Raw genomic sequence first — 144,179 nt, 5'->3', positions numbered from 1 at the left:
TTTTTGTATAAGGTGTGTAATAAGGATTTAAGGTCATTCTTCAATATGTGGACATGGAATCAAATTTTCCCATCACCAAAGTGACTATCCTTTCTCCATTGTGTACTCCGTTGAAGTAATTATTTAATTTTGACCATTCTGCTTATGTTAAGTATCATATTTATTGATTTGTATATGTTAAACCATTCTTATATTCCAAAGATCACTTCAACATGCTATTGAATTCAGTTTGCTAGTGTTTTCTGAGGATTTTTACATCTGTGTTCATCATGGATGTTAGCCCATGAACCACCCTATGATTTTTAATTCAGTAGTTTAAATCATAAATGTGATGCATCCTTATTGTAACAATTAAAATAAAATACTATTTCCTTTCTCCATATTTTATTGGTCCATTAAAGTTGTACATAAATGGTGGTATTTGATGTTACATATTCATACACACACACAATATAACAACATAATTTGTCCAATATTAATTATCAGTACTTCCCCCTAAAATGCTATTTTCTTTTTTTATTTTATTTTTATTTTTTTATTAGTTGCTCATGACAATACAATGATCTTGACATGTCATACATTTTAAAATACTATTTTCTAAGAAAAATTATATTTACTCTTTCTCCTCCCCTGAACATTTCAACTGATTGATGAAACCTGTCAAGATGTTGGTGACTATCCTTCATATTTTTCCCTTTATTTTTATTTCCATAAGTAGCAAAGGGTTCAATGATTTTTTTAAATGAAAAAAAGGTGAAAAACAGCATGTTTTGATGTGTTCTCATTTGTGTTTATATATATGTGTGTGTATACACACACACACACACACACACACACACATATGTTTGTATATGCATGGTCAAGAAACTACTATCTCTAGGGCTGGGGCTGTAGCTCAGTGGTAGAGCACCTGCTTCACACGTGAGGCACTGGGTTTGATCCTCAGCACCACATCAAAATAAATAAATAAAGATATTGCATCCATATACAACTAAAAAATATATATTTAACAAGAAAAGAAAGAAACTACTATCTCTAGGTGTGCCTAGATTCCAGTTAAGAGTAACAGAGATCTGGAGTATTAAAAAGATAAAACTACTATTGAATGTATTCTTAATGTTTTACCATGTAAAAATGTTTCTACATTTATTTTTTACTTGTTAACTAAAAGTAAACTAGCTGTTTACTTTTTTAGTTTTTTTAATTAAAAAAGTAATAAGTACATTACACTTCTAATTCTCTCCCCTCCAGCCAATGGACTCTAGACTCTTTTGCATATTTTTCTTTAAACAAAGATAGATAGTGGTAGATAGGTAGGTAAGTAGGTAGGTAGGTAGGTAGGTACAGATAGACATTTTGAATAAAATAGTCCTAAAGTAAACTGAATATTACCTCATTCTTCTTTATAAATATTTCATCAAACTTACTGTCTGATAGTACACACACACACACACACACACACACAGGCATTAGTTCTCTTACCTGATGAATTAGTTGTTAACGTCAGTGTTCACGTTTCTTTTCAACAAAGTAGGTTCACAATATACATGGTATAATAAAGTTTACTTCTTGCGCTAAACAATGTATATACCTCAACACATCATAGGTATCCTTATGGAAAGAGAGAATACTGACATATTCTATATATATTCTGGATATACCCTTTCTGAGAGCAAGTGGCAGAAATCTTCTCCCATTCTGTAGGTTGTTAGACTTGAGTCATGAGTTCAATGTTAGTCAACAATATTTATTAAATAAGATGTCTTTAAGCAGAAAAACAAACATGACTATTTATTAATCAGTTGATGAAAATGTGACCATAGGCCCACAGGAATCTAACCCTGCATTTTCCCTATATCAAGGCAGGATTCGATACTGGCTATGTCCATGTTCAAGGATACTGTATAAAGCATAACTGCAGCAAATAATAAGTTCTATTTTCACTTTAAAGAAAACTCAGGAGAGTAAAGTGAACTGTCCAACCTCACAGAAAAGGTCAGTCATACAGCTAGAATTTGATCTCTGGCCAGGATCACAGCTCTCTGCTTTATCTATAGCTCTCTGCTATATCCTACGATGCAATAAGAAAAAAAAAGAAACACAGAATAGGGGAGAGGAGAAAGAGCATGCATCAGATGAGCTTTTGTGTACTTCCAGTTTCAAAAAGGGTTGGCTTTAAAGCAGCCTTCTAAATAGTACATTAAAAGTATTATCTTAGACATTCCATGCTTATATAATTATGTCAAAATGTATTCTACTCTCATATATAAGAAAAAAGAACCAATTTTTAAAAAAGAAAATCCATTTATTGATATCAAGTAGCATATGTTTCTAAAACATATATATAACTGTTGTGTCAATAGAGGTCAAAATATTAATAACTTTGGGTGGTACAGATTGGAAAAAGTAAATAAGATGTTACCAATCATGGAAATTGAAGTCTATTGCTTTGACATTGAAACTATTGTGATATGCCAGTAATAGTGATTTTAATCAATTAACTTTATAAGGGTTTAGGCAGAAATGAAGTGAATGAGGAATGTATGAAATTAGCTTATGTGTTGCCCTCAATTATAAGCATATGAAAGAATTATCAGATAACTCTCATAGAATTTTGTTAAGACAGGTTATCAAATTTGGACAAAATACTTAGTGGAACAAAGAAATTTAATGAGAAGTAGTAGAGCTCATGAAGACTCAACATTAAAATTTACAACAGAAATATCCCCTCCAATATTATTTTCCAGCTTGGCTTGGTCCTTAACTATTTAAGTTTTTTAAATAAGGAGTCCCTTAAGTTTTTCAATACATGGTACTCACTTCATTGCTTTTTTAAAATATTTTTTTCAGTTGTCAATGGTCCTTTATTTATTTATATGTGGTGCTGAGAATCAAACCATGTGCTTCACACAGGCTAGGCAAGTGCTCTACCACTAAGCTATGACCCCAGCCCTACTTCATTGCTTTTTGAATGTCTGTTTATGTTCTTTTAGGAGATAGTTTTAAGAAATGTAGGCAAAGAGAAGAATTCTATATCATGACTTATAAATATGAAATGCTAACAAACTGGAATCCTGCTGGGCCATTATGGCCCTTTCTTTTATAAAACTTAGAAAAACATGTATCACCATCAAAAAATGGTCACCACTCAAATATCCTGAGGAAATTGATTAAAGTTTAAGTTCCAAAATTGGAAGAAGAAAAAAAGAAGAAGTATTATCTTAGAGTAAATAATATAACATTTACTGTAATGATCCTTCTTCAGACTTGGTGGGAGTGGTCTTCTGTTCCCATCACAGATCTGCAGGAAGGATTTCCTCCTTCAGGGGCTCAGGGAAATGGCTGCTGATTTTTCCATGCCTTCCTGACTGTCTTTATCCCCACAAAGAAATGTTTTGCCTAATGCCTAAGAGAAAATATTTGTTTTCAACACCAAAAGAAGTATCAGATGCACTTCCCATTAATAAAGGTCATTAGTGATTGTAGCAGAAGATCCTGAGACTACAGACCCTGTGTGGGGTGGGCTTGTTCAGTGGATGTGGTTGAAGAACATAACATCTTACAGAATTCAAGAACCTGTAGTCTCAGTGCTGACATTGCATAAAGCAGGAGAGAAGAACTTGGCCCAATCAGCCTGCTCCCCACATGGACAGGTAGAAGTGGTCCCTCTCCAGGGAGCAGCCTGCCCTGACAGGGCTCTTTGCCCCTGAGGAAATTGTTTGTCTGCCAAGTTTCTGACAATCATCTCTGTGTGCCACCTCTGTGTGCCTGGGTCTTGGGAGCAACATTCCCCCGAGAAGAGTCTCACACCAATAACAATCCACACCCAGGACAACCATCCCAGAGCTTGAAGGCTTGATAAATGAAAAATAAACTGGAAGAATTTTCTGAAGATTCACAGCCTCAAGGAGCCCCTAACATCTAGGCTGAATATAGTTCCAAACGAGGGGCACTTGGAACTTCTCTCCAAACTTTCTTCCTCAGTTGATCTTTCTCACTGTTTCTCCTAAGGCAAAAGCTGTGCCCTTTCTTTTTAAACCAGCTGAGCATCATTCCGGGTTCATCCTCATCATTGGTAAGTATTAACCTCTCCATTCCTGACCTCTGCCTAAAGTCTGTCCTTGATCATTCAAAAGAGATTAGAAACATAAAGGTGGAGTGTAATTAATGAAGGTGAGCCAGATAGTCCCTCCAATAGCTCAGAACTATTTTGAGCTATCCCTATTTTAGAAGGGAGGGAGGGAGAGAGAGAGCCAACTGAAGCCCAGAAAAGTCAGCACAGGATGCTTTCAAAGGATATTTGGAGCTTCACTGAACTGAAGAGGAGTTTGGAGTACTTCTTCCCCTATCTAGAAAAAATGTGAAGTGATTAATGAGAAAGAAAAAATCCTCCATCAGTTGCTGAGGTGAGGGAGAGGGCTGAATTATACTCAGAAATTCCTTTTGCCCTACCCTGTCCATTCTCCAACAGGAAGTTGTACTTATCGTCACTTGCACTGTAATATTCATGCCTAGAATCTGAGCTAGTAATTAAGGAATTGCACTTTCAACTCTCTCACGTTAGAGAATTCACTTTTTCTCTCATTCTAGTTTCCCTCTGAAACTTCTTGAGAAGTATCAAAATAGTTTACTTTTTATTTTGTACTTTCATTTACTATTTAATTTTTAAACCAGGTAAATATATAATTTTATTAAAAATGAACTTTAAGATATCCCTGAGAAAACAATTGATTATGTCACTTTTCTTTGCAAAACTGTGAAGAAAGTCAAATTAGAAGAGAAACACATGAAAGAAACCACTGTTGAGCAATATAAGGTAAAGATTAAGCCATAGTTTGGTGGGAGAGAAATGAACAATGTAACTTTTCACATTTTCTTGCCATCCACAGAATTCTCTATGTGAGTTAACTCAATGGTTAGAGGTGAATTTTGGGTTGTTCCCTGTAAAACCACCTGACCTCACCCATTCTATGTCTGTACCAATCACTGGCTAGCAGTATCATTAAAAAGGAGAAAAAATATATGGAAAGGAAAAAATATAAATGGGGAAAAAAGTAAAAGTGTCAGGCACAAATCTCTTCCTCCCATCCTGAGTCTGGCAGCATGCTGAGAACCTGTCCCTGGAAAAAGAAGGGTCTTGTGAGACATGGATGCTGAGAAAATTTCCCAGTCCCATAGGAAAGACAAAATCATTCATGTGAGAATTAATGATTAAAAATACAAGCCAACAGGTGAACCTGGGGACCAGAAGAACAGATGGCTCCAGTTCTCACGTTAGTACACACCACTTGGATGACTCAAAAAGCCACCTCCTTATTTCCTCTCTGGGCTTCAAGCCACTCAATATAGATGAAGTGTTTGGCTTAGAACTTGTAGGTCCAATTGCCACTCTAACAAACTCTATAGCCCTCTGTAAACACCAGAATATAAAGGTCATTGCATGAGGACAGCTGGTTAAGTCTTCTTAAATAAATCAAGAAGGATGGTTGCTATTTTACAAACCAGAGGCACTGAGGCTGGAAGGATCCTTTTGGTTCTATGAAGAACAAGAAAAGCTGCCTTTGACAATTATGTTTGCTGAATGTTAAATGTGCATCAGAATGTGTGTGTGTGTGTGTGTGTGTGTGTGTGTGTATAAATATGTAGGTTTTTTTTTACTAAGGCATCTCAAGGTATGGGTTGTAAATTTGAGACAGTTTTATGTTTGTAATAACTGGCATAAGCTACACTCTGCTTGTTCCCTCTCTATCCATTGGATAGCTGATTTCCTTAATGATCTTCAGTCAGATTTCCTCATTTGTGAGTCATCTTTAGTTTAAAAGTATTAAAACTGTTAATAAAGCTTAAACTGTTAATAAAGCTTTTCCTCTTTTTGTTAAGGTATAATTTTGCACACAAAGACCTGTTTATTTTTAAGTTTCAATCACAATTTTTACTTTAAATTTCCTTTTTTTTTTAATAACACCAGTCAACAGCCAGCACTAGCAGCTGGAGTACATAGGAGAGAATTGACCTCTCATACCAGCTCCGCACACCTACCTGGTGCTGGGAGTGAGGGGGGACAGGAAAAAAGTATTGGTAAAGCTGCATCTCTTCTCTGCTGATGGCAGCTTCTGCTTTAGCTCTTGGAATGATTCACTTAGACAGTGGTAACCAGCTCCCATAGTCTTGGCCACCTACTCATCTTCATCTTCCAGTTAAGTCTCAGCTACAGGCCTTATACCAAATTCCTAATGCTTGTACTCTTTGATCTAAAATCTATCACAGCCATGAACTCTAATACCCTTCCTGACCCTAATTTTGACCTATCCCCCATAGATAGAATTCATCTTCTATAACCTTTCAGACCCTGAAAAAGCAGTAATTCAAGGAAGTAGGGCCTGTCTCTTTCTTCTCTGCCTTAAGGTCCCATGACATCATCTTCCATATGGCTCCTTTCTTGTTAGATGCTGCTGGAAGCAAGCCCAGTGGCTGAATCCAGGTAAGAAACCAGAATCTGGCCTCCTCTCTCCACAGACTCCCCTTTTCTCTGGCTGGAAAGAAAAATTGAAAATTAATTCTCTTACCCCTTTGGAAGGGCAGAAGAAGGGATAGCCTGTCTTCACAAACCTTGCCTTCCTCATAAGCATAACCAACTTCTCTCCTCTCAATTCCCCTCTTAAACACTTGGGGTCTGGAGAAGGTGGAGGCTGGGGTCTGGAGTTTTGTTTCTGCTAACATAACACTTAGCAACCAATGCCAGGAGAGGGCAGATTGCTCAGGAAATGTGAATTTAGAATGAGCTTTGGGAAAAGGAGAAAAAAAATCCCACTAGTAAACCTAAAATTACATTTTTATGGACATACAGGGTGAGACCAGATTTGCAGGGTCTACAAAGGACTACTAAACAAGGGAAACTGGCTGAAACCCTCACCAAATTGGTGAAAGGAGAATTGAAAGAAAATGAGCAATTAAGGTAATGTCTTTTTTATGGCTTCAAGTGTGCATTTCTGTGTGGATATAAGCATGTTTAATGCATGCATGCAAATTAAGTAGCCTGTAAATAAACACTTCAAATATAAACATTGCCAGTCACTGAATATGAAAATTTCAGGTGATACTTGTTTTTTAACACTTGACAATTTCTCTAGTCTTTTCTCCATTAACAACAAATCTCTGACATCAAAATAAATAGTTTAATTAAAATAGTCTCTGATGATATTAAAATGTCTTTATTATAAGATATTTGGATACAGAAACCTACATTTAAAGTGACTGGTAATCTTACAATAATCTGACACTTCAGAATATATATCAGATATTGGGTTTTGCATTGTATCACTTTTTCTCTTTCCATTGTGTCAGAACAATTACCCATGATTTTTGATGTGTAGCATATAAGCCTAACTCCTAATGATGAATACTTTTGATGTTTCCATTTTTAGAAGCACTTCAAAGAAAGAAAATCAAGAATTGAAAATCTGGGTAAAACTCCTACTTTATAGTGTCAACACTATTATCTCCATCCTTCCCAATGTTAATGTTAGCCCAGAAAGCCTGTTTCCTCTGAGTTTGCATTTCTGGTCTCTTTGAGTTTGCTCTCACATCAATAATAGTTGTTTTCCCTTTAAAGACCTTAATCCATCCTCAAATTCCCACCTGAGAATTCCAGCCTGAATTTACCCTCTCCTCTTGAAACATGTTCCTCTTCTTACCTTTAACTAAGCAAGATTCTTCCTATTCTGCCTGAGAGATGGAAATCCAGAAGTCTCTCTGAAAGGCCTCTATTCCATCCATATTGAAATCTGTACAAAGGACAGCACACTCTCCATCTTTACCTCTGGAGATCCAATGGCCATTGACAGAATAGGAGAATAACAGAATTGGAAGATTCCACATCCTCTACAAGCTTGATGGTGAAAGAATCTTAGGGTCAGAGAGGGCACAAGAGTATACAGTAAGCAATATGTAGAGATATCAGGCTAATTCTAAAATTGCTGGGGATTTTATGCTCAGTCTAGAAAGATCCATAGATTCAGAGACTTCTCCTCTAATTCTTGGGAATTATAGGAACTCCTGGGAAATGTGACATATCTATTTTAATTAGGGGAGAAAGATGTCTTTGAATATTCAGTATTCTACTTTTTAAGAAATATAGTACTTGTCACTGTTTAGAAAGTGAGAGGTAGCAAGGAGTAAGCAGAAGGGAATATTGAGAGACTGAGCATCCTTAGTGGTTGGCCAGAGATAACTAGATAACCACATAACCCAGGACATCTAAGATCTTCAAACAACCCCCTCCCCTTTCCTTGTCCAGTTGACTCAACTGGCTGAATGGAGAAAGTCAACCGCACATTGGTGACTGAATTTGTTTTCCTGAGATTTTCCAACTCCCCACATCTCCAGGTGCTCTTCTTCTCCCTCTTCCTCCTGGTCTACCTCTTGTCCTTAGTAGGCAATGCGCTCATTGTGCTCCTTGTGGCCCTGGATGGGCGCCTCCACACTCCCATGTACTTCTTCATCTGCAACCTCTCCTTAGTAGAGCTCTGGTATACCACAGTCACTGTGCCCAAGATGCTGGCCAACTTTCTAAGTGTCCAAGGGGTCATCTCAGTTCCCAGCTGCATCACTCAGTATTACTTCTTCTTCTCCTTGGCTGCCACTGAGCTCTTCATCCTCACCACCATGGCCTTTGACCGCTATGCTGCCATCTGTCGCCCACTCCATTACCCACTGCTGTTCAGTCCCCAAACGTGTGCGACCCTGGCTGGGATCTGCTGGTTTGTGGGATTCCTCTGTCCCATGTTCCCCTCCTTCCTCCTTGCACAAATCTCTTTTTGCACACCAAACCAGATCAACCACTTCTTCTGTGATGCAGATCAGATTTTCCGCCTTTCCTGCACAGACACATATGTCATTCAAGCAGTGGGCTATGCTTTTAGCACTGTCATTGTCCTAGGAGCCCTGGCCTTTACCATGGCTTCCTATGCCCAAATCCTGGCCACAATCCTAGCTATGGCCTCAGCTGCAGCCCGACGCAAAGCCTTCTCTACCTGCACAGCCCACCTCTCCGTAGTAACCATCTACTTTGGTACCCTCATCTTCATGTATGTCCGCCCAGCAGTAAAATATGAGTCAAACATCAACAAGATTGTGGCTATTTTCTACTCAGTCATCACCCCACTTCTCAATCCTCTCATCTATACACTCCGTAACAAGGATGTCAAGGAATCTCTGAAGGTGTTGGTGTCCCAGATCCAAAGAGTCTGCCAGGCAAGCAAGCAGCTCGGTGATGAGGCCACATAAGTAACCAGAAGAAAGCAAAGCTGGACGACTATCCAGAATAAAACCTTCTTTACTCATTTTCTTTGTCATGTAGCCTCTTTAAAAAGTATTAAATTTATTTATTTGCCTTGTATGAGTTATCTGTGGCATATTTTAAATGAAAAAAAAATATCTTCTACAAAGCATACTGTCCATATGCTGCCTGCTCCTTCAATTGGTCAGCTGTTCTTAAGGGGAAAGAAATTGATAATTTCACATTGATATTAGCATAATGAAATGGAAAGGATTTTGTAGTCCTCCCTCAGTTGCTTGCATTAGGGATTCACTAATATGATAAGAGTTCTGGGGAAGTAATAAAAGAACAATTTTTAAAAAGTAACAAAAAACAATAAAAAAGTAACAAAAAACAATAAAAGAATTCCCTCAGAAGGGAATTTGACTTAATAACATGACTTAATAACAGTAAAGCAATGAACAAGTGTTGATTCATTTGATTACATTACTCTCCATCAAGCATAATTACAAAGATAAGCCAAAATACTCATTTTTTAACAAAATGCAGTTCTTTCTGGATATAAAGATAAAAGATGCTCATTATCAATTACTCAAATGATGCACACTGCATGACACAGAAAATAAGAGAACATCTTCTAATTTAATCAAGAAAGATTTTAATTTTTCAGTAGCATCCATAATGGTGACTGCAGAATTTTCAACTACTCACAGTAGCCAAGAGTCAACCAAAGGATCCATCAATAGATAAAGAAAATGTGCTTGGTGTGTATTTATGTGTGTGTGTGTGCACATGTGTGTATATATAAATAGTATATAATATATTTATACATATACAAATATTATTCAGTCCTTTAAAATCAGAAAGTCCTGTCATTTGGGACAACATCAAGGATGAACCTAGATGACATTATGCTAAGTGAAATATACCAGATAAATACTACATGATCTCATTTATATGAACATAAAAAAGTAAAATTCACAAAAGCACATAGTAGAATAGCAGTTGCCAGGGCCTGAGAGTGGATAGGCAGAAATGGGAAGATGTTGGTCCAAAGATACAAAGTTTCAGTTAGGCAAGATAAATAAATTCTGGAGATCTGCTACACAGACATTGACTATAGTTAATAAAAATGTACATATAAGTAAAAGTTACCAAGAGAGTAAATATTAAATAGTATAATCACAAAAAAGTATGTGAAGTGATTAAATGTTAATTAGCTTCATTTAATCATCTCACAAAGTATACATTTATGTCTCAAAATATAATGTTATAATACATAAATACAAACAACTTTTATTTGTCAATTCTACATTTATAAAGCTGAAAAAAAGAAATTTAAGAGACATTAATTTGAAAGTCTTGATCAGGAATTGCTTATAGCCATTTCAGTCAAAAAGAAAATTTAACTTAACAGTTTGAAATTTTTTAAAACTTACAAATAAAAGATTTTGTTTTCCTATGTACAGTTACAAATATCGTCATATGAGCCTGAACTATTGAAAGATCTCTGTTTCAAAGTTTTCCAAACTCTGGAGTATGTTTATTAAAATACTAAACTTTCATTAAAATACTAAACTTCTGAAAGCCAGACTATATCACAGATAGGCACTTGATGTTATATCCTTATTTCTTGACAAAATATTTTTCTTAATTCAGTAATACAGAGCCCTGCTTATGCTAGCCTTTGATTGACTTCCAGTGCTGTAGGAAACATCTGCATTTCCAGAGCAGGCTGTATAAAATGCAGTGAGTGACAAGAATGTGGGAGCTTCCTTCCTCACTAATTAACATCAAATGTCTTGTCAAACATCACGGAACTTCCTCCCAGAAGTGTGAAGCTTTCCTTTTCAACCTTTAGTCAGGAAAAAAAAAACTTACCATTTCCAAAACATCAATAGCCATCATTTTTTTTTAATTATAATTCTCTGATAGCATCAACATGAGCAAGGCAAAAAGAAAAGAGCACATTGAGAGATGGCTACAGTTTCACCGGTTGTACACAGAAAAGAAATGTTAAGGTTGATGTTCCTAAATGATCTATTTCCAAATGTTTAAAGAAAATGGCCTACACCAGGATAAATCTCATCTTTAACAACTGAACAGCTACCAGTTGATATTCAGTTCTGACTGATAATCCATCTTCCCATACCCAGGGTAGGCAGCTTCACTGAAGTACCTCAAAGTCAGGCTTTTTTATTGAGATATCTGGAACAATCTGTGTGTGCTAAGAGAAGGTTACAATGAGAGCTGGATGTGGCTCAGTGGTTGAGCACTGGCCTAGCATGCTTGAAGCCCTGGCTTCCATCTGCAGCACTGTAAAAAGGGAAGTAAATAAATGATTTCAATGAATCAGCAAATCTATGATTTTCAGTGTTCCAGTTTTTCAGTTTGAGTGATCTTCACACACACACACACACCCCAAAAATTTTTTAAAAATTTAAAAAAAAAATTTTATATATATACCATTTTTGTGTGTTTTAAAAATAAACAGATCTGAGGTAATCTTTCAATTTGTCTGGCTTCATGTTTCTATTCAAAAGAATCTTTCCACACTACACTGTGATATTTGTATGTCTTTACCTATTTGTTAATATAAGTGAAATTCTAAAATGCATAATTTTCATCAAACTTTCTTTGACATTTCAACTTAATTAGGTTTATAAAATATAAAATAGAGCTAAAATAAAATATTTATTCAATTCACTTTTGGACTAAATTTTCACATGGTTTCATCTACATTGAATAAGAAATTTCAGTGCCAAATAAAACTGCAGAATATTTTAAGTATCTTCTTAGAATAGTTAAATTTAGACATTATCTTTAAGTAAGATATTTTATTTTATTTTTTTTTTTTTTTTTTTTTTTTTTTTTTTTTTTTTTATTTTTTTTTTTTTTTTTTTTTATTTTTTTTTTTTATTTTATTTTTTTTTATTGGTCGTTCATAACACTACATGGTTCTTAATACATCATATTACACGGTTTGATTCAAGTGGATTATGAACTCCCGCTTTTACCCCATATACAGATTGCTGTATCACACCAGTTTCCCTTCCATTAATTGACATATTGCCTTTCTAGTGTCTGATGTATTCTGCTGTCTGTCCTATTCTCTACTGTCCCCCCTCCCCTCCCCTCCCCTCCCCTCCCCTCCCCTTTTCTCTCTCTACCCCTTCTACTGTACATCCTTTCTTCCATTTGTATTATCTTGTCTTACCCCTCCTTTCCTCTTATATGACATTTTGTATAACCCTGAGGATCGCCTTCCATTTCCATGCAATTTCCCTTCTCACTCCCTTTCCCTCCCACCTCTTATCCCTGTTTAATGTAAATCTTCTTCTCAAGCTCTTCGTCCCTACCCTGTCCTTGTTTACTCCCCTTATATCAAAGGAGTCATTTGGTATTTGTTTTTTAAAGATTGACTAGCTTCACTTAGCATAATCTGCTCTAATGCCATCCATTTCCCTCCAAACTCTATGATTTTGTCATTTTTTAATGCAGAATAATACTCCATAGTATATAAATGCCACATTTTTTTTATCCATTCATCTATTGAAGGGCATCTAGGCTGGTTCCACAGTCTTGCTATCGTGAATTGAGCTGCTATGAACATCGATGTAGCAGTGTCCCTGTAGCATGCTCTTGTTAGGGCTTTAGGGAATAGACCGAGAAGGGGAATAGCTGGGTCGAATGGCGGTTCCATTCCCAGCTTTCCGAGAAATCTCCATACTGCTTTCCAAATTGGCTGCACCAATTTGCAGTCCCACCAGCAATGAACAAGAGTGCCCTTTTCCCCGCATCCTCTCCAGCACTTACTGTTGTTTGACTTCCTAATGGCTGCCAGTCTTACTGGAGTGAGATGGTATCTTAGGGTAGTTTTGATTTGCATTTCTCTGACTGCTAGTGATGGTGAGCATTTTTTCATGTACTTGTTGATTGATTGTATGTCCTCCTCTGAGAAGTGTCTGTTCAGGTCCTTGGCCCATTTATTGATTGGGTTATTTGTTATCTTATTGTCTAATTTTTTGAGTTCTTTGTATATTCTGGTAATTAGGGCTCTATCTGAAGTGTGTGGAGTAAAGATTTGTTCCCAGGATGTAGGCTCCCTGTTTATCTCTCTTATTGTTTCTTTTGCTGAGAAAAAACTTTTTAGTTTGAGTAAGTCCCATTTGTTGATTCTGTTTGTTAACTCTAGCGCTATGGGTGTCCTATTGAGGAATTTGGAGCCCGATCCCACAGCGTGCAGATCATAACCAACTTTTTCTTCTATCAGATGCCATGTCTCTGGTTTAATATCAAGCTCCTTGATCCATTTTGAGTTAACTTTTGTGCATGGCGAGAGATAGGGATTCAGATTCATTTTGGTGCAAATGCATTTCCAGTTTTCCCAGCACCATTTGTTGAAGATGCTATCCTTCCTCCATTGCATGCTTTTAGCCCCTTTATCAAAAATAAGATAGTTGTAGTTTTGTGGATTGGTTACTGTGTCCTCTATTCTGTACCATTGGTCCACCCGCCTGTTTTGGTACCAGTACCATGCTGTTTTAGTTACTATTGCTCTGTAGTATAGTTTGAAGTCTGGTATCGCTATACCGCCTGATTCACACTTCCTGCTTAGTATTGTTTTTGCTATTCTGGGTCTTTTATTATTCCATATGAATTTCCTGATTCTTTTATCGATTTCTACAAGATATGCTGTTGGGATTTTGATTGGCATTGCATTGAACTTATATAGGACTTTTGGTAATATCGCCATTTTGATGATGTTGGTTCTGCCTATCCATGAGCAGGGTATATTTTTCCATCTTCTAAGGTCTTCTTCTATGTCTTTCTTTAGGGTTCTGTAATTTTCATTGTATAAATCTTTTACCTCTTTTGTTAGGCTGATTCCCAAGTATTTTATTTTTTGGGGGGATATTGTGAATGGAGTAGTTGTCCTCATTTCCGTTTCAGAGGATTTGTCGCTGATATACAGGAATGCCTTTGATTTATGCGTGTTGATCTTATATCCTGCCACTTTGCTGAATTCATTTATTAGCTCTAATAGCTTCTTTGTAGACCCTTTTGGGTCTGCTAGGTATAGAATCATATCATCTGCAAATAGTGATAATTTAAGTTCTTCTTTTCCTATTTTTATGCCTTTAATTTCTTTCGTCTGCCTAATTGCTCTGGCCAGTGTCTCGAGGACTATGTTGAACAGAAGTGGTGAGAGAGGGCATCCCTGTCTTGTACCAGATCTTAGAGGGAATGCCTTCAATTTTTCTCCATTCAGAATGATGCTGGCCTGTGGCTTATCATAGATTGCTTTTACAATGTTGAGGTATGATCCAGTTATCCCTAATTTTTCCAGAGTTTTGAACATAAAGGGATGCTGTACTTTGTCGAATGCTTTTTCTGCATCTATCGAGATGATCATATGGTTCTTAATTTTAAGTCTATTGATGTGGTGGATAACATTTATTGATTTCCGTATATTGAACCAACCTTGCATACCAGGGATGAATCCTACTTGATCATGGTGTATAATTTTTTTGATATGTATTTGAATCCGATTCGCCAGAATTTTATTGAGGATTTTTGCATCAAGGTTCATTAGAGATATTGGTCTGTAGTTTTCTTTCTTTGAAGTATCTTTGTCTGGTTTCGGAATCAGGGTGATGTTGGCCTCGTAGAATGAATTTGGAAGTTCTCCCTCTTTTTCTATTTCCTGAAATAGCTTGAAAAGTATTGGTGTTAGTTCCTCTTTAAAGGTTTTGTAAAACTCTGCTGTATACCCATCCGGTCCTGGGCTTTTCTTAGTTGGTAGTCTTTTGATGGTTTCTTCTATTTCCTCTATTGTTATTGGTCTGTTTAGGTTGTCTATATCCTCCTGGCTCAGTCTGGGCAGATCATAAGACTCAAGGAATTTATCTATGCCTTCACTATCTTCTATTTTATTGGAGTATAAGGATTCAAAGTAATTTCTGATTATCTTCTGTATTTCTGAAGTGTCTGTTGTGATATTGCCTTTTTCATCCCGTATGCTAGTAATTTGGGTTCTCTCTCTTCTTCTCTTCGTTAGTATGGCTAAGGGTCTGTCAATTTTATTTATTTTTTCAAAGAACCAGCTTTTAGTTTTGTCAATTTTTTCAATAGTTTCTTTTGTTTCAATTTCATTAATTTCAGCTCTGATTTTAATTATTTCTTGCCTTCTACTTCTTTTGCTGTTGTTTTGCTCTTCTTTTTCTAGGATTTTGAGATGAAGTATGAGATCATTTATTTGTTGGTTTTTTCTTTTTTTGAGGAATGAACTCCAAGCAATGAATTTTCCTCTTAGAACTGCTTTCAATGTGTCCCATAGATTCCGATATGTTGTGTCTGTGTTTTCATTTAACTCTAGGAATTTTTTAATTTCCTCCTTGATGTCTTCTAAAACCCATTGATCACTCAGCAACCTGTTGTTCATTCTCCAGGTGATGCTTGATTTTTCCTTTCTTCTTTTATCATTGATTTTCAGTTTCATTCCATTATGATCAGATAAGATGCATGGTATTATCTCTACCCCTTTGTATTGTCTAAGAGTTGCCCTGTGACATAGTATATGGTCTATTTTTGAGAAGGTTCCATGTGCTGCTGAGAAAAAAGTGTAGCTACTTGAAGTTGGGTGGTATAGTCTATATATGTCAATTAAGTCTAGGTTGTTAATTATGTTATTGAGTTCTATAGTTTCCTTATTTAACTTTTGTTTGGAAGATCTGTCCAGTGGTGAGAGAGGTGTGTTGAAGTCTCCCATGATTATTGTATGGTGGTCTATTAGACTCTTGAACTTGAGAAGAGTTTGCTTGATGAACACGGCTGCACCATTATTTGGGGCATATATATTTATGATTGTTATGTCTTGTTGGTGTATGGTTCCCTTGAGCAGTATGAAGTGTCCTTCTTTATCCCTTTTGATTGTCTTTGGCTTGAAATCTATTTTATTAGATATGAGTATGGACACTCCTGCTTGTTTCCGCGGTCCATATGAGTGATATGCTTTTTCCCAACCTTTCACCTTCAGTCTATGTATATCTTTTCCTATCAAATGCGTCTCCTGTAGACAGCATATTGTTGGGTCTTGTTTTGTGATCCATTCTACTAGCCTGTGTCTCTTAATTGGTGAGTTTAAGCCATTAACATTTAGGGTTATTATTGAGATGTGGTTTGTTCTTCTATCCATAATTGTTTATTGATGTTACTAAACCTGATTTGTTATCCTCTTTGACTACTTTCCCCCCTTTACTGTCCTACCTCCCATTGTTGGTTATCAATGTTAGTTTCCATTTCCTCTTCCTGTAATGTTTTGCCAAGGATTTTTTGAAGAGATGGTTTTCTAGCTGCGAATTCTTTTAACTTTTGTTTATCGTGGAAGGTTTTAATTTCATCTTCTAACCTGAAGCTTAATTTCGCCGGATACATGATTCTTGGTTGGAGCCCATTGTCTTTCAGTGTTTGAAATATGTTATTCCAGGATCTTCTAGCTTTCAGAGTCTGTGTTGAGAGATCAGCTGTTATCCTGATTGGTTTACCCCTAAATGTAATCTGCTTTCTTTCTCTTGCAGCTTTTAAAATTCTCTCCTTATTCTGTATGTTGGACATCTTCATTATAATGTGTCTAGGTGTGGATCTCTTATGATTTTGCACATTCGGCGTCCTGTAGGCTTCTAGGATTTGGGATTCTGTCTCAATCTTCAATTCTGGGAAGTTTTCTCGTATTATTTCACTGAATAGACTGTTTATTCCTTTGGCATGGAGCTCTGTGCCTTCCTGTATCCCAATGACTCTTAAATTTGGTCTTTTGATATTGTCCCATAATTCTTGGATGTTCTGCTCATGGTTTCTTAGCAGACTTGCTGAGCTGTCTATGTTCTTTTCCAGCTGAAATACTTTGTCTTCATTGTCTGATGTTCTCTCTTCTAAGTGATCTACTCTGCTGGTAGTATTCTCAATTGAGTTTTTAAGTTGGTTTATTGTTTCCTGCATTTCTAGAATTTCTATTTGTTTGTTTTTTATTACTTCTATCTCCCTGTGAAATTGATCTTTTACTTCCTGGATTTGTTTGTCAATGTGATCTTTCATTGTCTGATTTTGCTGTCTCATGTCTTCCTTGAGACTCCAGATCATCTGAAGCATATATATCCTGAACTCTTTATCTGATATTCCATCTGTTGCAGCTATTACCTCTTCTAAAGTTGAGTTGACCTGCATTGCTTGTGGTCCTTTCTTTCCTTGTCTTTTCATACTGCTCGCGTTTCTTTCTGCTTGGTGCAACTGTTGTGTTTTTGAAATTTACCCCCTATTTATTTATGTTGCTCTTGTATAGTTGGAAAGTCTCCCTTGCAGGGTGGGTAGTGGCTGTGCTCCTCCTCTAATTATGGTGGTCTATCTATCACGCTGATCGGTCACAGGTCTGCCCCCCCTGCGGGCACAGGAGGCGGCTTTGCTCTGCCCCCACTCCAATTGTGGTAACGTAACTACCACGCCCTGGGGTCGTAGGTCCTGATCTGGATGTGGGTGGCGGCTCTGCTGGGTCCCCACTCCAATTGGTGTGACGAGTCTACCACGCTGGCATACTTCTAGGCCGGTGGGTCACAGTTCTGCACAGCCCCCACTCCCGATGGGAGTACCTGACTACCTCTCCAACGGGTCGCTGGGCCCCCTCCGGACCCGGGCGGCGACCCTGCTCCGCCCCCACTCCAACCAGTGTGACGCAACTGCCTCGGTGTTACGTGTCCACCACTCTGGCAAGCTACCTGGCCTGTCTTGCCAGTGGGCCGCAGGTCTGCCTGCACGCTCTGCACAGCCCCTACTCCAAATGAGGTTACTTGGCTACCGCTTCGCGGGGCCGCTGGTCCTATTCTAGGCGTGGGCGGCTACTCTCTTCAGACCCAGCTGCGTTTGGGGTGTCATGCTACCACGCCGGCGGGTCACTTGGCCTGCTCTGGGTGCAGGTGGAAGCTCCACTCTGCCCCCACAGCACCCAACAGGACCCTGACTGAGAAGCAGACACCGCTGGTTCCCTAGCCTTGGGTCAAAGCAGCTTCGGTAGCCAGAACCCGCCTCTCCTATCTCAATACACTCTCCGCTGGGAGCTGGCTCCAGCGAGCGACCCCCACGGGTTCCCTAGCCCCGGGCCAAAACTGTTCCGGGAGTCAGAACCCAGTCGCCCCTAGCTCAGCGCACGCTCCACTTGGAGCTGGCCTCCACCGGCAGTCTCCGCAGTTTCCTCAGACCTGGGCCAGGTTAGCCCCGGGAACCAGAATCCAGCTGCTCAGTGCCCGGTACACGCCTTGCCAGGCATGAGCCTCTAGGAGTATTCTCCACAAGATCCCCAGTCCCGAGCCTGAGCTAGAAATCTGTCTGCTAGACGCAGGCAACTACCAGCCTGAAATCACCTGTTCCGTCGCTGGATGAGCTGAGATCAATAGAACATGGGGATGATTACATCATCTCTCCGAAATGGCGGCTGCTGTCCTCCTCTGTGGTCCGACCGGTGTCTGGAACCCAACTGGACCGCTTCTCTCCTCTGTCTGAAAGCTGGAACTCAGCACTAAGCGCTGCCAAAGTCCTAGCGCCAAACCGCTAGAGGCAGTTCACAGACTCAGGCCTGCGGAGCCTGGTCTGGCCGCCTCCAAGCCGGCTGGGGGTGGGGTGGGGTGGTAGGAATGTGGATCCTATTGCTGGACCGCCGGAGGCCGTTCACAGACTCAAGCCTGTGGGGCCCAGTCTGGCCGCCGCCCCTGGCCAGCCGGCGGGGTTGTGTCCCTGGTCCGCTTTGCTCCGAACTGGCTGGGGGTGGGGTGGGGTGTTAGGAGTGTGGATCCTAGCACCAAGCCGCTAGAGTCAGTTCACAGACTCAGGCCTGCGGGGCCCAGTAGGTTCCTATGTTCGCTGCAGTTCAGCGGCGGCCGGCGGGATTGTGTCCCTGATCTGCCTTGCACCGAGCCGGCTGGGGGTGGGGTGGTAGGAATGTGGATCCTATCGCTGGACCGCCAGAGGCCGTTCACAGACTCAAGCCTGCGGGGCCCAGTCTGGCCGCCACCCGTGGCCAGCCCGCGGGGTTGTGTCCCTGGTCCGCTTTGCTCCGAACTGGCTGGGGGTGGGGTGGGGTGTTAGGAGTGTGGATCCTAGCACCAAGCCGCTAGAGTCAGTTCACAGATTCAGGCCTGCGGGGCCCAGTAGGTTCCTATGTTCGCTGCAGTTCAGCGGCGGCCGGCGGGATTGTGTCCCTGATCTGCGATGCACCGAGCCGGCTGGGGGTGGGGTGGTAGGAATGTGGATCCTATCGCTGGACCGCCAGAGGCCGTTCACAGACTCAAGCCTGCGGGGCCCAGTCTGGCCGCCGCCCGTGGCCAGCCCTCGGGGTTGTGTCCCTGGTCCGCTTTGCTCCGAACTGGCTGGGGGTGGGGTGGGGTGTTAGGAGTGTGGATCCTAGCACCAAGCCGCTAGAGTCAGTTCACAGATTCAGGCCTGCGGGGCCCAGTAGGTTCCTATATTCGCTGCAGTTCAGCGGCGGCCGGCGGGATTGTGTCCCTGATCTGCCTTGCACCGAGCCGGCTGGGGGTGGGGTGGTAGGAATGTGGATCCTATCGCTGGACCGCCAGAGGCCGTTCACAGACTCAAGCCTTCGGGGCCCAGTCTGGCCGCTGCCCCTGGCCAGCCGGCGGGGTTGTGTCCCTGGTCCGCTTTGCTCCGAACTGGCTGGGGGTGGGGTGGGGTGTTAGGAGTGTGGATCCTAGCACCAAGCCGCTAGAGTCAGTTCACAGACTCAGGCCTGCGGGGCCCAGTAGGTTCCTATGTTCGCTGCAGTTCAGCGGCGGCCGGCGGGATTGTGTCCCTGATCTGAGATGCACCGAGCCGGCTGGGGGTGGGGTGGTAGGAATGTGGATCCTATCGCTGGACCGCCAGAGGCCGTTCACAGACTCAAGCCTGCGGGGCCCAGTCTGGCCGCCGCCCGTGGCCAGCCCGCGGGGTTGTGTCCCTGGTCCGCTTTGCTCCGAACTGGCTGGGGGTGGGGTGGGGTGTTAGGAGTGTGGATCCTAGCACCAAGCCGCTAGAGTCAGTTCACAGATTCAGGCCTGCGGGGCCCAGTAGGTTCCTATGTTCGCTGCAGTTCAGCGGCGGCCGGCGGGATTGTGTCCCTGATCTGCCTTGCACCGAGCCGGCTGGGGGTGGGGTGGTAGGAATGTGGATCCTATCGCTGGACCGCCAGAGGCCGTTCACAGACTCAAGCCTGCGGGGCCCAGTCTGGCCGCCGCCCGTGGCCGGCCGGCGGGGTTGTGTCCCTGGTCCGCTTTGCTCCGAACTGGCTGGGGGTGGGGTGGGGTGTTAGGAGTGTGGATCCTAGCACCAAGCCGCTAGAGTCAGTTCACAGATTCAGGCCTGCGGGGCCCAGTAGGTTCCTATGTTCGCTGCAGTTCAGCGGCGGCCGGCGGGATTGTGTCCCTGATCTGAGATGCACCGAGCCGGCTGGGGGTGGGGTGGTAGGAATGTGGATCCTATCGCTGGACCGCCAGAGGCCGTTCACAGACTCAAGCCTGCGGGGCCCAGTCTGGCCGCCACCCGTGGCCAGCCCGCGGGGTTGTGTCCCTGGTCCGCTTTGCTCCGAACTGGCTGGGGGTGGGGTGGGGTGTTAGGAGTGTGGATCCTAGCACCAAGCCGCTAGAGTCAGTTCACAGACTCAGGCCTGCGGGGCCCAGTAGGTTCCTATGTTCGCTGCAGTTCAGCGGCGGCCGGCGGGATTGTGTCCCTGATCTGCCTTGCACCGAGCCGGCTGGGGGTGGGGTGGTAGGAATGTGGATCCTATCGCTGGACCGCCAGAGGCCGTTCACAGACTCAAGCCTGCGGGGCCCAGTCTGGCCGCCGCCCGTGGCCGGCCGGCGGGGTTGTGTCCCTGGTCCGCTTTGCTCCGAACTGGCTGGGGGTGGGGTGGGGTGTTAGGAGTGTGGATCCTAGCACCAAGCCGCTAGAGTCAGTTCACAGATTCAGGCCTGCGGGGCCCAGTAGGTTCCTATGTTCGCTGCAGTTCAGCGGCGGCCGGCGGGATTGTGTCCCTGATCCGCGTTGCGGAGATTCACTCACCTGGGACCAACTGACCCCTCCCACAGACTTACTAGTTATCGGCAGGTCTCCTTTCAGTGGAAAATTGTTAGAAGTTCCTCAGCATGTCCCATGCAAGTGTATTTATGTGTCTCTCTGATCCCGTTACTGCGGAGGTATAGAAAATGCTGCCTGCTCGCCAGCCGCCATGTTGGATCCCCTAAGTAAGATATTTTAAAAATCAAAATAGGTACACCAAATAAAAGTAGTTTTATAATTTGTTTAAAGTTTAAAATTTTTTTATGGTTTATGTGGGAGTTAAAATTGGGTTATATTATTTACAGTAGTTTAGAAGCAGTGCCCTGAATGAATTTCAGCTACTGCTGCACGTGCTTCTAAGTCTCTCTAAAAATAATGATCTCTATTTCTGGTGGTTCTCCATCTGCTCATGAGTTTATTTTTTAAATACAGGAAATTTTTAAAAGTAATAGTTTAAGAACACAACTTGTACCAGTGGAGTACCAAGGATAAGGCCACGGGAGTAAGTTTGCTCAGGTGTGGGCAATGAGGGAGTGCATTTTAAAACAATAACAAAACCAGCTGTAGTCAGTCTACTATGTCTTATATCCACACAATGACAAAGATGTCAGTAACAAAATACTCTTCCCCACTAGGATGGCCAGCACACATACACGCACGCACATGAGCACACACATTTAATGTTGGACCAACTTGCTAAAAAAATTCTATTGAATTTTTTCATTTATTAAACATTTTTATTAGAGCATATATTTATACATAGTATTTGAGTTCATATATACTAAACATGATTTTTTAAGAATTCATACTGCGTTGTCTCCCCTTTCCCATTCCTCCACTCTGTCTCTCTCTCCTTCTTCTACAGTACTGATATGCCCTTTATCTTTATGATATTCTATCCTGCTATCCCTCTTTCCTTTATTTTACTCTTGTTTCTACACATGAGAGAAAAAATTTGACCTTTGAGTGTCTGAATGTGGCTTATTTCACTTAGCACAATATTCTCCTTTTCCATGCATTTCCGGTAAATGCCATAACTTCATTCTTCTTTATTTCTTAGTACAACTCCATTGTGTGTGTGTTTGTGTTTGTGTGTGTGTGTGTCACAACTTCTTATTCCATTTATTTATTGATGGGCACCTGAGTTTATTTCATAATTTATAGTTATTGTGAATTGTGCTACTATAAACACGGAGGTGGCTATATAGCTATAGTATGCTGATTTTAGATCTTTTGGAAAAATAACAAGGACTGGGATAGATAGGTCATGGGTGGTTCCATCGCTAGTTTTTTGAGGAATCTTCATACTGTTTCCAGAGTAGTTATACTAGTTTGCTGTGGGGACAAGTGTATGGAGTACTGCATACATGGCATATGTTAAGGGCATCTGAGTGGCAGGCCACTCCCTTCGTGCTTGGCACATGAGCATCAGGCTGCTCACCCCATAGGCACAATCTTGGGCATGAGGCCATGTGTTGCAGTCCCTGCACTTGCTCTATAGCCCGCTCCTCAATTGGTCAAGGACAAGGATAGTTAGCAACAAATTGTATTGGTGGCTGCCTATAATCTTTCTAGCTACTGCCTGAGTACATAGTAACTGTGCTATAAAATTAGCCCTGCTTCCTGCTTAGTCTCTGGAGGTCTGGATTAGCAACTCCACAGCCACACTCTCCTCTACCCTGTTCCATGAACCTCCTCGCTGGATGAGAGAGAGCCCACGCAGCCTGCAGTTCAATCAACAGTGGACAAGTGTACATTTCTCCTCACAACCTCACCAGCATTTATTGTTGTTTGTATTCTTCATCCTTGCCATTCTGACTAGAATAAGAAGAAATCTCTAAAGTAGTTTTTGATTTGCATTTTCCTGTTAGAGATGTTGAACATTTTTTTATATATTTTTTGCCCATTTGTGTTTATTTATTTTTTGAGAAGTTTCTATTTAGTTCTTTTGCCCACTTGTTGATTGGGTTATTTGGTTTTTTGAGTTCTTTGTATCTTCTGAATATTAATCCCCTATCAGAGGAGTAAAGGGCCATGATTTTCTCCCATTCTGTATGCTCTTTCTTCACCCTCTTAATCATTTCTTTTCCTGGGCAGAAGCTTTTTAGTGGGATGGTGTCCCACTTATTGATTCTTGGAGTCTTGTTGAGGAAGTAGGTGCAAGCACCAGTATGATGGAATTTTGACCCTATGTTTTTTTATAACAGTTTCAAGGTTCTGGTCTAATTCCTAAGTCTTCGATCCATTTTTATTTGAGTACAGAATGAGAGCTAGGGATCTGTTTTTATTTTTCTACACATAGTTATCCAGTTTTCCCAGCATCATTTGTATAAAAATATTTTTTGGCACTTTTGTTAAGTATCAGATGACTTTAAGTATGTGGATTTGTCTGGGTGTCTTCTATTCTGTTCCGTTGGTCTTCATGACTATATTAATGCTAATATCATGCTGTTTTCCTTACTACAATTTCAGATCAGGTATTATGATAGCTCCTGCTTCACTTTTCTTCCTTAATATTGCTTTGTCTAGGGGCTGGGGCTGTATCTCAGTGGTAAAGTGCTTGCCTCGCATGTGTGAGGCACTGGGTTCAATCCTCAGCACCACATTAAATAAAGATACTGTATGTTCATCTACAACTAAATAAATATTTTTTTAATTGCTTTGGCTACTCTGGTTTTCTTATTCTGCCAAATTCTAAAAATGTTTCTTCTAATTCTGTGAAGAATGATATTGATATTTTGATGGGGATTGCAATGAATCTGAATATTGTTTTTGATAGTATAGCCATTTTGACAATATTAACCCTGTCTATCCAAGAACATGGGATGTCTTTCCATCTTTATAGGTCTTCCTCAATTTCTTTCTTCAGTGTTATATAAATTTTATTGTATGGCTTTTTCCCTCCTTGGTTAGATTAGTTCCCAAGCTTTTTGTTTTGCTTTGTTTCTATTTTGGTTTTGAGTTATTGGGAATGAGGTGGTTTTCCAGATTTCTTCCTCACCTGAATCACTATTGGAGTATAGAAAAGCTATTAATTTATGGGTTTTAATCTTATATCCTGCTACATTTTTTAACTCACTTATAAGCTCTAGAAGTCTTCTGTGGAGTTTTGTGTGTCTTCTAGGAATTGGATAATGTCATAGGTACACAAGGATATCTTGACCTCTTATTTTCCTATTTGCATCCCTTTGATTTCCTTTTCTTGCCTGTCACACTGGCTAGTGTTTCAAAGAATATATTGAGTAGGAGTAATGAGAGTGAACAGCTTGTCTTGTTCCTGAATCTAGAGGAAACAATTTCAGTTTTTCTTTATGCATTATGACATGAACTTTGAGTGTGTTATAAATAGCCTTTACATTATTGAAGTAAGTTCCTTCAATCCCTAAATTCTCCAGCATTTTTAATATGAATAGATGTTAGATTTTATCCAAGGCCTTTTCTGCATCTGTTGAGGTGATCATGTGATTCTTGTTCTTAATGCTGGTAGTCTTTAAAAGTGACGAATTACATTTATTGATTTTCATATGTTGAACCATTCCTTGAATCATTCCTTGGAATGAAACCTACTTGATCGTGGTATATTATCTTTTTGAAGTGTTTTGTAATGCAGTTTGCTAATATTTTGTTAAGAACTTTTGTATCTATATTCATCAGGAATATTGATCTGTAATTTTCTTAAATTGATGCATCTTTGTCTGGTTTAGTATCAGGGTTGAACTGGCTTCGTAGAATGTATTTGGGAGTTCCCTCCCTTTCAATTTCATGGAATAATTTAAGAAATACTGGTGTTAGTTCTTCTGTAAAGGTCTGGTAGACATCAGCTGAGAATCCATCAGGTCCTGGGCTTTGGTTTCAGGAAGGCTTTTAATTGCTGTTTCAATTTCATTACTTGATATTGATCTATTTGGGCTTTTTATATCTTCCTGATTCAATTTGGACAGGTTATATGTCTAGAAATTTGTCAATGTCTTCTAAGTTTTCTAGTTTATTGAAGTATAAATATTCAAAATAGGTTCTGATAATTCTCTGGGTTTACGAAGGGTCTTTCTCATCTCTAATCTTGTTAACTTGAGTCTTCTCTCTCTTTCTTTTAGTGGTTTGGCTAAGGGTTTATCAGTCCTATTTATCTTTTTGAAAAAAAAGCAATTCTTCATTGCATTGTTGTGTATTGTTGTATTATTCTCAATTTAATTAATTGTGGCTCTGTTCTTAATTATTTTCTTTCTGCAACTGGTTTTGGAATTGGTTTGTCCTTTTTCTATGGCCTTGAGGGGGCATATAATCTTATTTATTTGGAATCTCACTGTTTTCAATGCTACTAGTGAGTTTTAATAATATCTGTAAGCTTCAAATTAGTACATTGTTACTATGTAAACATTATATACTACTTGGAAGTTAACTCAAATAATTCCCTGCTAAATAGTAACACTGGACATTTTGAACTCAGCTACCAGGTACTGGCATTAATTTAGAGTAAGTCTGAAATGATTTGGAATCCCTAGTTCATTTCAGAACTGGGTTCATTTCTCTAAACTCCATAGTACCACCTTCTTACTTTGAAAAATTAGATTCTAAATAAACAAATATGGTATAATGACTTAAAGACAAGGGCAAAAACAGAATTTGACTTCAATTTCATTCTCTGCTGTCATTTGGAATTTTTATTTGCAGTTAAAACTTAAATTAGTGAAACAGCATGAAATTTAACGTGTAATTTTTGTGTTTCAAAAGTACAAATTCATATATGAAATAAGTATTTTCATTGAATAACTTTTACTAAATAATATCTTTTAAATTGAAATATATTGTTTTTAATTGTTATTTTTTAATATTTATTAAACTGAGATTTTATTTCTCATTACTATAATAGATAAACATGTATGTACAAGTTTTTCCTTTTTTACCAAAAAAATTAATACACTTTCTATATCATTCCTTACCTTTTCCTTCTTTATTGTTCAACATGAATATATTCAAAGTTCAGTAAAAGCACATTTCTCTACCTGTACTTCCTTTCTGAGCATTATGATGAATTTAATTTCATGATTTTTATTGAAAATTTGATTGTACAAAGGGGAAGTATAACAACAATCCATTCTGATTTATTAATAAACTGGGTACATTATCAATTTTCATAATGTCAACTTTATATTAAAAACAATATCCAAAAAGGAATCTAAAAATAAATAAATAAATAGATAAATCTCTGTTACCTATATAATATCTGTGTTTCATCAATTAACAAAAGTACAATGTCCCTTTCAACAGTTTTCTTCACCATCAAAGTGTTGGAATCGGTCTGGCACACTGTGACCCAGGAATCAATTACACAAGCCTATACCACCTTAACAAAAAGTTAGGAATTCCCACTTAGACTATATCATTGGGCAAACATCTTCTTAAACTATGTGCTGTTTTTTTAACTTTGTATGATTTTTAAGGTAAAATATGTCAACATTAAGTCACCATTTTAAACATTTTAAAGTGTATAATCCAGAAGCATTAATTACATTTACAATATTGTGCCACAGTCATCACTATCTACTTCCAGAATTTTTCATCACCCCAAACAAAAACTCTGTACCCACTAAATCATAGATTTTCATTCCCTCCTCCCTCTTGCCCACAGTAACATGTAATCTACTTTCTGTGTCTATGAATATGCTTATCCTAGATATTTCACATAAACAGAATTATATAATATTTGTTGTTATTGTTGTTTTCTGGCTCACTCATTTTACTTTAGTTGACATCTTGAAGGTTCATTTATTTTGCAGCACGTATCAGAACTTCATTCCTTTTTATGGCTGTCTATTTTGCTATTTTTATATTAGTCCAAAAAACTTTAACAAACAAAAAAGTGTACTTCTGTTCACATATTGATCAATAAATAATACTTGATGCAGAACATTATAAAATAATGTAAATATCTCAGTCACTATCAATGTGGTATCTTATCACTATAAAACCACTAGCAAAGTTGCCTGACAGCTAGCCAGCTTTGTACCTATCAGCAGCAAATCTAATAACTGCTAAAATTTGAATTAATACAGAAGAAATACAATTGATCAAAAAATATATGAAAAGTGTTCAACATCTCTAGCTATTAGAGAAATGCAAATCAAAACTACTCTAAGATTTCACCTCATTCCTATCAGAATGGCAATCATCAAGAATATGGGCAACAGTAAATGTTGGCGAAGATATGGTAAAAAAGGTACATTCATTCATACATTGCTGGTGGGACTACAAATTGGTGCAACCACTATGGAAAGCAGTATGGAGATTTCTCAGAAAACTTGGAATAGAATCACCATTTAACCCAGCTATCCCACTCCTCAGTTTGTACCCAAAGGACTTAAAATCAGCATACTATAGTGACACAGACACATTAATGTTTATAGAAGCTCAATTCACAATAGCCAGAGTATGAAACCAACCTAGGTATCCTTCAACAGATGAATGGGTAAAGAAAATGTGGTATATATACTCAGTGAAATATTACTCAGCTTTAAAGAAGAGTAAAATTATGGCATTTGCTAGTAAATGGATGGAGTTGGAGAATATCATGCTAAGCAAAATAAGTCAATCCCACAAAACCAAAGGCCGAATGTTTTCTCTAATATGCGAATGCTAATTCACAATAAGAGGGGGGGGCACTAGAGAAGAATAGCGTTACCTTAGATTAGGTAGAGGGAAGTGATGGCAGGGAAGGGGAAGGATGTGGGATTAGGAAAGATAGTAGAATGAAACAAACATTATTACTATATGTATATATGTGAATACATGACCAATATGATCCTGCAACATGTACACTCAGAAAAATGAGAAATTATATCCCATCTATTTATGACATATAAAAGTGCATTAATGCATTCTACTGTCATGTGTAACTAATTAAAACAAATTTTAAAATTTAAAAAATAATAACTATAAACAATATTTTGAGATATCTAAGTAAGTCTAATGGGATAAAAAGATTGTACTTTTATACTGATAACAAAGTTACAGGTACTAATACTAATGTGGTTTTTTTGCCAAATTCATAAAGAATCATAAAGTTTAAATAAATTTTAATTAGAAATAAAGATGTAATTTTTCCTGTTCAGGTTCATGAATCCTTACACCCAGTTTAATTGTTGTTGTTTTCACCATGCTAGGGATTGAAACCAGGGCCTCGTTCATTGATCAAGCACTCTACCACTAAACTATATCCTCACAGGGAGAAAGGAAGGAAAAAGGGAAATACTGGGGAGTAATATTGGAAAATTATATTGTTATGTGGAGTAATATTGGTTAATTATATTGTTATATTATGTGCATGTACAAATGTGTAACATTGAAGCCCACCATTATGTGCAACTATAATGCATCAATTAAAAAATGGAAAACAAAACTATACCCCAGGCCTAGAATAACTTTTAAGAGAAACAGAAGCACTTTCTCACTAATGTAGCATGTTCATAGTAATATAACAAGACTAACTTCAAATTTCAAATTTTCCTATTTTATATGTATATATAAAGTTTATGTTTATATATTTTATATATTATATAAAGTTTATAAAACACAGCACATTCCTGGCACACAGAACCACTCCAATACTCACTACAAATATCCCTCTCAGTTTTAAATTAGTGGATGAAATAATGCCGAACAAGCTTCAAAAGAGACCCATGGTAAAATTATTTAATACAAAGACATATCTACAGAAACACAGAAAGCAAAATGCTGGAGGCACCAAACAAAGGTCTGAGAGGGTGCTGCATGGGCTGTGGACTGCTGCTCACCATTCCCATTGTGTGGCAGCACTCACACTGTTACAGCCTCCTGGTGGAACATGCAAGTGTGACCTGTTATTTTTAGCTTGTAGCACCTTTTGCAAGAGGTTTAAAAAAATCATAGTAAAAATAGAACTCAATTTAATTTAGCCTAATAAATGTGCTACAGCTAATGTGAATATAACATCCAACCCTGAAAAGAAAAAAAGAACAGAATCAGAGTTAACTGTGTATACACATGTATGAGTCTTTCAAATATCAGTAAAGATACATGTCTCAGTTTATACCACAGATGGATAATATCATAAAAGAAACACAGGTATTGGTCTAGGATGATTTTTAATTTGTTTGCTCACTGGAGTGCCTCCTGTGGACTCCACATGTGTCTTGGTTCCTCACAGCATAATAGCATCAGAGTAGCTGGACTTCTTACATGGTAGGTAAGGGGGTCCAAATGTAAATATTCCAAGACACAAGGCAGAAGTGGCATCACTTTTATTATCCAGCTTCAGAAATCACATATCATCCTATCCATCTTGCTCTATGGGTTGAAATGATCAAAGCCCAAATGGATTTAAACAAATTAGGGGAAGTAGGGTTCACTTTTTGATGGAGAAGAAGCAAGATGATATTGTAGAACAGTATGCGGGTAAGAAAGACTTCTTACGGGTACCTTTAGAAAGTACAATCTTCCACAATCCCTTTGAAGTTAGGCACAGCTATGTGACATGCTCTGATCAGAAAAATGTAAATAATGTAATTTAATTGATGATGATTTATTCTCCAGCTCCTTCCCTCATAGCAAATACAAAAGCAAGTGTTAGTATGGCGAAGTCAGAAGATCAAAGTTACATGGAGCTTTGCATGGAGCACAGCTATGTTAATGGGTCATCTGAGCCCACAAGAGATTCTGTATGGTTAATAAATAATTGTTTTGTATTAAGCCACTACAATTTTGAGTTGCTTGCTCTTGCAGCAACATGCTACATTATCATATAACTATTGCCTGCTAATATAGTCCACAGCCCAAGTAATAGGAGAAAGAGTGTGAAATCTACACAGCCTCCACATACATGAACAGGATGATTATTTACAAACATCCACTAGAACAGAGTCAAGGATTCATCCATACACATATACATACTTTTTTGGATGAAACACTTAAAACAAGCTTGCAGTAAGCATAACCCTTTGCCCTTAAATATGTTCTTCTCCAACTTTCTAAAGTCAAAAATATTATTACACCCAAGAAATTTAATAGTGGTGCAATAAAATAAAGTCAACATTCAATTTCCTGTTTCAAAAGTTTTTTCTATTTGTTTTGTTTTTTCTTATGATCTGGGATCCAGCCATGGGCCATGACATTTTATTGTCATGTTTTTTTGGCCTTCTTCAGTTAAGAATAATATCATCCCCAACTTTTGTTTTGAAGGTAAAACAAAAGCCATTAATATTTTTGAAGAGTCTGGGTCCATTGTCTGCAGAATGTGCCATTAATTGGGTTTGTCTGATTATTTCCTATAATTATACTCAAGCTATAAACATCTTTGGCAAGAATTCTACATAGTTTATACTAATAGAATTTTTACCTGCCACAAAACATTCCAGATTGTTCTACTATGTTCTCTTCCCTAAAACACGGATGCCCTCATCTTAAGCCATAAGAGGGTCTTACATCAGGAGCAGAAAACTCATAATCTGACAGGAAACAAGATTTCTGATGACCTCTTAGATCAAAGTAGCCATATTGTTTTGAAATGCAGAGCTTCAGATAATAAAGTGAGACAAAAATTTTTATCCTCTTTTTTATTTTTGGTGCAATATAGTACATATAACTATAATATGTAGCGAGGGGTTTTAATAGTGATAGACGTGTTTGTGTGTTTGTATGTGTGTGTCCTGTGTGTATATGTGTGTGTGCTGGACACACACACACACATACACACACATGCTAGGCAAATGCTCTTATCACTGAACTACTTCCCCAGCCCTAATTTTCATCCTCTTTGAGCCACCGGTATTTCCATTACTTTTAGACAAACCTAATAAAACAGATGATGTAAAGAAAACTAAGTGGGAGATCTAATATAAGCAAATCCTAAAGTTATAGGCACAGGAACCTATAAACTAGCTTATTTTTAAACTAGTTTGAGTTTGAGGCTTATTATTGTAACAGTTGTTACATGTCTTAAAAACATCTTTTCTGATGCAGAATTTATCAAATGTAGGAAAGTATGTAAGAACACGAAGAAACAGATCAAAAATTAAATCCAAATATCAATAATGTAAAGACGACACTTGTATAATAAGTGAAAAAAAATCCAAGCAAGAAAAATTCAGGATCAATTTTTAAGAAAATAACAATTATCAATCAGCTCACTAGTCAAAATATGTTTATGTATCGTCTATATTCTTCTATGCAAAATAACTGAAATACATGAGATTCTGTGTATAGCTAAAAATAAATTTATTATTAAACTATATCAAATTCCATAAGATAGGTAATTTATTACTAATAAATAATTAGTGGCATTATTACTTTTTGTAGGTGTAGTAGGACATTGACAGTGACAGAAGAAAATTTTGAGAAAGGAAAAAAAATAAAAAAGATCAACCCAGAGGTATTATGGGAGAGTTAAAAGAAACCAATAGTCCTGGACATTGTCTCTGAAATATTCTTGACAGGTCATCCTATACTTTTGGTGATTTAAGGAACTAACTCTAAAATAACAGATTAATGAGTTATTTCCCATTGGAAAGTCAAATATACTTGGAGACTCAGGTCCTCAGAGACCTTATGGAGACACCAAACCTACGAGTATGTTTCTCATGAGGATCTACTATGTAAAGAGAGGATAAAATAAGCAAGTCATCAAATGCTACCTGCCTTTAGCCTAGTTATTTCTCCAAACAGAGAAACACTATTCCAACAATATCCTGGAAAACACTGAACAACATGGAATAAACCAGAGATTCTCAACTGCAAAAGGATATCAATGTGTGCACTTGTAATTTTAATATGCATTCTTAAATATGGTTATTTTGCACAGAATTTTGATTTTTGTATCTATTTGTCTGTATCTTTCTGTGTTAATATTTTATGTTAAATGAGTTTTGACTTTCATTGTTATCTGTAATGAAGTTCGTATTTGTATACAGTGTGTGTATTTGACTTTAAGTGAATCTAGCATCTGAGGATATTAGGTTGTTCTCCTGTGCTTATATTTAGAAACACAATATGTTAGTGTATGCATATGTAGAGTTTATGTGAGTGGCCTGGGGATTTGTATATGTGGTATGATATAAAGGGATGAAGTTTGAGAGGCTGTTAGATGCAGAAATAAGCAACTGAGAAAGGTCTTGTTATCTCCTTCCAGGACATTTTTTTTAAAACTAGAAAGATCCTCTGGAAAATTGAACTAGTTAACTGCCTTCAGGACCTTAAAAGAAATGATCTATCCAATCCCTTCTCTCCCCACTGAAAATCATGAAGTTCATCTCATATCTCATGGTGAAATGATAGAAAAGGAAGAGGCTGAGGGCATCTGGTAACTGGAATAAATAGCTGGAAAGGGCGCAGGAAATAGAGAGGAAGAGGTAAACATTAGGCCAGAGAAAAGCCAAGTTGAGAGAAAAGAAAAACGTGAAAAAAGGAAAAGAAACAGAAAAGGCGTCAAGAGGGAGAGAAACAAGAAAGGAAATCCTCTTTACTTGGAATGGTTTTTTTCATGTCCTGAACACAGAACAAAGTCTGGCTTTGAGCAGAAAAACATCTGCTGGAGGGAAAATTCCATCCCCAGCCCAGCAGCAAGGCTACGAAACAGAGAAAAGGGGGTTAGAATGATCCAACACTTCACCCAGGAGAAACCAAACCAAAATCAGTGCTTCATCTGAAGGCAGGCACCATCAGGAAGAGATCAAGACAGCTGGGCTCAGAGAGACAAATATTTGCCCAGGGTTCCAAGAGTGGGCCAGGGTGGGGGCAGTTGGGCTGCCTCATTTCAAAGACACTGAAAGCCTAAAAGAAAGGGAGTCCCAGGGCTTTGATCCAATGCAGAGAGAGGTCATTTTTGACCTCGTCACAATTCTATACCGGTGGCGACTCTTCTTTGCCATGTCTTTTTCTTCCCATCAAAAGGGATGTGAGCAGGATGAGCACGAACGCTTCTGTGGTGTTAACTGAATTCGTTCTTGTAGGCTTCTCCCGCCTGGCCCACGTCCAGGGCTTGCTCTTCTCTCTCTTTCTCACGGTCTACCTGCTCACCGTCACAGGCAACCTCCTCATTGTGGCGCTGGTCTCAGCGGACCCTGCACTCCAGTCCCCCATGTACTTCTTCCTCCGAATCCTCTCGGCCCTGGAGATTGGGTACACGTCGGTCACGGTGCCCCTGCTGCTTCACCACCTCCTCACTGGTCAGCGCCACATCCCCCGCTGGGGCTGTGCCCTCCAGATGTTCTTTTTCCTCTTTTTTGGTGCCACTGAGTGTTGCCTCCTGGCGGCCATGGCCTATGACCGCTACGCAGCCATCTGCGAGCCCCTCCGCTACCCGCTGCTGCTGAGCCGCCGGGTGTGTCTGCAGCTCGCAGGCTCAGCTTGGGCCTGCGGAGCCATGGTGGGGCTGGGCCACACCTCCTTCATCTTCTCCTTGCCCTTCTGTGGCCCCAACGCCATCCCTCACTTCTTTTGTGAGATCCAGCCTGTCCTGCAGCTGGTGTGTGGAGACACCTCACTCAATGAATTGCAGATTATCCTGGCTGCTGCCCTCATCATCCTCTGCCCCTTTGGCCTCATCTTGAGCTCCTATGGGCGTATCCTGGCTACTATCTTCAGGATCCCATCTGCAGCTGGACGCCACAAGGCCTTCTCCACTTGTTCCTCCCACCTGATCGTGGTCTCCCTCTTCTACGGCACTGCCATCTTTATCTATATTCGCCCTAAGGCCAGCTATGATCCAGCCACTGACCCTCTGCTGTCTCTCTTCTATGCTGTGATCACCCCTATCCTCAACCCCATCATCTATAGCCTCAGGAACAGTGATGTCAAGGCTGCCCTAAAGAGAACTATCCAGAAAATGGGGCCTGCAGAGGTTTGACAAGGAGAACCACAATGATGACTGCAGCTAGGACCCCTAGTCAATCTCAAAACACCAAGGAGCAAAGGAAGGGGTGGCGCAAAGGAGGCATGGGTCTCACCTAGGGGAGGACCACCCTGTCAAGAAGACAGACTTAGCCTTGAAGAACTTCTTGGAGTCAAGCCCCTGAAGACCCCCTTGATACTCACATAATCTAAACAAACATGAAATTCAAGAGAGAAGATCAACTTTACAAGCAGAACAATCTAACAACTAAGAGAAAAGTTACAACCCCACCAGACTGCCAAGGTAATAAAATTTTCAGCAATGATCCTTAAAGTCATTTAACACTTTTATATTCTAGGGAAGGCATTTGTTTCCTGGGTAGTACTCCTGGCTAATATGGTAGCAATATGTAATTATCCCTAATAAAGTCTATCACCAGGCAAAAAACAAATATCTTAAAAAAATTTTATTGATGCATTATAATTATATATATTAGCAAACTCTCTTGTCACATATTTAGACATGTACACAGTATGATTTGGTCTATTTCATTCGTCAGTACTTTCAAATTGCCTCCTTTCCTCCCTTCCCAAGTCCCCTTCCTCTACTCTTTTGAACTCATCTATCTTCATAAGATTCCACCAACCCCTTTCCTTTTTCTTTTCCTTTTTTCTCTCTAGCTTGCAGATCTGAGAGAAAGCACTGAGACTGGCTTATTTCACTTAACATTACATTCTCAGGTTCCATCCATTTTCTTTGCAGAAGACATAATTTTGTTCCTTATGACTGAGTAGAATTCCATTGTGACTATATACCACATTTTCTTTATCATTCACCCACTGACAAACACCTAGACTGGTTCCATACTTTGGTTATTGTGTACTTTGCTGCTATAAACATAGGTAAGCACGTATCACTATAGCATGCTGATTTTAATTCTTTTAGATAAATACTGTAGAGTGGTGTAGCTGGGTCATAGTCAATGTTTCTAGTCAAAAAACAAATCTCCTAAGATGTGAAGAAGGGCCAGAAAAAATTCAATGAAGGTAAGTTCTTATGAAAATCAGCACAACACAGTGGTTCAGAGAATAGATTCTGATGTCAGATAGATTTGAATTCAATTTCTTCCAACAAGCAAATGATGCAATCTGTTTGAGCCTTAATCTCCTTATGCATAAAATTGAAATAACAATGGAGTCTATTTCTTTGTGGTTTGTGAGAATTTATAGACTTGTAAGCACCAAGCTTAGTATCTGGCACAAACTAGTATCTCAAAAACTGTCTCAACAATGAATCAGACAGATCAGCACAAAGGATAACATCCAGCTCACATTTCATTCCTTTGCTGGGGAAAGAAGGGCATTCTTTGTGTCAGTGGCACTGGGACCAATGAGACCCAAAGGAAGGTACAGAAAGAAGCTCTATACAACAAGACTATAGGAAACTGCCACACAGCACAAAGGTAAGCTAGAAACAACCAGGATAATGAAGAGCAAATATAACAGCAATGAAATGCAGGAGTCAGCGACCCTCAGAACAAATAAATAAGCTGAACTAGTTAATTTTTTAAAATGCCTTCAAACTTGGAATGGAACCACCATTTGACTCAGCTCTCCCACTTCTTGATCTATACCCAAAGAACTTACAATCAGCACACTACAGTGATGCAGATTGCACGAATGGTGTGACTCTACATCATGTACAACCAAAGAAATGAAAAGTTGTGCTCCATTTGTGTAAAAAATAAAATTAAATTAAATTTTAAAAATGTAAAAAGTGAAAAAATACCCTCAAGATGCAAGAATTAATTCATAATTAAAAGTATAACCCACATACTTTTTAGTATTTCCAACACCTTAATTTTGTGCCATTGCTCTGTTTGACACTGTGGTGAATACCAATTAAATACAGGAGGTGATTTTGCCCAGAAAGTCTTTTCTGATTGGAGAGAACACATTTATTCCTGTGAAAACTGTCAAGAGAGCCACAAAAAGTAGAAATACTGTACTCAAAACATTAAAGTGAAGGGACATAAATGGTTACTCCCAGAGAGACAACAGGGCCTTCTCCACACTTATTTTATCAGAGTAAAACCTCAACACTATTGCTCTTCAGTACTTATCAAAACTCTCATAGATAGAAATGGCATTTAGGAAGAGTTGCCTAAAGGATTGCTAAAACAATAAGCTTTTCCTCTAATCACTGAAAATCTATAACCTCCAGGCTGAAGCAGACCATGGGAGAGCTGTATATTTAAAATGCATCGTTTTCACCTCCTAATTATCTCCACGTACCCACCCTTGGTAGAAATGTTCTTGCTCACAGGTGATTTGGCATTCTGCCGCTGATTTCCATTGATTGCCATTAGGGAAGATTACAAGAAGCAACACTATGAAATTCTCAAGAGGAAAAGTTTATCCCACATCTCCATGGTAGAAATACCTGTACTTTTCTGGTCATATAAGCAATAACTTTTTTTCTTACTATTTTATGGAGGCATCATCAATATGTATAAATTGCACATACTTAAATGTAAATTTTGTGTTGACTGTGTGTGCACTATGAAACTATCAAGCTGTGAAAGAACATACCAGCCTCCCCAAAGCTTTTCTCATGGCCTTACTTCCACACTAACCGGCATTCCTCATTCCCAACAACCTTTGATCTGATTTTCATCACAATAGTCTGCCTTTTCTAGAGTTTTTTTATAAAGGAATCTTTCAGTCTATGTGTTCCTGGAGACTGAAATGAGGACCTCACACATGTTAGACAAAGACTCCAATGCTGAACTACATCCTCAGCCCTTTCATTTTTTTTTTTTAAGAAGAAGAAAAAGGTTATTTTGGGCTCATGGTTTCAGAGGTTCAGTTAGCCCTTTCATTTTGAGACAGGGTCTTGCTAAATTGCTGAAGCTGGCCTTAAACTTGCTATCCTCCTGCTGCAGCCTCCCGAGTAGTTGGGATTATAGATGCATTCCACTGCACCCAGCAGTCTGACTTCTTTCACTCAATATAATTTTTTGAGATTTATCCATGATGTGGTGTACAGCAGCTCATTTCTTTTCATTTCTAAGTGATATCTTGTTGGAATATTCCACAATTTGTCCATTCACCTGTTAATAGAAATTTAGATTGTTTCCAGTTTTTTATTCTTACATATAAAGCTTCTATGACATTTGTGTTCAAGTGATGTATGCTTTCATTGCTCAAATGAATATACAGAAGTGGATGGCTGCATGCATCCATCCAGGAGGTATATGCCTAACCTTTAAAAAGAAAATAATCATTTGTTCCTCTTTGTGTGACAGCTAGTAAGTTTATACCAGAATTTGCAACTTGTGTCCCAGAAATGTGCAGAATTCCTCAAACTACACTTTGAACTACTTACCTGGTTTCTGGCTCCACATTATTTTGTCTATTCTTTTTTCTTTCTCTACTCTCCCTCATTCTTTTTTCCACATATTTATGTAAGTCACATTAAAGTCTTTCTGGGACATGGCTTAGATCCAGCAGGCAAAAGAAAAAAATGTAGGGGTTATTGTTGAATGGAGCAAGCCCTGGGTTAAGACTAAAGATCTGGATGCAAGCTCCACTGTTACTAAAATTTTATGTGACCTAGATGTAAATGTCATTCATTGAATTCTGGTTTTCAGCAACATCATAAACAGAAGGGATGAGCTGTGTTGGGTTACAGCTCCACTGTTTTATGTTTACTTCCCCAAGAACCCTCTGCTTTTCATACCTGATTCTCTGAGAACAGAAAAGATTGTGGTGAATGCTCTTCTACTATCCATACCAAGAGGTCTTGAACTAAATTAATCCTAATATGTATATTCACTTGGTGGTTATGGCAAACTGCATTAGCAAGTTTCTAAATTCATAACTCTGACCCCAGCTCTAAAAGTGAAGCAGACAAGTTTCTGTTTCTTTTGTTTACAGAGATTTCAGTAAAGAGCCGATGTGTATATGCTCATCTGTAAGGACAAAGACACAGGGAGGAACCACTTATTAAAGGGATCTTTGGGTGACCAAGGTCCAACTCCCCACCAAAGCTGAGAGGGATCAAATAACATCTGTTCCAAATATCCAGTGTGCTTTTTGCACCATCTCTCTGGTAAATGTTCATCGTATTTATGAGCTACATCGAGCAGCCAGCATCTAATCTAGAAAATGCAGTATCTTGGATAGGGCCATCAGTTCAGGGATTATATAATTTTTTGAGATTGATCCATGCTGTGGTGTATAACAGCTCATTCCTTTTCATTTCTAAGTGATATCTTGTTGGAATATACCACAATTTCTTCATTCACCTATTAATGGAGAATAGGTAAAAGCGGGGAAAGGGCTTATTAGCAGAATAGTGTTAGAATGCAGTCTCCTAAGGATATGGTGGATTTGTAAATCAGGCACATGTACCAGAAACATTAACATAGCAGCCTGACTAGGTTCCTAAATTCCACTCGTAAAAACTCTAAAAGCTCCTGTCTTTGCATCATTTTTTGTTCTATTGCTTGATTTTTACTTTAGGAACTTATGAAATGGTGTGTTAACTTAGCCATTTATCATTTACAGCTCAGTGGGAGAGGTCTAGAGACAAAGCATCACAAGACCTGGACCCCAGACTGGCAGGGAGGAATGGTGAGATGCATGCCAAAGTTAAAAGAGTGAAGGTAGTTAAGTCTGACTCTTCCCTGCCCCTGTAAACAATATAACTCCTTGTGGGTGGGTGGGACCTCATCTCTTCTTATGATTTCCTAAGACTTCTCTGAGTTTTCCCTGGGCAATTTTATAGATTAGACAATTTTATAGATCGTCACCTATGGTTAGGGAGCATGTGAGATACACCACTCTAGCTCTCCAAAACAGTTTGCATATTACAACACTATGATCATCTAGAATGGGGTGGGAGCCATGGTGGTGGAGCTTGGTCTCAAAACTATTAACCTGTCATTATACTCTGCCTGTGGTCATCAAAAGTGATCCCTGACCAGGAGCAACAGCATCACCAGGGACTTAGAGATGCTCCTCGGGTGATACCTCAGACCTGCTGAATCAGAAATTCTGTGGGTAAGATCCACTTAAAAAAAATCTCAAAACTGCCTTACCTCCAGGAAATGTTGCCACAATGCTTGCCAGTACTATACAGCATGCAGTTTTTCAGTTTGGCCACATGGTGGCACCAAAACTACAATAATCCTGACATTTAGCAGTAAGGAGCAGTGTTATTAGTGTGGTAGGGCCTCAGACTAGAAATTGGTTTCTCAAAATTCAGAAATAGAAAGCCAACCTAAAAGTTTAGTAAACAATAGCTTTACACCCACCCCGAACAGCACAGGAAAGTGTGACTACAACTAATGGCCTCCTGCAACAACAAGTTTAATTAATGACTTTAGACCTCCAGGGGCAAAACAGCTCTGGCCCCCGCCCTCCAGGAGGTGGAGCCAGTGAAATATGGGAATACCTTCTCTTCTAGAAAGTCCAATTCTCCAGGTGAGAGACTGAGAGAAAGATGATGTTTTCACCTGCACTTTATCACTCCTGAGAACCTCATGAGAAACATCAAGTACAGAAAGGAAACTGAGGCCATTACAGCCCCCACCACCATCACCCTTTCTTGTTTGACTTCTACCCTGAGCCCCCAAGAAAGACAAGAAGTGCATTTTGCTTTGCTTTATTTTTATTTCTAAACACCCAGACCCCCCCCCCACCATCTCCCAGTAGAAAATCTGAACAAGTAGTTCTTCAGTGAGGGAAGGGCAGAGTGCAAATATAATGAATATTCCATCCCCTAGATGCCTTAAGTTCAGACTGCTCCAACCTTGTAAGTGAAAGTTGGAGGTTAAGGAAGAGAGAAGAGAGAGCAAAGTGATGAACTGATGCAAATGAGAATCCCTGAGCTGCACAGCCCAGAGGTCATTTTGGAGGTGGGAACATAAAGGGCAAAATGGGGACCATGATGTTCAATTTTAACATAACTCATGAAGTAGACCAGAGGCTCCAATAAGCCAATATGGAGTAGGAGAAATAAACTCTAAAGAGGGCAAGATGAATTTCGGGTAATGAGAAAACTATAAAATAGGAGGCTTTTCCCCAGACCCACACTACTTGCTATACTTTTGCTCCATATCTTCAATTCCTTCTTCCCTGGAGAACCAATTCTTCTGGGAGCAAAGGGAGAGACCCTGGAGAGGCAAGAAGAGAAAAGGGCTGAGCGCCAGAAACACCAGTTAGTCAGCTTCCACCCCTGGAAAGGGATTTATAGAAAATCGACTTGAGCTCCCCTACGGCACTCCCATTCTACTGGGATCGCATCTTCTTTTGACCAGTACCGTAGAGGAAAGGTGAAGCCCAAAAGGAGTGGAGTTTGGAGACAGTAGCTCCTATTCAGCCCCAGCTGAGGGCCAGGCCAGCGCTCCGGGTGTCATCCCAGGATGCAGCTTCCGTTGCAAGATGATGCTTTTCTTCTAACTGAAGCTCCGCACACTGCGCAGCCCCTATGGCTTCTCACCAGTATGGAGCTTGTGGTGCCAAAGGACTTTGGAAGCGCTGCTTAAGTCCTCATGGCAGTAACCCTAGCAGTAGAGGCGCTCGCCTGTGTGCTTCCTCTGGTGGACCATGAGGTGCCATTGATGGTTGAAGTTTCCCCTGTGAACCCAGCATTTGTAAGGCCCTTCCCTGGTGTGGATGCCAGTGATTGACCAGAGTGTGTCTGAGAGGAAAAGCACTTGCCGCACTGCACTCGTTACACCGGTAGGGGCCGCTCCCCATGTGTACCCTCAGGTGCGTGAGTACACACAGCGGGTGCAGCGGTACCGCCTGGCCGCCCACGGATGTGGACATGCTGGTGCCTGGACAGGTCAACATTGTGGCTGAAGCTACAGTTACACTGCAGTCCAGGAAGGGTCGCTCACGTGCGTGAGTTGGTGGTGCGTCAGGTCCTTATTCCAACTCTTAAACTGATGGCACTGCGCGCGTTGGAAGGGCTTCCCTGCCCTGTGACATCACCGGTGGCAGTTGATGTTGGGGTGGCAGTTGAAGTTGGAGAGGTAGTTGAAGGTCTTGCCGCTCAGATGGCTCTGGTAAGGTTTGAGCGGGTCTGGGGGGGAAGGGATTGCCTGGGACAGTTGGTGGCCACACAAGGAATCAGCTCCTTACCCTCTGAGGCGTTTTAGCGCGCCTTATCAGGATGCTTCCTGAAGGTCTCAAGCCCCATGGATATGGCTGTAGAAAGGTTCCTAGCCTCCCTTGGCGGGGTTGAGATTACAGTTATGTCACCTGCTGGGGGAAAGCAGACGCCAGGGTTAGAGAAGGGTGAGAAGGGCCTGGAGTGCATATCAGATTTGTGCCCTAATGTCTTGGCTACCATCAACCCATTGGTAAGTTATTCAGTATCTTTAGCCTTTTCCCTTATCTATAAAAGAAAAGAAAAAAGAACATACTAGGTCTGTTAGGATGACTAAGTAGCTGCTTAACAAATATTTGCTGAATGGAATGCCTGAAAAGTAGAAGGATACACACATTCAAGATGTCTACAATTATTTCAAATTCAATGATCTGGCTTCTCACCAGAAACTCATACAATTCAAAAACAAAATAAATTGAGATTATTTCCCCCTTGGATTCAGTAGGTTTAAGTGCCTAAGTCAATCTTTTTCATAATTATTTTCAGGGGTGGGGGTAACAAGGACTCCAGAATGGCTGAGTAAAGCACTTAACAAATACTTCTACCAAAGCTGTAAAGATTTATCAAGAACAACTATGCAAGGACCCTGGAAATTGTCCACAGGCATTCCACAAATTAGGAAGCATTCATTCCAGAACATTTCTAGAACCTCAGCAAGAACAGTTAAATGCTCCAGCATTTTAACCTGAGGTTTCTCCCACTGTCCATCTATCCAACTCTCTATCCCCAAAGTTCTGCCAGGAAAGGACAGGCCATGAAGATCAGCAATAAAAGGGCTGCCTTTAATTGGAACAGAAAGAAAATTCAAGCCCAAGGAATTGTCAAAACAATAGCGTTCCAGTAGTTTGGGAGGCTGAGACAGGAGGATTTCGAGTTCAAAGCCAGCTGCAGCAATTTAGTGAGGCCCTAGTCAACTCAGTGAAACCCTGTCTGTAAATAAAATACAAAATAGGGTTGGGGTATGGTTTAGAGGTCGAGAGCCTCTGAGTTCAATCCCCAGTATCCCCCGCCCAAAAAAAAAAAAAAAAAAAAAAAAACAACTATAGCTATCTCTGTAGTGAATAATCAGGAAAGTCCTGCATGTCCGCTAGTCAGAAACCAACACACTGAAGAGTAACAAACCTTCAATCTAAGCAGATGTAATAGGAGGATGTAGAGAATAAGGTATCCAATATAGGTCTGGATAAGATTCCACATATCCTTCATGATCTAAAAAGCTGTACTCCTGTGAAAGGCTATATACACTACCCAGCTACTCAACTCAGGCTGAACATGAGTTCCGACAAACACAGAAAGAGCCTAGACAAACTTGCAAAATGATTGAACTTTGAATGTATTCTCTATGTCATACCAATCCATCAATAAAGGGTAGAAGACTCACTAGCTCAAGATGTTTAAGCACATCCCCTAACTAATAAACTGTTTTGACCCATGAATAACCTCTAAGAAGGTTAAAAATGAAAACAAGAATTTAAAAATTCTGTGGCCAATACTGAAAGTTAAAGAGACCCCACAAAATTAGTCCAGGCAAGTTTCTGAACAAATAAACAAGCAGCAGCACCAGCCATTGTTGGAGGGAATCAGAATTCAGATTTGCTACTTTATCTAAAATATCTAGTAAATAACAAAAAATTATGAGAAAGGCAAACAAGTAAAAAAGTGTGACCCATATTAAGAAAATAACAATCAATAGAAACTGCTCTGAGGATGCCCAAATGATAGCTATAAAAGTCAAAGACCTCAAAAAATATAAATATATTTTAAAATGTAAAGGTAGAAGAATTAAAATATGATGACAAAGACTTATCAGAAAATATAAACAAGGAAATAAATCACCACAAAAGAAGCAAATGGAAATTCTGGAATTGAAAAGTATAGTGCAATGAAAAATTCACTAGAAGAGCCCTACAGCAAAGATAAAAGAAAGGATAAGCATATCTTAAGACAGATCAATAGAAATTATCCAACTGGCACAGTAAGGAAATGAAAAATGAACAAGACCTCAAAAATAAAGGTGGGACACCATCAAGCATACAACAAACATAACAGGAAGATTAGCAAAAGAGAAAGATAAATATTTGAAGAATAATGACTACAAATGCAAATGTTTGATGAAAAAGAATGAATTTATGCAACCAAGAAGCTCAGTGAACTCCACTAGGATAAGCACAAATGAAACCCAGTGGTATGTACACCAGTAATCCCAGCAACTTGGGAGGCTGAAACAGGAGGACTGCAGTTCCAGATCTGCCTGAGCAATTCAGTGAAACCTTGCCTCAAAATAAAAAATAAAAAGCATTTGGGGATGTAGCTCACTGGTAGAGCACCCTTTGGGTCCAATTTCCAGTACTGAAAACATAAAAAGTGAATTCATCAGGATTAAAAATTATAGACATATAAAACATATACAAACATAACTAGATACTCCCAAAATACATGAAGAAAAACTTGATAAAATAGAGGGAAAAACAATTCAACAACGTTTGGCAAGTAAAAACATCCCCCTATCAATACTGATAAAACAGGGCTGGGGTTGTGGCTCAGGGGTAGAGTGTTTGCATGAGGCACTGGGTTTGATCCTCAGCACCACATAAAATAAAGATATTGTGTCCACCTATAACTTTAAAAAAATTTTTAAATAACTGGATAAAACAATAAGATGAAAAAACAACAAGGATTTATAACAGCATTTGACCTCACTGACAAAAAACACTCCATAAAAGAGCAATATATTTTTTTTTCTCAAGGGCACTTACAGCTATAACTAAAAATCTTTTACTAGAAAACATAAGATGAAAAATTTCAGGACTTAGTTTGGGCAAAGATTTCTCAGATTTGACACTAAAAGCAAGAAATGAAAAAATAAATTGATAAGTTTGATCTTCATTCAATTTAAAACCTTCCCCCAAAGCATTGAAAAATGACAAGGTAAGCTACAGACTGGAGTAAATATCTACAAATTATATGTTGGATAATTTTTATTCAAAATATGAAGAACCTCTTACAACTTACTAACAAATGACCCAATTATAAAATGGGCCAAAGATTTGAATAGACACTTCCTTAAAGAAAATATGCAAATGGCTAAAAAGCACACAGAAAAATGCTCAGCATCATTAGTCACCAGGAAAATGAAAACTAAAACCGCAATGAGAAATTAAAGATTTCTAAATAAAACTAAAGCCATCAAGCCACTTAACACGTGCTGGTAAGGATATAGAGAAACTGGATCCTCATACATTATGGGCAAAAATATAAAATGATGCAGCTACTTTGGAAACAGTTTGGCAGTATCTTAAAAGGTATTACTCTACTTTTTAAGAAGTGCCAAGAAAAGACAAATTCATACAGACAGTAAAATAGTAACTGCCTGAGGCCTTGGGTAAAAAATGAAGAGTAAATGCAAATGATCAAAAGATCTTTTGAGCATGATGAAAACACTCTAATATTAGGTTGTTCTGATGATTTGCAACTCTTTTAAGTTTACTAAAAATCACTGAATTGTTTACTTGAAATGGGTGAGTTTCATGATATATAGGTTACATACTGCAACAAAATTATTTGTTATAGTTTAAATATGAGGTGTCCCCCAAAAGCTCCTGTTAATGCAGGAATATTTGATGGTGAAATGATTCAATTATGAGAGCTCCTAGTTTGAATGAACTGACTGGGTGGTATCTGGAGCCAGGGTGTATATAGCTAGAGGAGGTGGGTCCCTGGAAGAGTGCTCTGGAGGGTAAATCTTCCCTATTGCACCCCCTCCTTGCCACCCTCCCCCCCCACACACACAGCCTGCTTAAGACCACACCATGAGCTGAGCAGCTTTCCTCCTCTGGGCATATGCAGTCTCTCCTTGGGCTCAGAGCAGTGAGCTTCAAATAAACTTTCCTCCTCTAAGTTGTTCTTCTAGGTGTTTCGATCACATTAACAAAAAGCTAACTAAAACACTTTTAAAAAATTATTTCTAAGTTCCATTTTTCTTCTAACATTTCATGACTTCAGGCAGTAAAATGTATTTACACAAGTTGTCTAGTTAGTGTTTTTGGATGGGTGGATTGGCCTGGGATATGGAATGGTAAGGAGATGTCAGCTAATGATTCAGACAACCACATATAATCCAGGAATTAACGGATGCACACATAAACATTAAAAACTGATGCAATTTTTCCAGATCATCACAGTTAAAAGCAGTGATGAAGTATCTAAAGCCAGAACCTGATGCGGATTGTTTGCTCTCATACAAAGTAGGAGATAAATTCAATTCAAACTTGGAAGAAAGATTTTTCATGGCACACTCTTCCCTACAAGATACACCACAGTCAACTGTAGCTCATGTTTAATAAGGGCAGAAGTAATACAACTTCAAAGATGAAAGCTCAATTTCTAGAGTCAGACTCTCAACTCTACCACTAAATAGTTCTGTGATCTCCAGAAAGAATTGTATCTCTTTTACACCTCCTTGTCCTACCTGAAAAATAGGATTAAGATGATACTATCTAACTCATAAACTTACAAAATAGTTCCAAATTTATGAATTAATATGCTTAAGAACAATTCTTCACAGATTGTAAATACTATACAATCTTGGCTGTTACTTTGATTCTAAACCATGTTGAGATATGACATGCTGATAAGATATGCTGAAAAAGGCCTTGGGCCAATTTGATGTTTCCTTTAAAAGCATGATGGGTTTTGAATTCCTCTAAACCTATGAGCTCTGGGAGTCCCAAACAAAAATGAGGCAGAAACATATAACTATACACAGTTATTCATATAACTATAATATAAATAAATAATGACCAAATGAACAGATCTCTTTAGGAGGAAAGCAGGCAATGTCTGTGACTGTGAGTAGCTTTTGACTGTTTCAAAATAAGGTAGCATCTAGTGTATGACCTCCTCTTCCTTAGCATAAGGCACAGACACATTGCATGAAAGGATTCATGCACACACAAGTACCTTATAGGAGGATAATCTACCTATTTGCCATTCATTTATCAGGATCTCAGTTGTGTAGCAAATGAACCTGCCATGCTACTGCCAGTGACCAATGGGAGGCCAGCAAGTGCCAAAAATACCAAGGATACCTATTGCTGTCCAGAAGCCACATCACCACATGACCTGCCAATGACAACACCAGATAATTCTGGTTCCATTGTCTCACAATAGAAGGAACTTTTCCCCAAACTTCTGCCAACTCTTACTAAATGAACTCATGTGGGCTTTAAAACACCAAGGTATCAAAAAAAAAAAAAATACTGAGTTTAAAACACCAAGGTGTCAAAAAAAATAATGATTATATACACTTTTTTAAAAAACTGGTCTTACTAGACACTGGATTTAAAGAGCCTCAGAAGTTGACTGTGATTCCAGTCCTCCTCCTGTCATTCTCAAATTCTCATTTTTGAAGACATTTTTGGCTGCATAAAAAAATGGATACTATCGCTAGACATATATTAATTTTTAAAAGTCTGAGGGCCACAAAATATAAAGACAAGTTATATTTGGTTAAGTGGGATTATGGATGTTTTAATTAAATCCCCCCCTTTTTTTTTCTTTTGCAAGTTTTCTACAATGAACAAGCATCACATTTGTAATCAGAAAAAAAATGTAAGTTGATAGAGCTCAGTGGTTTAGAATCAAAGTAACAGCCAACATTTTATAGTATTTACTATCTGTGAGCTCAGTGGTAGATCCCTTGTCTAGTATGGAGAAGGACCATGTGTTCAGTTTGGTTTTGTTCTTTTGTTCAATGTGAAAAGTCCACTGATCACAGGCTTGCGTGCTGTGGCACGGTCAAGTTGCTCTAAAATTTTTTAAATGCTTTCTATTCCCATCACAAATTGATAACAAACAATTCATAGAGTAGCACTAGCCCACAGACCACACTTTGAGAAGCACTACTCTAGTCAGGAATATGGTGTATGCCTATAATCCCAGAGACTTGGGAGGCTGAAGCAGGAGGATTACAAATTCAAGAACAGTCTGGGCAACTTGATGAGGCCTTGTCTCAAAATAAAAATATAAAAGAGCTGGGGATGTAGTTAAGTGGCAAAAGGTGCCTGGGTTCAATCCCCAGGACCACACACACAAAAAAAAACCTACTAGACTACTCATTTGATATGAAGCATATTCAGCCTTCTATATTTAAAGAATGATTTTCCTATATGGACCCATTTTATCAGTCACAAGGAAACCTCTAGGGAACAGAGGCCTTCTCTTGTTTATCTATGAATGCTCCATCTCAAAGTATGTGTAATGGGCTGACTAGTGATGAACCAATAAAGGATTATGGAGGAAGTTTCAGACTGGAAGTAAAAGAAAATATAATGGAAAACAATGAGATCCCTCTATTATAAACTTGATGTCAATATCAGAAAGATAATCCCAAGCTGGCAAATGAAGGATCGGATTGAAGTTGTTATGAGTCCTAACTGTCTTGATTTTAACCTCAACCTCCTCACAGCATGTGTTCAAAGTCATGCCCTATGGAGAGTAAAATATCTGAAGATTGCCTGACCCAGAACTCTCCATTTCCCCAAGTAGAATCATCCCATGCCTTTTTATTTTACATGACCCATTAGTGTTGCTGGATTTCCTATCATATCCCATGAGACTATTCATAAACAAAAAACATTTGTAATAAAAATACAATGAAAAAGGAGGAGTTGTATGCATCCATGAATAGAGATATTTCATGGCTAAAGTGGTAATGCAAGAAAGAAGAAAGAGTACTGATAAGGAGTAAGAACATAAAAGGGAGAGAGGAAGGTTTGGAAAGAGGAGAGTGAGGCAAAAAGAATGAACAGGATTAGTGCTACAAAAAAAGAGAAATATGAGATAAGACTGCTGTTTTTATAACAGCTGGGGAACAACATGTTTATGCTAATGAATTTGATTTGTAGACTCTGATCTGACAAAGCCTACTAAGTCTCCCACTAAAGGATTCCATTATAATGGTCCTGACATGGCTTTTTGAATATCTAACAAATTCAAGAATATTGCTTCTTCTAAAGAGTATAGGTTTCTAGGGAAAAAAAAGTTATATGAAACTTATTTTTAAGTACCAGTATATCCTCAGTTTCCAGAAAGTTCTTTGAGAGTAATAATGACAAAAATATCATCAGACCACTTCAATATCAATTATCCTTCTTGCTAACCTTGCTTTTGAGGATGAAGAGCCAGTGGAAATACTCTAATTGAGTAGTGCTAAAAATCTACGTACAACTAATGAAGAATTCTAAAATAGAATCTCAATCACAGAAGTCAGATTTCTGCAGTTCTTCCACATGACATCCCTGTAGAGGCTCCTCTGTGCTGAGATCAGACACCCCCACCCTTCCTGGGAAAACCTCACTGCCACCTTCTCAAATGTCAGCAGCCCCTGGAATAGCAGGAAAACCCAAGCGTGAAAACTGAGACTGAAAGACAAAAAAAAAAAAAAAAAAAGGTTTGTAAGATAAAAAGAGAGAGGAGGGTGGCAGGAGGAGCAGGAAAAATGTATAGAGAGGGGCCTAGAGAGAAGAGACCAAATGTGATGAGTAGGAATAAAATGTCTAGCGCTGTTTAATAGAACCAGAGCACCTAAAGTCATTAGGGCCTTTGAGAAGAAAAGTGAGCTCATCTTGTCCAATCCCATTATTTTGGAGATGGGGAAACAAAGGCCTAGAGTGGATAAAGTGTGCTCAGAGTCACATAGCTACCAGGTGGCACATCATGAATTAGAACTCAAGTCTTCTTCGGCCCAACCATTGTGTTCCTGTTGCCTCTACTTGTTGTATGAACAAAGGAATGAACCATACCCACCCAGTTTCATCATGAGACTTTGGTCAAGGCTATAAATTCAGAAAGAAAAGGGGCCAGGCTTCTGAGGTGCAGTACAGAAGAGATGGCTGAGTACAGGTCCACAGAGCAAAAAGGGAAAGCAAAACAAACCCAATTGCCACAGGGATAGGGAAGAGGAAGAGATGAATGAAAAGATACAAGGGAGAAGTCAGGAGGCCACATTCTTACTCAAGCTCCAGATGCAGAGTACATGGATACCAAGATTAGTCTGTGGAGGATGAAGACATAGGAAAGTCAAGCTTGGGGAAGGTTATAAAAGAGACTCTCATCTTGAGGCCCCCATTACCTTCCACCTCACTGAACCTGACACCTAAGAATTATCTTTCTACACACTTCCTGTCCTTGTCTCTCAGCAAACCCTGGCCCTATTCCTGAGCTCCCAGCTGCCCTTTCCCTGACATTTCCTCTTTCCAGCCTTTCTCTCTCCCTGACTGTCCCTTAACTCCCCCAGTGCATGGGACTCACTCTCTAAACTGTCCCAGTCCTAGGTTATACCTGCTCTTAAAAGTATCCTCTTTCCCTTGCTTTGCAGAATTAAAGTAGAAAGTGGCTCAGAGTCAGGGAGGGAGAACTGGAGTTGGACAAAAGGGAAAGGGAGAAGAGGAAGCTAAAGCACAAGGTAGAAAAAGATTTAAAAAAAAAAAAAAAGACTGCAGAGGAAAACTCACTGGCTCACAAGAGAAAGCAACATCTTCAGCCCCCAGGTTAGCCTCTTGTCCTGGCAGGGAGCCGGTTCACTGCCCTTGCCTGGGCTTACTGGTCCCCCAGCCTCACTCCTACTCTCCATGGATTACTAGTCCCCTCTCTTCCCTTCCCCTCCCTTCCTCTGCTCTCCAGGATCTCTAGAATTCATAATTCAATGCTGCAGGGAGGGATTCAGAAGAGCCTGGAGCATAGGGGTCTCACATAGGGTGCAGAAAAAGGATATGGGATGTAGAAATGGACACTGCAGACTCCAGTTCAGTACAGGAAAAGTGAGTGGACACTGTAACTGATTCAGTGATTCTCCTCTTGGTGAGTCTAAGCCAAGGAGCAGTATCAGAAGATAAAAGAATGGAGGAAGATCACCTGCAGCCAGTAGAAAGAGCACTGAAGTTACTTACAAATCCATGCTCTCCCCATGAGAGCAGCATGAGGATTTTATTAACGGAAACTATACAGAGCCACATAACAAATCACAGGTAGGGTGGGCACATTTATGAGCATGCTTAGCTTAAGGTCATGGTTCAGAAAGGAAAGTTGGTAGACACAATCACCCGTGGGCATGCTCACTTCAATATTATAGTGAGCCAGGTTTACGATAGGTCACTTAAAAGAATGAGCTGGAGTGACTGGTCACCTTAGTTGGTCCCTTATAAATTTCTCTAAAAGAGTTTACCTCAGGCAAAAATGAAAGGACGACTTTGAAGGTGCCTTGAGGTAGGAGTTTGCCCACGAAGATGACTTCCTTGCTTAATGGCTGCCTATCCAGTCAGCCTTTCTGCCTCTCTAGGGGGTGTGTTCTCACTAGCCTTAAGTCTTCCCAGTCAGGGTCAACTAGGAAAAGGTGGAAAGCAGAAAAAAATGAGGAAGCAAGGAGAAAACAAGCTTAATAGGGAGGCTGAGAGACAGGGAAGGAGGGGGAAACTGACCTGGCTTGCTGCTCCAAAGATTCATGGATTGGTCCTCTGAGAGCTGAGACTGCTGATTTAAGGTTTTAAAGATGCCATTTATTGACAATAGGCCTGGGTCCAACCCTCCACCAGCAGGCATCCTCTAGAGCCCAGCCTCTGGCACAGGACTGCCCCTTTTGACCAGCAAACTAGAGAGGGAGGTCAAGCCCAGCAGCCCAGATCCATTTACACCAGCCCCTGTGGGATCCAGGCTCACAGTAGGCCTGGGTACACCCCTGCTTCAGCAGGGCAGACACCCCCCATAGCCTTGCCTCTAGCACAGGACTGCCCATTCCAAGCAGACTACCTTGGGAGCTCAGGCCTGGCTCAGATCCATCCACACCAATTTGCACAGGACCCAGATCCAGGGTAGGTCCAAGTTCACCTCCCCCCACCTGGGAGCCTAAGCCTAACCCACTTCCATCTTGGGACACTGCAGTCATCACCATAGCCTTCCCATGCAGTATCCCATAACTTTTTCACAGCAGACAGGGCCTAGAAGCAGCTGCATCTCAGAGCAGGCATCCCAAGGGAGGCCCATCCTTTCAACCCCATTGCTTCCATCTTGGGGCACCTTAACTATTATCTCAAGTTACCTTGGCTATTGCCACCACCTTTAAGTGCAGTAACATACATTGAAGAACACCATCAGGGTCTGGAAACCCAACATCAAGGTGAGATACAGACAATTTTCATGGGTACTATAAAAATATAGAGAAGGGGCTGGGGTTGTGGCTCAGTGGTAGAGTGCTCACCTAGGAAACATGAGGCACTGGGTTCAAACCTCATCACCATATAAATATGAAATAAAGATATTATGTCCACCTACAACTAAAACGTAAATATTTGAAAAAAATATATAGGAAAGAAACTGTAATATCTCAGATCCACACTGCAAAAAAGGAAGACACATAGACAACATGAAAACACAAGGGAGGAAAGTGCACCAAACAAACCAGGACACTATAATAACAGAACCAATGGACAGCAAAGTTCATGAAATGTCAGATAAGGAGTTCAGAAAGTTCATAATTAAAATGACCTGTGAATTAAAGAATGATATAAATGAGCAAATACAGGCAAAAATTGATCACTCCAACAAAGAGAAAAGAGAGCAAATACAGGTAGCAAAAGATTGCTTCAAGAGAGAGAGATAGAGACCCTGAAAAAAAAATCAGAAATCCTTGAAATGCAGGATACAATGAATCAAAAAACAATAGAAAGCATAACCAACAGACTAGATCACTTAGAAGAAAAAATGTCAGATAATGAAGACAAAGTATACAATCTGGAAAATAAAGTTGATCACACAGTGAAGAAAGTTAGAAACCATGAACATAATCCAAGAATTATGGGACAGCATCAAAAGACCAAATCTAAGAGTTATTAAACCAAAGGAATGCACAATCTTTTCAATGAGATAATATCTGAAAATTTCCCAAGCATGAAGAATGATTGGAAAACCAAATACAAGAGGCTCATAGAACACCAAATGTACAAAATTACAACAGATCTACACCAAAGCACATTAAAATGAAAATGCCTAACATACGGAATAAGGATAGAATCTTAAAAGCCGCAAGAGAGAGGAACCAGATCACATATGGGGGAGACCATTTGTATCTCAGATTTTTCAACCCAGACCTTCAAAGCCAGGAGATCGTATATCCAAGCTCTGAAAGAAAATGGATGCCAACCAAAAATCTTATATCCAGTAAAATTAAGCTTTAGATTTGATGATGAATAAAAACCTTCCATGATAAACAAAATAATTTACAACTAGAAAGCCTGCACTACAAAACATCCTCAACAAAATATTCCAAGAAAAGGAAATGAAAAATAATGAAAATCAGCAGAGGAAGGTATTACACTAAAGGAAAATCTATTCAGAGAAGAAACCAAATCACGTTAAATACTAAAAATAAATAAAAAATGTCTGAGAATACAAATCATGTCTCAATAATAACCCTGAATGTTAATGGCGTAAACTCACCAATCAAAAGATATAGACTAGCAGATTGGATTTTAAAAAAAGACTCAATAATATGCTGCCTCCAAGAGACTCATCTCATAGGAAAAGACATCCACAAACTGAAGGTGAAGGGTTGGGAAAAATCATACCACTCACATGAACTGGGGAAGCAAGCAGGGGTTTCCATCTTCATATCAAATAAAGTAGACTTCAAACTAAAATCAATCAAAAAAGATAAAGACACTACATACTGCTCAAGGGAACCATACACCAACAAGACTTAACAATTATAGATATATATGCCCCAAACAATGGAGCGTTTATGTTCATCAAACTCTTCTCAAGATCAAGAATCAAATAGACCACAACACAATAACTTTGGGTGACTTTAACACACTTCTTTCATCACTAGATAGATCTTCCAAACAAAAGCTGAACAAAGAAACTATACAACTCAATAACTTAGAATTAACTGACATATATAGAATATTTCACCCTTCATTGAGAGAATACACTTTCTTCTCAGCAGCACATGGATCCTTCTCTAAAACAGACCATATATTATGCCACAAAACAACTCTTAGCAAATATGAAAAAGTAGAGATACTACACTGTATACTATCATATCATAATGGAATGAAATTAGAAATCAATAAAATAAGAAATAAAATCCACTCCAACACCTGGAAACTAAATAATATGCTTACTGAATTAACAACGGGTTGCAGAAGACATCAAGGAGGAGATTTTAAAAAATTTAGATGTGAATGAGAACACAGATACAACATATTGAAATCTCTGGGACACTATGAAAGAGGAAACTTCATTGCATGGAGTTCATTCCTTGAAAAAAGAAAAAATCAATAAATAAATGACTTAACATTACATCTCAAAACCCTAGAAAAAGAAGAACAAATCAACACCAAAATTAGTAGAAGATAGGAAATAATTAAAATCAAAGCTGAAATCAATGAAGTTGAAATAAAAGAAACAATCGAAAATATTGACAGGACAAAAGTTGGTTCTTTGAAAAAATAAATTGACAAACTCTTATCCATGCTAATGAAGAGGAGAGAGAAAACTCAGTTACTAACATATGTGATGAAAAAGGAAATATCACAACAGACACTACAGAAATACAGAAGATAATTAAGAATCATTCGGAAAACTTGTACTCCAATAAAATAGAAATATTGAAGGCATCAACAAATTTCTAGAGTCATATAATTTGCCCAGATTGAATCAGAATGATATACACAATTTAAACAGATCAATTTCAAGTGATGAAATAGAAAGTGCCATCAAAAATTTACCAACCAAGTAAATCCCAGGACTGGATGGATAACACAGTCGTGTTCTACAAGACCTTTAAAGAAAAACTAATACCAATACTCAATTTATTTCAGGAAGTAGAAAAAAAGGGAAACACTTCCAAACTCATTCTATGAGGCCAATATCACCCTGATTTCAAAACCAGGCAAAGACACATCAAAAAATAAATAAATAAAACTTCAGACCAATATCTCTAAAGAATATAGATGCAAAAATTCTCAATAAAATTCTGGCAAATAGAATACAAAAACATATCAAAAAATCATGCACCATAATCAAAGTGGGATCCATCCCAGGGATGTAAGGTTGGTTCAACATACAGAAATCAATAAATGTAATTCATCACATCAATAAACTTAAGAATCATATTATCTCAATAGATGCAGAAAAAGCATTTGACAAAATACAGCACCCCTTCATGTTCAAAACACTAGAAAAACTAGGGATAATAGGAACATATCTCAACATCATAAAGCCTATCTATGCTAAGCCTCAGGCCAGCATCATTCTAAATGGTGAAAAATTAAAGGTGTTCCCTCTAAAAACTGGAACAAGACAGGGATGCCTTCTTTTACCACTTCTATTTAACATAGTTCTTGAAACACTGGCAAGAGCATATGGCTGATGAAAGAAATTAAAGGGATACACATATAAAAAAAGAACTCAAATTGGCATATTTGCTGATGATATGATTCTATACCTAGAAGACCCTAAAAGACCCAGAAAACTTCTAGAACTAGTAATGTAGCAGGATATAAAATCAACATCCATAAATCAAAGATATTTCTGTATATCAGGGACAAATTCTCAGAGAGGGAAACAAGGAAAACTACCCCATTTATAATAGCCTCAAAAAAATTAAAATACTAGGGAATCAACTTAATGAAAGAGGTGAAAGATCTATATAATGAAAATTACAGAACCCTAAAGAAATAAAAAAATACATGGAAAGATGGAAAGATCTACCTTGCTCTTGTATAGACAGAATTAATATTATTAAAATGACCATACTTACAAGAGCAATAAACAGATTTAATGTAATTCCAATCAAAATCCCAATGATATTCCTCATAGAAATAGAAAAAGCAGTCATGAAATTCATCTCAAAAAATAAGAGACCCAGAATAGATAAAACAATCCTTAGCGGGAAGAGTAAAGCAGTGGCATCACTATATCAGACATTAAACTATGCTACAGATCAAGAATAATAAAAACTGCATGGTATTGGCACCATAACAGACTGGTAGACCATATAATTATATTAGACAAAAGTTCCAAAAACATGCATTGGAGAAAAGACAGCCTTTCAACAAATGGTGCTGGAAAACCTGGAAATCCATATGCAACAAAATAAAATTAAACCCCTATCTCTTATCAAAAATCAACTCAAAATGGATCAAGGACTTGGGAATAAAACCAGAGACCCTGCGTCTAATAGAAGAAAATGTAGGCCCTAATCTCCATCATGTGGGAAATGGGATGGATTCAAACTAAAAAGTTTCTTATCAGCAAAAGAAACAATCTGTGAGGTGAATAGAGAGCCTACTTCTTGGGAGCAAATCATTACCCCTCATACACCAGATAGAGCACTAATCTCCAGGGTATATAAAGAACTCAAAAAAGCAAAGCCCCCCCCAAAAAAAAATAACTAAATAAGTGGGCCAAGGACCTAAACAGACACTTCTCAGAAGAGGATATATAATCAATCAACAAATCTATGGAAAAATGTTCATCATCACTAGCAATAAGAGAAATGCAAATCAAAACCACTCTGATTTCATCTCACTCCAGTCAGAATGGCAGCTATTATGAAGACAACAATAAGTGCTGGCAAGGATATGGAGGAAAAGGCACACTCATACACAGCTAGTGGGACTGCAAAATGGTGCAGCCAATATGGAAAGCAGTATGTATATTCCTTGGAAAACTGGGAATGGAACCACCATTTGACCCAGCTATCAGCTATCCGTCTCCTCAGGCTATACCCAAAGGTATACTACAGGGACACAGCCACATCAAAGTTTATAGCACTGTTACCACCTTTCTTGCTTAAGGGCAATCCCTTCACCATCTTCTCTCACTCCCTAAGTCAATCAAAACCCAGCAACAACTATTCATAATGGCAAGATCTGCAAATAATCCAAATGTTCGCAGTAGGAGGATGGGTTTTACAAATATGGTATGTGATGACTAATTTGGGTGATCAACTTGACTGGTCTGAGTTTGTCTATGAGGTGTTTCCAGAGAAGATTTTATGTGAGTCAGCAAACAGAGTGGGGAAGACCTTCATGGATCATGGGCAATGCCATCCAATAGGCTGGAGATCAGATGGAACAACAGCAGAAGGGGGAAGCAAGAGCATGCCCACTTCAGACTCTTCTTGAGTGGGTATGGGATTTTGTTTGCTGCTAGCATCACATCAGACTTCAGATTCATCTGGTCTTAAATTCAAACTTGTACCACCAGAGGTTTGCCAGACCTTTAGCCTTGAACCAGGGCTGCATCATTGGTCCTTCTTATTTTGAGTTTCCAACTTCTTGGACTGAGAAGCTATTTTTTCTCTAGCTCTCCAGCCTGTCCATGGCCATTGTGGGACCATTCAGTCTTTGATGGTGTAAGTCAATCTAATAAATCTCTTATAATACATCATTTGATGAAGATCACTCAGTAATAAAAAGAAATGAACTACTGATACATGAAACAACCTGGAAGAATCACAGAAGCATACCAAGTAAAGTAGTCACAGAAGAGCACTTAATATATGAGTCCTTTATATGTAGTTCTAGGAAATGCAAACCATAGTGAAAGAAAGCAGATCAGGGATGTAGCTCAGTGGCAGAGCTCTTGTGTAGCCTTTGTACAGTCTTTGGTTCAATCCCCAGCACAAAAAAAAAAAAAAAAGAAAGAAAGAAAGAAAGAAAAAGCAGATCAGTGGTTTCTAGGATTAAAGCCCCTTTCAGAAGTGGAGTAGGAGGGGCTGGGGCTGGGGCTGGGGCTCAGTGTTAGCACACTTGCCTGGCATGTGTGAGGCACTGGGTTCAATTCTCAGCACCGCATATAAATAAAATAAGGTCTACCAACAACTAAAAAATATATTTTTTAAAAGAAGGGGCATAGGAATAAGAACAACATTTGGGGGTGATAAAAATTTATGTACATGTTTTACAGCAGTGTTTTCACAAAATATACATCAAAACTCATTGGATTGTACTTTTAAATAGGTGCATTTACTGGATGTAATTTGTGCTCTAATAAACACCAAAATATATATCAACCATAATAATCTATTTTATATGCTATTTTTAAAATGTTATCTAAAAGAAGAAATATTGGCCATCTTAGTTTACAAGCACTTAAAAATACAGTTATGAGCAAAATAGTCCTTGTACCTGCTCTGCCAGAGTTTATATCCTAGTGGAGGGAAGAATGAAATAAAACAATAATAATGAATGCCTTGAACTAGCAGGATTCCAAAGAGTGAGATTTCCAACAGAAAAAAAAAAATGCATCCTCATGTATGGGCAAACCCACTAGCTGCAATATTGGGCAGATAACTCAGATAATAAAAAGTCCTCTGGTCACTTTTGGTCCCAAAAGTGGTCTTAAGTAAATAAAATTACCAAAATCCTATAGCAATATTTTGGACTTCCATTTCCCAACTAGTGCCCACCTACAGAGGAACTGGGAGAAGAGGTCACTCTATGTTCCTCCCCTACTTATCACAATGCCTTTACCTCTCCCAGACTTGGAAGTGGAAGTCAGGGCAGGGAATACGTTAATGGGCATAAAGGGTCTTACTAACTGTAGTGTCCTATAATTTAATGGGTTTTCTCTCATTATAATAAATATTTATTGCTAATTCCCTTTGGGCTTGGCAATACCCTAAGCTAACACTTTTCCTTAGGAAACATACAAGGGTCCACCTATACCTCCCAATATCCACAAGCATTTCTCACCTGCAGATCCTTCCTGCCATGACTTTTCTGCTTGATTTCTTCTTATCCCCTCCTAAGCCAGGATTGAGCCTCTACTCCTATTTGAGATGTATTCTAAAAAGTCCTTGACAAGTAAAGGGGAAAATTATTCCAGGAAGAAAAACAGATAGTACATGTTTAGTATGAGTTTAGCGTGTTTAAGGAGAGGAGGGGATGCCTAGCGGTTTAATAGTAATCAAGACATAAAACAGCAAGTCTGATCAAATACACAAGAGCTTAAACAGGTATGCTTGGTAAGCCTGGTCCTTTGACCTCAAGTAAGCATAGAATTTTAGATATTCTTGGTGCTGAAAACTATATATACAGTGCAACATTAACAAAAAATAAAATGGAAATAAATTTTTTCTAATCAAATGAGCAAATATTTTATTGGAATGAGAATGTTTAGTGTTTCCTGACTTTGTAAAGTTGTCAGGAAACATTTACACTGTACATGGATGATAGAAGTATACAGAAGTATACAGAAGTATACAGAAGCACAACTCTTGCTGAAGAGTTTTCTCTATGTCCTACTATGTGTCAGGAGTTTTACATACATCATCTCCAATCCTCCCAGCAACTTTGCATTAAGGCAGGCATTATACTCAGATCACAAATGGGGTACTATGGTTTCAGTATGTTCTCCGCAAAAGCATGTATTGTAAACTTAATCCTCAATGCAACCATGTTGGGAAGTGGGGTTTAATAAGAGGTGATGGGTCATGAGGATTGTGACTTTATGAATGGATTAATGTTATTACTGCAGAAGTGAGTGAGAAGAGTGGGTTGTTACAAAATGAAATTGGACCCCTCTTGCTCTCTCATGTTCATCTCTTGCCCTTTTTGCTTTCCATCATGAAATGTCAGAGAATAAAGGCCCTCACCAGATAGCCAGCCTCTGCTTCACCATTGCTGAACCCAAGTAGAAACTATGTTCCAAAAAGGAAAGACCTGCTCTATCACATGGTCCTGATTTTTTCAGGATATGAGATATTAGAACAAAAATCTAACCACTGGGTGTAACAATGCAGAGGTCGTTTGCAACTATTAATAAATGTAGTTTCAGTATGGAAGCCTTACTGGAGACAATGTAAAAGAGAATGAGACCAGAGAAGTACAGTGAAGGGGATGAAAGGTAGGTGAGAGCATCAAGGAGGGGTGGCAGGCAAAAGCTGAAGACATAAGTCACGGCTGCACTCAAAACTGAGAATGATTTCAACAAATCTACATCTCTAGCAGGTCAGCATTGTTCTCCATGGTTTATAGATGATGAGCCTAGAAATCATGAAGATAAGTGGCCAGTTTAAAGTCACTTTGTCAGAGAACGAAAAAAACTAGTTAAAACTTAAAAGGAAGTTATGCTGCCTCTGGCCTCAACACCCTGCCAGAGACACAGTACCCTGAAGGGACTTTCTCTGCAGAATTTCCCTTTCCTGACCCTGGGGGACTTCTCTCTGGACACCTCCATGAAAGCACTAATGATGAAAGTAGGATGCAGATTCCCCAGAGCTCTGGCATCTCTTCTAACTAACAGGTGAAGCTGAGTCCCCTGTTTCCCCCCTAGTGAGAACTCATCAACATCTTCCCCTTGCTCCAACTGCTATATTCCTTAGACTTCTGAAGGATAATTTTGTCACCACCACCACCAGCTAATGCTGATTGGCTGCCACCACAAACCCTTGCCCTGTCTGTACCCCACCACAGGGCTCTGCACTAACAGACATCACCACCTCTGCCCTGGGTCCATGTTTCACAGACTTAGGTGCCTTCTTTCCAGATTTTCTAACCCTTCCTCTGTTCGCAGGCAAGATGACACCCATCTCCTGTCTCCTTCCTGAAGTGCCTAGCTGTCACCTCAGGCCCTCATTTCAAAAATCTACAGAATCATACAAGTGGGTCTTTTGTTAATCTTTCATTTTCATTTCAAACCCAGGCACAAGAGACCAAAGTATAATCTGAAAACTCAAGGTCTAAATATTGGGGCCAGAGTTTAGACATGAAGGTAAGTTGTTATTACATTGCCGTGGGGGAAAAATGGTTTTGCAGCTGAGAGACATATTATAGAAAGCCAAGTGAGCTTTACAGGTAAGTTATACAATGTATTTTACAATTTGCATTCTGAGTACATAAGAGGAATGATGGTGTGTATGTGTAAGCATTTGTGTGTACACGTGTTAGAGCTTTGTATTTGGGAATTTGTGCATACATATAATAAGGATGTTATCTGTGCTATTTTATGAGTGTGTGCCTGTGTTCATTGTGTGAAATATTTGGAGAGGAGCAGTTTAGGACTTACCTAACTGAACTAATGCGTGGCTATGTAATCAAAATTCTAGAGAATTTGACTTTTTGTAACTCAACATTTCTAGCCACCATTGACTCGGAAACCTGAAAAGTAACGTCCTATACTTCACCCATTCCTAGTATGATCCAGTTCTGTAAACTATCTAAAAATAGAGTTCACACCTTGCATAATTTTTAAAAAAGGCAAAGACCTTGGTGTTAGTCAGATCATAGTCAAAATCCTATTATACATTTACAAACAATGTGACCTTGGATAAGTTATTTAATTTTTATTACCTTCCTGTCTTCTATAAAATAAGACTGTGGTCTATTTTTCAAATAAACGAAAAGTAGAGTTAATATATAAAAGGAAAATGGAATTTTAATATCAGTTCTGTAACCATATAATGAGGTAATCCTTTAAAAAGTTGTTTCTTGGTTGGAGGGTGTAATTCAGTATTAAAATGTGTGCTTCACAAGTCTGAGGCCCAAAAACAAAGAAATTTGTTTCCTGATTTGTAAAATAAGAATAATACTTATTAACATTTGATAAATCCTAATATGTGCCAGGCGCTATATTAAGAGTTTTTTTTAATTTAACTTATTTTACCCACTACTTTTTTCAATAAGAAAATGGGGGTGGAGGAGGGCAGGGAGGTACAGAGGTTAAATAACATGTCCAAGGTTATTATTCAGCTAGAAAACAGCAGAATCAAGACTTAAAACCAGGCAATCTAGCTCCTGAGCCCTTGTTTTTACTCACAACATTAATATTTGTTCTGTCTGATGAGCCTAAAATGAGAGGACCATATAAGCAAGATGCTTTGTTGGGGAAAATGAATTCATTTCCTAAAAAATAAAAAATAAGACGATTATGATTTTTAAATTATAAGCAGTGAATGTGATATTTTATTAAGTTATCTAGGGCTGGGGATGTAGCTCAGTGGTGGCATATGTGAAAGCCTGAAGTCAATTCCCAGTAGCACCACCAAAAATTTTTTAAAATTTATTTAAATCATAATATGTGCCAGGAAACAAGCAGTAGAAAGATTTCTTTGGAAATTTCATTAATCATGATCATTTCTGCACCATTAGGATATTTAATTTGATATCATTCTCAAGGATCAAAATGCCCTGAGAGGACATCCCTTTGTTCCCCACATTCCCTTTCCATTACTTTGAGAAATGCTTGATAATAAAGCTTCAGCATAGGACAGAAACCTTAAAGGTCATCTAGTTCAAACTCCTGAATTTACAGGTGATAAAATTGAAGCAGAGGAATATGAAGTGACTTCCCCATATCCAATAATCATCCAGAGGAAGCTATGGTAGGTAGGACTAAGGTTTCCCAATTTCTGGTCTACCAAAAAGTGTTCTTTCCTCCACAGACTGAACCTTGGTTTCAAGGCTAGCATGCAGGTTCTACGGCAAGAGGGGCAGGGACACTGTAAAGCAGACTTTATTAAAAACAGAATAGATATCACTTGTCAGCAGAATCATGGGTTGTGTTAAAAAGTAGACTGATGAACTGGGGACACAGTTCATGCACCAGGCCCTGGGTTCCATCCCCAGCACCACCAGAAATAAAGTAAACTGAGGCACAAGAACATTTTAAAGTTTATTTCAACAAACAGCTATTCATGATTAAGGCAGCTCCAGTCCAGAAGTAGTTCAGTAAAGTCAAAAGAGGCAACCCAAGAGGGAGAGTTTAATAGGGCAAACAGAGAAGTAAATCTGTCCTATTGTAAAGAGCCTAGGTATATATCTGGTTCTAAGTAATTGGATTTGAGTTCTCTTTTTCTTTAGGTAGTTACAAGAAATAGCTTAATGAAGTCTCGCTTGTATTCACAATTCAAACAAAACTTTGAGATCTAACAGCCTTTGTCTGCTGTTAGGAGCTGGCCCCAGCTCCATAAACGTGAAGCACCTAAAACAAGGAAGGTGATAATTCTGATCTATAAATTCTTAGTTCGGGCAAGCATGGGATAGAGACCTAATTTTTAGGGACTACAGACTTACCAGGAAAGAGGGAAAGAGAGGCTGAGAGTGAAATCTGTCTTCACAAATGTGAAGGGCTTTGATGTAGAAGAAAGATCAGATTTCTTCCTTGGTCTTGGGAGTGCAACCAGAACTAGGGAGGCAGCTGAAAATACCATTGAGTTGGAAATCAGACAAGACTGAGTACAAGTCACACAAGGCCACTGACTCAATATAACCCTAGGACAACTTAATGAGCATTTCTGAGCCCACATTTGTGCATTCATAAAATAGACGTTTTAGCTCCCCCCAGAGGATGCTGTAAATATATAAAACAAGGAATGCTGGCACATGGCAACTAAACTAAGGGTTCAGGTCTGTAAATGGGACTACCATCCATAAAGTATTATGTATCGGTACTGTTGTATGCTTTCAGCTCTACCCCAGGCCCACATCCCGGGTTTTCCTTTACTTGTAAAGTAGTGTCACCCTTTATTTCGTCCTTCCAAATATTCTTGGAGTTTTCCTTTTAGGCCAACCACAGCACAGAGGAGCTCTTCCTCCTGCTGGGATTCTCTGACTGGCCCTCCCTGCAGCCAGTCCTGTTCACCCTTGTGCTCCTCTGCTACCTGCTCACTCTAACCGGCAACTGCGCGCTAGTGCTGCTGGTCATGCGCGACCCGCGTCTGCATACGCCCATGTACTACTTCCTTTGCCACCTGGCCCTGGTGGATGCCGGCTTCACCACCAGCGTGGTACCCCCACTGCTGATCAACCTGCGGGGATCGGCGCTCAGGCTGCCCCGCGGCGGCTGCATGGCACAGCTGTGCGCCTCGCTGGCCCTGGGATCTTCTGAGTGCGTCCTGCTGGCGGTGATGGCGCTGGACCGCGCGGCCGCCGTGTGCCGCCCGCTGCGCTACGCAGGGCTAGCCTCTCCTCGCCTCTGCCGCGCGCTGGCCAGCACCTCCTGGCTGGGCGGTCTCAGCAACTCCGCCGCCCAAACCACGCTCTTGGCCGCGCGGCCGCTCTGCCCGCCCCTCCAGCTGGACCACTTCATCTGCGAGCTCCCCGCGCTGCTCAAGCTGGCCTGCAGCGGCGGCAGAGACACCATAGAGCGCCAGATGTTTGCCGCTCGCGTGGTTATACTGCTGGTGCCATCCACCGTCATCCTGGCCTCCTATGGCGCTGTGGGCCACGCCATATGGAGCATGCGGTCCAGCGGAGGCCGGAGGAAAGCTGTGGGCACGTGTGGCTCCCACCTGACAGCCGTCTGTCTGTTCTATGGTTCTGCTATCTATACCTACCTGCAGCCCACGCACAGCTACAACCAGGGGCGGGGCAAATTCGTGTCGCTCTTCTACACTGTGGTTACCCCTGCCCTCAACCCGCTCATCTACACTCTCCGGAATAAGGAAGTGAAGGAGGCAGCCAAGAGGCTCCTGGGGAGTCTGGGGAGAACTCAAGCCAGGCACTAAGTGGCTTTGGAAGGGGAAAAAGGTTTAGCCCAGAGCCTACAGATGGAAATGCCCAGTAGACAGTTGCATTGGTCTTGGGGCATTTCATTTTCTTATGAGAATTTTTAAGATTTGTCCTTAGGGAGACTAAGGCTGGGAGGAGGTTGCGTTGTTTTATCAAATAAGGGTCAAATTCTTCAGAGAAAATGCCTGTATCATATATATTCATATCCAACACACACACACACACAGTGGGAAACCCTCCCCCTACTCAGGCTTTCTCCTACACCAATGAAAAAAGAAACCATAAGGGCGGGCATGGGGCTTCCTTATCCTTAGAAGATAGTCAGAATTTCACATGCAGTTAAGATGATGAGCAACACAGTGTTTTCTGGCAGTCTGATGAAGACTATGGAAGATTCTGTGGGCTTTGCCATCAGGCATCTCTCAACAAGGAAAGCACAGGCCCTATCCATCCAGAAAAAGGAACCATGGTCTCTCTTCTTGGGAAACCAGCTCAACCTAATGCAGATCTAGTCAGGTGGCCAGTACCCACCACAGCAGCTCAGGTGGCCAGTACCCACATGGCTCATAGGCTATGAGGAATAGCCATAAATTGAGGGAATTATGCTGAATGAATTCAGGTTAAACGCATAGAAACTCTCCTACAAGAGATGGTCTTGAACGAGTTTAAAAGAATGAACCAGAACTGATGGAGAAGGAAGATTTGTTTGGGGTTATAAGAAAAACCTACAAGTGACCAGTAAGTGAAACATGAGAGGCAATGAGGGGGCTGGGGTTGTGGCCCATTGAGAGCGCTAGCCTAGCAGTGTGTGAGTCACTGGGCTCCATCCTTGACACCACATAAAAATAAATAAGTAAAATAGAGAGACAATGAAATAGAGGAGTACATTAGAGGTAGGAAGGAACCCAAATTCCCAAGAGAGGAGCAGAAATCCAGTGATGAAGGGAACATTGGAGGAAAGGCAGAAGCCAAGCCCTAGTCTCCTCCATCCAGAGCCATATGCCCAACCTAGACCCTAAGGCTGGCAGAGCCAACACTGGTAACAATCCCCTGACTTTCAGAAACCCCATTCCCTCCAGAAGCACATCTACCCCCAAGAAGTGTCCACTAGAGATGCAAAATCTATATCCCCATGGAAAATATCTTTCCATTTCCAGCCCTAGAAATAAGAATTTTAATTGAGTGTGGGACTGGAGAAGAGGAAGTATGGTGTCAGATTTCGTTTTATACCAAGCAAATTTTATTTGGGGGGGGGTATAATATATTCATACATGCACACAATAAAACTGTATAATTTGATCAATTTTATTCCTCAGTGCCTCTCCTTCTCCTCACCTCCCTCCCCCAGACCCTCTTCTTCAATTCTACTGGTCTCGCTTCTTTTTTTATTTGTTCTAATAGGTCACAGATAACAGTAGAAAGCATTTTGGTACATTGTACACAAACAGCACAACTTTTCATTCCTTTGGCTGTACATGTCATATCAAGCAACTATAAATAAGAAAAGGAGAATTCTAAATTATTATTTGGATTGCAATCATGTTGGAGTAAAAAAGTTATTTCATAATAAATCATTTTAATACCCTCTATAAGTGGAAATTTATTTTGGCTCACCAATATTGAGTGATATTACAGATGACGCACTGAGCTTAATATATAAACACAAAAAAAAACCCAGTAGAACTGAATCACAACCTAAGCTTAATATCTTATCCTGTTGGAAAGGAAATGGCATTTCAAAGGAATAAATGTCAAGTTATCTTTGAATGCTACCTCTAAAATAAAAACATTTTCTATTCTTAGTAACAATCCTGCTATCAATTATGGTAGAATCAAAGAATCAGAATTGAAAAATACTCTTTATCTTCCCCTCCTCCCACCCCCAAATCTTCCTCTATTCTCTCATTCTCATTAATTTTTGGGAAATCATGAAAAACGTAGTTGCTAAGTAAGAGCTAAGACAATAAACTCTTTTCTCCAGGTAACCAGCTCAACTACAGATAATCACTCCCCAATGCAATAGCATGTCAGAAAGAGTAAATTGCCCTCTCTGATGCTATAATCTGCCATGATCTTCCCATCTTCCAGTTTCTTTTCATTGCAAGTCACAATCTGGGTCTCAGGAGTCACACCAGACACAATCTCAATCATCTTTTTCACCTGGGCTACTGAGCTGGACCTTCACACCTGCAGAAGGTGCCTCTGCCCCTCATCTGTTGCCTCCACCACAAACAAAGGCAGCTCCTTGTCACTGGGCTTCACCACCTTCAGGGTGAGGTGAATGGTGATCTCCTTGTCAATACCATAAAATGACAGTGGTTTCTGTGGCTCTAGGGTCTGGGAGCCCAGCAGAAGGATTTGGTCCTGAACAGGAAAAAACAAAAGATAAATGAATTTCAAACAAAAATTCTTGGGAATACAGGGAAGTTAAGAACTCTGGAAATACTTTAAAATCTCAAAATCTTTCCATGTCTGTGGAACATAATCCACCGCCCCCCTCATCTCTCACTCAAACACACAAAACACACACACACACACATATACACACGTCAATTCCTACTGTGGTAGGAGAAAAAGCTGGAATAGGCAGATAAGAAATTTGGAATCCTTCAAGGTCAGGTTTCTGTGAAGCAAGGCTGAGAGACACAGACAGAAGCTAGGCCTCATCAAGGTCAGACTCATTCCCATGTAAGTAGAAAAACTAATAGTGAGACAGCCATTAACTTGTTCAGAGAACCCCTCCAAAAAAGGGCTCAGTTACCAGTTTGTTTGGACCAATGGGCTCATGAAGAGCTCATGGACAGTGAGTTCCTCACTGAAGATTGGGTCAGGGACTAACTTCCTTAATCCTATGGATTTATTTAAGCCCCTAGACAAAAGAAACCTGTTAGCAACCCTCTCTTGGGACCCCATCCCTTTGGGAGCTCTGCTTTCTTTCCATTACTCTAATAAATCCCGTTACTTTGCTCTCACCCTTTTATCCATGGATTTCATTCTTTGAAATCAAGAGACAAAGAACATATATAATAAGAGCTTTAATGAAAGATGATTTATACTAGGCTTTTCAGATATTGGAATGAGCTGTTGAATTTCCTTACTCTATATGGACATTTCTGTGAATCCACGATCTCCAGGATGGACTGTTACACTACCAGTTCTCCCTAAGGGCACCCAGTCCAAGTTCTGATTCGAAAGAGAACTCCAGAGCCAAGTAACTAGGTGGCTTCTCTTCAGAGTACCTTCCTTCCCAGCAGCTATAGCACCTGCAAACTGTCTCATTCTTTAGATTTAGATTGAAACCAAAGGAGCATGCATGAAATATGTAGCTTCAGGAAATTCACTCCATCACTCTCATCCTTCTAACATTTCAAATGTATCACTCTCTTTTCACAAACTCTCAGGACATTGCCATGGAACCAATATTGTTAAAAATTTATTTATTAAAAGTACTTTGATTTTTTTTCAAAGAAGCCTGTAAAAATTCCAATATATCAGCTTTGTTTTTTGTATTTGTAGTGGCTACCTACTGTACCTTCACTAAATGATAGATCTTAAATGATCTCATTTTATTCTGGAGGAAGCAAAGTCCATCCTGTAGAACATAAATTTACAGAGTGTCCATAAGGAAATTCAATAGCTCATTCCAATATCAGAAAAGCCTAGTATAAACCATATCTTTCATTTGAAGCTCTAATTATATTAAATAGTTAATAAAACTGTAAAGAATTATTATTACTTAAGTATATTTTATGTATTTTTTTGAATTTTTTTTTCAGTTCTGAGAATGGAACCCAGGGCCTCATGCACAATAGGCAAGCACCATCGCACTGAGCTACATCCCCACATTTGTACATACTGTTTTAAGCACATAGGATAAGTATGAAGGGAAGAATGCTGATGATATATATCTGAAACCACTGGACCCTGCTGTTTAACTACTAGATCCTCCGATTAAAAATGATGGTGCTAAACTGTGGCTGCCCTGCACCCACTGTCCAATAGGATTTGAGGATTCTTAAATGTCCCCAGTATCCAGGCAAAAAGCTTCAACTCAGGTTAAGCATGAAAGGGAAACAGAAAGTCTTGAAGCAACATAAGGACGGGAGAAGGGTATGGAAGAAAAGAAAGGAAAAGCTACACAAACCCAGACTTGAGTAAACTTCTTTTACTTTTACACCTTCATATCATTGCTGGAAGTCAACAGGAAGAGGGAGAGTAGGTGGTAAAGCTGCTGCAAATCAGATCATTCTCTCCTCGTGCCCTTTCATTCTCTGTGCTTCTTGCCTCAGTTCCTGACAGTATCTTGGTGCCCACAAGTGCAATATGAGAGGCAGCAGGAACACTGGGCAGAGGCAACAGGAGTATGCATTCCAGGGCTCCATTCCTGGGGATGACATTTCCTAAGAATGATATTGATCTCCTACTGCCACCAGATCTATGCCCACGGCTCCAACAGGAGCTGCAGATCTCTACATAGCTGCATCCATTCATGGTTCCTTGAATTCCCTGCACATCTTTGAACACACTAAGCCCTCTGACATTCTCAGCCAGTAAGCATGCCTTCCCCCTAAGTCTGTTTCCATACCATCAAAGTATGTGAACTTACAGTGTATGCAGCATCTCCTTCAGGAAATCTTCTCTACTCCTTTCTAATTTGGGGTTATGTGACCCTCTTCTGTCCTCCCATACTTCCTCCAAAAACCTCTTAGAGCACATTTTCCACACAGCAGGACCATCTGCTTCTCTGTTGCCCCAGTAAGCAGTAGGAATCTGAAGGGTCGTGATTGTGTTTTAGTGAACTTCTACCCTCAGCTCTGTTCTAGTGCTACAGATGGCTGGGGCTACCAGGCTGGGGAAGAGACTAGGCTACAATAATGCCCACTGCTCCAGAAATATTCAGAGTCAAATTGATTGGAAAATAGGTTTCCTTCAGAGACAACTTTAAAGGAAGGTAGAGGAAACTTATTTCAAAAGTTCCATCTTTTAAATCTCGAAAGGAGAGGAAAGCTTTTAAAGAAGCAGCAGCAGGGAAGTGAGACCAAGGGCAGGACATGTACCTGTGCAGATTTAGCCTGTGCTAGACACACCTGGGGAGGGGACAATCTCCATTCTCAGCTTCTTCAGGAGAGACAGACCTTCAGCTTCCATTCTTAGGTCATGGTAAAGAAGTTGCTCTTAATTTCAGAGGAGCCCCAAATTCAGTCTGTTTTAGTGCTGTCTGGCACAGGAAATAATATTTATTGAATTCATGATGAATTAATAAATGAATAAATAAGTGAACAACAAAAAGGTAATGTTCAGTGAGTACTTATGTTCCAGGAACTTAAGATTCTTTTTTTTTTTTTTTATTGTTGGTCGTTCAAAACATTACATAGTTCCTCATACATCATATTTCACAGTTTGATTCAAATGAGTTATGAACTCCCAATTTTATCCCGTATACAGATTGCTGCATCACATCAGTTACCCTTCCATTGATTGACATATTGCCTTTCTAGTGTCTGATGTATTCTGCTGTCTATATTATTCTCTACTATCCCCCCTCCCCTCCCCTCCCCTCCCCTTTTCTCTCTCTACCCCTTCTACTGTAAATCACTTCTTCCATTTGAATTATCTTGTCTTACCCCTCCTTTCCTCTTATATGTCATTTTGTATAACCCTGAGGATCGCCTTCCATTTCCATGCGATTCCCCTTCTCGTTTCCTTTCCCTCCCACCTCTCAACCCTGTTAATGAAAATCTTCGTCTCAAGCTCTTCGTCCCTACCCTGTCCTTGTTTCCTCCCCTTATATCAGAGGAGTCATTTGGTATTTGTTTTTTAAAGATTGACTAGCTTCACTTAGCATAATCTGCTCTAATGCCATCCATTTCCCTCCAAATTCTATGATTTTGTCATTTTTAAATGCAGAGTAATACTCCATTGTGTATAAATGCCACATTTTTTTAATCCATTCATCTATTGAAGGGCATCTAGGCTGATTCCACAATCTTGCTATCGTGAATTGTGCTGCTATGAACATCGATGTAGCAGTGTCCCTGTAGCATGCTCTTATTAGGTCTTTAGGGAATAGACCGAGAAGGGGAATAGCTGGGTCAAATGGTGGTTCCATTCCCAGCTTTCCAAGAAATCTCCATACTGCTTTCCAAATTGGCTGCACCAATTTGCAGTCCCACCAGCAATGAACAAGAGTGCCCTTTTCCCCACATCCTCTCCAGCACTTATTGTTGTTTGACTTCCTAATGGCTGCCAATCTTACTGGAGTGAGATGGTATCTTAGGGTAGTTTTGATTTGCATTTCTCTGACTGCTAGCGATGGTGAGCATTTTTTCATGTACTTATTGATTGATTGTATGTCCTCTTCTGAGAAGTGTCTGTTCAGGTCCTTTGCCCATTTATTGATTGGGTTACTTGTTGTCTTATTGTCTAATTTTTTGAGTTCTTTATATATTCTGGTTATTAGGGCTCTATCTGAAGTGTGTGGAGTAAAGATTTGTTCCCAGGATGTAGGCTCCCTGTTTATCTCTCTTATTGTTTCTTTTGCTGAGAAAAAACTTTTTAGTTTGAGTAAGTCCCATTTGTTGATTCTAGTTGTTAACTCTTGCGCTATGGGTGTCCTATTGAGGAATTTGGAGCCTGCTCCCACAGTATGTAGATCATAACCAACTTTTTCTTCTATCAGATGCCGTGTCTCTGATTTAATATCAAGCTCCTTGATCCATTTTGAGTTAACTTTTGTGCACGGCGAGAGATAGGGATTCAGATTCATTTTGATGCAAATGGATTTCCAGTTTTCCCAGCACCATTTGTTGAAGATGCTATCCTTCCTCCATTGCATGCTTTTAGCCCCTTTATCAAATATAAGATAGTTGTAGTTTTGTGGATTGGTTACTGTGTCCTCTATTCTATACCATTGGTCCACCCGCCTGTTTTGGTACCAGTACCATGCTGTTTTCGTTACTATTGCTCTGTAGTATAGTTTGAAGTCTGGTATCGCTATACCGCCTGATTCACACTTCCTGCTTAGTATTGTTTTTGCTATTCTGGGTCTTTTATTATTCCATATGAATTTCATGATTCTTTTATCTATTTCTACAAGAAATGCAGCTGGGATTTAAGATTCTTAAATGTCATTTCCTTTATGGTTCCAGCATGCTCATGAAGCATCAGTATCCTTGTTGATACGAAAGTCACCAACTCACCCACAGTCATATCAGTAGCAGCTGGTCAGCAAGAGTTCAAATGCATATCTTTATTTTATAGTCCTGCTCTTTTTACATGTTTTGTTGTTTCCTGGAAGGAAAAGGGCAGAGAATAATCTCCACTGGAGTTGGGGATTTCCCACAGCAACATGAGAGGTTACTATGAGGACAAACTTGGGGTACCCCCAGCAAAAACAAATTAAGGGGATTCCCTTCCCTAAGAGGACCTGGATTAAAAGAAATAGTGCCCTTTCATGGAATAGAAACAACACATCTGTACTCTGATCCCTCTCTCTTCTCCTTCCTTCCTATGTGGAGTCCTCACCCTGCTCAAGGACAGGGGAAAGATTGAGCCACACACCCTGGCATCTTTTTGCTGACCATAAGCAGGATTTCCTCTTGGGACCTCCTCCTAGGTTCTTATCTCAAGATCAGTCTCATGTGTTTTTTCTCTGTCACAATCAATCCTTTCTGAAGAAAAATCTCTCTTTTTCATTTGCCTCTAATCTGAAAAACTAGTCAAGGTGAAAGATCATGCTGCAAAGACTTTGCCAGATTGCAGCAAAGCAGATGCCCTATAAAATTAAAAGCTCTTTTGAAATTAGGGGCAACTTCCTCATATTCAGAGTACTGGCTGAAGAATCTTTCCTCCCCAACCCCAGAGACACACCAAAGAAGCTGAGAATAGAAATTTCTCCTCCTGACACCATTGACGTGTTCCCTGTCCAGCATAGTCTAACTAAACCTGCACACGTTTATTTCCTGTCCTTCGCCCCACTTTGTCACCTCTCATAAAAGCTTTTCTAGATCTTCAGGTTTGCAAAGATGCAAATTTTTAACATAAAAGTTCCTTCAATCTTTCTTTAAAACTAGCTTTGGATAAAACCTATTTTTCTTGCCAATTTGTGGAGTGCAATGAGCAGTAGAACCTAACCCATCCTCCACCACAGTAATGACAGTAAAATGTCTCAGATACTTACAAAGCTCCCCAGTTGGCCCTCCTGATGAACCAGTCACCTCTCCCATTGGGGCCTCCTTAGAGCACAATTGGTTTTAATTTTTTTAATATTTATATTTTAGTTTTAGGTGGACACAGTATCTTTATTTTATTTCTATGTGGTGCTGAGGATTGAACCCAGTGCCTCATGCACGCTAGGTGAGCATTCTATTACTGAGCTACAACCCCAGCCTACCACAGTTTTTTTTTTTTTTTTTTTTGTTCCAGGGACTGAACTGAGGATTGCTTAACCACTAAGCTGCATCCCCAGCCATTTTTATTTTCTTTTTTTTTTCTCCAATTTTGAGACAGGGTCTTGCTAAATTGCTGAGGCTGGCCTCAAACTTTCGATTCTCCTGCCTCAGCCTGAGCCACTGGGATAATAGGTATGGGCACCTGATAGCAGAAGTTTCTTTCTAGTCTCTTTTTAATGCTGATTAAAGAGTTTCTAAGACTGCTTTGAAATCTAAAGTATTGTTTCAGAAATGCCAACCACACTCAGTGTAAAAAGTTACTGAGCCAGGCATGGTGGCAAACACCTGTAATCCTGCAACTCTGTAATCCCAGAGATTTAGGAGGCTGAGGCAGAAGGATTGCAAATTCAAGAACAGTCTCAGCAATTTAAAAAATAAAAAATAAAAATGTCTGGGTATGTAACTCAGTGGTACAGCAGTCCTGGTGTAACACAGAATTAGACAATTGTGTTCTTTGTCTTATGAATTTGAGGAATGAAATTCACAGACACAAGGGTGAGAATAAAGTAATTGGATTTATTAGAGTAATAGAAAGGAGACTTCCCAAAAACGAGGGGCCCCAACAGAGGGATGCCAAAAGATTTCTTTTTAAGAAACTGTAGGAGTTTTTTAAGGCAGACCTGACAGCTCAGCACAGGTATTGGTGGGGTGAGGGATGCCAGAATGAACCAATCAAGCTCTTCAAACTCTGAACTTAATAAAACTATCAGAAGTGCTTAATTTCAATCCCTTAATTACATAATTAAGAGGACAGTTGGTGTGACACGTCTATAGGGAAGACAAAGCATTTCCGGTAGGGGTCTGCTTTGTGGTTGGCCATTGCTAGGGGTAGGGGTAAGAGTAACTAAGAAAGGGCTGCTATGGTTGAAGCTGTGAGGAACAGAAACAGGTATTCTAACTCAAAAGAAGTTGTAGTGGCTAAAGCTGACAAAGAGTAGCAAGTCACAATGTCCTGCAGACTTGATGTCTCCTTTCAGGTTGACATGTTGTCTCCCTCCCCTCATTTCCTTTCCCAATACCCTTATCCTGGCTACCTATGAGAGACCTATCTTCCTGCCTCACTGGGCTCAACACTCGGGAAAAAAAAAAAACACAACTTATGTCCTGTCTTTGGAAAAAACATAGTCCACCTTCAAAGGAATTGTCTAAGCCAACAAAATAACTGAAATGGCTAATGTAATTAATTATGGGTGCAGAATGGTGTGGGATGTCTAACTGAATTGGTCTAGGAGGAGAGCAGAACAATGAGAAAGTTTGTGAGAAATAAAAAGTCCTGTGGTCTATTTTCAGAATAGAGTAGTTAGCTTTAAATATAGAACGATTGTGTTATGGGTTTGTAGTCTCTGTTCAGCAAAGAATTGAAGAACAGGACACAGAGATAGCAAGCAAGCAGCAGGTTTCTTGGAAAACATCAGAGATATAGAGATGGACTTTTCCAAAGGTGCCTCAGAGCTGGAAATCTGGTGGGGAAGTTTTAGGTCTAGTTTTTTGTTGTTGTTGTTTTGTTTTTGCTTTTTTGTGTTTTTTTGTTTGTTTGGGTTTTTTTTGTTGGTGGGGGGGGGAGTTGTTGGGTTTTTTGTGTTTTTTTTTAATGGTCTCTGGAATTTCCTCCTTTCCTTATTTCCTTCCCTGTTCATGCCCTCCTCTCTGTTATTGATTGGTACCCCCTCTGTCTGCAGATCTATCTGACCATGAGTGCTTTTGTCAAGCAGGAAGTTGACCTCATCAGAAGACCCTCTCTATGCTCCATTGTTCTCACCTACCCCCAGCCTCCTCACTGGCCATCTTGTCTGACTGCCTAGTCCCTTCTGTATCTCCCTCAAGTTGGATGTAAGAAAGACAGCTGGCAGAATGAAGAGCAGAATGAAAAGTTACAAGCAGTAACACTGCAGGGTAAAGATTCATGGCCCCTTGACAAATGAGGTGAGAAAAAAGGAGACCCCACACATACCTGAACTGATGAAGCCAGCCTAATTCCATTTTAAGATTGAGAGCCATTTCATCACAAAGTCATGAAAAGTTAATTTCTGTTTTACTATAAATTACTGCAATTTCTAAACTTGTTTGGAATTCCTGCCAGTGCCTTGAACTCACCCATGCCTGGCTTTCCCTGCCAGATAACAACCCTCTCTAAAACCTTAGTGGTGCCTCGTAATCCTGGCTCCCCCTGACCAAATAACAACCTTCTCTGAAACCTCAATAGTGCCTTAAAAGTTCTGATGTTGGGATCTGAATTTACTCCCTACCTTGATATATCATGCCATGTAGATCATTAACCTATCTGCCTTTGTATTATGCTTGTCAAAATCCTGTTAGCTGTAAATTCTCAAGACACCCCCCCCAACCTTTGCAACTTTTTGTCCTATAAAACCTTGTTCCTGGAGAGCTAGGGTGCTGATTTCTAGCCCCGGGGTTTTCAGGAGAGACAGTTCTGGCCAGCCCCAGTGTACATTTGATTTGATTTAAAATTGGAGTTAGTGGTCTTTTCTTTTGTCAGAGTTCAACAGAGCCTGACCTGATCAACAGATTTCAACAGACACTCCACAAAAGAAGATAAGTATGCCTAATGAAGAGATGCTCAACACTTGAATCATCAGGGAATTATAAATTAAAACTATAGTAAGAATAGTGAGTCTAAAGATTTAACATGCAGTATGAGAATTATAGTTGGTAATATTGTATTATATACAAGAAGTTGCTGAGAATAAATGTTAGCAATCCTATTATATGCAAAAAAGTAACAATATGAGTTGATGTTTTGAATGTAATCATATATATCATAATCATATACATATTTGAATATAATCATACATATGATCGTACATATCATATATATGATTACATATATATTATCTATGGGTAATATAAATAATATGTATAATCATATATATGCATATACATATATACATAACAGGGTATACAACTCAAATTCACACAACAAAATTTAACATATTACTATCAGACCAGGCTCAGGGATTATCCCAGAATTAGCTTTTTATGGGGCAGGTGGATTAGGTTTGGCCTCTGATTTTAGCTCATTTTAGACTCATTTGCATTCATAGAAAATGATGGGATAGATTATTCATCTTCCCAAGTTTTTTGATATGAAAAATATAGTGAAATGTACTTATTTGGAAGTAGGAGAGGCACAGAAACAAAATAGTTAGCCCTCTATAGCCACCAATTTTTCATGGCCATTGGCCTGACAACTGGTGGTGAGCACTGAAGCTAGTTGTAATTGGTGCATCTGTAGCCAGCTCTGCCCTGGGCCAACCAATGTAGAAAAGTATTTTAATTAAAAAATTCTTAAATAATGAGATATCATTTCACACTCACTAGAATGGCTAACACATGATGCAAATGTTCCCTTTTTACCAAAATGAAATAAAATGTTCACAATGACTTCTACATGATAATTCACAGCAGATTAATTTATAACAGCAAAACTTGGAAAACATCTAAGCATATATTTCTGCATACCAAATTCCCTCCAAAATTTAATGCCTTCAGATAACACATTTTTTTTGTCTCACAATGTTATTGGGTTTCTGGGGAGATGATCTCAAGTATCAGTGCAAGTCACAATGGTACTTATGACTTAGTCTTGGATGTCACACACCATCATTTCTGTTCATTAAAGCAAATCACCAGGTACAACTCATACTCAAAGGGAAGGGAAATGGGCTCTACCTTGTTCATGCAGGAATGCCAGAAAAATGGGGATATATTTTTAAACCACAGACTCGAATATCCATTAACAGGAGAACAAAGAAACAAACTGTAATTTTAATTAACCAACAGAGTACCTCTCAAGAAAAGAAAGGAAGAAAGAAACTAACTAACTAACTAACTAATGATTCAGAAAGCAACTTGGATGAATGTTGACAATGTTGTGCAGGGTGTAAGAAACCAAACACAGAGAAGAATGTATGTATTAAATGGATCTTTCTGTGAAGTTCTAGGAGGAGAAAAACAACCTAAAGTGACACAGATTGTAGTGGCACCCTCTTTTCCACAAAAAGTCTTAACTGGGCTTCTCCAGAAATCTTCACCATGGCTAATTTTAGGATTGTTAGCAAGAGTCTCTACAAAAGATTTCTACATAGATAAACTTTCTATTTTCCTTTTGCTCTATTTACTTGGCCACTGGCCAGGAAGAAATCAGCACTGCAAGGGCTGGAAGTTCCCTTACTAGTTTTTCACAAACATTTATCCAGTACAATAGTTTGTAGAAATGTGTAAACAAGACCTTTGGCCTTGAGCTGGAGCTTCACAGAGAAGTCTACATTTCTAAGATAAGAGAAGTTACCAATTGGGCTCCAAGGTAACAACTGGCAGGGGGAGGAAAGAAAGGGGAGAAAAAGCTCTCTCCCTTCTCAGATGTTGTCCTTAAGGGTTAACTTGCCCAAAACAGTAAAAGAAAAAATTGCTTTTATGTGAACTTCCACAGACTGTGAACTTCTGAGCCCATCCTCTTACATGCTGGGTATAAAATTCTGAAATTACCTGAACTCAGGGTTCAAGGAAATGATGATTACAGCAAAAGCTGTGACCTCTGAACTTGGCTGCAGCCAAATAAAACTTTCTGCTATCTTCGGTGCCTTTCCTTGTTTGTTCCTACAACAAAATCAAATCTGTGATTGCCTAGAGAACAGATGGACAGAATTGTTGTAAATTGGCATGAAGAGTTTTCCAGAGTAATGCAAAGGTTCTACATTTTCACTAGGATGGTCTTTGCCTGGATATACATATTTATCAAATCTCAGTAAACTGGACATTAAAATGTACACATTTTATTATGTAAACTATATCTGTATTATGTAAGAAGAGAAAGGAAATAAACCAACTCAGGAGGTATTGAATGTACATTAGAGGCATGAGAGAAAAAACTGGAAACACAGGAGGGACCCTCAGAAGGTGGATAAGGAGACAATGGTGCCCTTGTACTCCCCACTGGCAGAACAATAGAGGGAGTGGCCTTTTAATAACCCACAGGGAGCATCTCACTGGCACATTTCCTCTGAGTCTTCTTCTCCCTTCTCAGTCATCATTAGTGCCAGGGACTATTAATTGGCTGTGGGCAGTAGGACCCCTCCTCTTGGCAGAATTTCTGAGCTGTTGTCCCTAGGGCATGGGAGTCCTGGGATCCCTCCCTTCACAAACTCAAAATGCCTCCCTTTCCACCTCCAGTCCCAGTAGAAGGGAAGTTAGCTACTGAGATTGAGGGAAGGGGCTTGTCACCAAAGAGCTCCATAGTAAAGAGCTGCCTCTGGCTGGCACTTGGGCTAAGGGGCGGGGCACATGGTTAATGAGCAGCCTCTTCAGCCTCAGAGGGGCTCAACTCAGCTCTGGTGCTGCCTAGACTACACTTTCCAAAAGCTATTTCTCCTGTGTGTGCCTTCACTCCTTTATCTGAAATGGAAGATAATAACAATACCCATCTCTTGTATTTGTTATGAGGGACAGTGAACATAAAGTTCCCAGGGAAATAAACACTGGGAATCATTACTCTTCCCCAATATCTAAGCTCAAATCAATTTCAGAGTGTGATAATACTTTTATTTCTCATTGTGAGAATCACATGGAGACTTCAGCCAGTCCAGAAACTACCTCCTTGTCACCACGAATTTCTGGCAACAAGATGATGATGAGATTCTGACCTCAATCACAAGTAAGTTATAAGTTTCTTCTTCTTCTTCAGCCCTTCAATTTCTACAAGTACTCAATGTAAGGGTCCGGCGAAACGTCGGAGTAAGAGACCACAAGAGACTGTCTTATGCAAAAGCAGAAGGGTGGGTTTATTTGGAGACCAGCATGCTAGGGCTCTCTCTATAGCAAAGAGAGATAGAGCCCTGAGAACAGCTTGAGCAGAGCTTATATACTTTCCCTGGAGAGAGCAGCGAGAGAAGTTACATTTTGTAGTTTGGCAGTTGGGGACAGCTCATTCTGGGAACAAGATTAGCAGACAGTCCACAGTTAGGGACAGCACATTTCTGAGAACAAGATTAGCAAACAGTTCTTAAGATTTCAACAGTGTTTTGTTAAGCATATAGAGAAATGGAGTGACAAGTACCTATTTTATTAACCTTTCATTTTTCACTTCTTCTTCTGGCTACTTTTAATCATAAAAGTGATCATTGGGGGGTGTCACATTCCGTGTCTACTAGTGGGGTATATAGTTGTCTGATTACCATAAATTTGATTTGTCCAATTTGGGCCTGGAGAAAGGAAACTACACGGTTGAGCAAACAGGGTCCTAATGTTAGCAACAATATAAGAATTATTAGAGGACCGGCCAAGGCTGATAAAAGCATAGTTAACCAGGGGGACTGTGTGAACCAAGACTCATACCACCTTTTTTGGGTCTCTCTCTCTCTTTGACGCTCTTCAAGGCGTCTTCTTAGTTTACTCATTGATTCTTTTACAACTCCAGTATGGTCGGCATAAAAACAACATTCTTCCCTTAATGCAGCACAAAGGCCCTCTTCTCTCAAGAAGAAGAGGTCCAACCCTTGCCTGTTCTGTAAAACAACTTCAGAGAGAGAGAGGTTAAAGATTCTTGTAAAGCTGTGATGGAGGTTTCTAATATCTTTAAGTTTTGGTCCATTGCTGTTTCTAATTGGGTCATTTGTTGTGTCCCACGGACCAGGGCAGTAGTCCTTGTGCCCACCCCTGCAGCAATTCCCATTCCTAATAAGATGGCTAAAGTGAGGGATACAGGTTCTCTGCGAAACCGGGTTGTATGTTCCTCTATTTGATCTTCAAATGAATCTGCGTCATGATAGAGCACTCTGGGAAACATCTGCACCATTACACAATAATTTACAGAGTTGTTAAATATCTGGGCTGAAATGCAAGGAGTCAACCCTGTGTCACATGCCCACAAAGTTCCATTATCAGGAGTAAGGAAACCCTGTGTGATGCCAATATGTTTTGTCTGGATACATAAGTGTTGTTTACTTTTAGGTGGAGACCCTATACATAAGCCTGTCCCGGTTACTTCTGGGAGGGTTAACTTAGGATTTTCACCCCAGTTACAGGAGGAACTCTGCGCTTTTACTGCATAAGTCCCATCAATTGCTATCCCTTCATAATAAGGAGGAGCAGAGGAGAGACAGAGCCAACAAGACTGAGTGAGATCTGGTTGTGCGAAATTCAGCACAGCAAAGGCTCTTTCAGTTAGCCTCCAGGGGAAGGGGTTGACTTCACTCTGAATTGGGGAAGAAAATGAAGGTGAAACTTGAGGAGTATGGGAAAGTGAAAGGTCCCTAGTAGGTTTAGGTTCAGGTGGTCTATGAGGCCCAATTTCTGGCTTGATGGGATTGGGTCCTATGGCCAAGGGAATTTCTTTTCTCTCCAACCTGATGGTGAACCAAAGGCCAAAATCATATCCTGTGGTGTAAAATCTCATTCCATAGGTTTTTCCTGAAAGCCATGCCCAGACATTCTGGTTTCTTCCTTTGGAGGTAAAGGTTATATTTAGGGGGTTGCATAGGCTATTTGTGTTACATGGAGTAGGGTCAACTAGTCCAGAAGTTTCCACTTGGGGGCTCCATTTAAATGGGAGACATTGTTTGGGATTTAATTTAGTATTATTCCTTCCTACCCGAATCAGACTGTCAGGGGAGTCTGGGTTCCACCAGATAGCCCCTGTATGCTCACATCCCCATGACTTACAGAAGAAGTCGGTTTTTCCCCCACACAGCCGTGACTGTTTGCGGCTTCGATAGTCCGCCGGGCAAACATAATAATCCAGGCTAGCCAACCTACATCTAGCTTGTATGTCCCTACATCCATAATGTTTGTTTCCATTATCTATGATACGGAGGGGATTTAATGGAATTTTAGTGGGATCTTTTTCATCAGGGATATCCCAATAGGAAAGACCTATAGCCAGCTGACAAATATCCGGGTGGAGAGATGGCCACCAGGTCCCTAAGGGGGCTGTGTGCAAGACAGACCATACTTCCTGTCCAGTAGGATTTATGATCAGCCATCGCTGCTGAACAGGCTGATGAGGATTAGGACTACTGATGGTCAAGGGGAGGATCCTTAGCCCTATCCACACGGCGAATACGCAATTTGAGAGGGTTATCAGTCTTTTCCAATTTCCAGCCAGAGTCTGGACAGGGAGCAGGCTTGAGATGAGAGGCATGGATCCAGGAAGTGATTCCTTCTACCTTTACTGCTGTAGGTGTTACAAGTAGCACCTAGTATGGTCCTTTCCAGCGAGGTTCTAGGGATGACACCTGATGTCATCTTACGTAGACGAAGTCTCCTACTTGATATCGGTATGGAGTCCCTTCGTCCCCAGGTTGGTAGGCAGTGGCCAGCTGTTTCCACAGGTATTGCTGGGTTCTTTCAAGAGCTTTTAGTCTGTCAAGCAAGGGGGTGTGAAAGGAATTGGTAGGTCTTAGAGTTGGGGTCAGGTCCCTTACTGGAGGAGGGGCACCATAGAGAATTTCATAGGGGGTAAGGTTACACAAAGAAACAGAGGGAGTATTTCTTGCACAAAACAATGCATAAGGCAGGAGCATAGTCCAATCTTTTATGCCGGTCTCTAAGCTTAATTTCGTCAAGGTCTCTTTAATGGTTCTATTCATTCTTTCTATTTGTCCTGAGCTCTGGGGTCTATAAGCGCAATGTAACTTCCAATTAATCCCCAGGGTCCTGGCTAACCCCTGACTTACCTGGGCCATGAACGCCGGTCCATTATCAGACCCTATTACCTTAGGCAGGCCGTATCTTGGAAAAATATCTTCCAGGATCTTCTTGACCACCATTTGCGCGGTTTCTTTTTTTGCGGGGAAGGCTTCAATCCATCCTGAAAATGTATCTACAAAGATAGGAGATATTTAAGTCCATACCTTGCTGGCTTAATTTCAGTAAAGTCCACTTCCCAGAATTGTCCTGGTCTGGTTCCTCGAAGGCACCTTCCTATAGGAAGCTTGGAGGGGTAAGCATTAACCAATTGACAGACCCGACAGGCTTTTGTTATTCGTTCAGCTAATTTTTTTCGCTGTGAGCCAGTTAGTGGAAAACTCTGTTCTTGATCTTTTAGGAATGCCTGCAGTTTCTTTGAGCCAAGGTAAGTGAGTTGATGTACATTATTAACGTAGTGTAGGGCTTTCTGAAATTGCAAGTTGGGTTCAGTGTTGTCAAGGAGTTCAGTGTCAGTGTCCTCAGATGTTAAGTTGTCGGGGTGCTCCGATGTAGTTAAACCTCCTGACTCATATTTCCCCCGTATGGAAAGTGTTAACATGGTTACTCTGTTTAGAGCTGCCAATTTAGCCTCTTTATTTGCCCTCCTGTTTCCAACCGCTACGGGATCATTTCCTTTCTGGTGTCCTGGACAGTGCACTATAGCTAGTTCTTTAGGGCTTTGTATTGCTGAGAGGAGGCAGAGGATCTCATCTTTGTTCTTTATTTCTTTTCCTGCTGAGGTTAATAGTCCCCTTTGCTGGTAGATAGCCCCATGTATATGAGCGGTAGCGAAGGCATAGAGGCTATCTGTGTATATGGTGGCCTTTTTGCCTGCTGCCAGCTCTAATGCCTTTGTGAGGGCGATCAGCTCTGCCTTTTGAGCCGATGTTCCCTCTGGGAGGTTAGAGGACCAGATGACTTTAGTTCTGCTAACAATTGCTGCCCCAGCCCACCGCTTACCGTCCTGGAGAAAGCTGCTGCCATCAGTAAACCATATGATCTCAGAGTGGGGCAGTGGCTGGTCCTTTAAATCCCATCGTATACTGGTTTCTTCTGCCAGTATATGTTGACAGTCATGAGTGACGGGTTCTGATGATTGTTCAGGTAGTAGTGTAGCCGGGTTAAGCGGGGCGGGGGGTCCCAATATTATTCTGTCCTTGTCAAGCAACAGGCTCTGATAGTGTGTTATTCTAGAGTTTGATAGCCATCTGTCTGGTGGCTGGCGGATGATGCTCTCTAGGGCATGGGGGGCTATAATGGTTAGCTTCTGCCCCAGCGTTAACTTATCAGCATCTTTGATTAGTAGGGCCGCCGCTGCTAAAGCTTTTAGGCAATGAGGCCATCCACTAGCCACTGGGTCCAGCTTTTTAGATAAGTAGGCTATAGGCCTTTTCCAAGGTCCTAAAGTTTGAGTAAGCACTCCTCATGCTATTCCTTTCTTTTCCTCAATGTAGACAGTAAAGGGTTTTTCTACATCTGAGAGTGCTAAGGCCGGAGCAGATAGCAGCGCCCTTTTGATGTTATCAAAAGCTTGTTGGTGTTCAGGGTTCCATTGGAATTGGGCATTTCCCTTTAACAACAGGTATAAAGGAGCAGCTAAGGTTGCAAACCCAGGTATCCATAACCTGCAAAAGCCAGCAGTCCCAAGAAACTCTCTGAGTTGCCTCTTATTAGATGGGGGTGGTATCTGCACAACAGTTTGTTTTCTGGGCTCAGTGAGCCATCGTTTACCGCCCCTAAGGGAATAGCCCAGGAAGATTACTTCTTGCTGGCAAATTTGGGCCTTTTTGACAGAAGCTCTATACCCGAGTTGAGCAAGCTCAGATAGTAGTGCTTGAGTCCCAGACTCACAGTTTTCCTTGGTGTCCGCTGCCAGTAGCAGGTCATCCACATATTGGAGTAGGGTGACTTCAGGGTGCATGGTTCTGAAGTTATTGAGATCTCTGTGGAGGGCTTCATCAAAAAGAGTGGGGGAGTTCTTGAACCCCTGTGGAAGTCTGGTCCAAGTTAGTTGACCAGATGTTCCGGTTTCTGGGTCTACCCACTCGAAAGCAAACAGCAATTGACTATCTTTATGCAGAGGTAAGCAAAAGAAAGCATCTTTTAAGTCCAGGACAGTATACCATTTTCGCTCGGGGTTAAGGGTACTAAGCAGATTGTACGGATTAGGTACTGTGGGGTGAATGTCCTGCACTCTGTTGTTGATCTCTCTTAAGTCTTGAACAGGGTGATAGTCCCCGGTTCCTGGTTTTTTTACTGGTAGCAGGGGAGTGTTCCAGGCCGATTGACAGGACCTTAGGACCCCTAAGGCCAGATATTTCTGAATATGGGGCCTTATCCCATCTTTAGCTTCTTTGCTCAGAGGATATTGTTTAATATTAATTGGGGAGGCTGAGGTTTTTAACTCCACCATTATTGGAGGTTGTTTTACGGCGAGGCCTAACCCAGCAGTTTCTGCCCAGGCATCTGGGTAATCTGTTATCCATTTCTGGGGTAGCTTGCCTGTTTGATCAGTCTTGGGGGTGTGAAGAGTTGATGTTCATCTTCTACTGACATAGTTAAAGCCATGACTATAGGAGTTTTTACTGAAGGATTTAGAAATTCCATTTGGGGGCCTTCAGGGTTAAAAGTTATTGTGGCCCGGAGTTTGGTGAGCAGATCTCTGCCCATCAATGGGGCTGGGCATTCTGGGATCACTAGGAAGGAGTGATGGACTTTTCCTTTTCCCAGGTCCATGGTCCTCTTAGTTGTCCAAGCCCGATATTTACTGCCATTAGCCCCTTGAACTAGAGACCTTTTAGTTGATAGAGGGCCCAATGGGGCCTTAAGGGCTGAGTATACTGCCCCTGTATCCACTTCAAAGTTTACTGGGGTCCCCTCCACTTCAAAAGTTACCCTGAGCTCGGGGAAGGGATCCGAGCCCCGACTTTCCTAGTCATCCTCCAGAGTTAGAACGGCTGGTTGGTGTGGCTGTTTCTTTCTAGGGCACTCTTTGACCCAGTGTCCTTTTTCTCTACAGTAGGCACATTGATCTGAGGCCAGATGTGGCTTCTGGCGTGGGCCCAGGTATCCCTTTTTGTCTCCCTGTCTCCTAACTTCTGGCCTATTTGTTGTTGTGATCAGGACCTTAGTCAATGCCTCAGTCTGTCTTTTGCTTCTTTCATCCTCCCTTTGCTCCCTTTCTTTCTCCCTTTGCTCCCTTTCTTTCTCCCTCCTTTGTTCCTTTTCTTCCTCAGTTTCTCTCTTATAATATACCTTCTCAGCTTCTCTGACTAAATCTCTCAAAGTCATATCTTGTAATCCATCTAAGCGTTGTAACTTTTTTCTAATATCTAGGGCAGCTAGCCCAATAAAGGCCATCGTGACAGATGCCTTTTGATCCTCTGCCTGAGGATCAAAAGGAGTATATCTCCTATATGCCTCCATAATTCTCTCCAGAAACATAGAGGGTGATTCATTAGGGCCCTGAATAATCTCTCTTACCTTGGTCAAATTAGTTGGCCGTCTAGCGGCTGCTCGGAGACCCGCTATTAGAGCCCGGCAGTAAGTGGACAGATGCTCCCTACCTTCAAAGGTGTTGGGGTCCCAGTTAGGTCGGTTCAAGGGGAAGTCAGCTTCGATTATGTTGGGAAGTTGTGTCGGTCGCCCATCTGGTCCGAGAATATTTTTTCTTGCTTCCAGGAGGATTCTCTCTCATTCCTCTGTCGTGAAGAGAGTGCCTAAGAGTTGTTGGCAGTCATCCAAAGTAGGCTGGTGTGAAAACATCAATGATTCTATCAGACCTGTGAGCCGGGTGGGGTCCTCGGAAAAAGGGGGATTGTTATTTTTCTAGTTATATAGATCTGAAGAGGAGAAAGGCCAATACTGGTAGATTTTCATTTCTCCACCATGGCCATCTTCTATCATTGGCCCATGAGGACGGAGGGGAAGTATCACGGGGGCTTCAGGGTTTTTAATCATTCACTGCCGGCGAGTTCCTTTAGCCGGGCCAGCTTCCTCCAGGGGAGGAGGGGCTATGTGTGCCTCGGGGAAGTCATCTGAAGGATGCTGGGCTTGCTTAACCTCCTTCAATGGTGGAGAAGCTGAGCCAGCAGCAGGGGAATCACTTAGAGGGTGTTGGGGGTTGGGGAACGGAGGCAGGGGATAAGGAAAGGGAGGAGGGTCCAGCAGAGTCAAATCTTGAGACTCAGGGAGAACAAAGGGTGGAGGAGGAGGTTTGAGAGATAGAATCGTAGGGGGAGGGGTAGGAGCAGGAACAGGGACAAGAAAAGCCTTCACCCAAGGAGGAGGAGATTCATAAAGGTCCTGCCAAGTTAAGATATATGGCTGTTGATCTGGATGGCTATGTGGCCCCAGCTGAAAAACAGTATCTCTGACTTTTTGAATCAATGGGGAGTAGAAAGATCCTTCTGGAGGCCATCCAACTCCAAAGGCGGGCCATTCTGTGGCACAGAGAGTCTGCCAGGTCCAGCGTTTTACTGAAAAAGAAAGATTCTGAGCCCTTATGCGGACTTCAGCCCAGTGATCAAGGATCAGGGACAGAGGCGTGGAATGACTCTGTCCCATAATGAAAGTTACTTGAACAAAGACAGGGACAATATAAATGTGACACAAACATGGACACACAGTAAACAGTAAACGTGTAACACAAGTTCAGAGGTAAAGATTAAAAACAGATAGTGAATTCAACCTGAGAGAAAGAATAGATGCCGGCAAGACCAGACGGGTTGGCAGCAGAATACAGATGAGGGCACCTTGTCCCTCCCAGATGGGGGCACCTCCGTCCCCCCCAGAGTCTCCCAAAGCGTCCTTTGAGGAGACGTGGTCTGTGGCTTCAGGGACACGTCTATCCACCACCGCCAGGGGGAACTTACGCTCTCCGCTGACAACCACACTCTGCCAACCCAAAACCAGAAAACCAGAAAAACCAGAAGGCTCTGAGAGCTTACGCTCTCCAGCCCAAAACCAGAAGGCCCTGAGAGCTTACGCTCTCCAGCCCAAAACCAGAAGGCCCTGAGAGCTTACGCTCTCCAGCCCAAAACCAGACTCTGAGCGATCGCAAAGGAAAAACAAGAAGGAGAAGAAGGAGGAGGAGAAGAAGAAGGTAAGGCGCCTTACTTACCCCCCTAAAGGAGTCTTGTTGAGGTCTCCCTGTCCGGCGATGCGCAGTTCCCGGCCAATGCACCAAATGTAAGGGTCCGGCGAAACGTCGGAGTAAGAGACCGCAAGAGACTGTCTTATGCAAAAGCAGAAGGGTGAGTTTATTTGGAGACCAGCATGCTAGGGCTCTCTCTATAGCAAAGAGAGATAGAGCCCTGAGAACAGCTTGAGCAGAGCTTATATACTTTCCCTGGAGAGAGCAGCGAGAGAAGTTACATTTTGTAGTTTGGCAGTTGGGGACAGCTCATTCTGGGAACAAGATTAGCAGACAGTCCACAGTTAGGGACAGCACATTTCTGAGAACAAGATTAGCAAACAGTTCTTAAGATTTCAACAGTGTTTTGTTAAGCATATAGAGAAATGGAGTGACAAGTACCTATTTTATTAACCTTTCACTCAATAGTGTTGGAAATCCTGCCTGATGAGGAGTTACTGGGGGTTGAACCCACATGTGCTTTACCACTGAGATACATTCCCAGGTCTTTTTATTTTGAGACAGGTTCTCACTAAATTGCTGAGGCTGGACTTAAACTGGAAATCTTCCTGCCTCAGTCTCCCAAATCACTAGGATCATGGGCAGGTGTCACCACACCCAGCTTTCTTGAACTGGGGCTTAAGTGCCAGAGACTGGGTAGCTTTCTGCAAGTTAATCAACACTTATGAGACTTTCTTTTTCTATAAAGAAGGGCTAGTATTAGTTAAATTGCAAATTTCAGAGATTCCAGGAAATCACCAAACACAGTGTCTGGAATATAAGGAAAAACTGCTAAAATAATAGGAGGTTATCATTGGAATGTAGATCAGCATTTATAACTCATTATCTTGCAGCAACTAGTAAAGGGATGGCTCTCTGGTAATCAATAAGGGAATAAATGAATGTGTGTGTGTGTGTGTGTGTGTGTGTGTGTGTGTGTGTGTGTAAATAACAAGGAGGAGGAAAAGTAGTGCTTGCTTTATATTAGGCCTAGAGAGAAGGACCATGTAGAAATAAGAGGGAACCAGAGTCAAAGGAAAATTTAAAGTGAAGATATTTTTTAAAAAGTATAAAGTGAGACAAGTTGTCAAGAGAGCAAGAATATGAGAAATGCTGCAGTTCAAGGATCAGTGAAATGGGTAGGCAGTTACGGAGATAGAAAAGATAAGGCACTATGGAGTTTAAAAAGATGAGGACTTCAACTAATGAGAGGAGTGCTTCCATCTCCAGAGAGAAAGAAAGAGATGTTTTCAGGGAGGGGTGCCCAGAAGACTCCTGAGGTGTTGTGTTCTTAAATGGGGGTGGAGAGTACTGGGACACCATGTGTTTATTCTATTATTCCATATAATCCATAAGTAAGGTTTAGTTGCACTTTTATTTGGATAATTACTTTTTAAAAGGGAACAAATCTTATCTTCAAGGGGAAGAACAATGATGAAGGAAGGAAAATAGAAGACCAAAAAGAAGAAATCTGCACAAAAAGGGAAATGAAAGGTGTCTTTTAACACATATGGATACCCCAGGATGGGGAGATGAGCATGCCATGCCACAAACTCCCAGGGCACTTTCTGCCCACCAGACCACCAGCTTGCCACCTCTCACCTCATTGGTCTTCCTAAAATCGTCTGTGCTCAGAGACTCTCGGTTCCTGCCTCATAATTGCCAGGGAGGCTGCCATCCCATCCCTAATCTGTGAGCTCGCCATCTGTGTCCCCCACTGTTTGCACAGCAAAAATTCATGTCCCTTCCTCTAAAAAGCTTTCCTTGACCCATCCATCCAGATACCTCCTTTACTGTGAAGACTTCTTTCTTCTATACATTATCTTTATTTGCCTTCAATTCTGGGAGTCTCGATGGTTTTCTTGATCCCTCCGTGTTTATTGAGTGTAAGAAGACACACCCCTGCAAACCCTCAGCTTCTCATGTAGAACCTGAACCCATCAGCCTGCACTTTAAGGCTCAAGATCTCTGTGACAAGGGAAAGGAGAAGCCAAGGATAGGCATACAGTATATTTCTTAAAGAAAAAAAAATGTGAAGGACATTATTGACACAATTATGAGTATAGTCTACTGAGTAATTATTTTATCAATATTCTGCTGTTCTTAAATAAAAGAACTTCTGTTTTCCTAGAAACATGAAGCAATGAAGAGGCTTTATATATGCTACCCACTCTTCAATGGCATAGAATAAATATAATTGAAAATGCAAAGGCAAAAATGGAATGATTAAAAAGTGGCACATACTAATAACATTGAAATAAAGGGTATGTTCAAGTTCTCTCTTTACACTACTCTTAAAATTCTTCTGGGGGATGGGGTTGTGGCTCAGAGATAGAGCTCTTGCCTAGCATATTGGAGGCACTGGGTTCAAACCACATATAAAAATAAAATAAAGCTATTGTGTCCATCTATAACTAAAAAATATTTTTTAAATTTCTGAAGGTTTGAATTTTAATATAAAAAGTCTGAAGTCTCAAATAGTTAATAAAGACAGTATGAAAAAAAATCAAATTTCTGCTTAAAATGTTCACTATCAACCCAGTGGTGTTTTTTGTTTGTTTGTTTTTGTATCAGGAGTTGAACCAAGGGTCCTTAACCACTGAGCCATACCCCCAGCCCTTTATTTATTTTTTAGTTTGAGACAGGGTCTTGCTAAGTTGTTTGGGGTCCCGCCTGGTTGCTGAGAATGGCTGGCTTTGAACTAGTGATCCTCCTGCCTCATCCTCCCCAGGATCACAGGCCTGAACATCACTACAGGCAACTCTGTATTTTTCTAGTGATATAGTCTTTCTGAAGAGGAAAAAAGGGCCACCCCACCCTTATGTCCCAGAACAAAATAATTGGCAGCTTTTTTTTTTCCTTCATCCTATTTGCCTATATTGCACAAAATGTTGAGGTTAGGGGTTTTTATTTGTAGAGAAAACTCTTATGTTAATAAGTCATAATTATTTTTTTAAACAGGGAAGGGACAAAACCATCTAGCTGATCTGTCTGTATACACTATCATTATATAGAGTGCAAAACCTCTCTTCCTTAATACATATATTCTGCCTCTGGTTGCCTCCACTGCAAACAAAAGCAGGTACAAACTTGCATTATGGTACAAGGAAAAGGCTTGGTGACCAGCAGTGGTGATGCTGCTTTGCAGGTTTGTCAGCAATTGTTTTATAAGGAACATGGTAGTTTTTGTCATGAATCCTCTACATTTTAATTATTGCATAATGAAACTTCCAGCCTTTCCCATGTTCCTATTTGATTCCTTCAAGGTAGGTCTCACTGAGTGTGAAGCCCCCACAGGGGTACAATCATTTCTTTCACACTGCCTCATGCTGGGCCTGCAGGCATGCTAACTCTTAAAACCAAGAGCATCATTATGAAGAGTTCAAGGACTGCTATACAGTGGGGGTGCTCCATGTGTGTATTTGGATGTGGAAGCACACGCCCATCTGTGCATCTGTCCAGGGATTGAACCCACGCATGTTTAACCACTGAGCTATATTCCCAGCCCTTTTTATTTTATTGAGACAGTCTCTCACTAGGTTGCCTAGACTGTCCTCCAGCTTCTGAACCTCCTCCCTAAGCCTTCCAAAGAGCTGAAATTACATGCCATTTACCACCACACCAGCTACAATGGTTCTTGGATGACCAAGCAGAAACACAAGCAGAGCTGTAGTCCCTTGCCTTAAACAATCGGCAAAATTATGGCTGTATCATTTCCTTGGGAAAATGGTTTTGCCCTAGGGAAATAAAAATTAAATTTAAACATTCTGTAGTCTGGTATTTTTGACCTTGAAGTTTTGTTAAATGTGGCCAAGCACCATAAGACACACCTCTCAGGAGGCTGAGAGAAGGACTTCAAGTTCAAGGCCGTCCTTAGAAATATAGCAAGATGAAAGGAAGGGAGTGGGAAGTGGAATAGGAAAGACAGCAGAATGAATCGAACATAACTTTCCTATGTTCATATACAAACACATGCCCAGTGAAACTCCACATCATGTACATTATACTCTCATGTATAATTAAAAAGAATAAATAAAAAATTGAAACAAGAAGAATGGGATCCAAGTTAGAATAAGTTATACTCCATGTGTGTATATATGTCAAAATACACTCTACTGCTATGTAGAAAAACAAAATTTGAAATATATATATATATATATATATATATATATATATATATCCTCAGAGCAACTTAGAATAAAAAAATAAAAAAGCTCACAATTTAGCTCAGTGATGTAGTATCCCTGGGTAAAATCTCCAGACCCAAAAAATAAAATTTTATTGCTAAATCTGCATACGCAAACAACAAAATTTTTTTTCTAACTCTTTCTGGATGTACAGAATGACTACAGTATTCATTCTGTTCATCCAGAAGATACATGCTCAATAAGTTACTGCAGATTTAATGAAGAATAATAAACACGTTATATGTCAATTGCCTTTGTGTTCAACCAGAAAGTCAGAGGCACCAGAGTGGAGCTCCATCCATTGTCTACCATATTGCTGCTTTCCGTCCTCCCACTAGACAAAGCTTGACCAGGAAGATCAAGGTAACAGAGGTGCTGGATGGTGATGTACTGGGAATGGGAGCCTAGGAGAGAAGGAGGGGAGAAATGTCCACTTAATGTGGCCTGACAAGCATCTGAGTTGACTTTTTACAAAACAGGTTGGAGCTCACTCATCTCATCCTTCCACTTCTGAACAGGAACAGGCCATGGTCAAACAAAGCTCCCCAGTGGGATTCCTCCTTCTGGGCTTCTCAAAACACCCAGGGCTGGAAAGGATTCTCTTTATGGGTTCTTAACTTCCTACCTCCTCACCCTGGTAAGCAACACACTCATCTTGCTGTCAGTGCTGGGCCACAGGCTCCACTCCCTAAAGTACATTTTCCTCTCCAGCCTCTTTTTTCTTGGACATCTGCTTCACCACAAATTGTATCCCCGAGATGCTGGTCAATCTCTGAGGCCCCAAGAAGGCCATCCTGGTCTGAGCTGCTTTATCTTGCTGTTCATCTTCATGCCCCTGGGAACAACTGAGTGCATCCTCCTGACAGTGATGGCCTTTGACCACTATATGGCTATGTTGGTTCTGGCCCAATCCATAGTCCAGACACCACCCACTCTCCTAGTGCCCTTCTATCCCCACCAGCAGATAGATGACTTTTTGTGTGAAGTTCCTTCTCTAGACTATCCTGTGGCGATACCACCTACAATGAAATCCAATTAGCTATGTCCAGGGTCATCTTTGTGGTGGTTCCTCTCAGCCTCAACCTTGTCTCTTACACTGCTATAGCAAGCGAAGTACTGAGAATTAACTTTGCCCAAGCATGGAAAAGAGTTTTAGGGACCTGCTCTTTCCATCTCATGACTGTCACTATTTCTACAGCTCAGTCATTGCTGTCTATCTTCAGCCCAAAATCCCTATACCCAAAAGAGAGGCAAATTCTTTGCCTCTTCTATGCAGTGGGCACTCCTTCACTTAACCCATTCATATACACCCTGAGGAGGTATAGAGGTCATTCAGAAGATTGCTGGGGAAGGAAGGCAATTCCAGGGAGAGCTGAGGGAGATCTGATTCAAATACTTTCATGATTTCTCTTCATGAGACTCTTTGATGAGTTTCTTCATGATTTGTAAAAATATTGAGTTCCCCAAGCCATGCACCCAAACCACTGCAGAGGGTCAGTGTGGCCATGTGGTATCTCAGAGACAGACGGAGGTCCAGCTAAGATAAGATGTATATCTTCATAAAATATCTTAAATTCAGATATGATCCTGTCTGTCAATGCTTAATATTTCCTCTCTTATGTTTTGCTCACAAGAAGTCCATATAAGGAAATACTGGAGCCATAGCTGATCTGAGACTTAGAAAGATGCCTTTTACTTCCCATGGAGTATGAGAAGATAGGCTATCACATTCTGCATTCCCTTTCTTCTTTTATCCTTCAAGTAACAGCCACAGGGAAGAGAAACTAAAACTCAACCAAATCCATCACCTCATAAACGTATTGTTTTTTAAAACCAAAATACAGCTATCAATCTAATGTACACAGCTACTGCCATACTATAATCACCAATAACAGTTTTCATCAGATTATAATAATACTGGGATATTAGGAGGAAACTTGCCACAATGATGTGCTGCATAACGATGTTTTGCTCAACAGTGGAACACATATATGCTGGTAATGCATGATTTTATCTGCTAGTTTTGTGGGAGTCACTTACTTTATATAAGTAAATTTTATGATGTTCACAGAATGATGAAAACATGTAACAATTCCTTTTTCCAAACATATTTCCATTGTTCAATAATATATTACTCTATTTTAATTACAATATTTCCTCTCTTCTCTATCAAGGAACCCAGAAAGACAAGGAAATCATCATATTGGCTATATGATGCTTAACAGGATGCTTCTGTGAGGCTTTTGTTCCTATCAGATAACCAGATGTCAACTGAAAAGTAATTATATATGTAATATAGTAATATATATATGCATTATACATATATATCATACATAGATCATGTTATACACCTAAAGTCACACAAAATTTTTAATAAAAAATTAAAAATGAGACATCACTTTATAATCACAAAATTGGCTACCATATGATCCACAAAGTCTACTCATAGGTATTTACCCCCAAAATGAGAATATATGATCACAAAAGATTTGTACATAAAAATTCATAGCACATTTATTCATAACAGCAAAAGCAGGAAACCATGTATTGCTACATAACAAATTCCCTCCAAAACATAGTGACTTTGCCCCTTAACCCAGGGTCAGTTCACCACTGAACTACATCCCCAGTCCCTTTTATTTTTTATTTTGAGACAGGGACTCACCAGGTTGCTCAGGCTGACCTCAAACTTGCCATCCTCCTGCCTCAAACTGCTGGGATTACAGGCATTTGACACTACATCTGGCATGGGCCACCATGCCCCACATGATACCTCTTCTTTACTTTCTTGTACCAATTGGGAAACTTTCTGAAGTAGTGATTGAGAAATCAAAGAATTTTTGCACTGGGACTACACATACATATACATGTTGAGCTCACCATTTCAATCTTCATTCGGCTCCTAAAATAATCAGCTTGAAAAACAAGGTTTGTACTGGCAGTTTTATACTACTGATGCAAAATCAGAATTTTTTCCTTAGGTTGGTTGGGAAATTTTGAATGGTGGTGAAAGACTCTTCTGGCTGGAGTGCTTGAAAGATCTTGCACCAGCATGGGTGTGAAGATTAACTGAAAGGGACCTAAAGATAAATACAGGCATTCACCCCAAATGGGAATGAGCACATATGCCATATCCTATTTGGGGAATCACTATTACATGTAGACTGGAAGTATACTGGGGCTTGGTAGGGTTAGTTATTCTTGTGTATTATGCAGAGAAAAACTATTACTGAAATGAAGAACCTATATAGTGGCTTGGTCTCCTCAATGACTTAGCTCTTTCCTAGTTTCTCCCCAACACTGGATATACTTTCTTTTCATTCCTTGTCTTTCTCTATATTCCTTGACTTTCTGATTGGTGTTACACAGAAAGTAAACCAATAATAATTCTTTTAGTTTTTCTTTCAGCCAGTCTGCCACACCCTTATTAGTACTCAAAGAAGACCAAAAAGAAATCAACATGACCCATTATCAGGGAACTAGAATGACAGATTTACCAAGAACAAAAATGACTTCTTGGGGTAGGAGTCTTAGATGGCTCTCCAACACTTCTGTTTCTCCATTCCCTCTAGGATAATTCTGGAGTCCACAAGTTGTTATTCTGCCCCATTTTCATGCCCCGTAGGGATCAGTTGAGAAAAGCACAAAGTTAGAAAAAAGCAAAGGTAGATCTATAAAATCCTGCCAATACAGGATGATGTCTAACAAACAGGTGATTAGTTCTTCTTCAATAGGCAACTGACCTCTTGGCAGAAGCCTCATATTCTAGCTGAACTATTCAGGTAATTTGTTGTGCCTAGTCTGAATGCCACGCAGCAACTTTAATGAATTTCCATTCTTCTTCAAACTTTCTATATTCCTATTAAATATCAACTAGACAGTTCAATATCTGGTATGCTATAATTCCTACTTCTTATAAAATTCCAATAACCATCTTCCTTTTTAAAATTTCCTGGTATCACCCAATAAATCCCATCTCTATTTCCCTTTGAGATACTTATGTTTTCCATGATAACTTCTCCCAATACTTTTCCTTCTTTCAATGATCTATTGCTTTATTTTTCATTAATCATGACCTCTTATTTATTTTGCTTTCCCTTCTGTCTTCTTCCAATCCATCTTCCTTAAAACCCTTCCAGAAAATGCAAAATGTGGAGACAGTGAAAAGAACAGAGGTTACCAAGGGCTATAAAGGGAAAGGGAAGGATGAAGAGGAGACAAAGAGAATTTATAAGTCCATAAAATTAGTTGGTATGTACTATGATATGTTTTTCTAAACCCATAGAATGTATAACACCAAGAAAAAGCCCAAACATAAACAATGGGCTTTAATGATATGTTAATGTAGGTTCATCAATTATAGCAAACTATGATTCTGGAGTGGGATATTGATAGTGGGTGAGACTGAAGAGGGGAAAGTATTCCTGGAATTTAAGAAATGTGCTTTCTGCACAGTTTTACTGTGAAGCTAAAACTGCTCTAAAAATAAAATCTATTTAAAAGGTGAAGAGTAAGAACAAAGAAAACCTCAGTACCTCTCCATAATCATATGTGGAATGATTCTTGCAAACTTGTCTTCTCCTAAAAAGAAAACCTCAGTACCTCTCCATAATCATATGTGAAATGATTCTTGCAAACTTGTCTTCTCCTAATTACTAAAATTCTCTATTTTCTACGTATACTTAGAGGTGAAAAAATATTTCAAAACATCAAATATCAAACATAAATCACTCAACACTTCCTTACAAACATTATGCTCCTTCTCCAGATTTTCTATATTCTCTTCTTCACAACTGAATGTCCTTTCCAATATCCACTGGAGAAACTCTCTTCATTTCCTGGGCTTTTTCAGCAGGAAAATATGCTTGTTGCAGCACGTTCTTATAGGAAGCCAAGACACACGATGTTCAAATCCTTAAAAATAATGAAATGCAACAATGATTGCTATTAAAATGCCCATCAATCCCACAAGCCTACATTTCCATCCCGGACACACACACACACACACACACACACACACAGCGGAACTCGCTGCCACACACACACACACACACACAAAGAGGAACTCGCTGCCACACACACACACACACACACACAAAGCGGAACTCGTTCACACACACACACACACACACAAAGCGGAACTCGCTGCCACACACACACACACACACACAAAGAGGAACTCGCTGCCACACACACACACACAAAGACACACACACACACACACACACACAAAGCGGAACTCGCTGCCACACACACACACACACACACAAAGAGGAACTCGCTGCCACACACACACACACAAAGCGGAACTCACACACACACACACACACACACACACACACAAAGCGGAACCCGCTGCCAGGAAGACTTGTGCTGGAGCTCCACCTCCCGGCCCTACCCCCACCTCGCGGGGCAGCGGGCCCCTCTAGGATGCGCGGGAGGGCTGACGTCGGTGGTTTTAACCCTTCTCTCCAACTTCCTGCTTAGCTTCCCTCCCGGGAGTTGGGCGAACTCAAGGCGCCTTTATACCCTCAGCACAAGTGAGAAGTGAGATGGCGAAAATAAAACAGGAAACTGTGGGAAGCTGGTTGGTCCTGCAATCCAAGCAGAGAACTCTTTGAAGGAGTACTGGAAACGGGAAAGACAGGAGAGGAGCAAAGCCAGGAGAGAAATGAATGAGAGTGGAAAGAAAAAGGAGCTGGCCTGAGTGATTTCTAAGGGCTGAAGCAGAGAACCGAGAGGTTGTTTAGAAAGCTAAACTTGGATGACAATGTCCAGAGATTTCAAGAGGAAAAGGGGTGTTTACACAAACTGGAGTGAATTAGGAAGAAGGTTCTGTAGACAGGGCAGGAGCAAGGATAATAGAAGTTTTCCTTCTTCAATCCTTTGTACTTCAATTAAAATAATAAAAATAAAAGTTTGTACACTTGAAAATATCACTGTCCGCCTGCTCATATCTACGTTTAGATACAGAAAAGCAGATTAGTCCTCCAGATTCTGAAGTTACCACTTATTCACCCTGCAACTTCACAGAACAACCTTTACTTTTCCTGTATAACAAGTGATTCTTTGAGGACAATCCCTTCACCATCTTCTCTCACGCCCCAAGTCAATCAAAACACAGCAACAATTATTCATAATGGTGCATCATTGGTCCTTCTTATTTGAGTTTCCAGCTTCTTGGACTGAAAAGTGATTGTGTCTCTAGCTCTCCAGCCTGTCCATGGCCATTGGGGGACCATTCAGTCTTTGCTGGTATAAGTCAGTCTAGTAAATCTCTTACAATACATCATACAATGAAGACCACTCAGTAATGAAAAGAAATGAATGACTGATACATGAAGCAACCTGAAAGAATCTCAGAAGATTACCAAGTGAAATTAAGTAGTCATGGAAGAGCACATAATGTGAGTCCTTTATATGAAGTTCTAGAAAATGCAAACCATTGTGAAAGAAAGTTGATCATAGGCTGGGGGTGTAGCTCAGTGGCAGAGCACTTGCCTAACCTCTATGCAGTCCTAGGTTCCATCTCCAGCATGGGAAAAATAAAAAGATCAATGGTTGTCTGTGATTAAATCCCCTTGATAAGAGGGATGGGGGTAAGAAGAACATTTGGGTTGATAAAAAAAAAATTATGTAGTTTTTTTACAGCAGTGTTTTCACAGAATATCAAAATTATTGGACTGTACTTTTAAATAGATGCATTTATTGGATGTAATTTGTGATCTAATAAAGATTATTTGAATTTATTAAAACACCAAAATATATACCAACCATAATAATGCCTCACTCTATTTTATACAGTACTTTTAAATGCTGATTTAAAAGAAGAAAGATTGTTCATCTTAATTTACAAGCACTTAAAAATACAGCTATAAGCTATAGACCTTGTACCTGCTCTGCCAGAGTTTATGTCCTAGTGGGGGGAAACAATAAGACAAGATAGCAAATGCCTTGAACTAACAGAATTCCAAAGAGTAAGATTTCCACCAGAAAATAAATGCATTCCATTCCTCTATTGTATGGGCAAACCAGGGGCAAACCCACTGGCTGCAATATTGGGCAGATAACTCAGATAATAAAAGTTCTTTGGTAACTTTTGGTCCCAAGAATGGACTTACATAAATAAAATGATGGAAATCCTATAGCAATATTTTGCATTTCCATTTGCCAACTAGTGCCCACCTACAGAAGAACTGGGAGAAGAGGTCACTCTATGTTCCTCCCCTACTTACCACAATGCCTTTTTACCTCTCCCAAACTTGGAATTGGAAGGCAGGGCAGGGAATAATTTAAAGGGCATAAAGGGTCTTACTAACTGTAGCGTCCTAAAATTTGATGGATTTCCTCTCATTATAATAAATATTTATCGCTAACTCCCTTAGGGCTTGGCAAATACCCTAAACTAACATTTTTCCTTAGGAAACATACATAGGGTCCACATGTACCTCCCAATATCCACAAGCATTTCTCACCTGCAGATCCTTCCTGCCATGACTTTTCTGCTTGATTTCTTCTTATCCCCTCCTAAGTCAGGATTGAGCCTCCACTCCTATTTGAGATGTATTCTGAAAAGTGAGAAAGGGACAGTCCTGGACAAGAAAAGGGGAAAAGTATTCCAGGAAGAAAACACAGCTAGTATATGTTTAGCATGAGTTTAGTGTGTTTAAGGAGAAGAGGGGATACCTAGTGGTTTCATATAACCAAGACATATAACAGCAAGTCTGATCAAATACACAAGAGCTTAAACAGGTATAGCTTGGTAAGCCTGGTCCTTCGACCTCAGGCAGGCATAGAATTTTAGATATTCTTGGTGCTGAAAGCTATATATACAGTGCAACATTAATAATAAAAATAAAATGGAATTAAATTTTTTCTAGTCAGATGGGCAAATATTTTATTGGAATGAGAATGTTTAGTGATGACTGTAAAGTGTCAGGGAAACATTAACACCATACATGGATGATAGAAATATACAGAAGCACAACTCTTTTGAAGAGTTGTCCTGTACTGAATTCCTACTATGAGTCAGGAGTTTTAAATATGTCATCTCCAATCCTCCCAGCAACTTTGCATAAAGGAAGGTATTATACTCAGATTACAAATGGGGTGCTATGGTTTGAGTTGTCCACCCAAAGGAATGTATTATTGCTAATTTAACCTTAAATATAACCCTGGTGGGAAGTGGAGCCTAATAAGAGGTGATGGATCATGAGGATTCCATCCTTATGAAAATGGATTAATGTCATTATTGCAGAAGTGAGTTATCAGGACTGTGAGTTGTTACAAAATGAGCTTGGACTCCTATTGCTCTCTTGTGTTCATTCTCTTGCCCTTCTGCCTTCCACCATGAAATGCCAAAAAGCAAAGTCCCAGCCTCTGCCTCACCATAGCAGAAGCCAAGTAGAAAGTGTGTTCCAAAAAGGAAAGACCTGTTCTAACACATGCTCCCAATTTGTCACATAGTATGAGAACAAAAATATATCCTTTGGGTGTAGCAATGCAGAGATCCTTTGCAACTCTTAATAAATGTAGTTTCAGTATGGAAGATTTACTGGAGCCAAGGTTTGCAACTCTTAATAAATGTAGTTTCAGTATGGAAGATTTACTGGAGCCAATGTAAAACAGAATGAGACCAAAGAAGTACAGTGAAGGGGATGAGGAGGGAGGTGACATTAACAAGGAAGGGTCATGGGCAGAAGTTGGGGACATAAGTCACAACTGCATTCAAAACTCAGAATGACTGCAACAAATCTACCTCTCTGATAAGTCAGCATTGTTTTCCACGGTTTACAGATGATAACGGTGGGAATCACAGAAGAGAAGAGGCCAGTTAAAAGTCATTTAGTTGAAGAATGAAATTTTAAACTAGTTAATGAAAGGAACTTATGCTGCCTCATGGCCTCAGAGACACCATGCCCTGAAGGGACTTTTCTGCAGAATTCCTCTTCCTCATCTTGGGGGAATTCTCTCTGGACACCTCCAAGAAAGCATTATTTATGGGAGCAGGACCCAGATTCCCCAGAGCTCTGGCGTCTCTTCTAAATAATATGTAAGCTGAGTCTCTTGTTTCCCCCCTAGTGAGAGTCTCTTCAACATCTTCCCCTTGCTCCAACTGCTATATTCCTTAGACTTCTGAAGGATAATTTTGTCCCCACCACCAGCTAATGCTGATTGGCTGCCACCACAAGCCCTTGTACAGACTGTCTGTACCCCACCACAGGGCTCTACACTAACAGACATCACCACCTCTGCCCCCGGTCCATGTTTCACAGACTAAGGTGCCTTCTTTCAAATGCAATAGGATGTTATCTGTACAATTTTATGAGTGTGTGGCTGTTTTCATGGTGTGGAATATTTGGAGGGGAGCACTTTGGAACTTACCTGACTAAAGAATCTGACTTTTTGTAACTCAACATTTCTAGCCACAATTGATTCAGAAACCTGAAAGGTAACTTCCTGTACTTCATCCATACCCAGTAGGACCCCAGTTCTGTAAAATTATCTAAACACATAAAGTTCACGCCTTGCATATCCTCTTTATCCTCCACAATCTTTAGCATAATAGAACATAGCTCATCAAAAGAGAGAGAGAGAGAGAGAGAGAGAGAGAGAGAGAGAGAGAGAGGGAGAGAGAGAGAAGGCAAAGACCTTGGAGTAAGTCAGGGATTGGTCAAAATCCTAATATATATTTATACATAATGTGACCTTGGACTAGTTATTTAATTTTGATTACCTTCCTATCCTCTATAAAATAAGACTGTTGCCTATTTTTCAAATGAACAAAGATTAATGTTAACATATTAAAGGAATATGAAGTTTTTAATATCAGTTCTGTTACCATATCATGAGGGAACCCTTTAAAAAATTTTTTTCTGGCTGGAGGAAATTCAGTGTTAATTCAGTGTTAGAATGTGTGCTTCACAAGTCTGAGGCCCTGGGTTCAAAACAAACAAAAATGTTTCCTGATTTGTAAAATAATACTAATTAACATTTAATAAACACCTTATATGTGCCAGGTACTGTATTAAGTACTTTGTGTGTTTAACTCTTCACCCACTACTTTTCAAATGAGAAAACTGGGGGCCCAGAGAGGTTAAATTACATGTCCAAGGTTGTTCAGCTGGGAAACAGCAGAATTAAACCCAAGCAATCTAGCTCCTAAGCCCTGTTTTTACTCACATTAATATTTGTTCTGTCTAATGAGCCTAAAATGAGAGGTCCATATAAGCAAGATGCTTTGTTGGGGAAAATTAATGTTTTTCCTAAAAAGGTAGGATTATAATTTTTAAATTATAAGCAGTGAATGTGATGTTTTAACTAAGTTATCTAGGGCTGGGGATGTAGCCCAGTGGTAGAGTAATTGCCTAGCATGTGTGAAACCCTGAATTCAATCCCCAGTACCATCACCAAAAAAATTTTTATAAGTTATTTATATCATAATATTTGACAGGAAACATGCAGTAGAAAGATTTATATGTAAACTTTATTAATCATGATTGTTTCTGCACCATTAGGATATTTGATTCAAAATGCCCTTGAGAGGACATCCCTTTGTTCCCCACATTCCCTTTCCATTACTTTGAGAAATGCTTGATAATAAAGCTTCAGGATAGGACAGAAACCTTAAAGGTCATCTAGTTCAAACTCCTGAATTTACAAGTGATAAAATTGAAGCAGAGGAATATGAAGTGACTTCCCCATATCCAATAATCATCCAGAGGAAGCTATGGTAGGTAGGACTAAGGCCTCCCAATTTCTGTTCTATCAAAAAGTGTTGTTTCCTCCACTGGCTGACCCTTGGTTTCAAGGCTAACATGCAGGTTCTGCGGCAAGAGGGGCAGGGACACTGTAAAGCAGACTTTATTAAAAACAGAATAGATATCACTAGTCAGCAGAATCATGGGTTGTGTTAAAAAGTAGACTGATGAACTGGGGACACAGTTCATGCCCCAGGCCCTGGGTTCCATCCCCAGCACCACCAGAAATAAAGTAAACTGAGGCACAAGAACATTTTAAAGTTTATTTCAACAAACAGCTATTCATGATTAAGGCAGCTCCAGTCCAGAAGTAGTTCAGTAAAGTCAAAGAGCAACTCAAGAGGGAGAGTTTAATAGGGCAAACACAGAAGTAAATCAAAGAAAATGTTTTATTATAATTATACATTTACACTATTTGGTCTGTCCTATTGGAAACAGCTTAGGAATATAAATCCGTTGTCTGGTTCTAAGTGATTGGATTTGAGTTCTCTTTTTCTTTAGGTATTTTCTAGAAATAGCTCTAATGAAGTCTCACTTGTGTTCACAAGTCAAACAAGGTTAAGGCACTTTATGAGGCCTAACAGCCTTTGTCTGCTCAGAAATTCTTCTGATCCCAGCTCCATTAAAGTGAAGCAACTAAAACAAGGAAGGTGATAATTCTGATCTATAAATTCTTAGTTCGGGCAAGCATGGGATTGCGTCCTAATTTTTAGGGACTATACAATTTTCAGGAAAGGGGGAAAAGGAGGCTCAGAGTGAAATCTATCTTCACAAAAGTGAAGGGCTTTGATGTAGAAGGAAGATCAGATTTCTTCCTTGGTCCCTGAGAGTGCAACCAGATCTAGGGAGGCAGCTGGAAATACCACTGAGTTGGAAATCAGACAGGACTGAGTACAAGTCACAAAAGGCCACTGACTCAATACGACCCTAGAACAACTTAATCAGCATTTCTGAGCCCTCATTTGTGCATCCATTAAATAGACGTTTTATTTCCCCCAGAGGATGCTGTAAATATATAAAACAAGGAATACTGGCACATGGTAACTAAACTAAGGGTCCAGGTCTGTAAATGGGACTACCATCCATAAAGTATTATGTATCGGTACTGTTGTATGCTTTCAGCTCTTCCCCAGTCCCACATCCCGGGTTTTCCTTTACTTGTAAGAATAGTGTCATCCTTTATTTCGTCCTCCCAAATATTCTTGAAGTTTTCCTCCTTTAGGCCAACCACAGCACAGAGGAGCGCTTCCTCCTGCTGGCCTTCCCTTCCTCCTTCCTTCCTCCTTCCCTCTGACTGGCCCTCCCTGCAGCCAGTCCTGTTCGCCCTGGTCCTCCTCTGCTACCTGCTCACTCTAATGGACAACTGCGCGCTTGTGCTGCTGGTCGTGGGCGACCCGCGTCTGCACACGCCCATGTACTACTTCCTTTGCCCCCTGGCCCTGGTGGACGCCAGCTTCACCACCAGCGTGGCACCCCCGCTGCTGACCAACCTGCACAGATCAGCGCTCAGGCTGCCCCGCGGCGGTTGCATGGAACAGCTGTGCGTGTCGCTAGCTCTGGGATCTTCTGAGTGTGTCCTCCTGGCGGTGATGGCGCTGAGCTGTTATACGGTGCTCGCCTCGCCCCGCCTCTGCCGCGCACTGGCCCACGCTTCCTGGCTGCTGGACTCACCAACTCTGCCACCAAACCGCGCTCTTGGCCGCGAGGCCGCTCTGCCCTACCCTCCAGCTGGACCCGTTCATCTTCGAGCTCCCCGCGCTGCCCAAGCTGGCCTGCGGCGGCGGCAGAGACACCATCCGCATTCCCCGCCCGCCTAGTTATACTGCTGGTGCCACCCACCGTCATCTTGGCGTCTATGGCGCAGTGGGCTAAGCCATCAGAAGCATGCGGTCCAGCGGAGGCCAGAGGAAAGCTGTGGGCACGTGCGGCTCCCAACTGACGGCCGTCTGCCTGTTCAATGATTCCACAATCTACACCTATCTGCAGCCCACGCACAGCTACAACCAGGGGCCCGGCAAATTCGTGTTGCTCTTCTACACTGTGGTCACACACTCTCTGGAATAAGAAAGTGAAGGGGGCACCCAGAAGGCTCCTGGGGAGACTGGGGGAGAGCTCAAGCCAGGCAGTAAGTGGCTTGGGAAGGGGAAAATGTTTTATCCCTTGTCTCATGGATGGAAATGCCCAATAGACAATCAGTCACTTTGGCCTTCGGGCGTTCATTTTCTTAAAAAGAATCAACAAGATTTGTTTTCAGGGAGAGGAAGGCTGCAGGGAGATTCCCTCCGTTTACCAGGTAAGGGTCAAATTCTTCAGAGAAAATGCCTGTATCATATATATGCATATATACTCCCTCCACACCCCCAGTGGAAAACACCTGCAGGCTTTCTCCTACACCAATGAAGAAAAGAAACATGATGGCCTGGACTTCCTCATCCTCAGGAGATACTCAGGAGTTCACATGCAGTCAAGATGATGAACAACAGGATGTTTTCTGGCAGTCTGATGGAAGACTATGGAAGATTTTGAGGGCTCTGCCATCAGTCATCTCTCAAGTTAACAAAGGAAAGCACAGGCCCTACCCATCCAGAAAAAGGACCGTGGCCTTTCTTCTTGGGAAACCAGCCCAACCTAATGCAGACCTAGACAGGTGGCCAGTACCCACCACAGCGGTGTGGCTCATAGGCTATGAGCAACAGTCATAAATTTGGGGAATTATGCTGAATAAGATTAAACATGGAGAAATTCTCTTCCATGAGATGGTCTTTAACAAGTTTGAAAGAAAAGAAGGAACCAGAATTGATGGAGAAGAAAGCAGGCTTGTTTTGGGTTGTAAGAAAGACCTACAAGTGATCTGTAATGAAACATGAGAGAGAGACAATGAGGGGGGGCTGAAGTTGTAGCTCAGGGGTGTAGCCTAGTAGTGTGTAAGGCACAGGGTTTGATCCTCAACACCACGTAAAAATAAATAAATAAAATAAAGAATGAGATAGAGCAGTACATTAGAGGTAGGAATGAAACCAAGTTCCCAAGAAAGGAGCAGAGTGATGAAGGGAAAATTGGGGTAAAGACAGAAGCCAAGCCCTAGCCTCCTCCATCTAGAGCCGAATGCCCAACCTAGAACCTAAGGCCAGCAGAGCCATCACTGGTACACATCCCCCAACTTTCAGGAATCCCATTCCCTACAGAAGCATGTCTACCTGCAAGAAGCCACCCCTAGAGATACAAAATCTCTAGATCCCCATGGAAACTATCTTTCCATTCCTGCTTCTGACCTTAACAGCTTCTAGAAATAAGAAGAATTTTGATTGGGCATGGGACATGGAGAAAAAGGAGCATGGTGCCAGATTTCATTTCATACCAAGAAACTTTAAATAAGAAAAGTGCAATTAGATTGAATTTCTAAATTGCTTATTAATTGGATTGTAATCATGTTGAAGTAAAAAAGTTAATTCATAATAAGTGGAAATTTATTTTGGTTCACTGATTATTGAGTGATATTACAGATAAAGCACCAAGCTTGATATATAAACATTAAAAATCAGTAGAATTGTATCACAACCTAAGCTTAATATCTTATCCTACTGGAAAGGAAATGGGGATTTGGACAACATAAATTTCAAGTCAGCTTTGAACGCTATCTCTAAAATGAAAACATTATCTTCTATTCTTAGTAGCAATCCTGCCATCAATTATGGTAGAATCATACCAATTATGGAAGGATTTACCTCCCACCCCCCAAACTTCCTCTATTCTCTCATTCTCATTAGTTTTGGGAAATCATGAAAAATGTTGTTGCTGAGTAAGAGCTAAGAAAATAAACTCTACTCTGGGTAACCACCTCGTCCCCAAGATACTCAACCCCCAATACAAAAGCGTGTCAGAAAGAGTAAATTGCCCTCTCTGATGCTATAATCCGCCATGATCTTCCCATCTTCCAGTTTCTTTCCATTGCAAGTCACAATCTGGGTCTCAGGAGTCACACCAGACACAGTCTCAATCATCTTTTTCACCTGGGCTACTGAGCTGGACCTTCGCACCTGCAGGAGGTGCCTCTGCCCCTCATCTGTTGCCTCCACCACAAACAAACGAAGCTCCTTGTCACTGGGCTTCACCACCTTCAGGGTGAGGTGAATGGTGTTCTCCTTGTCAATACCATAAAATGACAGTGGTTTCTGTGGCTCTAGGGTCTGGGAGCCCAGCAGAAGGACTTGGTCCTGAACAGGAATCTTGGTCTTCGACCTGATGTGTTCATTGATCTTCTTCACTCTGTCTTTAGAGCTGGCAGGAAAGGTCATTGAGGGCCTTTCCTCAGAATGGACATTCACCTGGGCAAAGAAAACCACAATACATTGCCTAAAATAACTGCCACTTTTTATAACCCCTTGCTCTCTCACCCTAATTGCTGTCCTACCCTTCCACTGTCTGTGTGGCTCTCCAACTCTTTTCCACTTGTCTGTATCCCTCTTCCCCTTGGAATTTCTGTTTGGGATTTCCCAGATTATAACACAAACATGAACGTTAGTCTCATTCCTTTTGAACAATACCTCTTATCCATCTCAAAGTGCAATTAATTATTTCCCCACCTTATTTTACCTGCCTCACCTATCTAGTGATCAAGTTTGTCAAGTGTCAAAAGTTAACCATACAAAGCTTCAAAAAGATGTACAAAAGATTCTGAAAATAACTCCCAAAGCAAATTTCTAAGACTTGGCAGCTTCATGGGAAAATGGGCAATGCTTAACATAGAGAAGAGACACTACAGTGAAGAAATATGTGTAGCATCTAGGTTGATTTAGATGTTTTTGTGTGACATATAGGAGATGTTTTCTCAGGCTATACAGGGGTGATCTTCTCTATCTTTCATATTTTCCCTGTAATCGTAGCAAGATTTAGGTACAATGCTACCTTCTGTGAGTGAGGCCCTAGTCTAATTTTAAAAGATCATATACCACAATACAGTAGGTATATGTATAAAAATACAAGAAGTATATATGAACAAATAACACTGAGCATAGTATCACTGTAATATGTAAGCTATTATAAAGCAATGGCATATTAAGAAAGAAATTAACAATACAGAGGTGTTTTATCCTTAGTACGGTGTTCTTTTAAATAGTCACAGAGGATATCTTCTGGCCTTGAGAATCATTTTTTTTTCAATACCTAGGATATGAAGCCAGGGCCTTAGGCTTTTTTAAGCAAGTGTTGTACCAAGACCTCTGAAAAAATTTATTGAAACCAACTTGCAATCCTCCTGCCTCAGGCACCTGAGCAACCGGGATCACTGATGTGGGCCATCACACCCAGCCTCTCTATATATTCTTATTTAATGTCATATATTAGGTTTTTAACAAAAAGGTAAATGAGTTTCCATCAACTCTTCTTAGGAAAAGAGGGAAAGTTAAGTTTAAGAACTCTGATACTATTTTAAAATCTCAACTCTTTCCATTCCTGTTGAGCATAATCCTCCCTCCCTCAATTCCTACTAAGGTAGGAGAAAAGACTGGAATAGGAAGATAGGAAATTTGGGACCTTTCAAGGTCAGGTTTTAGTGTAGCAAGGCTGAGAGACCACAGACAAAAATTAGGCCTCATCAAGGTCAGGCTCATTCCAATGTAAGAAGAAAAACTAATAGTGAGACAGCTATTGCCTAGTTCCCAGAACCCCTCCCCCAAACGGCACAGTAACCTGATTGGACCAAATGGCTCATGAGAGCTCATGGGCCCTGCGTGCCTTACCCAGAATTGGGCCAGGGACTAACTTCCTTAACCCTGTAGACTCATATAAGCCCCTAGACAACAGACACCTTTAGCAACCCTCTCTTGGAACACCACCCCCTTTGGGAGCTCTGCTTTCTTTCTTTCTTTCTATTACTCTAACAAATCCTGTGACTTTGCTCACCCTTGTATTCATGGATTTCATTCTTTGAATTCAGGAGACAAAGAACTCATCCAACCAAGTTCCACATTACACTACCAGTTCTCCCTCAGGGCAGCCAGTCCAAGTTCTGATTCAAAAGAGAACTCCAGAGCCATGTAACCAGATGACTGGCTTCTCTTCAGAGTACCTTCCTTCCCAGCAGCTATCAGCACCTGCTTCCACTCCTTCATGATGCCTCCCAGCCATCTCACTTCCAGAGCACAGTCCCTCCTCTATTCCTTAGATGTTTCCTCAACTCTTGGAAGTAATTTTCCTTTCCCCAGTCTCTTTATCAAATCCCAACTTACAGAAAGTACTTCACAGGCAGCCATCTCTGCAATCAAGGGAACAGACAGGAGAGTGAGAAAAGGGACTGTGTGTCCAGCTTATATGTGAGCAGTTGAGGTGGAAATCCCCTGCTAGACTGCTGTATTGTCCATCATGGCTGTGCCCTTTGGTCTTGAATGTTCTCCTGAATTTTCTTTCACTTTTGCTGGAGTGGAGTTGATAAACAAAGAATACTCTCTGTTCGGGACTTTCTCCCCTGGGGCAACCCATTTGCTCTGTTGTTCTAAGCATGGATGGCCCTTGGATGCTGAGAATTTTTTCCTTTCCCCATGCACTCTTGATTCTGCCTGTGACTATCTACTCTGCAGCCCTGGTCCTTCACTGTCTTCAATATCTGTGATATTGGTTACCCTCTCCCACTGCTCTTAGGAACACTCCATCAATCACTGGCTTCCTGAGAGCAAGACCACCCAGGTAGTGACAGTCATGGCTGATGTGGAGTGATGTGGCTGTGAATAGCCTGTTCACTCTAGCTGGGCAGGATACATGAAATATACCTGGAGAAGACACAGGAAAAATAATCCTGAAATGAGACATGAGTTCAAGTCCTGAGGGTGCCACATACATTACATCAGGCAAATCTCTCTCCTTCTCTCTCTCTCTCTCTCTCTCTCTCTCTCTCTCTCTCTCTCTCTCTGGGAATTAAACTCAGGGGAACTTGACCACTGAGCCACATCGCCAGGCAATTTTGTATTTTAGTTAGAGACAGGGTCTCACTGAGTTGCTTAGCACCTTGCTAAATTACTAAGGCTAGCTTTGAACTTTCAATCCTCCTGCCTCCACCTCTCAAGCCACTGGAATTATAGGCATGTGCCACTGTGCCTGGCTCATCTCTTTTAACTGATGGTTTTTTTGTCATGAGATGTTTGGTAGAGTTATGAAAAATTGTGGTATATATGTGTAATAAGAAATGTAATGCAAAAAAAACAAAGTACATGTATGAAGACATGAATTGATGTGAACATACTTTATATACAAAGATATGAAAAATTGTGCTCTATATGTGTAATAAGAATTGTAATGCAAAAAAAATAAAATATGAAAACTGGAAAAAAATAAAAATGAGATGTTTGGAGAGGATTCTTAAGTGTCTTATAGACTTAGAAAAACTTGCTAAAAACATTTATAAAATTCATATACATATATATTTTTTTTTTAAAAAAAAGGGTCTTGCTAAGTTTTCCAGGCCAACTTTAAGCTTGTGATCCTTTTGCTTCAGCCTCCCCAGTTACTGAAAGTCACTGGGATGGCAGGTGTGTGCCACTGTGCCTGATTTACAAAGAATTTGGGATTCCTGGGTCTTAAGTTCTCCCACACACTTTCTACAAACCAAATACACCATGTCAGAACAATCTTAAGCCAACAAATAATTGCTGACTTCCACCTTCCACATACCAAAACGGTCCACATACACACTTATACCACAGTGCCTTTATTTCTCCACCTCTATTCCTGGAAGCTCCTTAGAACTGAGAACTCAGAGATACCTAAAGGCACTGCAAACTCCCTCATTCTTCAGATTTGGATTGAGACCAAAGGAGCATGCATGAAATATGTAGCTTCAGAAAATTAACTCTATCACTCCCTCCTTCTGACATTCTAAATGTATCATTGTCTTTTCACAAACTCTCAGGACATTGCCATGGAGCCAACAGTTTTAAAAAATTTATTAAAAGTGCCTTGATTTTTCAAAGTAAGAAGCCTATAAAAATTCCAATGTATCATCTTTGTTTTTTGTGTTTGTAGTGGCTACCTATTGTATCTTCACTAAATGATAGATCTTAAATTATCTCATTTTATTCTGGGGGGGAAGGGGCTCCATCCTAGAGAACTTGGATTTTACAGAAGTGCCCATAGAGAGTAAGGAAATCCAACAGTTCATTCCAATACCTAAAAAGCCTAATATAAGTCACATCTTTCTTGTGAAGCTCTTATTATAATATTAAATAGTTAATAAAAGTAGAAAGACTATTACTTAAGTGTTTTTATGTATTTTTTGGTGTGTATTCACTTCCCCCACCCCCAGCTCTGAGAATGGAACCCAGAACCTCATGCACAATTAGTAAGCATCATCGCACTGAACTACATCCCCAACACTTGGACAACTGTTTTAAGCACATAGGATAAGTATGAGGGGAAGAATGCTGATGAAATATAACAGAAACCACTGGACCCTGCTGTTCTCATTTCAGAACTCGCTTCAGGTCCATGTTATCCTGTGATTAAAAATCAAGGTGCTGACCTTTGGCTGCCCTGCATCTGCTGTCCAATAGGATTTGGACATTCTGAAACGTCCCTAGTTTCCAGGCAAAAAATGTCAACTTAGGTTAAGTGCAAATGGGAAACAGAAAGCCATGCAGTATGGTAGGGATGGAGAAAGGGCCTGGAAGAAAAGAAAGGAAAAAGCATTTTCTGCCCCCAAAATGAGCCATGCCAGGTGTTTGACCAATTGACTCTGCCACTGAATACTGAATAAAGTAAAGCTTGCTGATCCAAAAAAAAAAAAAAGAAGAAGAAGAAGAAGAAGAAGAAGAAGAAGAAGAAGAAGAAGAAGAAGAAGAAAAAGAAAGGAAAAGCTACACAAACCCAGACTTGAGTAAACTTCTTTTACTTTTACACCTTCATGTCTTTGCTGGAAGTCAACAGGGAGAGGGAGAGTAGGTGGTAAAGCAGCTGTAAATCAGATCATTCTCTCCTCATGCCCTTTCATACTCTGCCCTTCTTGCCTCAGTTCCTGACAGTATCTTGGTGCCCACAAGTGCAATATGAGAGGCAGCAGGAACAGTGGCCAGAGGCACCAGGAGGATTCATTCCAGGGCTCCATTCCTGGGGATAACATTTCCTAAGAATAATATTGATCTCCTACTGCCACCAGATTTATGCTCATGGCTCCAACAGAAGCTGCAGATTTCTCATAGCTGCATCCATTCATGGTTCCTTGAATTCCTTGCACATCTTTGAACACACTAAGCCCTCTGACATTCTCAACCAGTGAGCATGCCTTCCCCCCAAGTCTATCTTCACACCATCAAAGTATGTGAACCCACAGTGTAAGTAGCATCTCCTTCAGGAAATCTTTTCTACTCCTTTCTAATTTGGGGTTATGTGACCCTCTTCTGTCCTCCCATACTTCCTACAAAAAACTTTTAGGGCACATTTTCCAAGCAGCAGTCCCATATGCTTGTCTGAGTGGAGTAGGAATCTGAAGGGTCGTGATTGTGTTTTAGTGAACTTCTATCCTCAGCTCTGTTCTAGTGCTGAGGCATCAATAGTAGACCAGGGGAAGAGACTAGGCTACAGTAACACTCACTTTTCCAAAAATATTCGGAGTTAAATTGGTTGCAAAATAGGTTTTCTTCAAAGCCAGCTAGCTTTAAAGGAAGGTAGAAGAGACTTATTTCAAAAGTTCCATCTTTGAAATCTCGAAAGGAGAGGAAAGCTTTTAAAGAAGCAGCAGCAGGGAAGTGAGACCAAGGGAAGGACATGTACCTGTGCAGATTTAGCCTGTGTTAGACACACCTGGGGAGGGGACAATCTCCATTCTCAGCTTCTTCAGGGGAACAGACCCTGAGCTTCCATTCTTAGGTCATGGTAAAGAAGTTGCTCTTAATTTCAGAGAAGCCCCAAATTCAGTCTGTTTTAGTGCTGTCTGGCACAGGAAATAATATTTACTAAATCCACGATGAATTAATAAATGAATAAATAAGTGAATAATGTTTAGTGAGTACTTATGTTTCAGGAACTTCATAAGACTCTTAAATGTAGTATCTTTGCTGATAAACAAGTCACCAACTCACCCACAGTCATATGAATGAGTAACAGCTGGTCAGAGGGAGTTCAAATGCATACCTTTATTTTTATAGTCCTGCTCTTCTTATATGTTTTGTTGTTTCCATGGAAGGAAAAGGGCAGAGAATAATCTGCACTGGAGTTGGGGAATTCCCACAGCAGGATGGGAGGTTACTGTGAGGACAAACCTGGGATACTCCCAGCAAAAACAAATTAAGGGGATTCCCTTCCCTAAAGTCACCTGGATTATAAGAAACAGTGCCCTTTCATGGAATAGAAACAACACAGCTGTACTCTGATCCCTCTCTCTTCTCTTCCCTTCCTATGTGGAGTCCCCACCCTGCTCAAGGACAGGGGAAATGTTGTGCCAGATACTCTGACACCTTTTTGCTGACCATAAGCAGGATTTCCTCTTGGGACCTCCTCCTAGGTTCTTGTCTCAAGGTCAGTCTCATTTGTTTTTCCTCTGTCACAATAAATCCTTTCTGGAGAAAAAAAAAATTTTTTTTTCATTTGCCTCTAATCTCAAAAACTAGCCAAGGTGAAAGATCATGCTGAAGAGGCTTTGCCAGATTGCAGCAAAGCAGACTCCCTATGAAATAGAGAGCCCTTCTGAAATTAGGGGCAACTTCCTCATATTCAGTGTACGACTGAAGAATTTTTCCTCCCCAACTCCAAGGACACACCAAGGAAGCTGAGAATAGAAATTTACTCCTTTTGACCCACTGACACGTTCCCTGCCCAGCACAGTCTAACTAAATCTACACATGTATTTTTCTTGCCTTTTGCCCCACTTTGTCACCTCTAATAAAAGCTTTTTCAGCTCTTCAGGTTTGTCAAGATGCAAATTTGTAACATAAAAGTTTCCTCTATCTGCCTTTAAAGCTGGCTGTAAATAAAACCTAATTTTCTTGCCAATTTATGGAATACAATGAGCACACCTACCCCAGCCTCCACCACAGTAATAATTCTGGGCAATAACAGTAAATATGTCTCAGATACCTACAAAGTTCCCCACTTGGCCCTCCTGATGAACCAGCCACTACCCCCATGGATGCCTCCTTAGAGCACAGGTGTTTTGTTTTTTTTTTTATTGTTGTTTGTTTGTTTCCTTTTTTGGTACAAGAGACTGAACCCAGGAGTGCTTAAACACTAAGCCACATCCCCAGCCATTTTGCATTTTTAAAATTTTGAAACAGGGTCTTCCTAAGTTACTAAAGCTGGCCTCAAACTTTCCATCCTGCTGTCTCAGCCTCTCAAGCCACTGAAATTGCAAGCATAAGCCACTAAGGTTGCAGGCATAAGCTACCATGGTCTCTTTTTAATGCCCATGAAAGAGTTTCTAAGACCGCTTTGAAATGCAGAATATTGTTTCAGAAACGACAACCAAACTCAATATAAAAGTTACTGAGCCAGGCATGGTGGCAAACACCTGTAAAATTCCTGCAACTCTGTAATCCCAGGGACTCAGGAGGCTGGGGCAGAAGGATTGCAAGTTCAAGGACAGTCTCAGCAATTTAGTGAGATCCTGTCTCAAAATAAAAAGTAAAAATGGCTGGGCAGGTAACTCAGTGGTATAGCACTCCTAGTGTAATACGGAGTTAGACAGTTGTGTTCTTTGTCTCATGAATTGGAGGAATGAAATACACAGACCCAAGGGTGAGAACAAAGTAATAGAATTTATTCAAGTAATAGAAAGGAGACCTACCAAAGAGGGACGCCAACAGGTGTCTGTTGTCTAGGGGTTTTTAAGGCAGAGCTGATGGCCCAGCACAGGTGATTGGTGAGGTGAGGGATGCTAGAATGAACCAATCAAGTTCGTCAAACTCTGAGATTAATAAACCATCAGAAGTGCATAATTTCAATCCCTTAGTTACATAATGAAGAGTACAGTTTATTCGACACTTCTTTTAGGGAGAGGAAGAATTTTGGGTAGGAGTCTACTTAGTGGTTGGCCAATGCTAGGGGTAAGGTAAGTGTAACTAAGGAAGGGTTGCTGTGGTTGAAACTGTAAGGAACAGAAACAGGTATTCTAACTCAAAAGAAGTTGTTGTGGCTAAAGCTGACAAGGAGTAGCAAGTCACAAATGTCCTATAGACCTGATGCTTCCTTTCAGGTTTGCATGATGTCTCCCCTCCCCCAATTTCCTACTCCAGTGCCCTTATCCTGACAGCTTATGGGAGATCTATCCCGGCCTCACTGGGCTCAATCCTCAGCACAAAAAAAAAAAAAAAGGAAAAAAGAAAAAAAAAACACAACTTATATATTGTCTTTGGAAAAAAAAATAGTCCATCTTCAAAGGAAGACTGTTTGAACCTATCGAATTAAAAATGCACATGTCAAACCAAAACAACCCAAATGCTCAGGGAAATAGGGAACTAAATTATAGAATATCATCAGCTGCCATTAATCCATCTGATTGGGCCTTCAAGCAATGATATGGATGAATATGGAAAATGCTAGGAATGAATGCGTGAAAGAAAGCAAGGGCAGGAACACCACATAAAGTATGATATTCTTATAAACCTCAAAACTATGCAAAACTAAACAAAGAGCTTTACATCATTTGTGTTATTAAAGTTTGTGATAAAAATATAATCTTAAATTTTTTATATACACATCTTTCAACCCAGAAAAACCACTTCTAGGAATTGAGCCTATTGATTTCCTCATATACATATGAAATAAACTATATACAAGGATATTTTTGTGTATTTATAATCAAAAGATAGGGAAAAAATCAATAGAGAAAAAATAAAATTTTCAGTTAATTCAGTGGAATTAACTGGAAAAATAAAGTTGCAAGATGTATAATATTGTTATGTAGAAAAGAAGAAAATATACATTTATGCTGAAATATGGATATAATATCTCTGGAGGGGGTATTGCGTCTGGGAAGGGAAACTGAGTTGTCTGTGTGCCAGAACCAGAGAAAGTCTTATATTCCTTGTCTTATTGTTCACTTTCTTTTTTTAAAATCTTTGTAACCTGTACATGTTTCACCTATTCAGACACATGGCTTACAGTGTAGGAAGGGGTAGGTACTCTTCTACACTGGTTGGCCCAGGACAGAGCTGGCTATAGATGCACTAATGAGAGCTAGCTTCAGTGCTCACCACCAGTTGTCAGGCCAATGGCCATGAAAAGTCAGTGGCTATAGAGGGCTAACTAATTTGTTTCTGTGCCTCTCCAACTTCCAAATAAGTACATTCCACTAATATTTTACATACCAAAAAACTTGGGGAGATGAATAATCTATCCCATCATTTTCTATGAATGCAAATGGATCTAAAATGAGGCAAAGGCCAAACCTAAACCACCTGCCCCCATAAAAAGGTAATTCTGGGACAATTCCTGAGCCTGGTCTGATAGTAATATATTAAAATTGTCTAAGCCAACAAAATAACTGGAATAGATAATGCCATGGAATTGTGGGTGCAGGATGGTACGGGGTATCTAACTGGATTTGCCTAGGAGGAGGGCAGAAAAAATGAGCAAGTTTGTGAGAAATAAAAAGTCCTCTATTTCAGAATAGAGTAGTTAGCTTTAAATGTAGAATGAGAATGTTAACATCGAGGATGCTAGGTTTGTTGTCTCTGTTCAGCGAAAAAAAAAAAAATAGAGATAGCAAGCAAGCAGCAGTTTTCTTGCAAAAGCAACAGAGACACAGAGATAGACTTTTCCAAAGGTGCCCCAGAGCTGGAAATCTGGTAGGGGAGTTTTGGGTCTTTTTTTTTTTTTAATCTCTGGAATTTCCTCCTTTCCTTATTTCCTTCCCTGTCCATGCCCTCCTCACTATTATTGATTGGTGCACCCTCTGTCTGCAGGTCTGTCTGACCATGAGTGCTTTTGTCAAGCAGGAAGTTGACCTCATCAGAAGACCCTCTCTATGTTCCCTTGTTCTCGCCTGCCCCCCAGCCTCCTCACTGACCATCTTGTCCTGACTGGCTAAGCCCTTCTGTATCTCACTAAATTGGGATATAAGAAAGAAAGGCAACTGGCAGATTGGAGAGCAGAATGAAAAGTTACAAGCAATAATACTGAAGGATAAAGATTCATAGTCCCTTGACAAATGAGGTGAAAAGGAAGAGGACCTCAAACATACCTGAGCCTGACCTGACCAAAAAAGATAAACTGACAAAAGGCACTCGAACCAAGGGGACTTTCCCACCACAAAAGAACTGAGGGAAGTGGGGACAACTAAAGGTATATTTTTTTAAATAAACCAATAGGAGACAGTGAAATCTAGGCAATGTTTGGGAAGGCTGTACACTCGATAGTTCTCAACCAATGAGGAACTGGGGGAAGAATGTTGGGGATAAAAAGGCTACTTGTTCCAAATCTGTGTGTCCCTGACCACCAGGCACCCAATCTTGCAAGATCATCATTAAAGTAAAGGTTCACTTTTTGTTGGAATTTATTTCTCAGTCCATTGTTTGGATTTGGACAGGTAGACGTGTGTCTCACAGTCATGACAAAAAGTAGGAAAAAATATCTACATCATATGATTGTTGAGATGGTTAAATGAAACTTCTATGTAGTTAGGTTATTATTCTTATAACAGAATTAAGACCAGAAAATGGAAGTAGAAATGAGACAGAAATTATAAGCTATATTGAAAAAATGGAATGAGAAAAAAGTATCCTGAGATTATTCAAAATGTGGTGAGTTGTAAGAGGGCTTCAGTGCATCAAATGAAGATGAGACAAAAAGTACCAGGGCCTCTTCTAACCTTCGGGTCTGCAATTCTCTGTTCCAACACAAAAGAAAAAAAAATAGATTCTGAGAATTTATAATAAACAAAGCAGCCTGATTTGGACTAATTCTCCTGCCAATAACACTTAAAATTCTGTAAAAACTTGATAGAATATAGGGTTGGGTTTGTAGCTCAGTGGTAGAGCGCTTGCCTAGCATGCATGAGGCACTGGGTTCAATCATTAGCACCACATAAAAATAAAGGAATAATTGTGTCCAACTACAACTAAAAAGGTATTTTTTTAAAAAAAAACTTGATAGAATATAGATAAATAGAAAAACTGTATCTAGAATTATTTAAATATAAATATTAATATCTCTCTATATATCTTTAGATAAGTAGATGATAGATATATAGACAATAGAGACAAATACTACATTTAACTGAAGTCAGTGGGGAATGACCAAAGGAAACAGATTTGACCCTTAAAAAAAGGGAACCACCCTGGGTAAGATCCATGTTTATACGACCTTTCTCTGAGGACACTCCCCACCCAGTACATTCATGGCAGGAGGACAGAGCTCAAGCATAAAGATGCTGATTTTCAAGCTTCCGTGGGTAGCTAGAGATTACCTAAGTCTCTGAAAATCAGAGGGTAGAAATTCCAGAAATTTAGTGAGCCCCCAAGAATAGACCCAAACAGTGTAAGAACTCCCCTTGAGTCCTTGATTGACCCCCAACCTACAGGGTAAGCTTTTGAAGAACTTAGGAACCAAATATCTGGAGGGTTGGAATCAAGACAACTTTCAGTACCCTCTAGTCACAGGCAGACAGACAGTTAGGGGAGCATGGAAAACACCTTGGGTTTCCCATTGAAACCCTGAAAGGAACAGCCCTGAGAAGTAATTTTTAATTTTATAGTTGATAATATAGATGATGTAACAACCTAAGCTTAAGAAGTTCACCCTAGGACTAGGGAAAAACTGAAATGACCCATTCTGGCAAAACCAAAAACCAGTCTTCAGAAGCTCAAAGTGATCAGAATGATCAGCCAGTAATATGTTTACTTGTTAAACAGGATTCAATACTATTTGTTTATTTATTTATGGTACTAGGGATTCATCTCAGGGAACTCTACCACTGAGCCACATCCCCAGCCTTTTTAGTTTTTATTTTAAGACAGGGTCTTCCCAGGTTGCCCCAGGCTGGCCTTGAACTTGTGATCTTCCTGTCTGAGCCTCCCAGTTGTTGAGATCAAAGCACTCAGCTTTAATACTCTTTAGAGAAAGACAATGGAATATGGAGTCTCTGTAACTTATCATCTACACTCTCAAGTATAAAATTTAAAATAACAAATCATGTGAATAAACAGAAATATTAAACAAATAGTTAAAAATAATAAAACCAAAACCAAATACAACTCAAATGTTAGGGTTTATTAGATGAAGACTTTAAAATGATGATAATATTTTAAGGAATCCATGGAGAAAGATTTAGAAAACAAGTAAAGTAGATGCTAAATTTCAGGAGAGGAGTATAGAAACTGCTTTTTAAAAGGTGAACAGAAATCCTAGAAATTAAAAACTATATTTGACAGAAAAATGTATTGAGTAAGGTTAAAAGGAGATTGCACACACAGAATAAAAGTGAAATGCCCTTGAATATAGGTTAATAAAGATCATCTACAAACTAAAGAAATAAAGATTACAAAAAAAAAACCAGATTCAATTATGGATAATATAATTGAATCAAGTTGTCCAACCCTGTCATTAGAGTCCCAAAAGAAGAGGAGAGAGATAAAAGGGTAAACAAAAAGGATTGCAGAAAGATTGGCCAAAATTTTCCCAAACTGGATTAAAAGCAAACAATAAAAACAATCCAGGCACAGTGAGACTCTACTTCAAGAACAAAAACAAAAACAAATACATGTAAGGGCTGAGCCTGAAGGTCAGTGGTAGAGCACCCTTAGTTTTAGCACTTCTCCTCCAAAAACAAACAAAACAGTAATACAGACATCTTAGCAAATGTCATTGTTGTTGAATGCAAATACATCTATATACGTTATAGTTACACTATGAAAGCAAAAGTTTTTTTTTAAATTCTTATTAAACAGTTGGAGGTGGGAGACATATAATAAGAAATACAAAAATGACCACTAAATAATCAAAAACAAAGGAAATCAGATGCTCATGGTGGTACATAACTGTAATCTCAGCCACTTTGAAGGCTGAGGCAAGAGGATTGCAAGGCCAACTTGGGCAACTTAGTAAGACCCTGTCTCAGAATTAAAAAAAAAAAAAAGAAAGAAAGAAATGTAGAAAGGACTGATGATGTAGCTCAGAGGTAAAATGCTTCTGGGTTCAATGCTAATATGGAGAAGAAAGAGAGAACAAGAGAGAGGGAGGGTGGGAGGAAGGAGGGAGGGAAGAAAGGAAGAGAAATATCTTTAAAATATTGAAGAGGGGGCTGGGGGTGTGGCTCAAGCGGTAGCGCACTCGCCTGGCATGCGTGCCGCCCGGGTTCGATCCTCAGCACCACATACCAACAAAGATGTTGTGTCCGCCGAGAACTAAAAAAAATAAATATTAAAAAATTCTCTCTCTCTCTCTCCCCTCTCTCACTCTCTCTTTAAAAAAAAAAAAGAATTAAAAAAAAATATTGAAGAGGGATTGGGAACTGCCAAACTAGAATTATCCAGTGGGAAAAAAATTCTTTCTTAAATGATGACAAAATAAAGAAATTGGAATTAAATAAAAAACAGATGAGAAAAATTGTTGCCAGAAGATACTGACTAAAAATAAAATAAAACAAAATGATAAAGAAATTCATTCAGGGTCTAGATAAATCAAAATAGATGGACTCTCAAATCAACATCAAGGAATGAAAAGTACTCAAAATAGTAAATATATGAGTGATCTTCTTCCTTAAGTATATTAAAAGTCTAAAAATAATGACAATATTTTGTGATATTTATAATGTATTTAAAGTAAAATGTGGCAACAGTTACATAAAGGATGAGAAGAACTACAAACAGAACTAAGATTTTTACATTCAATATTAAGGATATTCTGTCATGGTAGATTAAGAATGCATATTGGGGCTGAGGTTGTGGCTCAATGGTAGAGTGCCGGGTTTCTGTTCTCGAGACTAAAAGGCTCAGGGAGTCACTCTAGTTAAACTGAGCTAACTGGGCTGCACAAAATAACCACACAAGAGACACAAATACCTTTTTCTTTGGGGTCGCTGTGACAGCTCCTCTGATCTTAAGGGTCTGCAGAGAGAGAGAGAGAGAGAGAGAGAGAGAGAGCGAGCGAGCACACACATGCTGACCCCTTTTATTGAGGAGAAGCTATTCAAATGAGGCAAGGGGTCAGGTTTCAGGGGGCTGAATATCTTCATGATGTCCACTGTCAGCAGGTTGACTGACACCTGGGTAGGCCACACCCAAGGGCACAGTTAGAGAAGGGGACACACACAAGGCACTTCCATGGAAGATTCTATCCTAAACAGGGCAAGGGGTTATATTACAAAGGAACAGGTGAGCATAGCTTCACCCATGGGGCTGTAGCAAGACACACCCATGCAGGAGACACCAACCTTCACATCCAAGAAAGGTGCCACATTTCTGAGACTGAGAGCCTCAGCACCCAGCTGGGGAGTGTAACTCAGTCATGTGTAAGGATGGCCTCCCACAATAGAGCGCTTGCCTAGCATATGTGAGGCACTGGGTTCGATTCTCAGCACCTGATATAAATAAATAAAATAAAGGTCCATTGACAACTAAAAAATATTTTTTAAAAATGCATATTATAGAGCTGGGGAATAGCTCAGTTAGTAGAATGCTTGCTTCTCATGCACAAGGCCCTGGGTTCAATCCCCAGCACCACAAAAAATAATAATAATAAGAAGAAGAATGCATACTATAGCCAAATGAATAATACCTTGTATTTTAAATATACAGACACACTTTAAGTACAAATACATTAATAGGTCAAAATTAAAGAGATGGGGGGAACTTAGAATCGAGAAGACAGAAAATCCTTCCTCCCTCCAAAAAAGTAGACAATCAGGCAATACTGCCAAGATTGTTAAGATTGTAAAAAATAACCATTTGGGGGCTCTAGAAATTAATCAAAGCAAACACTAAATTGAGAAGCATTTATTCAGGAAACTCTGCTAGAATATCAAGACTTATGGGAATCAATGACTCTCTGACCAGGACAGCTTCCATATATTCTGATTCAGTTGGTGGTATTTTTGCGGGTCAGGGCTAGCAATGAAAACCTGCAACTTCACTGTTAAAGAAGGCTGATTTATTTGGAGCAAAGATGGAAACTCATCTTCAGGGTTAAGTTCAGTAAAAGTAGCAAAGTCAGCAGCAGTGTTGAAGTTTCTGCAAGCCTGACGTTACAGGTCCAGTGTTAGTTCCAAGAAGGTGGACAGTAATGGGGAGATACTGGGAAAGAGATAGCAGAAGAATTTGATAAAATCTCCACAATTGCTGCTTGGCTGGGAAAATACAGGCCAGTGCAGAAGAGACTTGAGAGGACTCAGCACAAAGTAAAAAGCTAAGGCAGACATAAGGCTCTCCCAGTCTGAATCTGCTGTCAGCACAAACACGAATCCTTCTGCAGAGGATGGAAGCCTTCTGAACTCAAAGCATTTGAGAAAAAACTTTACGGTCATTAACCTACTATGAAGTTATACAAGCACAAGGGAAACTGCTGGACTCAAAGATTAAAAACAAAGTTTCTAAAATGAAGTAGAGATCAAGCTGCAAATGGTGGAAGATAAATCCCACAGATTAGGTCCAAGCCAGTTAATGATTTTCTTTGTGTTGGGGTTCAACAGAGCCTGACCTGACCAACAGACTTCAACAGAATCTCCACAGAAGAGGATAAGTATGCCTAATGAAGAGATGCTCAACATTTGAATCATCAGGGAACTATAAATTAAAACTATAGTAAGAATAGTGAGTCTAAAGGTTTAACATGCAGTATGATAACTGTAGTTGATAATATTGTATTATATTTTAAAATTAGCTAAGAGTAGATGTTAGCAATCTTATTAAATGCAAAAAAAGTAACCATGTGAGTTGATGTGTTTTGAATATAATCATATATGTATATGTGACTACATATATATGAATATAATAATATACTGAAAGGTTAATAAAATAGGTACTTGTCACTCTGTTTTTCTATATGCTTAACAGAACACTGTTGAAATCTTGTTCCCAGGATGTGTTGTCCCCAACTGTAAACTGTTTGCTAATCTTGTTCCCAGGATGTGCTGTCCCCAACTGCCAAACTGCAGGATGCACTCCCTCACTCGGTTGCAGGCAAACTACTCACTCGCCCTGACCCATCAATGAACTTCCCTCCCTGCCCTCTCCAAGAAAAGTATATAAGCTCTGCTCAAGCAGTTCTCAGGGCTCTATCTCTCTTTGCTATAGAGAGCTCGGGCCCCAGCATGCTGGTCTCCAAATAAACCCACCCTTCTGCTGTTGCATAAGAGAGTCTCTTGTGGTCTCTTACTCCGACGTTTCGCCGGACCCTTACATTTGGTGCATTGGCCGGGAATTGCGCATCGCCGGACAGGGAGACCTCAACAAGACTCCTTTAGGGGGGTAAGTAAGGCACCTTATCTTCTTCTTCTTCTTCTCCTCCTCCTCCTTCTTCTCCTTCTTGTTTTTCCTTTGCGATCGCTCAGAGTCTGGTTTGGGGCTAAAGAGCGTGAGCTCTCAGGGCCTTCTGGTTTTGGGCTAAAGAGCGTGAGCTCTCAGGGCCTTCTGATTTTGGGCTGGAGAACGTGAGCTCTCAGAGCCTTCTGGTTTTTCTGGTTTTCTGGTTTTGGGTTGGCAAAATGTGGTTGTCAGCGGAGAGCGTGAGCTCCCCTGGCGGTGGTGGATAAACGTGTCCCTGAAGCCACAGACCACGTCTCCTCAAGGGACGCTTTGGGAGACTCTGGGGGGAACAGAAGTGCCCCCATCTGGGAGGGACAAGGTGCCCTCATCTGTATTCTGCTGCCAACCCGTCTGGTCTTGCCAGCATCTATTCTTTCTCTCAGGTTGAATTCACTGTCTGTTTTAATCTTTGCCTCTAAACTTGTGTTACACGTTTATTGTTTAGTGTGTGTCCGTGTTAGTGTCACGTTTGTATTGTCCCTGTCTTTGTTCAAGTAACTTTCATTATGGGACAAAGTCATTCACTGGACTGAAGTCCGCATAAGGGCTCAGAATCTTTCTTTTTCAGTAAAACACCGGACCTGGCAGACTCTCTGTGCCACAGAATGGCCCGCTTTTGGAGTTGGATGGCCTCCAGAAGGATCTTTCTACTACCCACTAATTTGAAAAGTCAGAAATATTGTCTTTGTCTTTCAGCCGGGGCCACATAGCCATCCAGATCAACAGCCGTATATCTTAACTTGGTAGGACCTTTGTGAATCTCCTCCTCCACCCTTTGTTCTCCCTGAGTCTCAAGATTTGACTCTGCTGGACTCTCCTCCCTTTCCTTATCCCCTGCCTTCGTTCCCCAACCCCCAACACCCTCTAAGTGATTCCCCTGATGCTGACTCAGATTCTCCACCATTGAAGGAAGTTAAACAAGCCCAGCACCCTCCAGATGACTTCCCTGAGGCACACATAGCCCCTCCTCCCCTGGAGGAAGCTGGCCCGGCTAAAGGAACTTGCCGGCAGCAAATGATTAAAAACCCTGAAGCCCCCGTGATACTTCCCCTCCGTCCTCATGGGCCAATGATAGAGGATGACCATAGTGGAGAAATGCAAGTCTACCAGTATTGGCCTTTCTCCTCTTCAGATCTATATAACTAGAAAAATAACAATCCCCCTTTTTCCGAGGACCCCACCCGGCTCACAGGTCTAATCGAGTCATTGATGTTTTCACACCAGCCTACTTGGGATGACTGCCAACAACTCTTAGGCACTCTCTTCATGACAGAGGAGTGAGAGAGAGTCCTCCTGGAAGCAAGAAAAAATATCCTCGGACCAGATGGGCGACCAACACAACTTCCCAACATAATCGAAGCTGACTTCGATTATGACCCCAACACCTTTGAAGGTAGGGAGCATCTGTCCACTTATTGCCGGGCTCTAATAGTGGGTCTCCAAGCAGCTGCTAGATGGCCAACTAATTTGACCAAGGTAAGAGAGATTATTCAAGGGCCTAATGAATCACCCTCTATGTTTCTAGAGAGAATTATGGAGGCATATAGGAGATATACTCCTTTTGATCCTCAGGCAGAGGATCAAAAGGCATCTGTCACGATGGCCTTTAATGGGCAAGCTGCCCTGGATATTAAAAAAAGGTTATAACGCTTAGATGGATTACAAGATATGACTTTAAGAGATTTAGTCAGAGAAGCTGAGAAGGTATACTATAAGAGAGAAACTGAGGAAAAGAAGTGAGCAAAGGGAGGATGAAAGAAACAAAAGACAGACTGAGGCATTGAATAAGGTCCTGGTTACAACAACAAATAGGCCAGAAGTTAGGAGACAGGGAGACAGAAAGGGATACCTGGGCCCATGCCAAAAGCCACATCTGGCCTCAGATCAATGTGCCTACTGTAGAGAAAAAGGACACTGGGTCAAAGAGTGACCTAGAGAGAAACAGCCACGCCAACCAGCCATTCTAACTTTGGAGGATAACTAGGAAAGTCAAGGCTCGGATCCCCTCCCAGAGCTCAGGGTAACTTTTGAAGTGGAGGGGACCCCAATAAACTTTGAAGTGGATACAGGGGCAATATACTCAGCCCTTAAGGCCCCATTGGGCCCTCTATCAACTAAAAGGTCTCTAATTCAAGGGGCTAATGGCAGTAAATATCAGGCTTGGACAACTAAGAGGACCATGGACCTGGGAAAAGGAAAAATCCATCACTCCTTCCTAGTGATCCCAGAATGCCCAGCCCCATTGATGGGCAAAGATCTGCTCACCAAATTCCGGGCCAGAATAACTTTTAACCCTGAAGGCCCCCAAATGAAATTTCTAAATCCTTCAGTAAAAACTCCTATAGTCATGGCTTTAACTATGTCAATAAAAAATGAACATCAACTCTTCACACCCCCCCAAGACTGATCAAACAGGCAAGCTATCCCAGAAATGGATAACAGATTACCCAGATGCCGGGGCAGAAACTGCTGGGTTAGGCCTCGCCGTAAAACAACCTCCAATAATGGTGGAGTTAAAAACCTCAGCCTCCCCAATTAATATTAAACAATATCCTCTGAGCAAAGAAGCTAAAGATGGGATAAGGTCCCATATTCAGAAATATCTGGCCTTAGGGGTCCTAAGGCCCTGTCAATCGGCCTGGAACACTCCCCTGTTACCAGTAAAAAGCCAGGAACTGGGGACTATCGCCCTATTCAAGACCTAAGAGAGATCAACAACAGAGTGCAGGACATTCACCCCACAGTACCTAATCCGTACAATCTGCTTAGCACCCTGAACCCTGAACGAAAATGGTATACTGTCCTGGACTTAAAAGATGCTTTCTTTTGCTTGCCTCTACATAAAGATAGTCAATTGCTGTTTGCTTTCAAATGGGTAAACCCAGAAACCGGAACGACTGATCAACTAACTTGGACCAGACTCCCACAGGGATTCAAAAACTCCCCCACTCTTTTTGATGAAGCCCTCCACAGAGATCTCAATAACTTCAGAACCATGCACCCTGAAGTCACCCTACTCCAATATATGGATGACCTACTACTGGCAGCCGATACCAAAGAAAACTGTGAGTCTGGGACCCAAGCACTATTATCCGAGCTTGCTCAACTCAGGTATAGAGCTTCTGCCAAAAAGGCCCAAATTTGCCAGCAAGAAGTAATCTTTCTGGACTATTCCCTTAGGGGCAATAAATGATGGCTCACTAAGCCCAGAAAACAAACCGTTGTGCAGATACCACCCCCATCTAACAAGAGGGCAAATGAAGAAGCTAAATTGGCAGCCCTAAACAGAGTAACCATGTTAACACTTTCCATACGGAGGAAATATGAGTCAGAAAATTTAACTACATCAGAGCACCCCGAAAACTTAACATCTGAGGACACTGACACTGAACTCCTTGACAACACTGAACCCAACTTGCAATTTCAGAAAGCCCTACACTACGTTAAAAATGTACATCAACTCACTCACCTTGGTTCAAAGAAACTGCAGGCATTCCTAAAAGATCAAGAACAGAGTTTTCCACTAACCGGCTCACAGCAAAAGGAAAAAACTGAACGGGTAATAAAAGTCTGTCGGGTCTATCAATTGGTTAATGCTTACCCCTCCAAGCTTCCTATAGGAAGGCGTCTTCGAGGAACCAGACCAGGACAATTCTGGGAAGTGGACTTTACTGAAATTAAGCCAGCAAGGTATGAACTTAAATATCTCCTAATCTTTGTAGATACATTTTCAGGATGGATTGAAGCCTTCCCCGCAAAAAAGAAACGGCACAAATGGTGGTCAAAAAGATCCTAGAAGATATTTTTCCAAGATACAGCCTGTCTAAGGTAATAGGGTCTGATAATGGACCGGCGTTCGTGGCCCAGGTAAGTCAGGGGTTAACCAGGACCCTGGGGATTAATTGGAGGTTACATTGCACTTATAGACCCCAGAGCTCAGGACAGGTAGAAAAAATAAATAGATTGGGCTGGGGATGTGGCTCAAGCGGTAGCGCGCTCGCCTGGCATGCGTGCGGCCCAGGTTCGATCCTCAGCACCACATACCAACAAAGATGTTGTGTCTGCCGAGAACTAAAAATAAATAAATATTTTTAAAAAATAAATAAATAAATAAATAAATAGAACCATTAAAGAGACCTTGACTAAATTAAGCTTGGAGACCGGCATAAAAAATTGAACTATGCTCCTGCCTTATGCACTGTTTCGTGCAAAAAAAATGCCCTCTGTTTCTTTGTGTAACCTTACCCCCTATGAAATTCTCTATGGTGCCCCTCCTCCAATAAGGGACCTGACCCCAACTCTAAGACCTAACGATTCTTTTCACACCCCCTTGCTTAACAAACTTAAAACTTTTGAAAAAACTCAGTGATGCCTATGGAAACAGCTGGCCACTGCCTACCAACTTGGGAATGAAGGAACTCCACACCAATATCAAGTGGGAAACTTCATCTATGTAAGACGACATCAGGTGTCATCCCTAGAACCCCGCTGGAAAAGACCATACCAGGTGCTACTTATAACACCTAAAGAGGTAAAAGTAAATGGAATCACTTCCTGGATCCATGCCTCTCATCTCAAGCCTGCGCCCTGTCCAGATTCTGGTTGGAAATTGAAAAAGACTGGTAACCCTCTCAAATTGCGTATTCGCCGTGTGGATAAGGCTATAGACTCTCCCCTTGACCACCAGTGGTCCTAACCCTCATCAGCCCGTACAACAGTGATGGCTAATCGCAAATCATGTCAGCTGGCTATAGGTCTTTCCTATTGAGATAACCCTGATGAAAAAGATCCCACTAAAATTCCATTAAATCCCTTCCATACCAGATAATAGAAACAAACATTATGGATGTAGAGACACTCGAGCCAGATGTAGGTTGGTTAACCTAGATTACTATGTTTGCTTGGCGGACTATCAAAGCCACAAACAGTCACAGCTATGTTGGGGAAAAACCGACTTCTTCTGTAAGTCATAAGGATGTAAACATACAGGGGCTACCTGATGGAACCCAAACCTCCGCCGGTTCTCAGACCATTGCCCCTTGCTGAAGTAACAGGTACTGAGGTATCTCTCCACCCATTCACTCCTCTCTTCTCCTGTCAATGTCCACACCGGGTCCCACCAGGTCCTCCTACCAGCTAACCCAAAGCTCCAACCAGCTGAGGAGAGCCCTCAGACCCCTATCCAAGATGTAATGAAAATGGCCTTTAAAGTTGCTTTGTCATCACTGAAAACAGGTTACTAAAAATTTAAAGTCCCTCACAGGCTTTTTGGGATACTCACTCCAGTCTTCCCCTCTGCTCTACCTGTTCTACTACTCGAGTTTTTGTTGCTAGGAAAATCCCAAACCCCTTTCCCATTATTCTTTTACATCTCTCCTTCCTCATTCTCAGATCCATGGAGCTGCTCTCAGCACCGCCTTCCCCGTCCTCCCCCTCTGTACCAGGCCCACAAAACTAACCTTCTTCAGAAGTCTTCACTATGGCTGACTTTAGAACTTTCAACAAAAGAGTCCCTATAAAAGAGTTCAGTATTGATAAACTTCCTCTTTTCATATTGCCCTGTTCTACTTGGCCACTAACTGAAAAAATCAGCACTCCTAAGCTAGACACCCCCTTACTAGTTTTTCACAAAATATGTGAACAAGGCCTCTGGCCTTGAGCTGGGGCTTCACAGAGATGGCTACATTTCTAAGATAAAAAAGTTATCAATTGGGCTCCATGGTAACAGCTGGCAAGGAAAAAAAAAAAGTTCTCCCCCTCCCAGGTGTCCTTGAAAAGTTAACTTGCCCAGAACAGAGAAAAAAAAAAAAAAAAACAGAAACAAAAACTGCTTTTTGTAAACTTCTGCAGACTGGAAACTTCTGAGCCCCTTCCCTTACATGTTGAGTACAAAATTCTAAAACTACCTAAACTTGGGTTTCAAGAGATTAATTGATTACAACAGAAGCAATGCCCTCTGAATCCGGTTGCAACCAAATAAGACTGTTTCCCTGTCTTCAGTGCTATCTTAGGTGCCTTGCCTTGCCCGTCCCTGCAACAGTATAATTCTATATACTTAAACATTATTTATGTTTTCATAAAATGGTCAACAGATATGATTAATTATGTAATGGTGCAGATGTTTCCCAGAGTGCTCTATCATGACGCAGGTTCATTTAAAGATCAAATAAGGGAACATACAACCTGGTTCCGCTGGGAACCTGTAGCCCTCACTCTAGCCATCTTATTAGGAATGGGAATTGCTGTAGGGGTGGGCACAAGGACTACTGCCCTGGTCCGTGGGACGCAACAAATGACCCAATTAGAAATAGCAATGGACCAAAACTTAAAGATATTAGAAACCTCCATCACAGCTTTACAGGAATCTTTAACCTCTCTCTCTGAAGCTGTTTTACAGAACAGGCGAGGGTTAAACCTCCTCTTCATGAGAGAAGAGGGCCTTTATGCTACATTAAGAAAAAAATGTTGTTTTTATGTCGACCATACTGAAATTGTAAAAGAATCTATGAGTAAACTAAGAAGACGCCTTGAAGAACGTCAGAGAGAAAAAAAAAACCAAAAAGGATGGTATGAGTCTTGGTTCACACAGTCCCCCTAGTTAACTACGCTTTTATCAGCCTTGGCCGGTCCTCTAATAATTCTTATATTGTTGCTAACATTAGGACCCTGTTTGATCAACCGTGTAGTTTCCTTTCTCCAAGCCCAAAATTGGACAAGTCAAACTTATGGTAATCAGACAACAATATACCCCACTAGCAGACACAGAATGTGACACCCCCCAATGATCACTTTTATGATTAAAAGTAGCCAGAAAAAGAAGTGGGGAATGAAAGGTTAATAAAATAGGTACTTGTCACTCTGTTTTTCTATATGCTTAACAGAACACTGTTGAAATCTTGTTCCCAGGATGTGTTGTCCCCAACTGTGAACTGTTTGCTAATCTTGTTCCCAGGATGTGCTGTCCCCAACTGCCAAACTGCAGGATGCACTCCCTCACTCGGTTGCAGGCAAACTGCTCACTCGCCCTGACCCATCAATGAACTTCCCTCCCTGCCCTCTCCAAGAAAAGTATATAAGCTCTGCTCAAGCAGTTCTCAGGGCTCTATCTCTCTTTGCTATAGAGAGCTCGGGCCCCAGCATGCTGGTCTCCAAATAAACCCACCCTTCTGCTGTTGCATAAGAAAGTCTCTTGTGGTCTCTTACTCCGACGTTTCGCCGGACCCTTACAATACTAATCATATATATGCTTATATGACTATATTCATATATACATATATACATATCAGGGTATACAACTTAAATTCACACAATAAAATCTTTTTAATTAAAATATTTTAAATAATGAAACATCACACTCACTAGAATGGCTAACACATGACCCAGATATTCTAGTCTTTTTCCAAAAAGAAATGAGAATATATATTCACAAATTACTTGTATATGAAAATTCATAGCAGATTTATTCATAACAGCATATATTGGAAACCACCCAACCATCTTCTGCTGCATAACAAATTCTCTCCAAAATTTAGTGGCTTCAAACAATATAATTTTGTTGTCTCACAATGTCAGCCGGTTTCTGGGGAGATGACCTCACAGTTTTTTGTTTTTTTGTAGAAAGAGTTTTTAATATTTATTTTTTAGTTTTCGGCGGATACAACATCTTTGTTTGTATGTGGTGCTGAGGATCGAACCTGGGCCGAATGCATGCCAGGCGAGCGCGCTACCGCTTGAGCCACATCCCCAGCCCAACCTCACAGTTTCTATGCAAGTCACAATGGTACTTATGACCTAGTCTTGGATATCACGCTCCATCATTTCTGCCACATTCTGTTTGTTAAAGTGAGTCACTAGGTACGGCTCACATTCAAAGGGACGAGAAGGAGGAATATCAGAAAATTGGAGAATTTAAAACTACAGACTCAAGTATCCAACAACAGGAGAATGAACGAAAAAATTGTGATATAATTAACCAACAGAATACCTCTCAGGAATAAAAACAAATGGTATGGACTAATGATTCACAAAGCAACATGGATGAATGTTGGCAATGTTGTGCAGAATGTAAGAAATCAAACACAGAGGAGCATGAATGGATCTTTCTGTGACGTTCTAGGAGGATAAAAACAACCTAAAGTGACACAAATCAAAGCTGTGGTTGCCAAGAGCACAGATGGACAGAATTATTATAAATTGGTATAAAGAATTTTCTGGAGTAGTGCAAATGTTCTACATCTTCACTAGGGTGGTGGTTGTCTGTATATACACAATTGCCAAATCTCAGTAAACTGAACATTAAAATATGCAAATTTTATTATGTAAACTATATCTGTGTTATGTAAGAAGAGAAAGGAAATAAACCAACTCAGGAGGTATTGAATGTACATTAGAGGCATGAGAGGAAAAACTGGAAACAGAGAGGGACACTCAGAAGGTGGGTAAGGAGACAATGGTGCCCTGGTACTCCCCAGTGGCAGAGCAACAGAGGGAGTGGCCTTTTAATTAGCCACAGGGAGCATCTCACTGGCACATTTCCTCTGAATCTTCTCTTCCCTTCTTAGTCATCATTAGTGTCATGAACTAATTAATTGGCTGTGGGCAGTGGGGCCCCTCATTTTGGCAGAATTGCTGAGCTGTTTCTCCCCAGGGCATGGGAGTCCTGGGATCCCTCCCTTCACAAGCTCACCACCGTGCCTCCTCTTCCACCTCCAGTCCCAGTAGAAGAGAATTTAGCTACTGGATTGAAGGAAAGGGCTTGTCATCAAAGAGCTCCACAGTAAAGAGCTGCCTCTGGCTGGCACTTGGGCTGAGGGGCGGGGGGCACATAGTTAGTGTGCAGCCTCTTCAACCCCACAGGGACTCAGCCCAGCTCTGGTGCTGCCTAGCTACACTTTCCAGAACAAGCTATTTCTCTGTATGCCTTCACTCCTTCATCTGAAATGGAGGATGATAATAGTAAGAAGCAGTGAACATAAAGTGCCCAGGGAAATAAACACTAGCAATCATGACTCTTCCCCCAAATCTAAGCTCTACTTTCAAGGGTGTGATATTCCTGTAAAGTTTGCTTTTATTTCTCATTGTGAGAATCAAGTGGAGAAGCCAACCAGTCCAGAAACTATTTCCTTGTACCAGGAAGTTCTCACAGGAAGGTGATAAGGATATTGTCTTTAATAACAAGTAAGTTTCAAATTTATTCTCCTACAGCCCATCAGTTTGCACATGTACTCAATAGTGTTGGTATCAAACAGAATCTAGGATCCTTAATGGCTGGGTAACTTTCAGCAAGTTACTTCACCCCTCTGAGACTGTTTCTTGTGTGAAGGAGGGATGATAATGTTAGTTAGCTTTCAGGGTTGTGAGAACCAAAAATTCTAGAAAATCATTCAGCACAGTGTCTGGTATTCAGGAAGCACTTAACAAATAGTAACTGTTAAAATAATAGGAGGTCATCATTATGGGATTATAGAGCAGAATTTATACCTCATTACCTTGCAGCAGATAGTTCATGGCTGACTCTCTGGTAACCAATAAGGGAATGAATGAATGCATATGTGTGTGAAATTAACAAGAAAAGTAGTGCTTGCTTTATATTAGTGCCAGAAAGAAGGATCATGTAGAAATAAGAAATAACTAGGTCAAAGAAAGATACAAATTGAAGAGATTCTGAAAACGTATAAAGCGAGAAGCTGTCAAGAGAGCAAGAATGTGAAAAATGATTAAGTTCAAGGATTAGTAAAATGGGTAGGCAGTTGCTGAGATAGAAAAGATAAGGCCCTGTGAAGTTTATAAGGAATAACTAGGGGCTGGGGATGTGGCTCAAGCGGTAGCGCGCTCGCCTGGCATGCGTGCGGCCCGGGTTCGATCCTCAGCACCACATACCAACAAAGATGTTGTGTCCGCCGAGAACTAAAAAAAAACAATATTAAAAATTCTCTAAAAAAAAAAAAAAAGGAATAACTAAACAAAACTAATGACTAAAAGTAATGGGAGCAGTGTTTCCATCTCCAGAGGGAAAAAAAGCAATGTTATCAGTGTCTAGAAAACTCCTGAGGTTCTGGTAACATTTGTTGTGTTCTTAAATTGGTTCAGGGGTGGGGGGAATACTGAGACACCATGTGTTCATTTTACTATTTCATACAATCCATAGGTATGTGTTAGATGCACTTTTGTTTATAAAGTTAGTTTTTTATTGTTGTTGTTTTGGTACTGAGGATTGAACCTAAGGGGGCTTAACCACTGAGCCACATCCCCAACCCTTTTAATATTTTGTCTTGAGATAGGCTCTCACTAATTACTTAGGGCCTCTCTAAGTTGCGGAGGCTGGCTTTGAACTCACAATCCTCCTGCCTCAACCTCCAGAGCTGCTGGGATTACAAGGGTGCGCCATTGTGCCCACTGGATAATTACTTTTTAAAAGGGGATACAAATCTTATCCGAGAGGGGAAGAGCAATGATGAAGGAAGGAAAATAGAAGACCAGAAAGAGAAGATCTGCACAAAAAAAAAGAAATGAAAGGTGTCTTTTAACACAGAATGGATACCCCAGGATGGGGAGGTGAGCATGCCATGCCACAAACTCCCAGGCACTTTCACCAGACCTCTCTTCCCTCAGTGGTCTTCCTAAGATTGTCTGTGCTCAGAAGACCCTCAGCTCCTGCCTCGTAATTGCCAGGGAGGCTGCCATCCCACCCCTGTCTTTGAGCTTACCATCTATGTCCCACAGTGTATTACATGGCAAAAATTTATGTCCTCTTCTCCCAAAAACTTTCCTGGACACATACGCCCAGATACCTCTTTCACTATGAAGACATTTGCCTTCAGTTCTGGAAGTCAACAGTTTTCATGATTCCCCAGTGTTTACTAAGTACATGAGGCCACACTCCTACAGCCTCTCAGTTTCTCATGGTGGTTGCTGAATGCATCAAACTGTCCTTTAAGGCTCAATGTCTCTGTGACTAAGGAAAGGCTACTACAGAAGCCATGGTTAGGCATACAGGATATAGACTGAATTCTCCATGAAAAATTTTTCTATAAAGATAATTATTGGTAAAATTATGGAAATAATCTACAGACTAAATATTAGTTTCTATCATTGTTGGATTTTCTAAATTTAGTAACTGTTCTTTTTACAAAGAAGAATATTTGTTTTCTTAGAAATGTGAATTAGTAAGCAGGCATTATATACTACCCACTCCATAGCGCATAATAAATATAAATATATATACAAATAAAAAATGGAATGATAAAAATTGCCAAATATTAATGTTATTAATATAGGTAAAGGATATTCAGAAGGTTTTTAGAGTATTCTTGGAAATTTTCTGTAACTTTGAGTTTTTATATGAAAATGTTTTCAATACCAAATAGTGAAACTAAGGCAGCATTAAAATTCCAATTTCTATGTAAATATTTCAATAGTAACTTAGTTTATTTTGCTACTGATATAATATTATATGAAATGGGAAAAAAAATATATATAAATGTGTTTATATGTGTTTGTGTGTGTGTGAGTGTGTGTGTGTGTGTGTGTGTGTGTGTACTCGGCCTCTGATTAGTTCTCCCACAAACAAGAATAAAATAGATAAAATGTGAATAGTTCTAAAAAATTTATAACCCCAAATAGAAAATAATCTCGCATAGATATGTTTCATAGAGAAATTCTAACAAAAGATTTCTTTGCTAATTTTTCTTAGATAAACATAGTGGAATACTCAGAGAATTATGGTGGTATTCAGGACAAAATGGATATTAAATGTGTTATTGTTCAAAGGTAGTTAATTAAACCATATTTCATTTCAACTTTCTTTGCCCTCAACCAGAAAGCCAGAGGCACCAGTGTGAGGTTCCATCCATTATCCAGAACATTCCTGGTTTTGCACTGCCACTAAACAACATTTGGCCATAGGGAGCAAGAAAAGGGAAAGCAACACTGGGTGGTGGTGTGCCTGGAAGAGCAGCGAAGGGAGAGGAAGTTCCACATGGCAGGAATGAAAAGCACTTGACATTAACGTCACTTTGGGCTGACAGGCTCAGTGCTTCAGTTCTGAGTAACAACAAGCCATGCTCAACCAAAGCTCCCCAGTGGGATTCCTCCTTCTGGGCTTCTCTGAATACCCAGGGCTGGAAAGGATTCTCTTTGTGGTTGTGTTAACTTCCTACCTCCTCACCCTGGTGGGCAACACACTCATCATCCTGCTGTCGGTGCTGGACCCCAGGCTCCACTCTCCAATGTACTTCTTCCTCTCCAACCTCTCCTTCTTGGACCTCTGCTTCACCACAAGTTGTGTCCCCCAGATGCTGGTCAACCTCTGGGGCCCCAAGACCATCAGCTTCCTGGGCTGCTTCATCCAGCTGTTCATCTTCATGTCCCTGGGAACAACGGAGTGCATCCTCCTGACAGTGATGGCCTTTGATCGCTATGTGGCTGTCTGCCAGCCCCTCCATTATGCCACCATCATCCACCCTCGCCTGTGCTGGCAGCTGGCAGCTGTGGCCTGGGTTTTGGGTCTGGCCCAATCCATAGTCCAGACACCACCCACTCTCCTCCTGCCCTTCTGTCCCCACCGGCAGATAGATGACTTTTTGTGTGAAGTTCCTTCTCTGATTAGACTATCCTGTGGAGACACCACCTACAATGAAATCCAGTTAGTTGTGTCCAGTTTCTTCATCCTGGTTGTTCCTCTCAGCCTTGTTCTTGTCTCTTATGGTGCCATTGCCCGGGCAGTACTGAGGATTAACTCTGCCCAAGCATGGAAAAGAGCTTTAGGGACCTGCTCCTCCCATCTCATGGTTGTCACTATCTTCTACAGCTCAGTCATTGCTGTCTACCTCCAGCCCCAAAATCCTTATGCCCAAAAGAGGGGCAAGTTCTTTGGCCTTTTCTATGCAGTGGGCACTCCTTCACTTAACCCACTCATATACACCCTGAGGAACAAGGAGGTAAAGAGGGCATTCAGGAGGTTACTAGGGAAAGATGGGGAATCCAGGGAGAACTGAGGGAAAACTGTTTGATATATTCCTAATCGAGAAGAGTTTATTCATGATTTGTAAAAATGTTGAGCTCCCCAGGCCACACAACTGAGCCTCTATAGTGTGTCAGCACGATTATGTGGTATCTAAGAGAGAGAGACATCCCGTTAAGATATCCATTCATTTATTGAAGGACATCTAGGTTGGTTTCACAGTTTAGTTATTGTGGAATGTGCTGTTATAAACATTGATGTGGCTGTGTCCCTATAGTATGCTGTTTTTAAGTCTTTTGGGTATAGTCTGAAGAGAGGGGTAGCTGGGTCAAATGGTGTTTCCATTCCCAGTTTTCCAAGAAATCTCCATACTGCGTTCCATATTGGCTTCACCAATTTGCAGTCCCACCAGCTGTGTATGAGTGTACCTTTTTCCTCACATCCTCACCAACACTTACTGTTGTGTTTCTTCATAAGAGCTGCCATTCTGACTGGAGGGAGATGAAATCTTAGAGTGGTTTTGATTTGCATTTCTCTAATTGCTAGTGATGATGAACATTTTTTTATATATTTGTTGATTGTATATCATCTTCTGAGAAGTGTCTGTTCAGTTCCTTGGCCCATTTATTGATTGGGTTATTTGGTTTTTTGGTGCTTAGCTTTTTGAGTTCTTTATGTACCCTAGAGATTAGTGCTCTACCTGATGTGTGAGGGATAAAGATTTGCTCCCAACATGTAGGCTTTCTGTTCACCTCACAGATTGTTTCTTTTGCTGAGAAGAAACTTTTTAGTTTGAGTTCATCCCATTTATTGGTTCTTGATTTTAATTCTTGTACCACAGGAGTCTTATTAAGGAAATTGGGGCCTAATCCCACATGATGGAGATTAGGGCCTACATTTTCTTCTATTAGACACAGGGTCTCTGGTTTTATTCCTAATCCTTGATCCATTTTGAGTTGAGTTTTGTGCATGGTGAGGGGTTTGATTTCATTTTGTTGCATATATACACAATGGAATATTACTCAGCAATAAAAGAGAATAAAATCATGGCATTTGCAGGTAAATGGATGGAGTTAGAGAAGGTAATGCTAAGTGAAGTTAGCCAATCCCAAAAAAAACCAATGCCTAATGTTTTCTCTGATATAAGGAGGCTGATTCATAGTGGGAAAGGAAAAGGGAGCATGGGAGGAATAAATGAACCCTAGATAGGACAGAGGGGTTGGAAGGGAAGGGAGGGGCCATGGGGTTATAAATGATGGTGGAATGTGATGATTATTATTATCCAAAGTACAGGTATGAAAATACAAATTGATGTGAATATACTTTGTATACAACCAGAGATATGAAAAATTGTGCTCTACATGTGTAATAAGAATTATAATGCATTCTGCTGTCATATATAAATTTAAAAATAAAGAAAGAAAAGATATCACTGTTATGGCGCACAACTGTAATCCCAGCAACTCAGGAGTCTGCAGTGGAGGATAGCAAGATTGATGTCAGCCTCAGTAACTTCATAAAACCCCATTTCAAAATAAAACATAAAAAGGTCTGGTGATGTTTCTTAGTGATTAAGCACCCCTGGGTGCAATTCCCATTACCAAAAAAATGAAAACAGAAAAAAAAGATAATCTCCATAAAACATGTTAAATTCAAGCATTAACATTTCTGTCAATATTTCCTCTCTTCTCCATCCTGTCTTTACTGCCCTCACTTCGACAGATTTCCTAACCCTGTGGTGCCCATTTCTGGCTGTATCATCTCTCTTCACTTATCATGTCAGTGTAGGAGAACTAGTCCACCATTGCATTTCAGAGCTTTGCACCTATCTACATGGGCCATGCAAGCAAAGGCCTGAGCCACAGTTACTCTGACACTTGAAAGGATGCCTACTGATCCTCACAGATTATGGAAGGATTGTTAGGACTTGCCTCAAGACCATCTCTCATTCTCTTCCTTATACCCTCAGAGGCATGTCACGTTATTGCCTCCCAAGTTATGATGAAGCATGAGGTATCCTGCTCTATATTATTAAGATCAGGTGCAAAATTTCATGAGGTTTAGCTGTAGTCTAGACTTGTTTCCTCATCAATGGGGTATCCCACAAAAGTGTTGCAGCCACCTGGCCACTTTGGTTTCAATGCCCTTTTTGGTGTGTGGAACAAGGACCTAGGGAGCTGGTACCTTTGGATTTTCCTCCTTTTCATTTGTATGTAAATAACAAACTGTCTAATTTTAAAGTGGTTCCTTATATCTTTATTGGTCAAATTGATCAGATGTTAGCCTTCATTGTATGGGAGTGTCTAACAATCATCAACAACACTCTATCCTTATTTCTGGTTCCTACCATGTTGTCTCAGTCTTATTTGCTCTGCTATAACAAAATATTACAAACTTGATAGCATATATACAACAGAAATTAATTTCTCAAAGTTCTAGAGGCTATGATGTTCAAGACTAAGATTCATGCATAGTGAAGGCCCATTTTCTAACTTATAGATGGTGACTTCTTGCTGTGTTTTTACACAGTGAAAGGGGCTAGCCAGGGGGCTTTATGATAGGTCACTGATACCAATTATGAGGGGTTTTCCTTCAGGAACTAATCACCACTCAAAGACTCCACGTGCTGCATAATGATGTTCAGATCAACAATGGACCACATATATGATAGTGATTCTATAGATTATATCTCTGAGTGATGTGGTAGTCATCTTACTTTGTGTAAGTAACTCTATGATATTCACACAATGATGAAATCACCTAATGATTCATTTCTCTGAATATATTCCCATTGTTTAGCAACATATTATTGGCTGGGTGTTTTGCTTTTTGGTACCAGGATTAAACCTAGGGGCATTTAACCACTGGGCCACATCCCCAGCCTGTTTTACTTTGCATTTTGCAACAGGTCTCAGTAATTACTTAGGGCCTCACTAAGGTGAGGCTGGCTTTCAACTTGGGATCCTCCTGCCTTAGCCTTCTGAGCCACTGGGATTATAGGCATGTGCCACCACATGCAGCATATTACTGTATCTTAATTACAGTATTTCCTCCCTTTTACACCAAGGAGCACAGAACAACAAGGGAATCATCATATAATCTTAATGTTCTAACAAGATGTTGCAATGGGGACTTTGTTACTATCAGATGACCACACAATATAGAGCATGGGGAAATTTTGTCTCCTGGGTAAAGAGTCTCTGTGATCAAAGTATCTGGGTTTGCAGGTTATAGACCATAAGCCAGAAGAAAGTGAACCACCTTTTCCTCCACTGCCACTATACCCCTGGGGAGTCACCATCAATGTAGTGGTATATCAAGAAAAGCTAACTGACTTTTTATTATTTTGTAATCTATCATAGTTTCTGTCCATTATGCCATAGCTAGAGGAGGTGTCTCTGTCCCCTATCACCTGACTCCACCAGAAACATGGGTAACTACTAACCATGAGATTTACACCCTCACATGGGGATCCACCTTCAGGCGGATGGTCTCCTCCTTATCATGACATTGTTGTGGAATTAGGATCTTGGAACCCAGCAGAAGGACCTGCTCCTCCAGACACACTTACTGATATTTTCCCAGGTTTGCAGCAAAATCCATTACTCACATTCCTCAGAATCAACATTTATCTTGGCAATTTTATATACAGTTGAAATATTATTGAGAAATGAAGGTGGAATAAAGATATTCTTGGTGAAAGAAGATGAAGAGGATTTATCACCAGCAGACCTACTCTAAGAGAAAAGTTAAAGAAAATTCTTAAGACAAAGAGGAATTGAAACCAGAGAGAAAGAAACTTTCAATATCACAAATAAAGGGAAAACACTTGAAATTAATAGTATTTGGGTAAATAAAGTAATTTACTAATCTTTGGGGGGTTCTTTAAAACAAACATCATTTTTAGAACCAAAAAGTACAAACCTGATGGGGTGTCAATGTAAATATAGGTGATACATATGATAATTATGGAATAAAGTAATGACAATAAAGGCATCTATTTGGTAATGAGACTTTCATACTCCACATGAAGTTTTGGACTATTAATTCTAAGTAAACTATGTAAAATTAAGTATTTATATTGAAATTCCAACAGCATCTAATAAAATAAAAAAAATATACAGTGTTATCAGCAAAAATGATAGAAGACCTCCAAAAATTTTCTCCTCCATAAAAGCAAAATGAACCCCCAAAACTATAAGAATTAATATTTTCCAGAACCCCCCAAAATTAACCAGACTTGCCAAAACCTGGGGAGATTTTAAGAATTATGGTTAATATCATTAACAACAGTGATGCCTTATCCCATTTCTCCCTTCCCAACTCCACAGTAAGTGAAAACCAACAGCCCACCACCATCTTAGCAAAAAGTAGCAAACGGGAAGTCCCTGGAGAAGGCACAAAAGAATTAGAGATCCTTCCACACCCTGTTTCTAGAAAACTCATTGTTTTAACTTGCCTGGTTGTTCCCTGGAACTCACAAAGCTGTTTTTACTTGACCTGACTCTGAGTTAGCCTGGAAAAAACAGCCTTTTTCCTGTAGATAATTACTGAAAAGAATCCTAGGCAATTGTTGACCATAATGGATGCCTGTGGTGGTAGATAAAAGTTGATACAAACAGTATGCCAACCAAGAAGATTAAACCAAATATCAGGGAATAAGATGCCCATAGGGAGCCTTGAAAAGCTCTAACATACCCCAGGAACTCCAAAAGGCCACAGGTATGACAGGACTATGGGAATGGTAAGAGTGGTGTGCATGCTCTGATCAGACATGAAAGGGCCTTAAACTCTAAGTTTGAGGCACTGCTCAGACAGGAAGTGAAATCCAAGACAGATGTAAACTGCCTGAGTTTTGAGTACATGTCACAACATGTGTACAGAGCACTGAAAGACTAATTGCTTCCAGCAATCTAAGAAAATCTTTGTCTAAAGCTAATCAAACAGAGACTTCAATGACCTTCTAAAACAAGAATGTAGACTTTACAGATAATTCTGAAAACTCACTAAACAAACAACATAAATAACAAAATTAGGGAACAGAAAAAATATGACTTTCAGAGTTGCCACATTATGTTTTTTTTTTTTTTTTTAAAGAGAGAGTGAGAGAGGAGAGAGAGAGAGAGAGGAGAGAGAATTTTTAATATTTATTTTTTAGTTCTTGGCGGACACAACATCTTTGTTGGTATGTGGTACTGAGGATCGAACCCGGGCCGCACGCATGCCAGGCGAGCGCGCTACCGCTGAGCCACATCCCCAGCCCCACACATTATGTTATTTAAATGTTGTTTTCAACAACAACAACAAAAATGTCACACAGAGAAACAATTCAGTTGGGTGTGATAGCACATGCCTATAATTCCAGTAACTCAGGAGTCTGAGGCAGGAGGATCAAAAGTTTGAGGTCAGAATGAGTAACTTAGTGAGATCCTGTCTCAAAAAATGTAAAGGGCTGGGGACATAGCTCAGTGGGAGAGCCCCCATGGGTTCAATCTCCAGTATCACTGAAAGGAGAAGAAGGAGGAAGAGGAGGAGGGGAAAGAGGAGAAATGATAATCAAGTAAAGCCCATATATAGGAAAATGAGTAGAAACTATATCTAAGGAAGACTAGACATTGAAGATATTAAAGCAACTACTTTAAATATGTTCAAAGAACTAAAAGAAACTAAAGAATGTGAGAATGATAGCTCCCTAGAGAATATCAGTAAGATAAAGCTTTTTAAAACAAACCAAATAGAAATTAAATAATTATATATATGTATGTGTATATAAACATACATACACACACATTCATTTACAATCATTTAAATGAATACTTAAATGGGCTCAACAGCAGATTTGGACAAGGAATAGAACAAATCAGTAAATTTGAAGATGAATCAAGTGACATGATTCAGAAACAGAAAATTTTTAAAAATGAAAAAATAAACAGCTTCAGAGATCTGAAATAAACCAAAACACAGATAAGGAAATTTCCAGAAAAAGGTAAAAGGAAAAGGACAAAGTATATTTAAGGAAATTATGGCTGAAAACTTCCCAAATTTGACAAAAAACAATCTACACTTCCAAAAAGCTCAACAAAGTTCTAGCCAGATAAATTCAAAGAAATCCTCATATAGAAACTTCATAAACTGTCAAAGATAAAGAATCTTGTAGACAAAAAAAGGAAAGTGACTCATCTTGCTCTAGGGATTCTCACAATAACAACATCTAATTTCTCACAAAAATCAAGGAGACAGTAGGAGTAAGTGACATATTTAAAGTACTAAAAGAGTCTCTGTCCTCACTTCCAAAATGAAAAATAAAGAACTATAATAGTGCCTAAAAGGGCTGAGGCCACATGCAGCCTATTCACTGCTTAACCTGCACCTTATGGGTATCCAAGGACAAAGCTATAAAAGTTTGTCATTGAAAACATAGTGGAGACCATAGCCATCAGGGACATTTCCAAAGAAAATGTCTTTGATGCCTGTGTCCTTCCCAAGCTATGTGACATGACATCACTGCATGAGTGGTGCCAGCAAAATGGTCAAGAGTCAATCTCTTAAATCAGGAAAGACCCAAGACCCCCACCTCAATTTAGGTGAGCTGGTGCTGCTCCATGACTTCCACTAAAACCCACATAAGGAGCTGAATCCTTAACACCTGAAGAAATGCTGTCCTTTGGGAAAAGAAAAATAAAATGGAAATTATATTTTTATTTTAAATACTAAAAGAAAGTTACTATCAGTGAATGAGTATAAAGCCAGAAAAACTATTTTTCATAAATGAATTAGGAGGCGGGTGTGATGGCCCATGTCTACAATCCCAGTAGCTCGGGAGGCTGAAGCAAGAGGATCCCAAGTTCAAAGCTACCTTCAGAGACTTAGCAAGGCCCTGAGCAATTCAACAAAACCCTGTCTCAAAATAAAAAAAATAAAGAGGGCTAGAGATGTCGATCAGTGATTAAGCACTGCTGAGTTCAATCCCTGGTACCAAAAAAAAAAAAAAAAAAAACTAGAGTCGGGCAGCGGTATACACTTATGATCCCAGCAACTCAGAAGCCTGAGGCAGGAAGTTCCCCAAGCCAACCTCAGCAATTTAGGGAGATGAAGAAGAGCACGAGAAGAAGACCAACATTAAACAAGGATGAGAGGTGGGAGGGAAGGGGAGAGAGAAGGGAAATTGCATGGAGATGGAAGGAGACCCTCGGGGTTATACAAGGTTGCATACAAGAGGAAGTGAGGGGAAAGGGAAAAATAATACAAGGGGGAGGAATGAATTACAGTAGAGGGGGTAGAGAGAGAAGAGGTGAGGGGAGGGGAGGGGAGGGGAGGGGGGATAGTGGAGGATAGGAAAGGCAGCAGAATACAACAGACATGAGTATATCAATATGTAAATCAATGGAAGTGTAACTGATGGGATTCTGCAAACTGTATACGGGGTAAAATGGGAGTTCATAACCCGCTTGAATCAAAGTGTGAAATATGATATATCAAGAACTATGTAATGTTTTGAACAACCAACAATTTAAAAAAAAATAAAAACAAAAAAATAAAAAATAAAAATAATAGCGGCTAAGATATAGCTCAGTGGTAGAGTACTGCTGGGTTCAGTCCCCAGTACCATACACACACACAAAAAAAAGTATATACACACCTTAAAAGAATACTTATAAAACTGCATGCTTTCCCATTAAAATGAGGAAAAAACAAAATGTCTGCACTCATCACATCTGTTCTAGGCAGAGCAAATAGCCAAGAAAATGGAGAAAACATCCAAATTAGAAAAGAAGCCAAGCCATCTCTATTTGCAGATGACATAAATTCATGATATAGAAAATGTTAAGATATTACAACAACTGAGTTTAGCAGGTTGCAGGACACAACACCAACATACAATAATCAATTATATTTCTACACACTTAAAATGACCAATCTGAAAGTAAAGAAAAAAATCCATAATAGCATCAAGTAGAATAAAATACTTAGGAACAAATTTAACAAAACTGCAAAAATTATTTTCTGAAAACCAGCAAACATTGTCAAAAAAAATTAAAGATCACCTAAATTTAGAAATGGTTCATGAATACAAAGACAATATTGTTAAGATGACAGCATACCCCAAACTGATCTTCTGATTCAGCACAATCCTTATCAGGAAACTAGCTGACTTCTTTATACAATTTGACCTAATTGTAAACTTCGTATGGAATTGTAAGGGAACTACGATAATCAATCCTGAAAAAAAAAAAGAATAGTGTAAGATAATTCACATTTTTCTCTTTTAAAACTTTACCATTAAGAAACACTAACCATTGTGTATAAAAGCCACATTTTTTTATCCATTCATCTATTGAAGGGCATCTAGGTTGGTTCCACAGTCTAGCTATTGTGAATTGTGCTGCTATTAACATTGATGTGACTGTGGTATGATATGTCAAGATCTTGTATTGTCATGAGCAACTAATAAAAAAAAAAAAAGAAAAGAAACACTAACCCAGATACTGAACAGGGATAGACAGATATAAGTCAGCAGACTACAACTGAGAATGTAGAAATAAACCCATAAATCTATGGCTAATTGACTTTCACCAAGGTGCCTGGACTATTCAGTAGGGAAAGAAAAGTGCCTTCCACAAATGGTGTTGGGACAACTGGACACTCACATATAAAAGAATTAGGTTGTGCCCTTTTCTCACAATCTACTGAAATTTGCTCAAAATGGTTCAAAGATCTAAATATAAAAACAAAAACTATTAAATTCAGAAGAAAACATATGATCTTGGATTTGGAAAGTAAAAATCTTGACAAACCATGACACCAAAATATGAACAACAAAAAAGTAAAAGAACTTAATCAAAATTTTTAAAAATTTGTGCTTCAAGGCTACCATCAACAAAGTAGAAAGATAACCTACATAACAGAAGAAACTACCTACAAATCATGTACTTTATAGAACTTTTATCTAAAACATATCAAATGTTAAATGATTCTCCCAGAACTATTGATTTAGGAAAATGCAAATTAAAACTATGATGAGATACCATAATATATATCTGTTAGAATGGCTAAAACTTTTAAAATACAAAAATGATATTTCCAAGTGTTAGCAAGAATGTAGAGCTACCAGAATTCTCATATACTGCTGGTGAGAATGCAAAATGGTGCAGTCATTCTGGAAAATAATGTGGCAGTATCTTATGAGTGTAATTACAAACCTAGCTGGTGACCTTTCAATCCCACACACCAGAGGAATAAACACCTATGTTAACACAAAAATCAGTACACAAATGTTTATAGTGGTTCTATTCATAATCACCAAAACCTAAAAACCCAAATGTCCTTCAACAGGTGAATAGATAAACAGTAGCATATTCAATACAAGGAAACATTAATCAGCAATAAAGAAGAAAAACTATTGATACATTCAGCAACCTAGATGGATTTCAAAGGCATTGTGGCAAGTGATAATAGCCAGGCTCAAAAAATTACATACTGTATGGTTCCATTTATATAACAGCCTATAAAAAGCATAATTATAGACAACAATTAGTGGTTGTCAGGAGTTAGTAGTGAGTTACCACAAAGGGAGTAAGTAGAATAGAACGGATGGATGAGGGATGGGAACCCAGTGCT

At 40.3% G+C, this 144,179-nt stretch overlaps 7 protein-coding genes and 3 pseudogenes across 8 annotated transcripts; 7 read left to right on the top strand and 3 right to left on the bottom strand.

Moving 5' to 3' along the window:
- The first annotated feature begins 8,313 nt into the window (after nt 1-8,313).
- On the top strand, nt 8,314-9,285 carry LOC144256470 (olfactory receptor 6N2-like). The gene has a single exon (XM_077801516.1). The coding sequence runs from the start codon at nt 8,314-8,316 to the stop codon at nt 9,283-9,285; it is 972 nt and encodes a 323-aa protein (XP_077657642.1).
- Nucleotides 9,286-33,305: 24,020 nt separating this feature from the next.
- Nucleotides 33,306-34,247, top strand: LOC113177797 (olfactory receptor 10C1). The gene has a single exon (XM_026382312.2). The coding sequence runs from the start codon at nt 33,306-33,308 to the stop codon at nt 34,245-34,247; it is 942 nt and encodes a 313-aa protein (XP_026238097.2).
- Nucleotides 34,248-61,657: 27,410 nt separating this feature from the next.
- Nucleotides 61,658-63,924, top strand: LOC113177796 (putative olfactory receptor 2I1). Its single transcript, XM_077801515.1, has 2 exons — nt 61,658-61,680; nt 62,997-63,924. Exons 1-2 carry the CDS (start codon nt 61,658-61,660, stop codon nt 63,922-63,924), a joined length of 951 nt encoding a protein of 316 aa, XP_077657641.1.
- Nucleotides 63,925-65,753: 1,829 nt separating this feature from the next.
- Nucleotides 65,754-68,171, bottom strand: LOC144256714 (ubiquitin D-like; annotated as a pseudogene). Its single transcript, XR_013344209.1, has 2 exons — nt 68,106-68,171; nt 65,754-66,292 (listed from the first exon to the last, which is right to left on the bottom strand). The product of XR_013344209.1 is annotated as a ubiquitin D-like (transcript).
- Nucleotides 68,172-80,385: 12,214 nt separating this feature from the next.
- Nucleotides 80,386-85,647, bottom strand: LOC144256739 (uncharacterized). Its single transcript, XM_077802220.1, is given in 4 exon segments — nt 80,386-81,223; nt 81,226-83,596; nt 83,599-85,077; nt 85,144-85,647. Coding segments are annotated over 4 exon segments (5,172 nt in total). The 3' UTR covers nt 80,386-80,405.
- Nucleotides 85,648-90,929: 5,282 nt separating this feature from the next.
- On the top strand, nt 90,930-91,778 carry LOC113177798 (olfactory receptor 2H1-like; annotated as a pseudogene).
- Nucleotides 91,779-101,465: 9,687 nt separating this feature from the next.
- Nucleotides 101,466-103,350, top strand: Or2i1 (olfactory receptor family 2 subfamily I member 1). Its single transcript, XM_077801514.1, is given in 6 exon segments — nt 101,466-102,821; nt 102,824-102,841; nt 102,844-102,955; nt 102,957-103,012; nt 103,015-103,210; nt 103,212-103,350. Coding segments are annotated over 6 exon segments (1,086 nt in total). The 5' UTR covers nt 101,466-102,256.
- A 1,377-nt stretch (nt 103,351-104,727) lies between these two features.
- On the bottom strand, nt 104,728-107,421 carry Ubd (ubiquitin like modifier D). The gene is made up of 2 exons (XM_077802105.1): nt 107,390-107,421; nt 104,728-105,487 (listed from the first exon to the last, which is right to left on the bottom strand). Exons 1-2 carry the CDS (start codon nt 107,411-107,413, stop codon nt 105,017-105,019), a joined length of 495 nt encoding a protein of 164 aa, XP_077658231.1. The 5' UTR covers nt 107,414-107,421; the 3' UTR covers nt 104,728-105,016.
- A 14,358-nt stretch (nt 107,422-121,779) lies between these two features.
- On the top strand, nt 121,780-124,758 carry LOC144256468 (uncharacterized; annotated as a pseudogene).
- Nucleotides 124,759-133,659: 8,901 nt separating this feature from the next.
- LOC144256675 (olfactory receptor 2H1-like) lies at nt 133,660-134,595 on the top strand. The gene has a single exon (XM_077802050.1). It carries the CDS (start codon nt 133,660-133,662, stop codon nt 134,593-134,595), a length of 936 nt encoding a protein of 311 aa, XP_077658176.1.
- Nucleotides 134,596-144,179: the final 9,584 nt, after the last annotated feature.

This window comes from Urocitellus parryii, chromosome 8 (assembly GCF_045843805.1).
Source record: "Urocitellus parryii isolate mUroPar1 chromosome 8, mUroPar1.hap1, whole genome shotgun sequence".
Lineage (NCBI taxonomy): Eukaryota > Metazoa > Chordata > Mammalia > Rodentia > Sciuridae > Urocitellus > Urocitellus parryii.
This window is presented reverse-complemented; position numbering and strand designations above follow the sequence as displayed.

What these genes read in the sequence shown, in the direction of transcription:
- Ubd (XM_077802105.1), bottom strand. Translation starts at nt 107,413, where the DNA reads ATGGCTGCCTGTGAAGTACTTTCT. An exon ending in CTGCCTGTGAAGTACTTTCT is followed by an intron (nt 105,488 to 107,389) that starts GTAAGTTGGGAT and finishes TTCTTTGCCCAG; the next exon opens with GTGAATGTCCATTCTGAGGA.
- LOC144256675 (XM_077802050.1), top strand. Translation starts at nt 133,660, where the DNA reads ATGCTCAACCAAAGCTCCCCAGTGGGATTCCTCCTTCTGGGCTTCTCT.
- LOC144256470 (XM_077801516.1), top strand. Translation starts at nt 8,314, where the DNA reads ATGGAGAAAGTCAACCGCACATTGGTGACTGAATTTGTTTTCCTGAGA.
- LOC113177796 (XM_077801515.1), top strand. Translation starts at nt 61,658, where the DNA reads ATGCTTGATAATAAAGCTTCAGC. An exon ending in CTTGATAATAAAGCTTCAGC is followed by an intron (nt 61,681 to 62,996) that starts ATAGGACAGAAA and finishes CAACCACAGCAC; the next exon opens with AGAGGAGCTCTTCCTCCTGC.
- LOC113177797 (XM_026382312.2), top strand. Translation starts at nt 33,306, where the DNA reads ATGAGCACGAACGCTTCTGTGGTGTTAACTGAATTCGTTCTTGTAGGC.